Here is a 144,179-nt window from a genome sequence, read left to right on the forward strand (position 1 = left end):
ACGGACTGTAGCATGCCAGGCTTCCCTGTCTTCCACCATTTCCCAGAGTTTACTCAAATTCATGTCCACTGAATCAGTGATGCTCTCTAACCATCTCATCTTCTGCTGCCCTCTTCTCCTTTTGCCTTCAACCTTACCCAAGATCAGTGCCTTTTCCAATGAATCAGCTCTTCACAACAGGTGGCCAAAGTACTGGAGCTTCAGCTTCAGCATCAGTACTTCCAATGAACATTCAGGGTTGACTTTATTCAGGATTGACTGGTGTGATTTCTGGTTTACTTCAGAGGTCCAAGAGACAAATGTTTCTCTCTAGGAAGTCCCAAACCCACAATATCAGCTACTCTTCTTTTCCAGAAGAACCAGAAATATGTAATTACTAATGAGATATTTATTATACTATAGGTTCTTAGAAACATGTTCTATTAGAATGAGCATAGGTTTTAAAGCAAAATGACTAGGTTTGAAAGCCAGCTTTGTCATAATTAGCTGTGTGATCTCAGACAGGTCATGTAATTTGACTGAAATTCAATTTCTTCATGTGTAAACCTGATACACCCCATTGTGTTTCAGGATTATTAAGTGAGAAAGTAGAGGTAAATCACCCAGCTCAATGCCCACATAGAATGGGGACCTAGAGACTTTAGCCATATACTTATTAACATTATTATTAGGAATTATAATGATTTTAAATGATAAAACTATTAATTGGGAAATGAATTTAAAGAAAGTAAAGCCCTAGTATAGAAGAAGTCTGCTGTGTACTTAGTCATTCAGTCATGTCTGATTCTTTGAGACCCCATGGACTATAGCTCTCCAGGCTCCTCTATCCATGGGGATTCTCCAGATAAGAATACTGGAGCAGGTTGCTATATCCTCCTCCAGGGGATCTTCCCAACCCAGGGATTGAACCCAGGTCTCTCACATTGCAGATGGATTCTTTAGCAGCTGAGCCACCAGGGAAGTCCAAGAATACTGAAGTGGGTAGCCTATCCCTTCTCCAGGGTATCTTCCTGACCCAGGAATCTAACCAGGGTCTCCTGAATTGCAGATAGATTCTTTACCAGCTGAACTAACTGGGAAGTCCATTAAAGTACTAAAAGAAGTCTAGTACTTTATAAAAATCCTTTATTTGAATAAGATGCTTTCACAGTTATGGTGAACTTGAGCTGGACCATCTTCTGTTCAGATGCTTCTCTACAACAAATTCTCCTTACCTTCCCCCATTGAAAGTGCTTTAGTCACATTAAGTCATTTAGTAATCAGAATGATTCTGGAAATTGATTGAGCTTCCCTGGTGGCTCAGAAGGTAAAGAATCTGCCTGCAATGCAGGAGACCTGGGTTCGATCCCTGGGTTGGGAAGATCCCCTGGAGGAGGACATGGCAACTCACTCCATTATTCTTGCCTGGAGAATCCCATGGACAGAGAAGCCTGGTGGGCTATAGTCCATGGGGTTGCAAAGAGTCGGACACCACTGAGTGACTAGGCACAGCACACTGTGCCCAGTGTATAGATAAGAATAGATCCTCTAAGGCATACAACTTCTCAGCAGTTTTGAAATTAGGTAGGCTGATTCCAAAACTTATAATCCTAAAAGCTCCTCTAACACTGCTTTGGAAACATCAGACTGCAGTTCATGGTTGTCATTTGTGCAAATGAAAAAAAATAACCCTAACCCTCATTTTTAAATTAAGGAGCTTCTTGTGTGTGTATGTTAGTCGTTCAGTCATGTCCAACCCTTTGCAACCCCATGGACCATAGCTCTCTAGGCTCTTCTGCCCATGGAATTCTCCAGGCAAGAATACTTTAGTGGGTTGCCATTCCCTTCTCCAGGAGATCTTCCCAGCCCAGGGAATGAACCTGTCTCTTGCATTGTAGGCAGATTCTTTAGGAGATTCTTAAAGCCTATCTTTCATCCGACAGAAATGACTACTTACACCAAGAATCAAAAACTGTTGTCAATAGTGATACCTATGTCACCAAACCCTGCCTTGGATTCTTTCTAAGTGTTTTTATTTAAATTCAAAAGGTGCAACCAGCCCATTCCCCTGTCAGAACACATCTCAGTCCTCTAACCAAGAAATGTCAGGAGCTGGGCATATGGCTTCTTCCTGCTGCCACGGTGCTTTTCCCTTGTCTGCCCCTGCCCTTGCCACCCTCTGGAGCCCTCAGCAGGCCCATGAGCCTGTTTCCCCAGTGCTAATGTTGGGGTCCAACTCTGAGGAGAACCCTAATTGTCAAACTGGTTACTCACAACTGTTTTGACTTGTTTTTCTTAAACAACGTAGCTTGATAAAACTCTTCAAATATATAAACAGGGCACACTTGCTAACACAGGAAGAGCTAAGACTGTGTTCACAGGGGAAAGCTGGTTTGACTGTTTTGATTAACTTGACTGCTCAAGTCAGTCAAAAAGTAATCACCAGTTAAGCAAACCATTTTGACAGATTTTTGGCCCACTATGACTGCTTATTTGACTGGCTTGCCTGTCATTTTGAAGTGGTCAGATTGACTGGAGACAGTTTAACTGGAAAATTTAACTTTGGAGTATGTGGGTGTCTGTACACCAGAATCTACTTTAAATAACTTTATTTGAAATCTGTACATATTTTCCTGGGACCAGTGAGAGAAGTTTGAAAGTGACACATTGCTGCATTTGAGTTTCTAGAGTGAGATGTCTTGCCACTTGCACAGCCTGGCAATATATTTATAGGCTACAAAACAATCACATTTCCCCTATGCAATATAGAATTCAATAAGATTGAAACTCTCCCCTAACTTGGCCAAGTCCTAGTAAGGCCTTATATTCTCTTCCTCCTCTGAAGAGTTGGTGATAGATGTATGACAGCAAAAGACTTCTCAGGTATCAAGTTACCAATTCAGTCATTAGGGACTTGTCGTAAGGGAAAGTTGACCTTGCCACTAATAGTAGCCCTTCTAAGAATTTATGAGAGACAGAAAAATACAAAACACCAAACAAATCTTTGAAGAGAGGCAAGATAATCTGGTTAACGTTATTTGAGCTGCTTTTTAAAAGCAAGCCCCCTTTTATCTATCTTATGTTCCTTTAGGAAATTTACTTTGAAATGAGCTCCCAGGTTTGGGCAAGACAAAAACAACACTATATGGAAGGAAATAATGATTTATTTTCACATTATCATGTGGGGTTTTATGGGAGAACGTAATGAGGTTATTGTCTACTGTAAGCAAAATTTTTTGAAGTCTGGTTTATATTGGTTGAACACCTTAATATATATATTTTTTGAGAATTTGAAATGTCCTGTAATTGTTTGAAAGACATTCACGTGCTTCTCTTCAGCACTCCTAAAAGAGATCTGCTTTTTCTCATGGAAATGTTTTGTGAATGTTCTGGATGAAGGTGCTATCTCACATGCCTTTATTAAATTAGATCAGTGGTAAATAGCAATGTCTCCTGCTCTTTCTGTTCAATCATCCCTGTAGCATCTGTTAACCACTTATTTTCCTTGAAATTCTATCCTACTTTGGCTTTGTTATATGATTCTACCCTAATTTTCATTATACTTGAGATTTCTCTACTCTTTCCTGCCCATTACATGTTCCTCAGGGTCCTTTATCTGGCTTCTGTCTTTTTAATTCTAATTCTTTGTTCGGTGTGATTTTAAGTAAAACCCCGATTCAGTGATTTATTCTGAGATGGCCACCGAGTCTGTTTCTGTAAATGAACACATCTAGCTGTTAACTAGGCCTTCCTCTTGGACACTTTACTGTCACTCTGATTTCATTATGTCTAACACTGAAGTTATCATCTTTCCTTCTAATTGTTTGCCTCCATGTTTATTCTTTATTTTGATAAGTGCCATCTTCTCCACAATTTCTCATTTCAAATGGAAGCATTATAGGTGAAGCATCAAGGTGAATCTTCCTTCTCCTTCGCCACATGTATAAATCAATAAGAAATCCTGTACATATTTTTAAAATTTTATCCTCTGTATTATGGATAGTATTTGACCTATCTTTAAAATATCAAATTCTATTGCCATAACTTGGGCCCTCTAGTCTCCTCTCCTGGAATATTACTAAAAACTCCCAATTGTTCTCCTGTGTCTTGGTCTTTCAATAATCCAGTCTCCATATTATTGCCTAAGGGATTTTTATGAAATACTAATTGATCATCTTACTAGCCTGCTAAAAGTCCAGTATGGCACATCAGGGCTGTCAGTACAAAGCTCAGGGTGGTGTTTGTTCCTTTTTATGAGGTGACTTCTGCCTAGTTTTCTATTTTCACCTGTTCTCACGTATATTAAAGCGACTTATCATGCACACATACTATATTCAGATCACACTGAGGAATAAAGAAAGGAGGGGAGGAAGGGGGTAGGAATGCAACATTTTGCTTTTATAACTTCTGCTATTGGAGCATTTTAATGACATTGAGACGTTAATTAAACATATTAGATTTGGGGAGTTCATGATCTGAGCCACAGTCAACTCTTGGTCTTGTTTTTGCTGACTGTATAGAGTTTCTCCATCTTTGGCTACAAAGAATATAATCAATCTGATTTTGGTGTTGACCATCTGGTGATGTTCATGTGTGGAGTCTTCTCGTGTGTTGTTGGAAGAGGATGTTTGCTATGACCAGTGTGTTCTCTTGGCAAACTCTATTAGCTTTTGCTCTGCTTCATTCTGTACTCCAAGGCCAAATTTGCCTATTACTCCAGGTGTTTCTTGACTTCCTACTTTTGCATTCCAGTCCCCTATAATGAAAAGGACATCTTTTTTGGGTGTTAGTCCTAAAAGGTCTTGTAGGTCTTCATAGAATCATTCAACTTCAGCTTTTTCAGCATTACTGGTTGGGACATAGACTTGGATTACCTTGATATTGAATGATTTGCCTTGGAAATGAACAGAGATCATTCTGTCGTTTTTGAGATTGCATCCAAGTACTGCATTTCGGACTCTTTTGTTGACTATAAGGGCTACTCCATTTCTTGTAAGGGATTCTTGCCCACAGTAGTAGATATAATGGTCATCTGAGTTAAATTCACCCATTCCAGTCCATTTTAGTTGGCTGATTCCTAAAATGTCGATGTTCACTCTTGCCATCTCCTATTTGACCACTTCCAATTTGCCTTGATTCATGGACCTAACATGCCAGGTTCCTATGCAATATTGCTCTTTACAGCATTGGACCTTTCTTCTATCACAAGTCACATCCACAACTGGGTGTTGTTTTTGCTTTGGCTCCATTTCTTCATTCTTTCTGGAGTTATTTCTCCACTGATCTCCAGCAGCGTATTGGGCACCTACCGACCTGGGAAGATCATCTTTCAGCGTCCTATTGTTTTGCCTTTTCATACTGTTCATGGGGTTCTCAAAGCAAGAATACTGAAGTGTTTTGCCATTCCTTTCTCCAGTGGGCCATATTTTGTCAGAACTCTCCACCATGACCTGTGCGTCTTGGGTGGCCCTGCACGGCATGGCTCATAGTTTCATTGAGTTAGACAAGGTTGTGGTCCATGTGATTAGATTGGTTAGTTTCCTGTGATTGTGGTTTTCAGTCTGTCTGCCCTCTGATCAGTTCAGTTCAGTTCAGTGGCTCAGTACCGACTCTTTGAGATCCCATGAACAACAGCAGGCCAGGCCTCCCTATTCATCACCAACTCCCAGAGTTCACTCAAACTCATATTCATTGAGTCGGTGATGCCATCTAACCATCTCATCCTCTGTCATCCCCTTCTCCTCCTGCCTTCAATCTTTCCCAACATCAGAGTCTTTTCAAATGAGTCAGCTCTTCGCATTAAGTGGCCAAAATATTGCAGCTTCAGCTTCAGCATCAGTCCTTCCAATGAACAGCCAGGACTGATTTCCTTTAGGATGGATTGGTTGGATCTCTTTGCAGCCCAAGGGACTGAAGAGTCTTCTCCAACACCACAGTTCAAAAGCATCAATTCTTCGGCACTCAGCTTTCTTTATAGTCCAACTCTCACAACCATACATGACTACTGGAAAAACCATAGCCTTGACTAGATGGACACTTGTTGGCAAAGTAATGTCTCTGCTTTTTAATATTCTGTCTAGGTTGGTCATAACTTTCCTTCCAAGGAGTAAGAGTCTTTTAATTTCATGGCTACAATCACCGTATGCAGTGATTTTGGAGCTCAAAAAAATAGTCAGCCACTGTTTCCACTGTTTCCCCATCTATTTGCCATGAAGTGATGGGACCAGATGCCATAATCTTAGTTTTCTGAATGTTGAGCTTTAAGTCAACTTTTTCACTCTCCTATTTCACTTTCATCAAGAGGTTCTTTAGTTCTTCACTTTCTACCATAAGGGTAGATAGATTTAAGGGACTAGATCTGATAGAAAGAGTGCCGGAGGAGCTATGGACGGAGGTTCATGACACTGTACAGGAGACAGGGATCAAGACCATCCGAAAGAAAAAGAAATGCAAAAAGCAAAATGGCTGTCTGAGGAGGCCTTACAAATAGCTGTGAAAAAAAGAGAAGTGAAAAGCAAAGGAGAAAAGGAGAGATATACCCATTTGAATGCAGAGTTCCAAAAAATAGCAAGGAGAGATAAGAAAGCCTTCCTCAGAGATCAATGCAAAGAAATAGAGGAAAACAATAGAATCAGAAAGACTAGAGATGCTCTTCAGGAAAATTAGAGATACCAAGGGAGCATTTCATGCAAAGATGGGCACAATAAAGGAAGAAATGGTATTGACCTAACAGAAGCAGAAGGTATTAAGAAGAGGTGGCAAGAATACACAGAACTATACAGAAGAGATCTTAATGACCTAGATAACCATAATGATCACTCACCTAAAGCCAGACACATCTTACAGTACAGGGTCAAGTGGGCCTTAGGAAGCATCGCTATGAACAAAGCTAGTGGAGGTAATGGAATTTCAGTTGAGCTATTTCAAATCAAGAAAGATGATGCTGTGAAAGCGCTGCACTCAATATGTCAGCAAATTTGGAAAACTCAGCAGTGGCCACAGGACAGGAAAATGTCAGTTTTCATTCCAATCCCAAAGAAAGGCAATGCCAAAAAAATGCTCACTACCGCACAATTGCACTCATCTCACACGCTAGTAAAGTAATGCTCAAAATTCTCCAAGCCAGGCTTCAGCAATACATGAACGATGAACTTCCAGGTGTTCAATCTGGTTTTTAAAAAGGCAGAGGAACCAAAGGTCAAATTGCCAACATTTGCTGGATCATCAAAAAATCAAGAGAGTTCCATAAAACATCTATTTCTGCTTTATTGACTATGCCAAAGCCTTTGACTGTGTGGATCACAATAAACTGTGGAAAATTCTGAAAGAGATGGGAATACCAGACCGTCTGACCTGCCTCTTGAGAAACTTATATGCAGGTCAGGAAGCAACAGTTAAAAGTGGACTTGGAACAACAGACTGGTTCCAAATAGGAAAAGGAGTATGTCAAGGCTGTATATCATCACCCTGCTTATTTAACATATATGCAGAATACATCATGAGAAATGCTGGGCTGGAAGAAGCACAAACTGGAATCAAGATTGCCGGGAGAAATCTCAATAACTTCAGATATGCAGATGACACCACCCTTATGGCAGAAAGTGAAGAAGAACTAAAAAGCCTCTTGATGAAAGTGAAAGAGGAGAGTCAAAAAGTTGGCTTAAAGCTCAACATTCAGAAAACGAAGATCATGGCATCTGGTCCCATCACTTCATGAGAAATAGATGGGGAAACAGTGGAAACAGTGGCTGACTTTATTTTTGGAGGCTCAAAAATTACTGAAGATGGTGATTGCAGCCATGAAATTAAAAGACACTTACTCCTTGGAAGGAAAATTGTGATCAACCTAGATAGCATATTCAAAAGCAGAGACATTACTTTGCCAACAAAGATCCGTCTAGTCAAGGCTATGGTTTTTCCAGTGGTATGTATGGATGTGAGAGTTGGACTATGAAGAAAGCTGAGCACCAAAGAATTGAGGCTTTTGAACTGTGGTTTTGGAGAAGACTCTTGAGAGTCCCTTGGACTGCAAGGAGATCCAGCCAGTCCATTCAAAAGGAGATCAGCCCTGGGTGTTCTTTGGAAAGAATGATGTTAAAGCTGAAACTCCAATACTTTATCCACCTCATGCGAAGAGTTGACTCATTGGAAAAAACTCTGATGCTGGGAGGGATTGTGGGCAGGAGGAGAAGGGGACGACAGAGGATGAGATGGCTGGATGGTATTACCGACTCGATGGACGTGAGTTTGAGTGAACCCTGGGAGTTGGTGATGGACAGGGAGGCCTGGTGTGCTGCAATTCATGGGGTCACAAAGAGTCCGACATTACTGAGCAACTGAACTGAACAGCAAAGTGAATCAAGCCAACTCAACTAATCGTGAGGAAGCAACTCCAGCAGATTTTCCTTTAGAGAGTAGAGTCTACTGATTCATGTACAAATATGGGAAACATTTTTTTCTAATGCTGGGGGTGGAGTTTTACTATCTTTGTATGCTGATAATAAAAAAAAAACCATGTAATTGAAAAAATACCCTCCTTATAATCAAAAGATATGAAGTCAAATTCATTTTTCTGCCTTGTGATTGTGAGCGAGTCTGATAACCTGTTTGAGCTTCAGTTTCTTTATCCATAAAATGAGGATCAGTTCAGTTGCTCAGTTATGTCCGACTTTTTGCAACTCCAAGGACTGCAGCATGCCAGGCTTCCCTGTACATCACCAACTCCCAGAGATTACTCAAACTCTTGTCCATTGAGTCCGTGATGCCATCCAACAATTTCATCCTCTGTTGTCCCCTTCTCCTCCCACCTTCAATCTTTCCCAGCATCAGGGTCTTTTCCAGTGAGTCAGTTCTTTGCATCAAGTGGCCAAAGTATTGGAGTTTCAGCTTCAGCATAGTCCTTCCAATGAACACCCAGGGCTGATCTCCTTTAGGATGGACTGGTTGGATTTTCTTGCAGTCCAAGGGACTCTCAAGAGTCTTCTCCAGCACCACAGTTCAAAAGCATCAATTCTTCTGTGCTTAGCTTTCTTTAAAGTACAACTCTCACATCTGTACATTACTACTGGAAAAACCATAGCTAGAGGGACCTTTGTAGGCACAGTAATGTCTCTGATTTTTAATATGCTGTCTAGGTTGGTCATAGTTTTTCTTTCAAGGAGCAAGCGTCTTTTAATTTGATGGCTACAGTCACCTTCTGCAGTGGTTTTGGAGCCCAGGAAAATAAAGTTTCTCACTGTTTCCATTGTTTCCCCATCTATGTGCCATGAAGTGATGGGACCAGATGCCATGATCTTATTTTTTCTGAATGTTGAGTTTTAAGCTCACTCTCCTCTTTCACTTTCATCAAGATAAAGGTCTTTAACCAAATTATTGATTTGATTCAACTTGTGACTGTGGCTACTATTATTTTGCATTCTGCAGCTTTCAACTAGTCCATGAAGTCCTATGATCAGTCTTCTCAACAAATTAGTATTTCGTGGCTATATACTTACTATAACAAAAAAATTTCAGTTGGAATTATATTTTTTTTGATTCTAAAGGAGAACTGTTCTTCAGTGACAAAGAGAAAATAAAACTACAACTTTGTTTGAAGGTCTTTCATACATGAGAACACATTTACTTGGGGAATTTGTTTTATGTAAATAATGTAATAACAGGTGCCTTTAAACCAGAGAGTCAAAAATAATTCTATGTACTAGTTAGGTAAAACAAATACAAGATAAATTTTACTTTTTTTTCCCCTCCAGAAATACTAGTAGTATCTGCAAAAGTTGAATGATGAAATGTGCTTATGAAACAGAGCCATTTTCTGCCATTTGTCAATCATAATGAATAATTTTAAAGTCTCATTTTCAATTAGATTATTTTAATATTTAACAACCTAAAATGCCCCAATCATATTCTTTAGAAAATGGTTAAGCTGGAATACTGCAGTTCTAATGATGACATTTTATTATGATAAAATGACTTCATTAATTGATGACCATATATCAACTCATAAAGTAGATAAGGGATATAAAAAGTTTTCAAGCCTAAGACAATATAAACCAGTCTGCATTATTTAAGATTTTTTTTTTTAGAAATAAGCATTTATGGTCCTTTTATTCTTACAAAAATACATTTATTTATTGTAAATTAATCTAAAAAACTAAGTGGCTTGTGAATTTCTTTTGTAAGGTCTGCATAAGTTGGCAATATATTGATGTTATCCCAAATTGTACCATTAGCATCTACTAAAAATAAAAAAATATAATGCATTGTAGCAGAATGATACAAGAGATAACAAGTATTATAGGGAAGTTTGGATTTTTGTTCCAGATATTTCTATTTATAACTTTGGATCTTTTTTAGACATGAAAATGTTTTTTAAAAAACGAATTGATGACATTCTAAGATATTTGAAATGCAACCTTTTAAAGAAATCAGTCTTGTTTCTGGTTTATTTTCTGCATCCTTGAAAGAATATTCACAATTTCATAATGAAAATGATATCAAAATATCACTATACAGAGGATGAAAAATAGTACATTTAAGCATTACATGAGAGCTTTAAGTTGAAAGTAACTGTGAAGTATAAAGCTTCATCTAAACACAATGGTTGATTTCTGAAGAAAAATGTCTTTTGTTTTATAATAGCTTTATTAATGTATATCAATGTTTAGGCCTTAATGAGTTTGGATAAATGTGTTTTTTTTTTCAGAATTTAAAACTTATTTTAGTGAATCTAGCTTAAATAATTAATTTGTATATTTTCACATTTACATGAAAAAATTTAATTGCATGAGAAACTTCTAAAAAGAATATAAACTGGAGTATTGACTTACTTAAATATAGCCATAAACACTAAACCTAAATGTCGAATAGTATCAAAATAAAATTTTATAACTGAACAATTCTTTCCTATTAAGGGAAGAATACATCTTTCATTTATTCAGTTGGTTTATTGAATTGGAAAGAATATTTCCTCACCTATTATTTCTCCAAGAGAGAATATGCTTAATTTGAATTTATGATACACTGTAATTTCTGAAAATAAAATAGTTAAATATTGTACTGAAATTTTAGAAAATAATTGCAGAGGCCCAACTGAGTATTTATTTATGATACTATATTTCACCACAGCCTCCAGAATCCAAAACAGCATCCCATAATCAAACACTACTGTACCTTCAGCTGTGCATATGGATATCTACTGTTAGAGGGCTAAAGAAGGGTTATAGCCTTGTTTCATTTCAGGTTTGATTTTGCCACCAAATGAGTTTGTGCCAAACTTAAATTAAAAAAACTCCCACTTTTAACACGTTTTGGATTTCGGAATTGTAGTTAAGAGATGGGAGACTGAGAATGTTAGAGTTGCAGTGCTGTTGGGCTAGGAAAGGAGCTCTGTATCTACATCAAGAGGTGTCGAATGCGTACTTTTGGAAATAGGGCAAACTAACAACTATTTTGTTAGAGGATTTACCTGACAATGTAACACACAAAAACTTCAAGTAAGCATTTTGCAAAATGTGAAGAAGAAATTAATGGAACCCAGGGGAAAAATTAAAGTTTAGAATCAGAATAGATTTCCCTATGTGTAATTAGAACTTGTGAGTTTACCATCTTTGACACTAGGCTGTCTTTTATCTTCTCTTCTGTACATCCTGCAAAGATCATCTTGGTTATCACTTAAGCATAAATGTTTTGTAAACTTTATTCACAACCCATACCTTACCTCTGAATTCCAGACCCATATATGCAGCTGTATACTTCACATACCTTCTCGGGTACCTCCAAAACATCACAAACTCAGTGTGTTCCAAACTAAACTTATGATTCTTTGTTGCCCTCAACATACCCAGTCTTCTCCATGAAGAGCATCACTATCTATTCAGTCACTTAAGTCAGAATCTCAGATGTTATTTCTTAATCCATTTCTAAACATCACTTGACTCCATATATTTGTTTCCATGTGACTGACAACCCTTATCACACGACCCTAATTCAAGCAGCCCTTTTTTCTCTTCTAGATTCTCATATTTTGCCCTCTAAAATTCATCCCACGTAACTGTTACTGCCGTCATTCTTGTGGTAAAGAAAATAAGATATCTCTGTATACTGAAAATGCCACAGGAATTGATGAACTGGCCCTCCTGACCTTCCCAGCATTATAGCACACTCTGGTCGAGTCGTGTTATCTCCTTCCAGTGCATTTTTCTCATCTTATTTCTTCCCACCAGGGTCTCCCCACATGCTTCTTTATCTCCACAGATTTTTTTTTCTCCTATACTCTTCTCTTCTTCCTTCTTACTCATCCTCCAGATCCAACCCTACCATCCCTTCTTTAGGGAAATTGTCCCTAACTTCTGTTTAGATGATCTTTTTCTACAGGATCATAGACATGTGTATCTCTCCTGTCCCTCACTTGTAATACTTGAAAGTACAGAGTAAAATCTGTATCTTCCACCTGTTCATAAACTTCACCGTTGTTCCCACACAACCGGCTCTCTATATAGGCATATACATATTTATTAAGTGAATGAATCAGTGAAATTAATAGCAGGAACTATCATTTGAATGATTTATTCCCATTTTATCTAGGCCTTTCTGCTTGATTTTGTGACACCTTTTACTTTCATAGGGTTTATCACGTTGTGTTATGATTATATTTTAATTATCTATCTCTTCTAGTAGACTGTGAACTCTGAATACTAGGTTGTACCTATTTTGTTCATAATTACATCCCCAGAGCTTATCACAGTAGTGTAAAACCTGATGTGTAGTAGGCACTCAAATATTTGTAGAATTAATGAATGCTAAGCCTGTAAATGCAATGTCATATATATTTTAAAGCATTATCACTTAAGTTATCTGCATTTTTCATATTAACGTGTTTCAGTTAGTGATGATATTGCAAGGTGACTTTAATGTGTGTGTGTGGCTGTTGTGGCATTTTGAAGTCAGTGGGAAGTGGTCAGTATCTGATGTGATTCTTAGTTGATACTTATTGCCCTCAATTTCTAAAAACACATATTCTTAAAAAACAGACAAACCACAGTCCTTTCTGGCATTTGTTCTAATTCTTTTAAAGATGTATGCATGTGTGCCTGCTGAGTTGCTTCAGTCATTTCCAACTCATTGCAACCCTATGGACTTAGCTCGCCAGGCTTCTCTGTCCATTTGTATTCTCCAGGCAGGAACACTGAAGTGGGTTGCCATTCCCTCCTCCAGGGGATCTTCTGTACTCAACAATTGAACCTGAGTCTCTTATGTCTCTTGCATTGGCAGGAGGATTCTTTACCACTAGTGCCTGCTGGGATACAAAATGTAATTGTCCTGAGATGGTAACAAAAAGTAAATCAATGCAAGTATAGGTGGAGCTAGACGGAGTTGTTAGGGAAACTAACACTTTACAGTAAAAATATGAGGGCTTGTGGAGTGCAAGCATTTTTCCTGCTAGAATACTATTGAATTAGGAAAACTCTGCTTAATAATATTCATGCTTCTTTAAAGTCTCTTAAGCGTGGGCCTCTCCTAAAGACACACCATTGGAATTATCCAAATTCAAATGATTGGTAATGAAAGAATATGTTACAATCACATTTTATATTATTATCCATTAAATAGCTTTGGATTATATAATGTTCAACTGAAATATGCTGACAGCTATTTAGAAATCTAAGTAAAACTTTTGATGAACCCGGCCTACTTTGTTCAGTAGTTACATCTCAATCAGACAAGCTCGACTGTATAATTTTAGGTTTAGTCAAGATGAGATTTATGGGTATATCATATCCAAAGACTGCTGTGAAGAAAGTAAGATTTGAAGAAATGAGTTATTAATCTTTGCTACAGAATATTAACAAATGTCATGTGGCTTTTATGAGTAGGTATCTAGGAGGTAGTAGATTCATAATCTCCCCAAAATAGATTTCTTCTTATATACCTTTGCTACTGGGAACATAATTAATAGTTACCTATTACTCATGAAATCCAAGCTTTTACTTCATTTATTAAACTCAACCTTAGTACAAAATTAGCAAAATTAAATAAGGACTGTCATGTTGTAGTGAATGAGATTGTCTGTCTTGCTTTTTTCTGTGTGTATATACATGCTTGCGTGTGTGTGTGGTGGTAGTACAAGTGTTTTTATTTACTATGACCAAATAGTAAATATGTATAAAATAAATATTTTTCTTGCTGAGTATGTTTCTGTTTCTGTTTTTGCAGATAGTCATGCCTGATTGTGTTTTTTTTGGCGAGTCAAATTAATGATGATAAAATGCCTTGTTATTGAGACAATTGCTTGTGCGATGTTTGCCACCACTTTTTAGTTTTGAATTTCAAAAGGCCAGTACCCAGAAGGTGCTTCATCTCCTCCCAGGTTCTGCGCCCTCAGTTAAGATAAGTGGTCTCCAGGTGGATGGTGACACATAGGTCACAGACCTGCTTTCTGGAAAGGAATGATTTTCCCTTGGGACTAGCTTTAACAAAGAGCACACTCTCATTGCTGAGTGAATGTTGAAAGAATTAGCTAATGGCTTTTATAATTCTCTTATGATTTCTCTGTAAAAAGGTAACTTTTTAAAGAGGCTATCTTATATATATTTGCATAAATATGAATTATGTTTAAAAGTTTTTATATGATTTGTACCAATATTTATGAATATATGATAAAAGTAGACAATATCATAGACAGAGAATCACAGTGTTGAAGTCCTTCACAGTTTTTGTTTTTTTGTACAGCCACCCAACCAATTGTTTCTAAAATTTTCTCCCACAAAATACCCTTCCTGTTGCTATCCACTAGATAGGATCTGAAACTCATCTGAGGACTAAATGAAAAGGCTATAGTGTGGCACAATGAAAGGTAAATTGGGATAATTCATGTGGCAACCCACTCCAGTACTCTTGCCTGGAAAATTCCATGGACAGAGGAGCCTGGTAGGCTACAATCCACGGGGTCACAAAGAGTTGGACACGACTGAGCGGTTTCACTTCATTTCACTTCACTTCACATGAGAATAAGAATGCCTCCTCATGGGAACATAGAGAGCCCTTCTAGCCAGAACTGCTTGCCTGGCCTGTATTACTCCACAGCTCTACTACCTACCAGGAGATTTTAACTACAAACACAAATAGGGCTGCATAACACTTTGTTAGTTTTAATTTCTAACTTAATATTTATTGACTTATATAGGTGAAACCATCCAAGACTGATCTAAACCTTGGAATTTAAGATAAACCTCAGGTATCAGATATTCTTAATCATCTTCTGCTGTGTCAGAGAATATCTGACTTTTTGTCTGTAGTATTGGCCGGGCTTGCTCATGGGTTTCCATCATTCTTTCAATAAACAGAATTTTCCTGCACCTATTCTAGTCTAAAAATAGGAATAGAAATTAGAAAAAAAACACATAAACACATATAGTTTGCATTTGTGATTCTCCAGTGATTATATTTTCTACAACCAGAATAATGCTTTTTTTCCCTCATCTTGACAAACTTCTTTAGCCTCTTGTACTTGTAGGAATTTGTGTATTTCTAATTTAAAAAAATTCTTCAATTGACCCATTAAGTACATTTCCTCTGTTATCTTATTAATGAATGTAAGCATTTTTATAGCATATCAACACATGCATTTCTACTTTTTAAAAAGATCCACATCTCTCTATTAGATTATGAGAGCTTAACTACATTTGAAACACATTAAAAAAATAATTGGATGTTTTAAGCTGTTTCATTTTTGTAACTCCAAATAATGGAACTTCTGAAAAAAACATAATTTCTATCAAAGCTTGAGATAACTGATACTGGGTTTAGGATCTAACGAGCTGATCCTCTAGGTTCAGTAATTCAGTTCAGTTCAGTTCAGTCGCTCAGTCGTGTCTGACTCTTTGTGACCCCATGAATCGCAGCATGCCAGGCCTCCCTGTCCATCACCAACTCCCAGGGTCTGCTCAAACTCATGTCCATCGAGTCTGTGATGCCATCCAGCCATCTCATCCTCTGTCATCCCCTTCTCCTCCTGCCCCCAATCCCTCCCAGCATCAGACTCTTTTCCAATGAGTCAACTCTTCGCATGAGGTGGCCAAAATACTGGAGTTTCAGCTTTAGCATCATTCCTTCCAAAGAAATCCCAGGGCTGATCTCCTTTAGAATGGACTGGTTGGATCTCCTTGCAGTCCAAGGGAATCTCAAGTGCATAGAAGTTAAATAAGCAGGGTGACAATATATAGCCTTGATGTACTCCTTTTCCTATTTGGAACCAGTCTGTTCTGCTGTATAAAGTGGTTTGGAAAACATTGTTCCACCTGCTCTAAGTGTGATCTCTGGTATCTAAGGGTCAAGTCAAATTAGTATAAAGTTTTATGTTTGGGCTTTCACTTGAGCTGATTCATATTATGCTTTGGGCTTTTGATCAAGAATAAATGTGGTGGATGTTATGGTGCTTGGCCAACATTATCCCCTTCATGACTGAATTACACTTGCTTCCATCTGATCCTGCTTCCCTCATTCTAGTGTCGAACTGGTTTTGAGAGCAGCCCCCAGTAAACCTCCCATAGTCAAGTTTCAGATTGTTCATGGATGACTCAGTTTAAGATAATAAATGAATATATATATGTATGTGTACATATATATATATTTAAACCTGAGAATGTAAAGGATTTCACTGCACATATTACAAATCTGCTACTAGAATTGTATCAGTTATGTCTTTTATGAAAAAATCTAGTTTATAAATTCTTGGATATTTTTCTGAAAAATATATGTCTTTCCTCAGAGCTGGTATGATTTAATTACTTTTAAGAAATATACATTAGGTTGAATTATAACTGTGGAAATTTCTCTAAGAGATAGAAATACCAGACCACCTTACCTGCCTCCTGAGAAACCTGTATGCAGGTCAAGAAGCCACAGTTAGAACCAGATATGGAACAATAGACTGGTTCAAAATTGGGAAAGGAGTATGTCAAGGCTGTATATTGGCACCCTACTTATTTAACTTATATGAAGAGTCAGTTCGGTTCAGTCACTCAGTCGTGTCCGACTCTTTGCGACCCCATGAATCGCAGCACGCCAGGCCTCCCTGTCCATCACCAACTCCCGGAGTTCACTCAGACTCACGTCCATCGAGTCAGTGATGCCATCCAGCCATCTCATCCTCTGTCGTCCCGTCCCCTTCTCCTCCTGCCCCCAATCCCTCCCAGCATCAAAGCATGTGAAATTCCCAGCTGGATGAAGCACAAGCTGGAATCAAGAATGATGGGAGAAATATCAATAACCTCAGATATGCAGATTACACCACCCTTATGGCAGAAAGCAAGAGGAACTAAGGAGCCTCTTGATGAAAGTGAAAGAGGAGAGTGAAAAGTTGGCTTAAAACTCAAAACTCAGAAAATGGAGACTGTGGCATCTGGTCCCATCACTTCATGGTGAATAGACGGGGAAACGATGGAAACAGTGACAGAATTTATTTTCTTGGGCTCCAAAATCACTGCAGGTGGTGACTGCAGCCATGAAATTAAAAGATGCTTGCTCCTTGGTAGAAAAGCTATGACAAAGCTAGACAACATATTAAACAGCAGAGACATTACTTTGCCTACAAAAATCTGTGTAGTCAAAGCTATGGTTTTTCCAGTAGTCATGTATGGATATGAAAGCTGGACAATAAAAAAGGCTGAGTGCTGAAGAATTGATGCTTTTGAACTGTGGTGTTGGAGAAGATTCTTAAGAGTCCCTTGAACTTCAAGGAGATCAAACCAGTCAATCCTAAAGCAAATCAATCCTGAATATCATTGAAGGGACTAGTGCTAAAACTGAAACTCCAATACTTTGGCCACCTGAGGCGAAGAACTGACTCATTGGAAAAGGCCCTGGTGCCTGAAAGATTGAAGGCAGGAGGAGAAGGGGATGACAGAGGACAAGATGGTTGGGTGGCATCACCAACTCAATGGACATGAGTTTGATCAAGCTCTGGGAGATGGTGAAGGACAGGGAAGCCTGGTGTGCTGCAGTCCATGGGGTTGCAAAGAGCTGGAAACAACTGAGTGACTGAACAACAATATGGAACAGACATTTTGTAGATCAAAATGGTCAAGTATCTGTGATTCCTGAGGTTCCACCTAATATGTTTTAATAATTTTCCTTTTCCCTTTGTTGTCAGGATGCTCATGGGTAAATTTGGCACTCGGTTGCAATATTAATCTTCCGCCTGCATCTAATGGTGTAAATACCTTTCAGCACATTTACATGTGTGTGTGCTCAGTTGCTCAGTCATGTCCAACCTTTTGTGACCCCATGGACTGTAGTCCACCAGGCTCCTCTGGCCATAGAATTTTCCAGACAAGAATACTGGAGTGGGGTGTCTTTCCCTACTCCACACCACATTTACAGCTCTTAGTTATTTATAATGTTTTGGAAAATAGGGAGAATAAAAGTAAATAAATCCTTTTACATGAAATAAAAGTCTTGAATTTAAGCTGATTATTATTTTTAGTTGCAGTAACAGCATTCCAGAGAGATAATGTTGAGACATAATTCAGAGATTATGAAAACAATAATAATAATAATTATTATTTGAGTAATTCAGAGTTCAAGAAATGTGTTTTACTTATTATTTTTAATAGCAAAACTTCCTTACATCTAAGTGGTCTTAATCTCTTTGATAATCTAAAGAACCAATTCGCAGTCTGCAACTGCTCTGGCCTTATAGGTGAAGACTTTGAAACTCTGATTATGGTTTACCTCCCAGGTGGCTCAGTGGTAAAGAATCTGCCTGCCAAGTGGGAGACATGGGTTCAGCCTTGGGCCTGGAAGATCCCCTGAAGAAGAAAATGGCAACCTACTTCAGTATTTTTGCCTGGGAAATCCCATGGACTGAGGAACCTGGAAGGCTACAGTCCATGGGATCGCAAAAGAGTCAGACTTAGCAAGTAAACAACAACGATAATACATTTCTGAGCTTTTTGCTTTGTGTTCCAGTAATTTCAATCAGGAACCAATATCCTGTAGTGCTTAGAAAGCCAGGCCCTGTATTCCCACTCCTTCCCTTGCCAGTGGAATGATGACAGCCATGCCATTTAACCTAAGTTCTAGTGTCTTCAATTGTATAGTGTAATGTAGATATTATTCATATCTATATCCTAAGATTGTAACAAGAAGTAAATGAAATAATATGTGTAAAATGCTTAGCAGAGTGCTTGATACTTGTTGCATATTTCTATATTATTGTCATTTTTGCTGTAGTTGGTATTAATATTGCCCAAGTATATTGTAAATTTCTAGAGCCCTAGGGTCACAACTATGACTTCCCATGGACACTTAATGTAACATGTACTGCAATAAGTACTCTAATGATGTTTTTAGCATCAATGAATGAATAGTGAAAAATAAATTAAAGTTGTATATTCTGATTCAACATACTTTTCTTAGAAAAATATACAGTGTTCTTTAGCATTCATTTACATTGTGTGAAAATCAAGCAGATTTGTGAATCTGAAAATGCTATATATAATGTATGTTTTGTAGATGAATGTGGATTAAGAAAGATTAATTTAAAACTGTAGAATAATCTAAATAGCTACCCTAAAAAATTACCACTGGCATTTTAATGAAATGTTATTTTACAACTTAAAGCTCATAGCAATATAATTAGTAATATGTGTAATCTTTATTACCAATCTTAATCTTTTTTATATGACTGAAAAATTATTTTATGGTAGTACAATTAAAATAATGCTAAAAATGTCAGCATAACAGAATTAAACTGAAGTAACTACTACAATATTGTAACCCAAACCAGCTAATTTAAATGCAAAATCCTTTGTAAAGGCTATTTATCTGAGCTAATGCATGTTAAGGGATTTAAGGAGTAGATTGTGAAACTGAAATAAAAGGAAAAATAAGCACTGTACAGCAATCTTTACTATTGTTTAACATGAGGGAAATATTAAATAGGATTATATATAGGCCACTTGAGGAAAATGTATTAGAAGCCATATTGCAACACAGTAAATATAACGGGGACTGGTGGGCATTCCTATTTTCAGAGGCTTTAAAAGGGAAAGCTTAGAGTACTTAAAGTTGTCCTTATACAAATAATTGTATATCATTAACTATGATAATTAGACTGAAGATGTCCAGAATTTTAAGTCTATGTTTGGAAAGAGGAATTTCAAAATAGTGGATAGTTGCTTAGTTGGCACATGACACTAGTTTTTTCTCTGAATGCTTTTCTTTCTGTCAATTCATAATGACTTTAATAAAGTATTGTTATTATAGAGTGAGAATGCAGAAGCATTTAAAATTAAGATTTTTTAAAGCTGAAAATGAACTTAGTATCAAAACCTTGAAAATATAGAAAATTGAAAAAAAATCACCTAGGTTTTCATCACCCATAAAGTATCAGACAATATTTAGTATATTTATTTCTAGTCTCTGTTCCTCCATGGATAATTTTTTAAACTTTTAATTAAAAATAATTATATTATATTCAATATAATATTTATATGTAATACAAAGGAACCTAGGAGATATATATTATATAAAAATCCCTAATAATAGTGAATTAGCTGTATATTCCTTTTATTATTTTAGTCATTCTTATCAGATCCTCAAAAAGTTTTGCTGCCTATATATTTATTCCATGTTTGGTACCAGTTGCATGTTATTTTAATGGCTATTCTTAAACAGTTGGTTAACATTTAAAATATTTTCAGTTCAGCTCAGTTGCTCAGTCAGGTCCGACTCTTTGCGACCCCATGGACTGAAGCATGCCAGGTCTCCCTGTCTATCAACTCCCAGAGTTTACTCAAACTCATGTCCATCAAGTTGGTGATGCCATCCAACGATCTCATCCTCTGTCATCCCCTTCTCCCGCCTTCAATCTTTCCCAGCTTTAGGGTCTTTTCCAATGAGTCAGTTCTTCACATCGGGTGGCCAAAATATTGGAGTTTCAGTGTCAGCATCAGTCCTTCCTATGAATAGTTAGGACTGATTTATTTTAGGATTGACTGGCTTGATCTTGCAGTCCAAGGGACTCTCAAGAGTCTTCTCCAACACCGCAGTTCAAAGCATCAATTCTTTTGTGTTCAGCTTTCTTTATAGTCCAACTCTCACATCCATACATAACTACTGGAAAAACCAAAGCTTTGACTAGACGAACATTTGTTGGTAAAGTAATGTCTCTGCTTTTTCATATGCTGTCTAGGGTGGTCACAGTTTTTCTTCCAAGGAGCAAGTGTCTTTGAAATTCATGGCTGCAGTCACCGGCTGCAGTCACCATCTGCAGTGATAGTCTCCAAAATAGTCTGTCACTGTTTCCATTGTTTCCCCATCTGTTTGCCATGAAGTGATGGGACCGGATACCATGACCTTTGTTTTTGAATGTTGAATATGAAGCCAACTTTTTCACTCTCCTCTTTCACCTTCATCAAGAGGCTCTTTAGTTCTCCTTTGCTTTCTGCCATAAGATGGTATCATCTGCATATCTGAGGTTGTTGATATTTCTCCTGGCAATCTCAATTCCAGCTTGTGCTTCATCCAGTCCAGCATTTCTCATGATGTATTCTGCATATAAGTTAAATAAGCAGGGTGACAATATACAGCCTTGACATACTCCTTTCCCAATTTGAAACCAGTCTGTTGTTCCATGTCCAGTTCTAACTGTTGCTTCTTGACCTGCATGCCGATTTCTTAGGAGGCGGGTCAGGTCGTCTGGTATTCCCATCTCTTGAAGAATTTCCCACATTTTGTGGTGATCCACACAGTCAGAGGCTTCTGCATAGTCAATGAAGCAGAAGTAGATGTTTTTCTGGAACTCTCTCACTTTTTCGACGATCCAACAGATGTTACCAATTTGATCTCTGGTTCCTCTGGCTTTTCTAAATCCAGCTTGAACATATGGAAGTTCACGGTTCATGTACTGCTGAAGCCTGGCTTGGAGAATTTTGAGCATTACTTTGCTAGTGTGTGAGATGAGTGCAACTGTGTGGTAGTTTGAACATTCTTTGGCATTGCTTTTCTTTGAGATTGGAATGAAAACTGACCTTTTCCAGTCATGTGGCCACTGCTGAGCTTTCCAGATTTGCTGGCATATTGAGTGCAGCACTTTCACAGCATCAGCTTTTAGGATTTGAAATAACTCAACTGGAATTCCATCACCTCCCTAGCTTTATTTGTAGTGATGTTTCCTAAGGCCCACTTGACTTCGCATTCACACCATCATGATTATCTGGGTCGTAGAGATCATATTTGTATTGTTCTTCTGTGTATTGTTGCCACCTCTTCTTAATATCTTCTGTTTCTGTTAGGTCCATACCATTTCTGTCCTTTATTCTGTCCCATCTTTGCATGAAATGTTCCCTTGGTATCTCTAATTTTCTTGAAGAGATCTTTAGACTCTTCCATTCTATTGTTTTCCTCCATTTCTTTGTACTGATCACTGAGAAAGGCTTTCTTACCTCTCCTTGCTATTCTTTGGAACTCTGCATTCAAATGGGTATATCTTTCCTTTTCTCCTTTGCCTGTCACTTCTATTTCTCTTCTCTTCTATCTTTTCACTTCTCTTCACTTCACAGCTATTTGTAAGGCCTCCTCAGACAACCATTTTGCCTTTTTGCATTTCTTTTCCTTGGGGATGGTCTTGATCCCTGCCTCCTGTACAGTGTCACAAACCTCTGTCCATAGTTCATCAGGTACTCTGTCTATCAGATCTAATCCCTTGAATCTAATCTCTGTCTATCAGATCTAATCCCTTGAATATTTACTAAAATATTCTAGTAAAGTTTAAATTATTCCTTAAAACCATAATCCATTAATATCTTACATAAATTATGACAGATGTATAGATCATAAATAAGAAAGAAACTGGACATTATAATGTTTACTGTCATAATTCAGTTGTCAAAAGTGGAACTTCTTTACCAGATGATGCTACACATTGCATATGTTTGGTTTCTATTTGGTAGGTCCCAGCACACTTGGAAAGTCCTGCAAGGACTCAGCTACAGAAGGTTCAGCGACAGCAAGTAAAACCCTTCATGACCCTTGACCACCAGATTCTCAACCAAAGTTTTAAAAGGTCACATCCTCCCACGCCAAGCAGTGAACTTCTGGTGCAGCATGGACACCCGTCTCCCGAGAGTGACACTGGTCTCACTGGAAATCCACTCACCAAGTTGCTAACTCTTGGCAAAGAAGATGACAATACGGAATGGCATGTATGTCTAATGACTGATTTATGAAAATATATAGTTTTTTGGAAAAAAAAAACTTCAAGAAATTGAAGTCAATATTTTTATAGTAAACATTCTATATGCAAATTCATTAAACAAAAAGAATATCTTAACTTATTAATTTTTAATAATTAGTTATTTCCATAAGAATTGTTATGCATGAAATATAACAGTTCGTTTTTAAATTTTTATTTCAGTTTGTATCAATGTGAGTCAAAATAAGTTCTATTAGTAATTTATGTTAAGAAAATTTAGCTTGTATTGTACTGGTTTTCTGATAGCTTTAGTTAAAACATTTATCAACAGTTACATTTTCTGAAGTACCCATTAAGATGAAACAAGTAGAATTTAAATAATAGTAAAAATTTACTCTAGAAATGTTTATCAGAATGAGACTAATAGTCTTCTTGCACTTAATATTTTACCATATTGTATCTGAGTTTTTAATTACTGATTATTCATTCCTTTCTATTTTCAACAAATACTTGCTTTCCATTTACTAAGAGAAAATTTGAGGTGCTGAAGATATAAAATGAATGAGTGTTTAGCTTTGTGGAGTTTGTAATTATTGTGACTTGCTTGTAAATGGACCTTAAAAAAATCCTGAAAAATCAATAGAAGTGGGAAAGAACTTGAACTGGGAAAAAGACTTCCTTTAATATTGCAGTGTAGAAAACCTACATCCATAACTGAGTTTTCTATTCTTTTCTTTTCTCTTTTCCATTTGATTAGTTAGATGAAGCCGTGGTCCTATTTGCTTCTAGATTTAATCTCCCATTCTACATTCCTGGTGATTTTTACTGAATTCAGGTTACTGCTTTTAAGGAAAGTCTATAGTCTCCAGGTGCAAAAGAATAATACTCAATATCTAAGTATTTAAATTCCAAATGATAGAGGAAAATTTTCTTTTGCAAATTTTATGTTGATCTAGAAAAGAGAAAAGAGGAAGGATCTAGTAGATTGTTTAATAAAATATAAAGCAATCACAAAACATGCCTAGTTAAAATCCAAAACTGAATTTAAATCTCTACATGTATATTTACTTAAACTTTTCAGTAACAAATATATAAAGAATTTTCCAAAAAAAAATGTACAACTAGATTCTCTGTCCACTCTATGATGGTCATAAAAATATGTTAGATGAGAATCATCTGTTCATCTGTACAGTAAATATTAGAACTCACCCAATACAATTTGTCTCATAACCACCTTCTTTCAAAGTTTTCCCTTGTGTGGAAGTTTGATTTACAAAGGAAAAAACAAATTCCAAAAGGTATGCATATGCCTGTCAATTCTAGGCAAAACCCAGAAAATGATCAGAGTATGTATCTTATGAAATATGATGCTGTGATCGTAAGTACTCTGTGTTGTGAAATATGTTTTCTAAGAAATGAGAAAGGATGTATGTTAATTTTCTTAGTAAGCAGTTTTATTTCTTAGGAACACAGCTTTCCTTTTATTTTATAATAAGGTTGTACATTATAAGAGAAATTTACCTGATCTTAGAGGTCCTTTAGGTGGTGTCAGTCAAAAGGAGTTGCATGGCCGGGAAGGGTTGAAAGCTTCAATGTGTGCAATGGTCGAGGGACAACATGCACGCTGGCTTCAGATGAATATTTTCTAAATTTTTAACCGTTTTTCTTTAAACTGTGTATTAAAAGCTCTTCTGTCATTAATGTCCAGTTAATCATAGTTTTATTTCATCTGTTATAGTTTTAACATGTGTGGTTTTGAATTTAATTTATCATAGACACATTTTCACATACTGCCATCAATTCCAGTTTTGCTGTCTTTAGTAGCTAAGATACATCTTACTTTTTTGCCATTTCCTGATATTCTTTGATTAGTTCTAGGAGTCCTTGTTACAAAGCAGAAAGTGTGCATTCTTTAGAGTCAGACAGCATGAGGTTAAAACTACCACTTACCAGTTGTGGGGTCTCAATCCTTAACCTCTCTTACTAACATTTCTACAGCTTGAAGAGTTCTTTTGATACTTATTCTGGGTGGGTTGTAGGAAACTTCTGTGATCTTTTACTTTTATGATTACTTTAAATTGTTTTTTACTGAGGAATAATTGACATAATAACTGTATATATTTGAGGCATATAGCATGGTGATTTAATTTGCATATATTATGAAATGATTACCGCAATAAACTCAGTAAACATCCATCTTGTCATGTAGACACAATAAAAGAAAGAGGAGAAAAGAAGAAAAAAAATTTCCTCTTGAAAACTTCCCTGTATATCATATAACATTGTGAAATATAGTTGTTACATTGTAGTACATTATACCCCTAGTAGTTATTTATCCTATAATTTTAGTTTGTATCTTGCGACCACCTTTCTCCAATTCCATACCACATTCCCCCACCCCACTTCTGGTAGCTACAAGTCTGATATCTTTTTCTATGAGTTTTTTTGTTTTTGTTTTATAATCCATATATAAGTGAGATCACACACTATTTGTCTTTCTCTGTCTGACTGATTTCACTTGGCATAATGCCCTCAAGGTCTATTCATGTTGTTGCCAATGATAGGATTTCCTTGTTTTTTTCATGCTTAAATAGCATTCTTATTTATATATTTCACAGTTTCTTTAGCCATCCACTGACGGATGGACACAGGTTGCTTTCCTATCTTGGTTTTATAAATACTGTGAACATGGGGCTGCAGATATCTTTTCAAGGTATTGTTTTTATTAGCTTTGGGTATATTCCCAAGAGTGGAATTTTGGTATCATAAGGTAGTTCTATTTTTAATTTTTTTTGAGGATCCTGAATACTGTTTTCTAGAGTAGCTGTATCAATTTACAATCTCACCAATATCATAAAAGGGTAATCTTTTTTCCACATTCTTGCCAGCATTATTATATTTTTGTGATTGCTATTCTTACAGGTATAAGGTGATATCTCATTGTGGTTTGAATTTGCATTCCCCTAATAACTAATGATGTTAAGGATCTTGTCATGTACCTGTTGCCCTTTTGTTTATTTTCTTTGGAGAAATATGTATTCAGGTCCTTCTCTCATTTTTTCAATTGCATTTTTATTGTTGTTGTAGGATCTTTTCTATAGGTCTTGGTTATTAACTCCTTATCAGATGTATGGTTTGCAAACATTTTTTCCCCCTTGTCATAGATTGATCACTGGTGAATTATGCTTTTCATATGTGCCGAGTTTAATTTGCTAGTATCTTATTGAGATCTTTTGCATCTATATTCATCAGGGATATTGGCCTGTAGCTTTCTTTTTTAGTAACCTCATTTTCTGATTTTAGTATCAAGATAATGCTGGCCTCATAAAATCAGTTAGAGAGTGTTCCCTGCTCTTTGATTTTTTGGGAAGACTTTGAGAAGGATTGGTGTTAATTCTTCTTGAAATGTTTGGTAAAATTCACCAGTGAACCCATCTCACTGGGGGATTTTTTTGTTACTAATTTAATTCAGTCTCCACTAGTAATTGGTATATTCAGATTTTCTACTTCTTCTCGATTCAGTCTTAATAAGTTTTATGCTTCTAAGAATTTTTGCATTTCTTCTAGGTTTCACAGTTTTTTGAAAAACATAGTTGTTCTCTGTTGCCCTTTATGATCCTTTGAATTTGTTCAAATCTACCGTTTCCTTATTGATTCTCTGTGTGGATAATCTATCCATTGTTGAGAGTGGTAAAAAGTCTTCAAATATTATTGTTTATAATTACTATACTGTTTATTTTTCTCATTAGCTCTGTTAGCCATTGCTTTATATATTTATATGCTCTGATGTTGGGCTCATAAATTGTTATATCAGTTTGTTATATTGACCGCTTTACCTTTATATAATGGCTTTCCTTGTTTCTTTCTCTTTTTTTTTTTTTTCCATTTTTAGTTTTGTCTGTTTTGTCTGATGTAATCAATGTAAACTATTCCTACTTTCTTTTAGTTACCATTGTTTGAAATGTCTTTTTCCATCCCTTCACTCTCAATCTCTGTTTGTCCTTACAAAGTGAGTCTCCTAGAGACAGTGGTTGTTGAATCTTTTTTTTTTCATCCACTCATTCACACTATGTCTTTGAATTGGATAATTTAATCTGTTTATATTTAAAACAATTACTGATAGGCAAGGGTTTGTGTGTGCTTGTGCTCAGTCATGTCTGACTCTTTGTAACCTCATGGACTGTAGCCCACCAAGGTTCCTCTGTCCAAGGAATTTTCCAGGCAAGAATACTGGAGTGAATTGACATTTTCTACTCTGAGGGATCTTTCTGACCCAAGGATCAAACCTGTGTCTCTTGCATCTACTGCCTTGGCAGGCAGATGTTTTACCACTGAACCACCTAGGAAGCTGTAAGGGCTTACTACAACAAAATATTATTAGTTGCTTTCTGGCTGTTTGGTAGCTTCAACAATCTCTGTTCCTTATCCTGCTATCTTTTTGTTCTGTTTTGTTTTGTCTTTGGAATCAACATACTTTGACTTCTTTATCAAGTTCTTTTGTGTAATTAGTATAAGATTTTCCCTGTGTTTTCCATGTGCTCAGTTGTTTCAGTCTCTTGCAACAATCAACTGTAGTGCACCAGGTATGGGATTCTTCAGGCAAGATGCTGGAGTGTGTTGCCATGCCCTTCTCCAGGGGATCTTCCCAATTCAGACATTGAACCCCTGTCTCTTATGTCTTCTGCATTGGCAGATGGGTTCTTTACCTCTAGCACCACCTGCAGTGTTTTCCATGAGAATTACATAAAACTTGTTCATTGTCCAGTCTCTCAGGTGTGTCTGACTCTTTGCAACCCCATGGACTGCAGCACATCAGGCTTCCCTGTCCTTTACCATCTCCCATAGCTTGATCAAACTCATTTCCATTGAGTCATCCAACCAACTTGTCCTCTGTCATCCACTTCTCCTCCTGCCTTCAATCTTTCCCAGCATCAGGGTCTTTTCAAATGAGTCAGCTCTTCCCATTAGGTGGCCAAAGTATTGGAGCTTCAGTTTCAGCACCAGTCTTTCCAATGAATATTCAGGACTGATTTCCCATAGGATTGACTGTTTTGATCTCCTTGAAGTCCAAGGGACTCTCAAGAGTCTTCTCCAATACCACAGTTCAAAAACAAGAATCCTTTGGCTCTCAGCCTTCTTGATGGTCCAACCCTCACATCCATACATGACTACTGGAAAAAACATAGCTTTGACTAGATGGACTTCTGTTGGCAAAGTAATGTCTCTGCTTCTTAATATATTATCTAACTTTGTCATAACTTTTATTCCAAGGAGCAAGCACCTTTTAATTTCATGGCTGCAATCACCATCTGCGGTGATTTTGGACCTCAAGAAAATAAAGTCTGTCGCTGTTTCCATTGTTTCCCCATCTATTTGCCATAAAGTGATGGAACTGGATGCCATGATCTTCATTTTCTGAATGTTGAGTTTTAAGCCAACTTTTCCACTCTCCTCTTTCACTTTCATCAAGAGGCTTTTTAGTTCCTCTTCACTTTCTGCCATAACGGTGCTGTCATCTGCATATCTGAAGTTATTGATATTTCTCCCTGGAATCTTGATTCCTGTTTGTGCTTTGTGTGGGCATTTTGTGTGATGTACTCTGCATAGAAGTTAAATAAGCAGGGTGATAATATACAGCCTTGACATATTCCTTTCCCAATTTTGAACCAGTCCATTGTTCCATGTCCAGTTTTAACGGTTGCTTCTTGACAGGTTTCGCAGGAGGCAGGTAAGGTGGTCTGGTATTTCCATCTGTTTAAAAATTTTCCAGTTTGTTTGATCCACACAATCAAAGGCTTTAGCATAGTCAGTGAATCAGAAGTAGATGTTCTTCTGCAATTCTCTTGTTTTTCTATGATCCAAGAGATGTTGGCATTTTGATCGCTGGTCTTTTCTAAATCCAGCTTCTAACACCCTTTATTAAATTAATAGCAAGTAACTTCATAGAATTTGTATTCTTTGTACTTCTCAGTTATTGCTGTTACAATTTATATGTTTTATATCAGATTATTAATAATAGATTATTATATTTCTTAATTTTGTTTCAGTATTGACCATCTGGTGATGTCCATGTGTAGAGTCTTCTCTGGTGTTGTTCGAAGAGGGTGTTTGCTGTGACCAGTGCATTTTCTTGGCAAAACTCTGTTAGCCTTTGACCTGCCTGTTTTTGTACTCCAAGGCCAAAGTTGCCTGTTACTCCAGATATCTCAACTTCCTACTTTTGCATTCCAGTGCTCTATAATAAAAAAAGACATCATTTTTTTTTCCATGTAGGTTACTAAACTTCCTTAAAAGGATTATTCTGAAATCTTTATTGATTTATCAGACAGTTCACAGATCTCCATTTATTTAGACTTACTTATCCGAGTTTTATTAGTTTCCTTTGGTGGTATCATATTTACCTGACTTTTTGTGATCCTTAGTTCCTTGAGTTGATTTCTGTGCATCTGATTAATAGGGCTGCCCTTGCAGACTTTACAGGCTTGCTTTGTCAGTGACAGTTCTTCACCAGGCTGCTCAGTTTTGGTTTCTGGGTGAGTGTGCCACTAAAGTCTTTGTGCAGGTAATTCCTGTTATTATGATCTATTTGTGCCAGGCAACTGAGGACGTGGATTGGGGGTTGTGCCACCAGCTGAGAGCAGCTGGATAGGACTGCTAGTTTTGTTCCTTACACAGTGAGGATGTTGAATGGGCTCCACAGTTGCTTGAATTCTTTGATCAGGCTTACAACAAAGGTCCGTCTAGTCAAGGCTATGGTTTTTCCAGTGGTCATGTATGGATGTGAGAGTTGGACTATAAAGAAAGCTGAGCACCGAAGAATTGATGCTTTTGAATTGTGGCGTTGGAGAAGACTCTTGAGAGTCCCTTGGACTGCAAGGAGATCCAACCGGTCCATCCTAAAGGAGATCAGTCCTGGGTGTTCATTGGAAGGACAGATGTTGAAGCTGAAACTCCAGTACTTTGGTGACCTGATGTGAAGAACTGACTCATTTGAAAAGACCCTGATGCTGGGAAAGATTAAGGGCAGGAGAAGGGGATGACAGAGGATGAGATGGTTGGATGGCATCACCGACTCAATGGACATGGGTTTGGGTGGACTCCAGGAGTTGGTGATGGACAGAGAGGCCTGGCATTCTGCGGTTCATGGGGTCACAGAGTCAGAAATGACTGAGTGACTGAACTAAACTGAACTGAACTAGATAGTTGGGACTTAATGTAGCAGATATAACAGATGTGGCTATGAATTAGCTTCCCTCTCCTGGCAGAGAAACAGGCCAGGGCCCTGGACCTATGCATTTCACTGGGTGCTTGAATAAGGCCTGAGTATGCACTGAATTCCCTGGTTGGGTGAGGCCACTGATTTTGCTCTACAGGGGAAGTCACGGGTTGTGTTCTCTGTTCAAGTGCCACTGTATGTGGGGCTATTGAATGGGCCATGTATCTTCCCCTGTGCTCTTGTTAAGTTCCCTGGAAGGATAGGTTGAAGGCTGTATTCAATGATGAGCAAGACTATTAATTAGATTCCCCACCCAGACAGTAAGAGAGGCTGCTCTAAAACCAGTAAAGCTCTTCGTGATCTTAACTCAATCTGACCCACACCCAAGTTCCTTGGCTAAACAGTGCCACTGGCTTTGCTCTCCAGTTCTGTTTGCTTTTTGATCAGCTTGAGTGCGCCTGTGCTGTACAGCTTTCAGGTAATTTTGCTAGCCCTTCTGATTCAGTTGGAGTCAGAGGACACTATTCACAGTGGGTGAAACTATATTTCAGCCCCTATGCCTGGGAGGGAGGAGGTTGGGCCCCTCCAGGCTATTTTCAATTTTCCAAAGAGGTTGTTAGGTTAGAGAGAGACCAGGAACTACCCTCAGCCTTGGCTATGAATTAATCTTCTTGCCTGTGCCTGCAGGGGAAGATCCCATGACTGGTATTGGCTTTGCTCTTGGGTTGATCTGCTCTGCTTGTCCACCTGCCTCTTGGCTTGAGCACCACTGTACCACACAGCTTCCAGGAGTTGTCCCTAGCTCTTCTGGTCAGATGAGGCTGCCAGGGGCCTCTGACTCATCATCTTGCCTGGGTATGGGCAAATGGGCTCTACAACTGATAAAACTCCTTGAGGGTCTGAATCAGGCAAATCTGCACCCCCTCCAACCAATTATCTGGTCAGAGTGTACCCCTGATTTGGTTCTGCTGACAAGTGAAGCTGCTGGTTGGGATTGCTCCTCAGGCATTAAAGGACTATCTGCCAAGATCTGTGTTTTGGTGTTACAAGCCCTCCCTGCTTCTCTATTATAGTCAGATTCTCAGCGACTGGATCCCATAGATTCCTCTCAATTCCCATGGTAAGAAATCAAAGTAGGGGCTCCTACAAAGCAGCTCCACAATGTTGAAGGTGACTGATTGTCCTCGCTGGGTTCTCTTTTCCCACTGGAGCAACCAGGGGTCAGGGACTTCTGTGTATAATGTTGTACTGTCTTAGTGAAACCAATAGGTGTCATTTCCAGGACTCCAAAGAGTTCTGGCACCACAGTATTTTATGTCTCAATGCAAAGAGTCCAGCAAAAGTGAAGTGGTAGGTGAGAAGAGACTTACTAGAATAGGATGCTTTTGAGACTTACAAGTGGGTGAGTGAGAAATGCTGCACCTTGAGAACCTAGTGGGCTATAGTTTTATAACCAAAGGAAAAGTGGGGCATGGAAGACCTTCTTTGTCTTTCTTGAGTAGACATCTTGTTTCCATCATTAGTTCTTCCCTTACACAGGGCAGTGGACTTTATTTGTCCCTTCCTATATGGTTAGGGTGGGTCTGTCAGAGCACTTTGGAAAAATATTTTCAAGTCTTAGTACAATGAGGGTCTTTCATTTTGAAAAGTCACCTTCCCATAAATGACTGTTGTGTTCACAGAGCCTGTCTGGGGGGTCATTAACTTATTGAGCTTATCGGGAAGAATGTGGGTCTCATGCCACCATTGTTTTATTGTTTGGGGACATGACTCGTGTTTCTGCTGCATGGTTTTGTTGCTAAGCAAGCCTGCTTGGTTTTATGGTTAAGCAAACCTGCTTTCTCTAGTAATGCTTAATTTACAGGAGTTTTCCATCTTTTTCTACCTATATTCCCCTAGTGGGATTAGCTATTTAATCACCTATTTTGTCCCTTCATCCTGTCTCTATCATTAGGGGAGGGTCAATAGATCAACGTGCAGCTGCTTCTCTCACCTTCTAATGCAGGCTGCCTTGATCTCTGAGGTGCAGGGGGTATTTCAGCCTCACCTCCATGCTCTAGGATTCTCTTAGTGGTGTTTTCTTTCTGAATAGACATTAATTATTCTTCTCAGGAGGTGGATTGAATTCAGGAACTATCTGTGTTTCCATCTTAGTGACATCACTTAGTGATGTCACTTACATTTTAAAATTTTCTAACACAAGGGAAGTGTGAATGCTCAGGAGATGGTGGTTGTCAATTTTTGGTATTTCTTTCTTCTATGCTTATCCTCCTGTGACATCAGGGAACACATCATTAATTCAAATAAGACCCCGGAAATCAAAGCTACCACAGAATAAATCTGTGAGAGCATCCATAGATTCAGGATTTAGGAGTTGGAATTAAGAGTAATTTGATGATTAAAGGTAAGACAATCAAATATAAAGTCAAATAAGCATTTTATAGCCTGGGTCTTTACAGGATAAAATTCAAATTCGAACTCATGGGGATACAGGACTCTTTCATATTTAATCCTTGCCACCTGACCCAAACTTATCATTTCACATTTGGATGGAGCTCTGTTATTCAACTATATGGTCCATGTATGACTTTCACAGTGACCAGGTTCTCCCTCCTTACAACCTTTCTTTACCAACTACTCATTCAGTCTCCACTTATAATTCCAACTGACTCTTCAGAATTCATTTCAGGTTTCTTCTTTCCCTGGGGATACTCTATGTGGATTAGGTGCCTAATTCTCTGAGTTTTCATAGTACCAGCTATGTCATATGGATAAAAATTGCTCTTATCATAGCATCTTTATAGTACATGCTGAAAGTGAAAAGTGAAAGTGAAGTCACTCAGTCATGTCTGACTCTTTGTGACCCCATGGACTGTAGCCCTCCAGGCTCCTCCATCGATGGAATTTTCTAGGCAAGAGTACTGGAGTGGGCTGCCATTTATTATTCCTTGTCTTGTTTTTCTTATCCTCTATACTTTCTAAAAGCTCTAAGTTGAAGGGAAGAGAAAAAAAATGAAACAAATATACTATTATGTAGAAAGGACAATGGTATATGTAGGAGTGTAGAAGTACTGTTCTGATTTGGAGGTCTGTCAAATAGACTTAGACGAAAATGACTAGTGGGGCAATTTATCTAAGTAAGATTGTACGAGCAAAGAAACAGCATGAAGTGGGGAGAAGATGAGAGGCAAAATTGACAGAAGGTGACACCAGAGAACTGGGCAATAGACAAATCACAGAAAGGCTGGTACTCCATGTTAAGTAATTCCAAAGACTTGAAACGCTCAAATGTGGGGACTATGGCAACATAATCGGATTTGACTTTAATATCACTCTGTCAGCTAGTAGGAGAATAAGCCTGGGGTGAGAGAGGGACCAGTGAGGAGGTTATTTTCATAGCACAGTGAGAAATGAGGCCTTATATTCAGTTCAGTTCAGTTCAGTTCAGTCACTCAGTCTTGTCTGACTCTGCGACCCCATAGACTTCAGCATACCAAGCTTCCCTGTCCATCACCAACTCCGGGAGTTTACTCAAACTCTTGTCCATCCAATTATCTCATCCTCTGTCGTCCCCTTCTCCTTCTGCCCTCAATCTTTCCCAGCATCAAGGTCTTTTCAAATGAGTCAGTTCTTCACATCAGGTGGCCAAAGTATTGGAGTTTCAGCTTCAGCATCAGTCCTTCCAATGAATAGTCAGAACTGATTTCCTTTAGGATGGACTAGTTGGATTACCTTGCTGTCCAGCGGACTCTCAAGAGTCTTCTACAACAACACAGTTCAAAAGCATAAATTCTTTGGTGCTCAGCTTTCTTTATAGTCCAACTCTCACATCCATACATGATTACTGGAAAAACCATAGCTTTGACTAGATGGACCTTTGTTGGCAAAGTGATGTCTCTGCTTTTTAATATGCTGTCTAGGTTGGTCATAATTTTTCTTCCAAGGAGTAAGCGTCTTTTAATTTGATTGCTGCAGTCACCATCTGCTGTGTCTGCCAATTTGTGTCTGGCAAAGTAAAGTCAGCCACTGTTTCCACTGTTTCCCCATCTATTTGAAATGAAGTGATGGGACCAGACGCCATGATCTTAGTTTTCTGAATGTAGAGTTTTAAGCTAACTTTTTCACTCTCCTCTCTCTTTCATCAAGAGGCTCTTTAGTTCTTCTTTGATTTCTGCCATAAGTGTGGTATATCTCCATATCTGAGGTTATTGATATTTCTCCTGGCAATCTTGATTCCAGCTTGTGCTTCATCCAGTCCAGCATTTCTCATGATGTACTCTGCATATAAGTTAAATAAGCAAGGTAACAATATACAGCCTTGACATACTCTTTTCCTGATTTGGAACCAGTCTGTTGTTCCAAGTACGGTTCTAACTGTTGCTTTTTGACCCGCATACAGATTTCTCAGGAGGTCTTACATTAGAACATTTTAGAACTGTGTATCTGTGAGACCATCAAGCAGAAATGATAGTGAGAGCTAGATATACAAGTTTGCTTTGAGGAGGAATAATCTAGAGGGGGAAAGAGATTTAAGAGTCTTCAGCCTGTAAGTAGTACTTGAAAATTCGAATGAGAAAGAAAGTTCCTGGAGAACAGGAATACAATAAGAGTAGTAAACCAAGGCTGAGAATGAGGGGATCACCAACATTTAAGGAGTGGTGAGAGGAAAAGGGCTGTAAAGATAAACTAAAAGGATAGCTAGTGTGGTGCCACTGAAGGAGTTGATTTAAAGAGGGAAGAAATGACCCCACACTCAAATGTGGTGAAAAAAATAGGACTGATAAATGTCTACGGAATTGATCAGTCAAGTAGTCAAAGAAAATAGCAACAAAAGACATTTCAGTAAGATGGTGGGCAAGAGCCATTCTACTTTGAATTCAGAGTTAACAGAAGTGGAAAGATTGAACTTCTGGGATATTCATGATGATTGGGCAGAAAGATAATAGGGTAAAGGCATAGAGAGTCAAAAAATAAAAATTTTTTAGCTGATCAGTCATAGAGAGTCTGCTGCTGCTGCTGCTAAGTCGCTTCAGTCGTGTCCGACTCTATGCGACCCCAGAGACGGCAGCCCACCAGGTTCCTCCATCCCTGGAATTCTCCAGGCAAGAACACTGGAGTGGGTTGCCATTTCCTTCTCCAATGCATGAAAGTGGAAAGTGAAAGTGAAGTCTCTTAGTCATGTCCGACTCCTAGCGACCCCATGGACTGCAGCCTACCAGTCTCCTCCGTCCATGGGATTTTCCAGGCAAGAGTACTGGAGTGGGTTGCCATTGCCTTCTCCCCGTGGAGAGTCTAGATTGGACTAAATGGAATACTGCATTTGATGAGTAAGATAATGGAATTTAAGATTTGAGAAGTGTTTTTATATAGAGGATGACAGGAACCAGATATGGCCTATAGAATAGGTGAAGAGAAAGTTTAATTCAGGTTTATGATTTGAAGAGGGGGGAACTAAAGTATTCAACTACAATTATTGATTTTTTTTCATAGATTTCTGACAGATGTTGCAATAGATGTTTTTTCTTTTAGATACATATGTATTCATGGTCACTTGGTATTATTTTTCCTTCAATGTTTTATCTTGAGTTTTATATAGTCTAATATTAACATTGCTACTGTTGCTTCCCTTTGGTCATCTTTGTAGTACACCTTTGCACTTGAATTTCAGCTTTCCCTGTTGTTTTATTTTAAATTCGTCCCCAAAACATTAAAATACCTTTGAAAAAATTCAATTTGAATAATAATTTCTCCAGCAGTATGTTAACTTTTTGTTGTTTTAGTTGTTCAGTCCTTAAGTGGTCTCCAACTCTTTTCGACCCCATGAACTGCAGCATGCCAGGCTCCTCTGTCCTCCACTATCTCCCGGAGTTCACTAAAATCCATGTCCATTGATCAGTGATGCTATCTAACTGCCTCATCCTCTGCCGCTCCCTTTTCCTTTTGCCTTCAGTCTTTCTCATCATCAGGGTCTTTTCCAATGACTAGCTCTTTGCATCAGGTGGCCAAAGTATTGGATCTTCAGCTTCAGCATCAGTCCTTTCAATGAATATTCAGGGTTGATTATCTTTAATTTTGACTGGTTTGATCTCTTTGCAGTCCAGGGGACTCTTGAGTCTTTTCCAGCTCTTAAAATTTGAAAGCATCAATTCTTCAGTGTTTCACCTTCTTTATCGTCCAACTCTTGCATTTGTACATGACTACTAGAAAAACCATAGCTTTGACTATCACTTTGTCAGCAATGTGATATCTTTGCTTTTTAATATGCTGTCTAGGTTTGTCATAGCTTTCCTTCCAAGGAACAAGTGTCTTTTAATTTCATAGCTGCAATCACTAACAGTGGTTTTGGAACCCTCCCCAAAATAGAATCTGTCACTGTTTCCACTTTTCCCCCATCAATTTGCCATGAAGTGATGTGTCCTGATGCAATGATCTTAGCTTTGCTGAATGTTGAGTTGTAAGCCAGCTTTTTCACTCTCCTCTTTCACCCTCATCAAGAGACTCTTTAGTTCCTCTTCACTTCTTGCCATTAAGTGGTATCATCTGCATATCTGAGATTGTTGATAATTCTCCCAGCAATCTTGATTCCAGCTTATGATTCATCCAGCCTGGCATTTTGCATATAAGTTAAATAAGCAGGGTGACGATATACAGCCTTGTTGTACTCCTTTTTCAATTTTGAACCCGTCAGTTCTTCCATGTCTGGTTCTAACTGCTGCTTCTTGACCTGTTTATAGATGTCTCACTTTCTCAGGAGACAGGTAAGGTGGTCTGGTACTTCCATCTCTTTAAGAATTTCCCACAATTTGTTATGATCCACACAGTCAAAAGCTTTAGTGTAGTCAATAAAGGAAAAGTAGATGTTTCTCAGAAACTCCCTTGCTTTCTCCATGATCCAATGAATGGTGGCCATTTGATCTCTGGCTCCTCTGCCTCTTCAAAACCCAACTTGTACATCTGGAAGTTCTTGGTTCATGTACTGTTGAAGCCTAACTTAAAGAATTTTGAGCATAACTTTGCTAGCATGTGAAATGAGTGCAATTGTCTGGTAGTTTGAGCATTTTTTTTGACATTGGCCTTCTTTGGAACTGGAATGAAAACTGACATTTTCTAGTCTTATGACCATTGCTGAGTTTTCCAAATTTGCTGACACATTGAGTGTCAGCATCATCTTTTAGCTTTGTTCATAATAATGCTTCCTAAGGCCCACTTTACTTACACTCCAGGATGTCTGGCTTTAGGTGAATGACCACAGCATCATGGTCATCTGGGTAATTAAGGTCTTTCTTTTGTACAGTTCTTCTGTGTATTCTTGCCACCTCTTCTTAATATCTTCAGCTTCTGTTAGATCCTTACCATTTCTGCTCTTTATTGAATGAAATGTTTATCCTTGAAATATCCTTAAATGAAATGTTTCCTTGATATCTCCAAGTTTCTTAAAGAATTTCTAGTCTTTCCCCTTCTATTGTTTTCATCTATTTCTTTGCATTGTTCTTTAAGAAAGCCTTCTTATCTCTCCTTGCTATTTTCTGGAATTAATTCACTTGAGCATATCTTTCCCTTTCTCCCTTGCTTTTTTGCTTCTTTTCTTTCCTCAGTTATTTGTAATCCTCCTAAGACAACCATTTTTCCTTCTTGCATTCTTTTTCTTTTGGTTACTTTTGGTCACTGCTTTTGTACAATGTTACAAACTTCTGTCCATAGTTCTTCAGGCACTCTTTCTACCAGATCAAATCCCTTGAATCTGTCACTTCCATTGTATAATCATAAAGGAAATTATTTAGGTCATACCTGAATGGCCTAGTGGTTTTCCCTACTTTCTTCAATTTAAGCCTGAATTTTGCATTAAAAAGTTCATTATCTGAACCATAGTCAGCTCTATGTTTTGCTTTTGCTGACTTTCTTATAGAGCTTCTGCATGTTTGGCTGCAAATTTCACAAGCAATCTAATTTTGGTATTGACTATCTGTGATGTTGGAAAAGGGTATTTGCTATGACAAGCATGTTCTCTTGACAAAACTCTGTTAGCTTTTGCCCTGCTGCATTTTGTACTCCAAGTCCAAATTTGCCTGTTATTCCTGGTATCTCTCAACTTCCTACTGTTGCATTCCAATCCCCTATGATGAAAATGACATCTTTTTTCGGTCTTAGTTCTAGAAGGTGTTGTAGGGCTTCATAGAACTGGTCAACTTCAGCTTCTTTGGCATCAATGATTGAGGCATAGACTTGGATTACTGTGATACTGAATGGTTTGCCTTGGAAAGAAACCAAGATCACTCTGTTGTTTTTGAGGTTGCCCAAAGTACTACATTTTGGGCTTTTTTGTTGTCTATGAGGACTACTCCATCGCTTCTAAGGGATTCTTGCCCATGATAGTAGATGTAATGATCATCTGAATCAAATTTGCCCATTCCCATTGGCTCAGATGGTAAAGCATCTGTCTACAATGCGGGAGACCCGGGTTCAAGCCCTGGATTGGGAAGATCCCTTGGAGAAGGAAATGGCGATCCACTCCAGTACTATTGCCTGGAAAATCCCATGGACAGAGGAGCCTGGAAGGCTACAGTCTATGGGATCGCAAAGAGTCAGTCATGACTGAGCGACTTCCCTTCATCCACTTTAGTTCACCAGTTCCTGGATGTTGATGTTCACTCTTGCCATCTCCTACTTGACTATATCAAGTTTACTTTGATTCATGGGCCTAGCATGCCAAGTTCTTATGCAATATTGTTCTTTACAGCATCAGACTTCACTTTCATCAACAGACACATCCACAACTGAGCATTGTTACTGCTTAATAGAGGTGTTATTGCCCTCTGCTCTTCCCCAGTACTTTATTGGATGCATTCCTACCTGGGGGGCTCATCTTCTCATATCTTTTCGCCTTTTCATGCTGTCATTTACATTCTTATAGTTATTTTACCATTAGTGTTTAATTGTTATCTTTTTTCACATTTTTATTTACTATGCTTTCTGTTTCCTTATTTGCAATCTTTTTTTCTATCCTCCATTGGCTAAGGTTTTCTTTTTTTGTTACACCTAACTTAAGACACATAGTTATATTTTTTCTTTATCTGTATCACTGTTTAGCAATATCTGTGTTATATCTATAAGTAAACAGCTCCCTGAGTTTTATCTCATCTCCTTCTTCTTCTCACCTATTGTCCTGAATTGATATTTTTAGAATAAATTTATATATTCAAATATTAATATATATACAAATACACACATTTTTCTTATTTAGATCAAAAACATTTTAGTTACTTGGGCTTCCCAGGTGGCTCAGTCATAAAGGATCTGTCTGCCAAAGCGGGAGACACAAGAGATGTGGGTTTGAATCCTGGCTTGGGAAAATCCCTGGAGGAGGAAATGGCCACCCACTCCAGTATTCTTGTCTGGATAATCCCATGGACAGGAGCCAGGTGGACTACAGTCCATGGGGTAACAAAGAGTTGGATACGATGAGCACTCTTTCTTATATTTTGTAGTGATTTCATAGTTTATTATATGACTAGGGTATTTTCTAAAAGAGTGTTTTGCAAAGGTTTTTTTGCTCTAAAAGTTCTAGGTTTTCATGTCTAAGAAAAATTTTATCTTATGCACATATTTAAAGAATATTTTATTGGTTATAAATGTCTAGGTTCAAAAGTCTTTATCTTTAACACTTCAAATGTTATCCTGCTGTCTTCTTGCTCCCAGAATTGTTGAAAAGCTTAATTCTTGGTCTTTTGTAGACCTTTACTTTTAATCTTTCAAATCTTATAAATCTCTTCCTTTGTCCTTGAGTCTCATTTTTCCATGCCTATTATCACCATTTTTAGTTTAGTCAAAATATTTTGTGGTTCCTTTGTATTTTATCATCTTTATTTATTACTTTTATGATGCTTATTTTGCTGACTTCTTATATCTAACCCACTCCAGTGTTCTTACCTGGAGAATCCCAGGGATGGAGGAACCTGGTGGGCTTCCGTCTATGGGGTCACACAGAGTTGGACACGACTGAAGCGACTTAGCAGCAGCAGCAGCAGCAGCAGAAATCTGTTAACTCTGTTTCATCTGATAAAAAAAAAGTTGCCTTTCTTAAAATAACAATTGGATTCCAAGGTGATTAGTTATGAAGATTCCTGGAAGCTGTGAAACAATGCTTTGGATTAGACTTTAAAGTCAGTTTAGGATAATAGAAGAGCCAGCATGTCCAATAAGCCAGCATCATTAGGTGAAATAATAGTCATGTTTGTGGATGACAGAAATGAGGAAAAGAAGTGTTATTAAAGGCAAAAGCAGAGTCTTCAAGAAAGATGAACTTTGACATGTACAAAAGAAGGGTTTCTATCTAGAATAGAATAAATGATCATGTTTATAGGCAAGAGGGAAAAATTATAGACGTAAGCATGCATGTGTACTAGGTCACTTCAGTTGTGTCCAACTCTTTGTGACCCTATGGGCTGTAGCCCACCAGGCTCCTCTGTCCATGGGATTCTCCAGGCAGGAATTGCCATGGAGGCAAGGTTGCCATGCCCTCCTCCAGGGGATCTTCCTGACACAGGGATTGAACCCACATCTCTTATGTCTCCTGCATTGATAGCAGGGTTCTTTTTTTTTAACCACGAGAGCCACCTGGGAAGCCCCACTAATGTAAGAGATGGATCATTTATATTGTAGTCTTCCAGAAAGAAAAGGATAATTTATTTGAGTAATTTTTAGTGAAACTATAAGTACTCCAAAGTTAAACCATATACCATGAATTGTGTTTAGCATCCTTCTTTCCTCAGGTCTTTTCCACATCTATTCAATACAAATTTGTTGTCCATTTAATGGTGGAATATTAATAAGAAAAATATCATAAAACTGAAATTTGAGGTTGGTAACAATCAATAATATACTTGAAAACTTTCAGAGAGCAGACTAACCAAAGGAAACAAAGCATGCGTATTTATTTTCCTAGATACTTTAAAGATCACTCAGTGCACATGGAACACATCTAAAGTTCAAAATAGGGCCGAGAACTGCACTCTGGTATGGTATCAAATGGACACGTGTTTTTGTTTGTTTGTTTGTTTTTAAAGTTAATTCAATTCAATGTAATCTTTAAAAATTGAATAAAATTTAAACTTCAGTTCCTTAGTAACATTGGCCATATTTCGAGTGCTCATAGCCATATGTATTTGCTACTGTGTTGGACAGTGTAGATATAGGACATTTCCACTGTTGCAGAAATTTATGCTGGACTCTGCTGGTCCATAGGATTCTACAATGTAAATTTCTTACCTACGTTTCATCTTTATCTCAACTCTTTCTTCCTCTTGCTCACTCTTTCCTGTTCCCCTTGGCCCCTCACTCTTCCTCAAAGACATGAGCTTGTTTCTACCTTTAGGTCTTCTTTTATGCTTTCTTTCAAAGTACTACCATTTCCTCATGCTATTCTGCCTTTGTTCAAATATCAGTAAATCCTTGCCTCATTCATATAATAACATTCACTATTATCAACTCTATTTCTATCCTGCTTTAATATCTTCATACCACTGTTTGTTATTAAACTGTTTCTTGCCTGTTTCTTCAGTAGTTTGAGTTCTATGAAGGCAGATACTTTGTGCTCTTAGCTTTTATAGCATGTACTAAACCAAGGTCTTGAAGTAAATGTTGTTTAATAAATATTTATTAAATAAATATATAAATAATATTCCAATTTTTTGGCATATCACCTTTGGGAGTATCTTAGTAGATGTTTGTGAACCTTTGATTCTCTAAGGTCCTCAGAAATCTTGCTTAGAGGATAACATTAAAAAAAAATTTTTTTTTATATCTCCCAGAGTTTATTCCGAGTTGTTTCTGCACATGTCATGGGAAATTTATAGTATTACAGTTACATAAACCCACGTTCTTATTATCTCTGCACCTACATTATATTTTAAAATTTCACTAAAGATAATAAATAGAATGGCCAGGAGGAGAGCTAGAGCTGCAGGGGGATAGAGACAGTGAGAGAGAAAGTGATGGTATTTTTAAAAATATGAGCTTTAATATTCCCTCCAGCTGAAGTACAGAAGAAAAGGAAGGTTGTTTTAGACAGGAATTGAGAAAGGAAATGAAAAACTGATTTAAGTTAGGACTGTAGAATTAGATTTCTAGATTTCAATTCTGCCTTTGTCACTCTTCAGCTATATAATCTGAAACAGGTTACTGAATTTCTTTCCTCATGTATACAGTGAAGACAGTGATAGTATATACTTCATATTGTCATTGTGAAGATAAATGAGCTGATGTGTGCAAAGTATTTAGAGCCGCTCCTGCTACATCATATGTGTTAGTTACTATTTATGGTGTCCACAATTATTACTGTTGTTGATAGTATAATAGTTATCATTATTAGTGATCATTAGAGAAAGCTGGATAATACATTTCCATGTAGTTTCTATTCATGTGGACTAATTGGATGAAGTTTGAATATCCACCTATAAGATGCTATCAAAATATTTTAAAATAAAAATAAAATTTGTAGGTGGTCATCTCTCTGCAAATGAAGTATATAAGCTCTGGCTCAAGGATTTCATGATAACTACTCTGTTTATGCAGATACTGGAGTAGCCAAGGCTGATTTGTTTAGTCATCACCAACCAGTAGGCGGAAGTGAATGAAGGAAAAGCAACACAGATCACAGTGTTAGGATTACTTCAAATTCTAAAACATTCTGCATTTTGATACATATATAACCTTAATTTAAATATTCTAAAATTTACTTTTAAAGCTTGGTAAAATCCTTCTATCTGAATTCAGACTGAAGAGCAACTTTTATCATTATGCACAATATTCTAAATGCATTAAATTTTGCTAGATGGAGGACATTATTGAGGATATAATCGGTATGGACCCAAGTTTTAAAGAGGAAGGAACAGATTCTCCTCTGCTAATGCAAAGAACAGTAAGTGTTTCCAGACCTGAGGAGGTCAGTGAGATTAAAATCAATAATAGCACCTGAAGACAAAAAAAGAAATTTCATTTGATTAGCAAATGGTGTTTTCTTCTGCCCTTTTGAAGCTGATACAGAATAGATAAACATTTAAAAAAATATTTATTGGTGCAGGAAAAATGCATAATTTTATAGGGCTTATACTATTCTATCTATCTATCTACCTAATCTCTATCAACATCCATCTAATTACATATCTTATCTGCTATAGCATTTTCTGTGAAATCTTTAGATTTCCCATTTGAAGCACAACATATAATAATACCATCATGAGTTCATGGCTAAGTTTTAACTGTTTTACCATTACTAACAGCTACCAGATTCAGAGGGTCTATACCTTATAGAGAAAGGAAAAAATTATAACACAATATAACTTTACTTTTGAGCCAGAAATCAAAGGTTAAAGATGAAGTGGAGAAAGGTAGAAGAGGCCTCACACTACTTTAAGGCATTTAGACAGACTTCTGTGTTGAAATCACAAATTCCTGGAATAATAAGCAGGGAAGAGATAAGATAATATCTCTTTGATTGCTGTTGCCTTCTCATTGTTCATTTATTAATCTCTAGAATCTGTAAAGGGTGTACAAACTGTTTCTACACATTTTGAAGGGGTTGTTGTTGGTTCATTTATGGTTTTAGAGCTTTTAGAAAATGAGAAAAATTATGAAAGATTTTGATTTGTTACTTTAAACATTTCATTTAAAGAAAGTGAATTCTGACTGTATTGTGTAGTGTAGATACTGTTCATCAGTAAATCAGTGGGCTGAGTAAATGTTAATAATGAACATTTTAAACCTGAAACTTTAAGAAAAGTTTGGAGAAAGCATCCCTCTTCTATTTATTAATTCCCAAATAGACTACAAAAAAAGAGAATTATATCTTTCCTCCTTTTCTCTGGTACAAAAGACTTCCACTTTATAACAAGTCACTAACACCAGTGTTATCAGACAAAGATCAAATGAGGTTAAAAATCTAGCTTTTTAATTGAAAGTTTATTTTTTTGTGAGTTTTTGTTTGTTGTTTGAATGATGTGACAATTCTTTTTACCTCTTCTGTTTTCAGATTTCAAGAAGTATATTGACAACAAATTTGACTAATTCTCTACATAAATATGTTATTTATACTAATTTTCTCCATCTAATCCCACAGCATAAGGTCACTATTTTCTTAATCATTATTCAACTTTTCGGTTTGAGGAAATGATACTAATTTCTTTCAATCTTCTCTTCCTTGTATGTGGTACTTATTTCATTGAAATTGTATGCTGAAACACTCTCCTTATCAAATTATCTTACTTGTTTTGTAGTGGTTGCATAGATTGCTTATTCAGTGCAAACTGGTGATAATGATGATTGGGAATTTGTTTTTTGTAAACAGAATGTGGATTTCCCAGGTGGCACAGTGGTAAAGAATCCACTTACTAATGCAGGAGACACAGATTTGATCCCTGGGTTGGAAAGATCCCCTGGAGGAGGGCACAAAAACCCACTCCAGTACTCTTGCCTGGAGAATTCCATGGGCAGAAGGAGCCTGGTGGGCTACAGTCCATAAGGTCGCAAAGAGTTGGACATGACTGAGTGACTTAGCATAGCACAGTGCAGTGTACAGAATGTACTTCTAAAAAGATAGATACTACTGGCCTATGTGTATTCATATAAAGAAGTATCTGCTGGTGGCCAACCAACAATTTTTGATAAATCAAGAAGCAAGATATAACACCAAGCAGTTCAATTAACCAAAAAATTATTCGATATTTGTTGTATGCAAAGCACCATACATGTGCTATAGGAAACTAAAAGTTGAGTGAGACACTGTTTAAGAGACCACTTGATGGTGAGTCAGTGAGGTGAGGCACACCCGAGAGGCAGTGAGGGAAAGAATATGGATCTCAGTATTAACCCAAGTTGTCATCTAGGTATTGTATAAGTCACTTAACTTTTCTTTACTTTCTTCTGTGTTATGAGAATAATTAAAATCTTAATAGATCACACACACACACACACACACACACACAAATGTGTATATATATATATACACAATATATATATTTAATGCTAGTCAGAGTGTCGCCCTGGAGTTTGAGTAAAGCAGGAACCTTGCTAAATTGAGACATTTCTGAAATACTTTAGGAAAAGATGACATTTGAAATACAGTTATGAAGGAAAGTTAAGATTTTAAGAGGTAGACATGAAGGTAGCAAAGTAGCAAGAAAAGAGGACAGCATAAGAAAAGGCAAGAAGTGAGAAAAAAGAGAATGTGTAAGAATAGCTGGTAGAACAGAGATCGGAAATTCTGAAAGATTTTTATAGTTCATGTGGGTAAAAATAAAGACCTGTTAGATTCAGAGGAATGCTTTGAGTAAGCATTTTAGCCAGTGAACTTTTGGTTTTAGATGATAGAACCTGGCTTATATGGGGTGTAAGTATGAAAGGAATTTGTTGGCTCATCTCATCCATAAATTCCTAAGTAATATTGCATGTGAACATCCCTCCATAAGTTTGCCTTTGTTCTATACTGGCTTTATTCTCAGCTATTGAACAGACAATCTCACAGCTTATTCCTAGCCATGCACACAGTTTGTCCTTGCTAACCCAGCTGTTTTTTTTTAAGACATCCACTCTTTGACAAGGAAGAGGAAGTTTCTGATTAATTTAAGCCAACCCTGGTGGCCCCATTTCCTTAGCCAGAGATTGTTTTAAAAATGAGCTTATGTTGCAGTTCTGGAGCTTTAGCAGGTTACTGGGGTCTTCTAGGAATTTACTTCAGTCTTTAAAGGAGACCCACCAAAGAGAAGGTTTTGTCTCTCTATGATGTTGTAAGACAATGTGACTTATGTGGCCATTTGATTGCCCAGAAGATAAATAAACTGAGGAAAAACAAAAGGTACAGAGAGGAAAATCCAAGAGGAATGCAAATAAATACTGCTTATATGCCCCTGGAGAATTCTTTACCTATGGATTGCACATATCATGTAAGCTTTTTTTCCTTTATTTTGTAAGCTAATTGTGTCAGGATTTTATGATTGTCATAACCAAATGTACACTGATAGATACATTCAGTCAGACTTAAAAACTTAAAAAAGGAGAGCTCCTTTTTTCTTTAGTTCTAGTTAAATCTCTGAGATAATTCTTTTGGGAGCAATTTTTGTCACTTTTCTATCTCTCAGAAAATTTTTCTGGATCTTGGGCCTACGCTAGAGTGACTTAGCAGCAGCAGCAGCCAAAATAAATTATCTAGATTAAAACTGAAACTAGGAGTATAGGAATTATTACCATAATTCAATAAAAATTATTATTAAAAAAATAATTATTAAAAATAATTATTCTTAATGTCTCACCTACTATACCACAGGCACATTGCCAATTATTTTACATATAATCTCTAGTTGTCATACAGACTGCAAAGTCCAAGGGGCAATCAAGGATTCCCTGGTAGCTCAGATGGTAAAGAATCCACTAGCAAGGCAGGAGACTGCGGTTCAGTCAGATCCCCTAGAAAAGGAAATGGCAACTCCCTCCAGTATTCTTGCATGAGAAATTCCAAGGACAGAGGAACCTGGCGGGCTGCAGTCCACGGGGTCTCAAAAGAATCAGACACAACAACTGGGGCACTCTATTGACTGTGCTATTGGTCACTTTGAAGTTCTTTTGCTGTGACTTAAACAGAAAATCTTGAGTGTCACTTAGCCAAGATTTATCCCAGGACCACTGCATAGAGTAAGATTAACTAAAATGAGTTAACATGAGTTAACTCATATTTTAATTTCTGTTGGTGGAAAGCTTGGAAGCTGCTCTGGGGTAGCTTGGACCACTTATGGTGGTCCTTCAGATTTCCCCAGATTGAATGGAACAGTTCAGGGTTTTCACAGTTCAACTTAGTCCAAGTTTTTCTGACACAGAAATGAATATTGTACGATTAGTGACTAGACTCAGAATAGTTAAGGAGAAGTTACCTCTTAATTTTTATTTAAACAAGAGAGCTAGCTACTTGCCAATTAGTTCTTACTGCAACAATTGTGTAAATTGGACTGAAAAGACCCAAAGTGCAAGAAACATTCAGCCAAGTCAGCTGTGCTTTCATCAACACCAAACCTCTCAGTTTCTCAGTCTTCTTGGGGTCAATGGTATTTCTCCCCTCACTATCCAGCCATCCTTCACATGATGATATCCCAGATCTCATTGTGTATTTTTCTATTCTATAGCATTTTTCTTTCATATTTTTTGACCATTAAGTTCCTTTTTTTTTTTTTCAGTGCACCTAGTCTAATTTCTTACTTCAACAATTGCTCAAGCTTGTGGAGACTCCAAGTTAATTGACTCTATCACTCTTTTCAGTAGCTATTATTTCCCAGTCATGACATTTTGAAAATTTCTTCCTTAACCTATTCTTGGTTAAGCACTATAACCATTTCTTTTGCAAACACTCTTAACATATCCCCATTTTTCTTCATTTTCCTTTCCTGACAAAAGCCCAACCCTGACTAAACTTATTTTTCATCTTATTCCACATCTTTACCTGAGCAGCAGAATGAATAAAATTTCACTACATTGCTCATAGTACTCACCTCCAATACATCACCAAAATTTCATAGGGGCTTTCATTACTACCAGACAATATTACAGCTATACCTTGGTTAAAATTCTCATTAATGAGACAACATTAATCTACTTTCTCTTCTCAAATCTCCACCATTCTCCATGTGCTAGCTGATTTCTCTATCACAACATATTTCAGAGAGAAAATATATAAAATCAGATTAGGACTTACTTGTTAACTTTGTATCACAAATTCTACAAAACCACCAGTATCTGTTTTGATTTTCTCTGCCATCCCTTCTATTTGAATCGAATTGGCCCAGCTCATAACCTAAAGCTGGTCCAGTACTTGTGTCCTACATCCCACTAATTCTTACCTTTGCAAATACTTCCCTCTTTAAATACCAGCTCCTCCTATATCATTAGTCTATTATGATGTATTGGATTACAAATATCAGCATTACACTTGCCTTTATTAAGATTCCTCAAAAATAAACCAAAGCAAAGGATTGCCTTTGAATACAGTTCGTCTCTGGCTACCACACTATTTCATGATTCTACTACCTCCCTCCCAAATGTCTCTGCTTCCATTTTCACCCTGATGGCATTTCCTCACCTCCCCTTCTCTACTGTCCAGTACAGCTATGTCCCTGGTAATTCCAAAAGAGCTCTTAAAACCAACCAATACTGAAGCCATACTAAATTCTCCATTCTCACCAAACTTGATTTCTTTGTGGCCTTTGCCATGTTTGACCACTCTCTCCTTCTTGAAGTATTAACTGGGATTCTGTGGCACCGTATTTTTTGCCTTTTCATCCACCTTGCTGGTTCTTTCTCTTCTAATAGACTTTTAGATGCTAAAGTGCTCCTAGGCTCAGAATTTAATCTTCTTTTCTCATGTACCTGTATGTTCCATCGGTAATCTCAACCCTTCTCTGGCCTAGCTCTCTCCCCTAATGCTAGATTCAGATGACTTACTACTACCCTAACATCTTTTGTTCTTCCAACAGAGATCTCAAACTTAATACGACTGAAAAGAAGTTTTTGTTCCCCTCCCTACCTATCTAGAACTACCCTCCCTCAAAAAGAGTCATCCTTCTTCATTCTCTTACTCCCACATCCCCACATTTATCACTATGCTGTTCTAATCAGGATCCAAGATTTCCTGAATCTCACAACTTAGCAGCTGTTCTACTGAAACACTTTTCCAGGCTAACATCGTCTCTTACTTGAATGTCAGAAACTGACTCCAGCCTGATTTCTCTGCTACTTCTGACCCCTGTACAGCTGTGGATCACACAGCAGCCAGAATGATCTTCACACAGCAAAAATCAGATCCTGTTTCTCCTTGCTTCACTTTTTGCTAACTTCCTGAAATCCTCAGAGTATAACCAAGACACTTCATAGTCAGCACTTCCTTTTAACTTTAGGCCCTGGTCTTGATAGCCTTTTTCCTGCTCACTGAATGTGACATGCATGTTATCATTTTAGGACTATTGAACTTCCTTTTTTAGGCTTGGAATGGTTTTGTCCCAGATCTTTGGATGACTGTCTTTTTATGCCTCAGATCTTTAGTCAATATCAACTTGTCAGAGAGGCCTTCCACAATAACCCAAGCAGAAAGACCCCATCCCACACATCCTACATCAGTATCTTATTTAATTCCCTCTGATGGTTAGGATTAGAGTTACAAAAATTATTTGGTTTATTATATTATTTACCCATTTATTGTCTATTCCCACCCCTAGAATGTGAACTCCTTGAAGTTGGTGATTTTGTCTGCCTTATTCATTGCTGTGTCCCTAAAGCTGAGAGAGTAACCTGTTCATTAGTTTATTCTCAGCACCCAATATAATGCCTAGCAAATGATAGGTGCTCAGCAAATACATATGAAATAAAAATTTTAAAATTCACACATAATATTTTTTAAAGTTGTTTCCTTTATGCATTACCATTTAGAAATTTTTTTAATGGGCATAAGCAGCAATAAGGATAACAGTAGTAATGATAGCTACTATGCCTTGGGTACTTGCTGTGGGACAAGAATTGTATAAAATATTTTTCATGAAAATTTAATTACTACAACAAACATGTGAGATAGAAACTATTACCTATTAGCATTTTGCAAATAAGAAAAGAGGCTTAGAGAAGTTCAGTAACTGACTCAAGCTCATACAGTTAGTGAATGCCAGGGTAGGGGTTTGAATCCAATCCTGTTTGATACCAGATGCAATAATCTTACCCACTCTGCTGCACTAGTAGCTTCAGAAGAAGTCATTTCATAGAACTGTAAGAATCTTAGGATCTGAAGGGACCTTAGCCTGATCTGACCCTCTGCCACATTCCAGCCAAGAATTGTTAGCTTCTGAGTTTAAACCTGTCTCTCTAGAACTTCTACCCTTTGGTCTTCATTTCACCTCTTCCTTTCAAAGATGGTTGTGCATAGTAACTTATTTATTTTATCATAGATGGGTATTTTTCAATCATAGCTTTGTAAATGCTGGTGGCACTTGGCAATCTCAGTAAACTATTATAGTTCAAGACTATTTCAGAGACAGAGATTGAGTAAATATTAACAACCCCCTGTGCTTGGTTGGAACTTGAAAGGACTGCGTAACACCAGCAAGCAAGCTTTTGTCAATCACAGTCTAGACCAGATTAGACTTAAAGTCCAAGGAAGAACCAAAGTTCACCTTAGAAGTTTCTGCATAGCTCTCCCAGTTATTGTTTGCAAGTGTAAGGAAAAGAAAATGATGAAGGAGAAAGAGAAAACCATTGCTATTGTGAAGGTTATAGACACTTCAAAGTTAAAACTGGTGAGCAAGTGCATTTTGGAATTCTTTCACTGTTTGGAGAGGAAACCACCTTAAATACTGAATTTAAACTTTATAAACTAGTAGTCAATAAAATAAGGTATGTAGAAGTTGAGCTTTGAAAGTGTAATTTATAATCTGCTGTATTGACAAGCTGGTTTTCTTACAAGATAGTTTTTTAATGCTCTGGCTATAGTAAAAATATTTTGTAGTCTAGTTAAAAATTGTTTAAAATGCTCTTTTATTTGAACTTTTTTCTCAAAAAGTGAGGGCTCCATTAATTATGTGCTGTAGTGTTTACATTAAATTACTATTCTCATTAATTTAGTACTAAGTAGATTATGGATATATATAAAAAATAGATTTCCTATACATAAGAAATATATGATGCAAAAGCAGTTTCTGCGTTACCATTCTCTGTTTTGTATTTTATCTTTTCTATTTGTGTTTTGAGCCAGCTGGTCAAGGACAGGAATCTCCCACTCCCGCCCAACAGATTATTTTTATTCACTTATAATAGAACAAAAAAATAATAACTCAGTGGGACTTCTCTTTTCAATGTTTATCATTCAAACCTCATAGCCCTGCTTCAACAAAGAAAATAAAGTCAGAGAAAGATCAATTGTGAGTGTCCTAAAACTGGAAAAATCTAGTTTACCATGTTTAAATGAATAAACACACAAAAGGAAATAAAATAATCTTTGAAGTGCCAGTTTTTAAGTGTGCTTACATTGTGTGATATATATGGTCCTACAGTGCTCACTCTTTATTCCTGAAGTTTATCTTCTTTCTATGCCTACGGTTATTCTATCTAATAGTCTAATGATCAGTTTTGCCATTTTGCATTCACAATAAATGTCTTCCGAGAAAGGCAAAATAGGGAATACAAACAACTTAAAATTTCCCCTCACTTTCCCATGAAACCCCACTAAATATTTGATATAGATATAGAAATATAGATATCACACATGCACATCTATGTATGGGTTTAGAAGTTTTTTTCTTTTTGTATTTATTCTGAAAAATTATCTGGAAATAAAATAGGTAAGTATAGAGATGATTTTCTTTCATTTTCTGTATTTATAATGAGATTATCTGGGAGACAGATACGTGATACACACAACATGCACACACACATATATAATATATAAAACATATATGCATATTGTATATGTGTGTGTATATATATGTATCTATACACACACAAATGCACATGTATATATCTCCAGAAAATTATCGGTTTTAGATAAATAATCAATTTTCAGAAACATGATGAGTATATACTATGGTACCCTCTCCCTTGCTGAGTGATTATAAATGAAGAGGGGTGAAACAATAAAAACAAATAAAGTTATTAAATTTGTGGTAAAGTTTTCCAGTACTGTAGTGTTTTGGTGAAGAAAAATAATAAACCAGGATGCCATAAGGGAGAATGTTGGAGATGGTTTGAATCTTAAGTTGAGCCTGTAGATTGTATTTTGATATTTAAAGAAGGTATGAGGACATTTGAAGTGCAGAAAATAGCAGTGGCAAAGAATAATACTGAGATAAATATTCTCCAATGGCTTCCAACATTTTGTTTTCAAAATACTTTTTACAATTAAAAATGTTAAGGCAGGGTCCCTTCCACAATTGGATAGGTAGGAAAGAATCTATCCTCTGTGTTAGACCTAAATTTTAACCCTAAGTCTTCTATTTATTACAATGTATGGTCTTGAGATAATTACTTATTATTTCAGACTTTTAATTATTTACATTTAACATGGGAACTATGAGACTTCACTCATAAATTTGTTAAAGATTACTTGAAATTCTGCTATTTGTTATTACTATGAGACATGCTTAGCTGAATATCAGGCATATAATAAAAACTCAACTATCTATGACTTTGCGTATATATGCTATGATAATGCTTGTATTTTATTATCTTTAAAAAATTCTTCATATGTGGATTCATAGGTTCCATTTGACAACATTCTATCCTCTTTCTTCCTCACTCCCACTGGAGTAGAAAATCTATTTTTGGACATAGTCTATATATTTGTATGTGGTGGTAAGAAATCTTTCAGAACTTGTTAGTAGTAGTAAATAATATTGACTAGATAATTTGGGACCATTGAATGAGGTTTTTGAAAACTAGACATGAGTTTGAGCTTAATATATGAGCTGAAGGGGAGAGACTTAGATTTCATGCTTTTTGAGCTAGGAGAGATCAGAAGAAAGTTGTATTTCAAAACATGTTTGTCTGAGAGGAGCATTTGGGAACTAATTGAGAGGAATGCTGGAAGGAAGGACATAATTTAGGCTGAAGGCCTTGAGGATCTTGAGATGTGAGAGTATGGAAGAGAATTTAAACTGACCAATGATTTAATCAGTCAGTACTAAAGAAAATCAACTTTGAAAATTCATTGGAAGGACTGGTGCTGAAGCTCCAATACTTTGACCACCTGATGTGAAGAGCCAACTCATTGGAAAAGACCCTGATGCTGGGAAAGATTGAAAACAAAAGGAGCAAGGGGTGGCAGAGAGTGAGATGATTAGGTAGCATCACCCACTCAATAAACATGAATTTGAGCAAACTCCAGGAGTTAGTGTCTTTCATAGCTCGATTGGTAAAGAATTCGCCTAGAATGCAGGAGACCCCGGTTCAATTCCTGGGTCTGGAAGATCCACTGGAGAAGGGAGCTACCCACTCCCATGTTCTTGGGCTTCCCTTATGGCTCATCTGGTAAATAATCCACCTGCAATGCAGGAGACCTGGGTTTGATCCCTGGGTTGGGAAGATCCCTTGGAGAAGGGAAAGGCTACCCACTCCAGTATTCTGGCCTGGAGAATTCCATGGACTGTAGTCCATGGGGTCACGGATTGGGACACAACTGAGCGACTTTCACTTTTCAGGAGTTAGTGTAGGACAGAGAAGCCTGGTGTGCTGCAGTCCATGGGGTTGCAAAGAGTCAGATACAACTTAGTGACTGAACAACAATGAACAAAATAACTTAAAAGAAAAAAAATATCATAACTAGGTAATCAGTTCAGTTCAGTTCAGTTGCTCAGTCGTGTCTGACTCTTTGCAACCCCGTGAATCGCAGCACCCAGGCCTCCCTGTCCATCACCAGCTTCCGGAGTTCACTCAGACTCATGTCCATTGAGTCAGTGATGCCATCCAGCCATCTCATCCTCTGTCGTCCCCTTCTCCTCCTGCCCCCAGTCCCTCCCAGGAGAGGGAAGAAGCCAAACTGAAAAAAACATATGTGGAATTTAGGTCAGATCATATATGTTTTCCTTTATTGTATTTGGCCTGATGAGTGTAAATGGATATATGAACAATTAATTCTCATAGGGAAGTACTGATTTTAAACAGGCAAAGAAATATTTTTCTATAATTGGAAGTTGTTGCCTTCTCACAAACTAATAATTTTTTAAAAATGGGATTGAATTTTATCAGATAGTTTTTTAAATCTGTTGAGATGATCATATGGTTTCTTTTTCTCTCTTAACATCATAAAATATATTTATGGGAAACCCAATTTGATTATGGCAATTTACCTTGTTTATATTCTCTTGAATTTAAATAAGTAATAATATTTTGCCTAAGATTTATAGTCATGAATAAAATGTTTCTGTAATATTTTTTCTTATAATGTTTTCATATGGTTTCAGTCTCAATGAATTGGAACATATTCTGTCTTGTCTCTATTGTCTGGAAATGTTTGTACAAAATTGAGATGGCATGTTTCCTGAAAATGTGACAGTCTTACCCATAAAACTGTCTAATCCAGATATTTTCTTGCATAATATGTTTAAAGTATTTTTTTATTTCTTCAGTAATCATAAGACTATTCAAGCTTGAGATGCTATTAATTATTATGTAGTCAGTTCTACTAAATAATGTTTTTCTAGAAATTTATGTATTTCACCTAAGCATTCACAGTTATTAGAAAATTATTGTAGGTAATCTCTCTTATCTTTTTTTTATTATGGTAAAATATGTTTAACATAAAATTTGCCATCCTAAACATTTTAAAGTGTACAATTCAGTCGCATAACATAGATTCACAATGTTGTGCAACCATTATCACTATACACTCACAGAGATTTTTCATTCTTCCAAACAGAAAACATTAAAAAAGTCACCAATTAAATAATAACTCCCTATTTTCCTTATGTCCAGACTTTAATAACCTTTATTCTCCTATCTGTATAAATTTGCCTATTCTAGGTATCTCATGTAAGTGGAATCATATATTTGTCCTTTTCTGTCAGCTTATTTCATTTAGCATAATGTTTTCAAGATTCATTAATATCATAACATGTATTAGTACTTCATTTCCTTTTATGGCTAAGTAATATAACATAATATATACAGTATATTTCATTCATCCACTATCCACATTTCATTTATCCGTTATTCATTCATCTATTGTGGGAATTAGGATTGTTACTACCTTTTGGCTGTTTAATGCTTCTACGAACATTTTTGTGCAAGTATCTGTTTGAGACTCTACTTTTGACTGTTACTGGTAATATCTAGAGGTGAGAAATTGATAATAAGCTAATTTATGTTTAAATTTTGAAGAACTGTCATACTATTTTCCACAGTGGCTGCACCATTTCACATTCTCAGCAGCAAGGCACAAGGGTAAAACTTTCTCTGCATCCTCACCAAAACTTGTTTTCCTTTCTTTTCATAACAGTCATGTTAATGAGGATAAAGTGGTAAAACATTGTGGGTTTGATTTATATTTCCCTAATGACTAATGATGTTGAGTATATTTCAGTGTCCTTATTGACCGTTTAGAAGTCTTTTTTGGAGAAATGTCTATTTAAGTGCTTTGCTCATTTTTTTAAATTGGAATGTTTTTGTTGCTGTTTCTGTGAGTCATTGGAGTTTGTGTAGCTAGATATTAATCTCTTAAAAGATAAATGATTTGTAAATAATCTCTCCCATTTTGTGGGTTTTCCCTTCACTCTCTTGATAGTGTCCTTTAATGTACAAAAGTTTTAAATTTTATGAAATCCAGTTTATCTGTTTTTGGTTGTTGCTGTTGCCTGTGATTTTGATATTATACCAAAAAAGTCATCACCAAACCAAATTTTTTATGAAGATTTTTCCTTTATCTTTCCTTCTAAGAAAGTTATAGCCTTAACTCGTATGTTTAAGTTGTTGATCCATTTAGAGTAAATTTTGTTCATGGTCTAAGAGTCCAACTTCCTTCTGCATATGGCTCTCTAGTTTTTTCAAGAATATTTGTTGAAGAATTTGTCCTTTCCCCATTGAATAGCCTTGGTACCCTTATCAAAAATCGTTTGACCATATATTTGAGTAATAATTTATGGACTCTCTATCCCACTCTCTATATGTCTGTCTTTATGTCAGTGCCACCCTGTTTTGATTACAATTGTTTTGTAATAAACATTTTGTTTTGAAATATGGAAATTTAAGCCCTCCAACTTTGTTCTTTTCAAGGTAATTTTTACTATTCAGGGTTCCATGAGACTTCATATGAATTTTAGTGTGGGTTTTTATATTTTTGCAAAAACCACTGTTAGGATTTTAATACGGATTGGAGGCATTTGTTGATTGCTCTGGATAGTACTGCCCTTTTACTGGTACTAAGTCTTCTCATCGAAAAAAATGAGATATCTTTCCATTTCTTTATGTCTTCTTTAATTTCTTTAAGCAATGTATTTTTTAGTTTTTGGTATATAAGTCTTTTCCTCCTTGGTTAAATTTATTCCCAAGCATTTTATTCTTTTTGATGTTATTGTTCATGAAATTGATTTCTTAATATCCTTTCCAGATTGTTCATTGTTAGTGTATAAAGATGCAACATATTTTTGCATGTTGATTTTTTATTCTGCCACTTTGCTGAATTCGTGTATTAGCTTTCATACTGTTGTGTGTGTATGTGTATGTATGAATCTCATGATTTTCTAAATGTAAGATCATGTCATCTGTGAACAAAGACATTTTTACTTATACCTTTTCAGTTTGGATGACTTTCTTTTCCTTGATTAATTGTTGTGGCTAGGACTTCCAATACTATGTTAAAAAGAAATGGTGAAAGCAGGTATCCCAGTCTTGTTTGTTCCTGATCCTTGAGGAAAAAACATAAATCTAAGTTTTACTACGGTTATATCCCTCTTTGATTTAAAATATCATTTGTTTAGTCTTTATTCCTTTAGTTAGTCTTACAAGAGGCCTATCAAGTTTGCTAACTGAAAAAAACAAAACAAAATTTTGTCTTTTGCATTGTTTTGTTTTTCACTGATTTATGATCTTATATTACTATCTGCTTTACTTGCTTTGGGTTTTTTTTTTTTTTTGGCAATTTTTCTGACTTCTTGAAAAATATACTCAGTCTATCAAATTTCAAAATTTTATCTATTTTTTCTCATATTTAAGGGCATAAATTTCCTTCAAAACATTACTTTGCCATATTCCAAAAGTTTCCTTACATGTGTTTTCTGTATCTTTCATTTATTTTTGAATTCCAGTGTGATTTTGTCTTTACTCTTGAATCATTAAAAATTTTCTAAATATTTAGGTAATCAAGGACTCAATGAAATTTTTGAAGTTTTTCATTTTTTTTGTTTTTGTTTTAGGTGATAAGTTTTTGGTGATCAATACTTACATATGTTCTGTATGTACTTGGAAAATATTGTGTTTTCTGTAATTTTTAGATACAGAACTATAAACATGTCTACTAGGACAGGATTTTACTTTTATTATTCAAAACTAGAACATTACTGATTATTTTTGTCTACTTGACCTTTCAAAAATAGGAAGAAATGTCTTAAAATCTTTCATTACTTTGATGGATTTATTCATTTTTCCTTGCAGTTTAAACATTTTGCCTCATATTTGCTTCCCATACTATGTTTCCCTATTGTCTCTACTGTCTGGAAATATTTGTACAAAATTCAGATGGTATGTTTCCTGAAAATGTTACAGTCTTCCCTATTTTATTAGGTACACATCTGCTTATAATTGCTGTGTCTTTCTAGAGAATTGAATTCTTTATTTTTAGATAGTGACTGTCTCTATTCCTAATAATTTTTCTAATTTTAGTCTATTTTCTCTGATATTAATAGAGCTGCATCAGCTTCCTATGGTTATAATTTGCTGGGCATATCTTTTCCCATCTTTTAAATTTCAATCTTGTGTGTTCTTTTGTAATGCAGCTGTGTCTCTTGTAAGCTACATAGATCTAAACACTATCTTTTAACTGAACTGTCAAACTTTTAGCTGAGAAATTTGACCTATTTACATTTATTATCACTACTGATATTTTCCACCTGTTTTTCTCATTTTTTAAAAATTATGTATGTCACATATTTTAATATGTTTTTCTTTAGTACTTTTCCCCTTTTTACCACTTTTACAATCATTCACTTCCTTACCACTCCAACCCTATCATACTGATATTATCTAGATTTAATATGGATTTATATGGTCATATCAGTTCAGTTCAGTCGCTCAGTCATGTCCGACTCTTTGTGACACCATGGACTGCAGCACGCCAGGCCTCACCGTCCATTGCCAGATCCCTGAGTTTAGTCAAACTCATACCCATTGAGTCCATGATGCCATCCAACCATCTCGTTCTCTGTCATCCCCTTCTCCTCCCGCCTTCAATCTTTCCCAGCATCAGGGTCTTTTCCAATGAGTCAGTTCTTCACATCAGGTGGCCAGAGTATTGGAGTTTCAGCTTCAGCGTCAGTCCTTCCAATGAATATTCAGGACTAATTTCCTTTAGGATGGACTGGTTGGATCTCTTTGCAGTCTAAGGGACTCTCAAAAGTTCTACAACATAATTCAAAAGCATCAATTCTTTGGTGCTCAGCTCTCTTTATAGTCCAACTCTCACATCCATACATAACTACTGGAAAAACTATAGCTTTAACTAGACAGACCTTTGTTGGTAATGTCTCTGCTTTTTAATATGCTGTCTAGATTGGTCATAACTTTTCTTCCAAAGAGCAAAGATCTATTAATTTGATGGCTGCAGTCACCATCTGCAGTCATTTTGGAGCCCCCAAAAGTAACATCTGTCATTTTTTCCATTGTTTCCCCATCTATTTGTCATGAAGTGACGGGACCAGATGCCACGATCTTACTTTTCTGAATGTTGAACTTTAAGCCAACTTTTTCACTCTCCTCTTTCACTTTCATCAAGAAGCTCTTTAGTTCTTCTTCTCTTTCTGCTATAAAGTGAAAGTGAAAGTGAAGTCGCTCAGCCATGTCCGACTCTTTGCGACCCCATGGACTGTAGCCTATCAGGCTCCTCCATCCATGGGATTTTCCAGGCAAGAATACTGGAGCGGGCTGCCATTTCCTTCTCTAGGAGATCTTCCCAACCCAGGGATTGAACCCAGGTCTCTCACAGTATAAGCTGCTGCTTTACCATCTGAGCTACCAGAGAAGTCCAGGGTGGTGTCAACTGCATATCTCAGGTTATTGATATGTCTCCCAGCAATCTTGATTCCAGTTTGTGCTTCATCCAGCCCAGCATTTCTCATGATGTACTCTGCATATAAGTTAAATAAGCAGCGTGACAATATACAGCCTTGACGTACTCCTTTCCCTATTTGGAACCAGTCTGTTGTTCTACGTCCAGTTCTAACTATTGCTTCCTGACCTACATATAGATTTCTCAAGAGGCAGTTCAGGTGGTTATATAGTTTATTTTATTTTTTATCTTGATTCTCCTATTCTCTTTTAGACTATAGCCACTTTACCATGATGTTTAATATTCTATTTATAATGTTTTATTTATTTATATCATATTTACTTCATCCCAAACTGTCTTCAGTGTTTGTATTTGTGGGTAAGCATTCTTAAGCATTTTATATTTCTCAGAATATTTTATATCATGACCTCACATGTAGATGATATTGGGCTGGATATAAAACTCTGTGTTTTAAGATCTTTTTATTCACTTTCTTTTTGCATTCGTTTTGCTATTTAAAATGTTTATGTTAATAAAATTCGTATTCCTTTGAACATAATCTCTTCTTACTATCATGCTCCTATGTTTTCTCTTTGTCATTGTACATTCGTAAGTTTAACTGTAATGCATCAGGATGTAGGTTTTCCTTCTTTGATATTCTATAGGCCCTTTGATTTTTAAGTCAGAGTGAAACAACACAATAAGATGAGATTAAAGACAATAGTTTCATCTTTGACTTAGTGTTAACTCTGGAATGCATATCTATTCTTTCTTATTTTCTTCCTTACAATTTTTATTTTTTTTCTCCCTGACTTTCCTAATACCTATTTATATTTTAGTTCTAATAATTCTGTCCTTCATACTAATTAGATTTTATTTTATATGTTTGGTTTCTTGGTCCTTCATCCTTCTGAGAGATTAATTTGGTTTTTATAATTTACTAATTCCTTTATTTCTTTCTCAGTTTATGTATTATGCTATTTTTCCATTTTATGGTTTTCTTCTTTTTTCAGGTATTATATTTTCATGTCTCCTATTTCTTCATGATCATGTTGGCCATTTTTATGTTTACTTGTTCTTATTTTAGATTATTATTGTTGTTGTTTAGTCACTCAGCAGTGTTTGACACTTTTGTGACCCCATGGACTGTGACCCACCAGGTTTCTCTGTTCATGGGATTTCTTAGGCAACAGTACTGGAGTGGGTTGCCATTTCCTTCTCCAGGGAGTCTTCCCAATTTGGGGATCAAACCCACATTTCCTGAACTAGGATGCAGATGCTTTACCACAAAGCCACCATGGGAGCTCCATTTTAGACTATAAATTATTGCAAACATCATCCTTTATTTCTTTAGAGTATGTATTAGATCAATTTTTAAAACTTGGTTTCGTGTAATCTTTTTTTTATTACTAAAACTTTTGCTTTTGATGTTATTTCTAACATTACATGTTGCTTAACTTTTAAAATAATCATTTTTCTTGAATGCTTTGATATTTTGATCTGTAAGCTCATTTTCTTTAGGGAATATTGGCTACTATGAAAGGTAGTGTTTGTATGGGCAGACCAGATCCCAGTCCATTTCAGTCTCTATGACCTTAGTAGGGAGATGTGAAAAATCCAGGGTAGAGAATTTTCGACACCAGGAATCACTTTTCATCACTTCTCACTTCAAAACAGTTTCTTAGATCAAGCACTCACTTTTTTCTACAAGAAAGAATTGTCTAAGAAAAGACAAGATATGTTCTACCTTGATGAAAATATTTTATAATAAATTCTTTACTAGGTGTTTTTAAAATTTGTGAGTTGTTTCTAATAATTATATTTCCCTATTGCTATGTCAATGATTTTGCTTTTCTGAAAAAAGTAATGATTTTTAACCAGAATAATAAATATTTCTTTATAAAATATCTATCCAGTTGCCTACTAGTCTGTAAGATAAAGCCAAGACTTAGACTTTAATACCTAAGTAGGAAGCAACAGTTAAAACTGGACATGGAACAACAGACTGGTTCCAAATAGGAAAAGGAGTATGTCAAGGCTGTATATTGTCACCCTGCTTATTTAACTTATATTCAGAGTACATCATGAGAAACACTGGACTGGAAGAAACACAAGCTGGAATCAAGATTGCCGGGAGAAATATCAATCACCTCAGATATGCAGATGACACCACCCTTATGCCAGAAAGTGAAGAGGAACTAAAAAGCCTCTTGATGAAAGTGAAAGAGGAGAGTGAAAAAGTTGGCTTAAAGCTCAACATTCAGAAAACGAAGATCATGGCATCTGGTCCCATCACTTCATGGGAAATAGATGGGGAAACAGTGGAAACAGTGTCAAACTTTATTTTTTGGGGCTCCAAAATCGCTGCAGATGGTCATTGCAGCCAAGAAATTAAAAGACGCTTACTCCTTGGAAGAAAAGTTATGAGCAACCTAGATAGCATATTCAAAAGCAGAGACATTACTTTGCTGACTAAGGTCCGTCTAGTCAAGGCTATGGTTTTTCCTGTGGTCATGTATGGATGTGAGAGTTGGACTGTGAAGAAGGCTGAGCGCCGAAGAATTGATGCTTTTGAACTGTGGTGTTGGAGAAGACTCTTGAGAGTCCCTTGGACTGCAAGGAGATCCAACCAGTCCATTCTGAAGGTGATCAGCCCTGGGATTTCTTTGGAAGGAATGATGCTAAAGCTGAAACTCCAGTACTTTGGCCACCTCATGCGAAGAGTTGACTCATTGGAAAAGACTCTGATGCTGGGAGGGATTGGGGGCAGAAGAAGGGGACGACCGAGGATGAGATGGCTGGATGGCATCATGGACTCGATGGACATGAGTCTGAGTGAATTCCGGGAGATGGTGATGGACAGGGAGGCCTGGCGTGCTGCAATTCATGGGATTGCAAAGAGTCAGACACGACTGAGTGACTGAACTGAACTGAACTGAACTGAGATTATAACTTTGGTTTGTAGGCCTTTCCTGATATGTATGTAATCTTTAAATTTTCACTAACATTTTACTCATATCTTTGAATGGAGGAAAGGCTGTTTAGATTATGGGAAATATATTACATATTTTGAAATTGAAACCAATTGTCTAATGATATTTAAAAAGTAACCAGCCATTCACATGAAATAGAGTAGTACCTACAACATAAAATTAAATAGGATATTAATTATTATGCTTCAGGGCATAAATTAGACAATAACACCCTCTTTCAACAACATATGAAATGACTCTAACATGGACATCACCAAATGGTCAGTACTGAAATTAGATTGATTACGGTCTTTGCAGTGGAAGATAGAGAAGTTCTATACCATCAGTAAAAACAAACTGGGAGCTGACTGTGGCTCAAATCATGAACTCCTTATTGCAAAATTCAGACTGAAATTTAAGAAAATAGGGAAAACCACTAAGCCATTCAAGTATGACCTAAATCAAATCTGTTACAATTACACAGTGGAAATTACCAATAAATTCAAGGGATTACATCTGATAGAACAGAGTGCCTGAAGGTCTATGGACAGAGGTTTGTAACATTGTATAGGAGACAGTGATCAAAACCATCCCCAGGAAAAAGAAATGCAAAATGGCAAAATGGTTGTCTGATAAGGCTTACAAATAGCTGGGAAAAGAAGACAAGTGAAAGGCAAAGGAGAAAAAGAAAGAGATACACATCTGAATGCACACTTTCAAAGAATAGCAAGGAGAGACAAGAAAGCCTTCCTCAGTGATCAATGAAAGAAATAGAGGAAAGCAATTGAACGGGAAAGACTAGAGATCTCTTCAAGAAAATTAGAGATATCAAGGGAATATTTCATGCCAAGATGGCCACAATAAAGGTATAATAAAGATATGGTAATAAAGAAATAAAGAATAAAGAAATGATATGGACCTAATAGAAGCAGAAGCTATTAAGAAGAGTTAGCAAGAATACACAGAACTATACAAAAGAGATATTAATGATCTAGATAACCACGATGGTGTGGTCACTCACCTAGAGCCAGACATCCTGGAGTGGGAAGTCAAGTGGGCCTTAGGAAGCATCACTATGAACAAAGCTAGTGAGGTGATGGAATTCCAGCTGAGCTATTTCAAATCCTAAAAGATGATGCTTTGAAAGTACTGCACTAAATATGCCAACAAATTGGGAAAACTCAGCAGTGGCCATAGGACTGGAAAAGGTCAGTTTTCATTTCAATCTCAAAGAAGGACAATGTCAAAGAATGTTCAAACTACTGCAGAATTGCACTTATTTCATACACTAGCAAAGTAATGCTCAAAATTCTCCAAGCTAGCCTTTCAAAAGTAAGTGAACTGAGAACTTCCATATGTTCAAGCTGAATTTCGAAAAAGCAGAGGAATGAGAGATCAAATTGCCAACATCCATTGGATCACTGGAGAAAAAGCAAAAGAATTCCAGAAAAACATCTACTTCTGCTTCATTGACTATGCTAAAGCCTTTGACTGTGTGGATCACAACAAATTATGGAAAATTTTTAAGGAGATGGGAATACCAGACCACCTGACCTGCCTCCTGAGAAATCTGTATGCAGGTCAGGAAGCAACAATTAGAACTGGACATGGAACAACAGACTGGTTCCAAATAGGAGAAGGAGTACACCAAGGCTGCATATTGTCACTTGGCTTATTTAACTTATATGCAGAGTACATCATGCAAAATGCCAGGCTGGATGAAACAGAAGCTGGAATCAAGATTGCAGGGAGAAATATCAATAACCTCATATATGCAGAAGACAGTACCTTTATGGCAGGAAGTGAAGAGAAACTAAGTGCCTCTTGATGAAAGTGAAAAAGGAGAGTGAAAAAGTTGGCTTAAAACTCAACATTCAAAAAACTGAAATTATGGCATCCAGTCTCATCTTTTCATGGCAAATGGAGAAACAATGGAAACAGTGAGAGACTTTATTTTCTTGGGCTGTAAAATCACTACAGATGGTGACTGCCGCCATGAAATTAGAATACACTTGCTTCTTGGAAGGAAAGTTATGACCAACCTGGACAGTGTATTAAAAAGCAGAGACATTACTTTGCTGACTAAGGTCCATCTAGTCAAAGCTATGGTTTTTCCAGTAGTCATGTGTTGATGTGAGACTTGGACCATGAAGAAGGCTGAGCACCAAAGAATTATGCTTTTGAACTGTGGTGTTGGAGAAGACTCTTGAGAGTTCCTCGGACTGCAAGAAACCAAACCAATCAATCCTAAAGGAAATCATTCCTGAATGTTTATTGGAAGGACTGATGATGAACCTGAAGCTCCAATGCTTTGGCCACCTGATTCAAAGAAATGACTCACTGGAAAATATCCTGATGCTGGGAAAGATAGAAGGCATGAGAAGAGGGGATGACAGAGGACAAGATGTTTGGATGGCATCACCGACTCAATGGACATGAGTCTGGTCAGCATCAGGACATGGTGAAGGGCAGAAAAGCCTGGCATGCTGCAGTCCACAGGGTTGCCGAGTCAGACACTACTGGAGCAACTGAAGAACAACCGAAGGTCAGGAGAAGATATTAATAGATATGTAATAGACCCACAGTTAAGCAGGATTGAATTCATTATCAGAACTCTAGCCCCATTTCTACAGAAATATGCATTGGGTATGGTCTGACCAAGTAATATTGACCCAGTGTAATGTTTTAGCTAGGAACCTATCACTTTATTGCTGCAGTGCAAATGTAATATGGCTCCTCTTAAACATTTCTACTGTTTGCTACTGCTGCATTGAATCTATCTGATTTCAAGCTGTTTAGGGAAAAATGCCCTTTTCCTAGTTCTTTCCCCCTTCTTTCTCTCTCACTCCCTGTCTTTTTGTTCAGCATGTCATTATATTTCTCAAAGACACAGTGCAAATGTACAATTCAGGTTGGTGATGCCTCCACTTATAACCAACAGGGTTTTCAAAAAAGACCTGGAAGCTTTAAAATTCTACATATATAGCTAAATGACTCACATGTTAGGGAAATGTGTGCTTTTAGAATTTGTTTCTAATTGCATTATTCTGATACTTACACTCATCATTTATCCAATTTGATAGGTTTTCTTGTCCCTATTTTTCAGATAAGGAAATATAGAGGGAATAAATATCTGAGTAGCTCAGTTCTAATATCCAAGATGCAAAAATACGTTTTAAAACGATGTTGTTGTTCAGTCGCTCAGTCATATCCAACTGTTTGCAGCCCTATGGAATGCAGCACGCCAGACTTCCCTGTCCTTCATTGTTATATAATCAATGAATTTATATAAAATAAAGATGAGGAGTCCTGACAGAGTAAATAATGAAAAGAAACAATATATGAAAACATGCATCTTAACACCATATGCAATCTGTAATGTCCTTGTTGATATGCATATACACTTGTGTATTAGCCTGATTTCCACTGTATTTTCCAAGTATTTTTCCCTCAGAAATATACAATATTAATCACATAATTTAGTAGATTATTATTCCAGAAACTAATTTTTGTCTTCATGTGTCCTTTCTTCACGATTATTTTCAGTCTGATTTTATAAGTATTAAAAAAATTTCCTTCTGCTTGGAGTTCTACAAAAAATAGGAATAAAGAGTTAGAGTCTCCATAATAATCTGAATATAGCTTTGTTTGATAATTTCTTAAAGGAAAGAAAACAGGTACTGCTTATTCGGCTCTTGATTGACTTCCCAGAAATGAAATGAAGATAATTAGAATGGAAATATTTTAAATGTTCAAATCTTGCATTTTAAATGTAGGTTGCTCTGGAATAATAAATATTAACTTGAGTTATGAATATTATTTAAATTTAATTTTCTTAGGAGATCAATCAATAAGCACATTTTCAATAACAATTTTGAATTGTGTATAAAGCATCTTAGCTTTCTGAAAAATTGCTCCCAAGGAGCACTTTAAGAATTGCAGTGTTGCTATCATTAGATATACCCTATATCCACTTGAGGCAAAGCAGTTTTAGACTACTTTTGGTTACCAGCTGGATATTTATAATAATCTAGAACATTAAGTGCACAATGTGAAAAAGTATGCCTTCCAGGAAGGAAAGTTTCTCAATTAACAGTATAAAACACTTCTTGACTGTGAATTGCTGGTAGTACTGATAGTATTAATGTTTCCAAAATATTCAACTATTATGCCTAATTCATGATATGTAATGAATTTTCAAGCTTTACTAATATGTATATTGATTTTTGTCTAAAGTGATGTTTTTAATCTTATTCATTTATAACCAGGTAATGTGCTGGATCAAACTCCTATAACTTTGTAAATATTAATAAAAATTTTTCTTCAGGAGTGAACTAATTTCTCCTTTTTCTTAAGCACAAATAGCTTTTTTCACATATCTTATCCACAAGCATTACCCAAAGATTTTACAAAGTTAATGCATATTCATTTTTGTTTAAAATTAAAAATGCTATATATTGCAAGTTTCTATTAATGATTGGTCAATTTAAGATAATACAACTAAATATATCAATATTCACCAAAGATTTGATTGATCTTTTCTACCTTTTTCCTTTAAAGGTATCTGGAAGTATTTTGGATGTGTATAGTGGTGAGCAGGAAATTTCACCAGTTAATATGGGCCTTACAAGTGCTTCTTGTCCAAGTAGTCTACCAATGAAAAGAGAAATTACAGGTAATGTTTCTTTTATAGTTTTCTTAAAAAAAAAAAAAAAAGCTCTGTAAGACATGAGTGACATATAATTCCAATCTAAAGACAACTTTTGAAATATTATCAAAATAGTTATAGTAAGTCTTCTGCATATGAACCTTCAAATTGCAAACTATCAAAGATGTGAACATGCGTTTGCATGTTCAGTCATGTAAGTTAGTTCACTTGTCTGGCATACATTGTCACAAGCATGCATACATTGTCACAAGCATGCTTTTGTGTACTTTACTGTACAGTACTATATAGAGGACAGTAGTACAGTATCTTTATTTCAAGTCCAGGATGTCTGAAAGCAAGTGTAAAAGCAATGTGATTTAGCTGGTACTGCTAAGAATTGCCAGTTATTGTACTGTACTACTGTATTTTCCAAGGTGCTATACTATAAGATTAAAAATGTTTTATTTTTTGTGTGTATTATTTGTGTGAAAAGTATTATTAAACTATTACAGTACAGTACTATATGGCTGATTGTGTTAGTTGGTTACCTAGGCTAAAAAAACAAATTGGACTTTTGAACGCACACTTGGAAAGGAACTCATTCATAGGTAGGAGACTTACTGTAGTTAAAATGGGAAACATTTCAAGAGTAAATCCACCTTTTTTTTCTTGATAACAACCCAGCAACAAGTTAGTATAACTTACAGTTCAACTCAGTGATTTTAGGAATTGGACAAATACAAATAGACACATGTAACCTCTAGTCATATGTATACAACAGTTTGACTAAGTTCCACTTTCACTTTGGGCTTCATGGTGGATCAGATGGTAAAGAGTCTACCTGCAGTGTGGGAGACTCAGGTTCGATCGCTGGGTCAGGAAGATCCCCTGGAGAATGAAATGGCAACCCACTTCAGTGTTCTTGCCTGGAAAATCCCACGGATGGAGAAGCCTGGCAGACTACAGTCCACGGGGTCGCAAAGAGTTGGATATGACTGAACGACTTAACTTAGCTAACTTTCACTTAATATAGATTAATTTTGATATTGCAAATATTTAATTTATTAGCATGTTTGCAAAATAACAGATTAATAGATTAGGAAACAATAGATTTTCCTCTTTTCAACTTGTTTCACAGATTTCAATGATTCACATTTAACTTTCTCAAGTGTGTAAAACTCCCTCTATTTTCAGTAATAAATTTCAAAATTGTTACAACTTAAAGGAATTACAGGGGCGCTTTCAAGTTAATTCAATAGGTAGGTGAGGAAATAGTCAGAGGAGTTATTTCCCAATGGTACACATCTGATTATAAGCAGAAGTCGATCAAAATAAGGATCTCTTGACTTAAAAGTCTAGTGTTAGTTTCTCCATAAAATAAAATAAAATTTAATAGAAATTTCTGTAACATGTTTTTAGTTCAGCATTCAAACATTTATCTTTAAATATTTTTCTTTAGTTAATATCAGCGTTTTTAATAAATACAATATTTCTATTCTTGGAATCTAACAAATGACTCAAAAATATCTATGCATTCAAATTATTTAGAGTAAAATTAATTAATTTAATCTTAAATAATCAAAATTTAATAAATATATTTTTATATTTCTATTTTAAAACTAGAATAATTCAAAGAACATTGTATTAATTATCTATTGCTATATAACAAAGTACTCCAAACTTAACAGGTTGAAATCATAAATGTTAATTATCTCATACAATCCCTATATTTCAGAAATCCAGGGGTGATTTATAAAATTGCTTCTAGCTCAGAGCCTTGCATAAGGTTGCAGTCAAGATATTGGCCAGAGATACAGATATTTGCCACTTGACAGGCTGGAGAATGCACTCCCAAGATGGTTCACTCACACATCTTCCTAGTCAGTGCCGCTTGGTTCTTTACCATGTAGAACTCTCCATGGGGCTGCTCAAGTGTCTTCATGATCTGACAAGTAGTGATTCAAGGAACACCCAAGGGGGAAGCTGAAAATGTCCTTTATGACCTAGTCTTGAAAGCCACACTAATCATTTTCACAATATTGTATCAGTTTCACAGATCAATCTTATTCAGTATGGAAGGGAACCATCAAAAGTATGACTGTCATGAATGAGAATCATGGTGGGCCATTTTGGAGTCTGACTATCACAAGTGCTTACAACCACATAGCACATAAAGTGTCTGTCACTTAAAGTATGGATTTGTTTGATAGGTATTTGAGAAATGTAGTTAGTTCCAATTCTTTGAATTTAGAAATCATAATTATTTATAAAAAATGAAGGTTGTGAAAATTTAGATTGAAATAATTTTGAATAATCTTAAAGTTCTGAGAATAATTATAATAAAAATGATTAAGAAGGTTAATATTTACTGTATGCTCTACTTCTTTTAATCATAACAATGATATTTAGTAAATATCATGCCAACTTCACAGATGAGAACTTAGGTAGAGACCCCAAGGCTACTAAATGGAGGGCCAGAATACAAATTCAGGTTTTACTATTTAAATCCCATAGGTTTTGCCACTGCCTTCTTACTAATATGTTGTTTCAAATTTCTAAATATTTGCAAAAATTTTTGTTATATCGCTTGGAGTAAGTAATATTATATTTTCACTTGTATTTCTGATTTTTTTTTTTTTTTTTTGACTGGAAGGATTGCAAGGTAGAAATAAGTACTCTTTCAATTATTTTCCTTTTGATCAGAAACAGATACTCGAGCTTTGGCCAAGGAGAGACAAAAAAAGGACAACCACAACCTCAGTGAGTATATTTTCTTTTTTCTAAGCAAAATGAATCAATGCAAGGGGATATGCAAGGAGGTTAAAATATGTGGTGTTTTATTGTCATCCATATATATTTTGAAGTCAGATGACCAAAATTAAGTGTACACGCTCATTAGTAGAGCTATTTTGGGGCAATTTAGACGATGCAAACTCTCAGAAAAGTGAGAAATTTTTATGAAGTGACATCTCAAGTTCTCTCCTTGATCATTTTCTCTCTCTGAAGAAGAATACTAATGAGGGAGATGAGTGCACTGAGTTACATTTGAACTCAATTGACTCCAAAGTTTAAAGAGATAAAAGTGACTTTAGAAAACGGACGCCATTCAGCCAAAAGTCACACCAAACCCATAGACACCTCAAAACTCACTACTGGACACTTCATTGCACTCTAGAGAGAAGAGATCCAGCTCCACCCCCCAGAACAGTGACACAAGCTTCTCTAACTGGGAAACCTTGACAAGCCACTAGTCCAACCCCACCCACAGGGAGCAACCTTCACAATAAAGGGAACCACAAACTTCCAGCATAAAGAAAGGCCACCCCAAACACAGCAATCTAAACAAAATGAAAAGGCAGAGAAATATTCAGCAGGTAAAGAAGCATGATAAACGCCCACCAAACCAAACCAAAGAGGAGGAGATAGGGAGTCTACCTGAAAAATAATTGAGAATAGTGATAGTAAAGATGATTCAAAATGTTGAAAACAAAATGGAGTTACAGATAAATAGACTGGAGATAAGGATTGAGAAGATGCAAGAAAGGTTTAATAAGGACCTAGAATAAATAAAGAAGAGTAAGTCAATAATGAATAATGCAATAATTGAGATTAAAAGCACTCTGGAGGGAACCAACAGTAGAATAACTGAGGTAGCTGATAAGTGAGGTGAAAGATAGAATGGTGGAAGTAACTGAAGCAGAGAGGAAAAAAGAAAAAAAGAATTAAAAGAAATGAGGACAACCTCAGAGACCTCTGGGACAATTTTAAATGCCCCAACATTTGAATCATAGGAGTCCCAGAAGAATAAGACAAAAAGAAAGGCCATGAGAAAATACTTGATGAGATAATAGTTGAAAACTTCCCTAAAATGGGGGAGGAAATAGCCACCCAAGTCTAAGAAACCCAGAGTGTCCCAAACAGGATAAATCCAAGGCAAAACACCCCAAGACACATATTAATCAAGTTAACAAAGATCAAACACAAGGAGCAAATATTAAAAACAGCAATGGAAAAGCAACAAATAACACACAAGGGGATTCCCATAAGGATAACAGCTGATCTTTCAATAGAAACACTTCAGGCCAGGAGGGAATGGCAAGACATACTTAAAGTGATGAGAGAAAAACCTACAACCCAGATTACTGTACCCAGCAAGGATCACATTCAAATATGAAGGAGAAATCAAAAGCTTTACAGACAAGCAAAAGCTGAGAGAATGCAGCACCACCAAACCAGCTCTTCAACAAATGCTAAAGGATCTTCTCTAGACAGGAAACACAGAAAAGTTTTATAAACTCGAACCCAAAACAACAAAGTAAATGGCAATGGGATCATACTTATCAATAATTACCTTAAACATAAATGAGTTGAATGCCCCAACCAAGACAAAGACTGGCTAAATAGATACAGAAACAATACCCCTATATATGCTGTCTACAAGAGACCCACCTCAAAACAAGGTACACATACAGACTGAAAATGAAGGGCTGGAAAAAGATATTTCATGTGAATGGAGACCAAAAGAAAGCAGGAGTAGCAATACTCATATCAAATAAAATAGACTTTGAAATAAAGGCCATGAAAAGAGACAAAGAAGGAGACTACCTAATGATCAAAGGATCAATCCAAGAAGAAGATAAAACAATTATAAATATATATGCACCCAACATAGGAGCACCACAATATGTAAGGCAAAAGCTAGTGAGTATTAAAGGGGAAATTAACAGTAACACAATAATAGTGGGAGACTTTAATACTCCACTCACACCTATGGATAGATCAACTAAACAGAAAATTAGCAAGGAAGCACAAGCTCTGAATGATACAATGGACCAGTTAGACCTAATTGATATCTATAGGACATTTCATCCCCAAACAATGAATTTCACCTTTTTCTCGAGTGCACACAGAACTTTCTCCAGGATAGATCACATCCTGGGCCACAAATCTAGGCTTGGTAAATTCAAAAAATTGAAATCATTTCAATGCTGTAAGATTAGATGTCAACTATGGGAAAAAAACTATTAAAAACACAAACATATGGAGGCTAAACAACATGCTTTAAACCAACAAATCACAGAAGAAATAAAAAAAGAAATCAAAATATTCATAGAAATGAAAGAAAAAGAAAACACGACAACCCAAAGCCTAAGAGATTCAGTAAAAGCAGTGCTAAGGGGAAGGTTCATAGCAATATAAGCTTACCTCAAGAAACAAGAGAAAAATGAAATAAATAACCTAACTTTACACCTAAGGCAACTAGAAAAAGAAGAAATGAAAAACCCCAGGGTTAATAGAAGGAAAGAAATCATAAAAATTAGGGCAGAAATAAGTGAAAAAGAAACAAAGGAGACTATAGAAAAAATCAACAAAACTAAAAGCTGGTTCTTTGAGAAGATAAATAAAATAGACAAACCATTAGACAGACTCATCAAGAAAAAAAAAGGAGAAGAATCAAATCAACAAAATTAGAAATGAAAATGGAGAAATCACAACAGATAACAGAAATACAAAGGATCATAAGAGACTACTACCAGTAGCTATATGCCAATAAAATAGACAACCTGGAAGAAATGGACAAATTCTTAGAAAAGAATAACCCTCCAAAACGGCACCAGGAAGAAAGAAAAAATGTTAAAAGACCCATCACAAGCATGGAAATTGAAACTGTAGTGAAAGTTCTTCCAACAAACAGAAGCCCAGGACCAGATGGCTTCACAGGTGAATTATACCAAAAATTTAGAGAAGAGCTAACATCTATCCTACTCAAACTCTTCCAGAAAATTGCAGAGGAAGATAAACTTCTAAACTCATCCTGTGACGCTACCATCACCCTAATATCAAAACCAGACAAAGATGCCACAAAAAAAGAAAACTACAGGCTAATATCACTGATGAACATAGATCCAAAAATCCTTAACAAAATCCTAGCAAACAGAATCCAACAACATATTAAAGAGATCATACATCATGACCAAGTGGGTTTTATCCCAGGGATGCAAGGATTCTTCAATATTCACAACTCAATCAATGTGATACACCACATTGACAAACTGAAAAATAAAAACCATATGATTATCTCAATAGATGCAGAGAAAAGCTTTGACAAAATTCAACATCCATTTATGATTAAAAAAACCCTCCAGAAAGCAGGCATAGAAGGAACATACCTCAACATAATAAAAGCCATATATGATAAACCATGGCAAACGTTATTCTCAATGGTGAAAAATTGAAAGCATTTCCCCTAAGGTCAGGAACAAGACAAGGGTGCCCACTCTCACCACTACTATTCAGCATAGTTTTGGAAGTTTTAGCCACAGCAATCAGAGAAGAAAAAGAAACAAAATGAATCCAGACTGGAAAAAAAGAAGTAAAACTCTCACTGTTTGCAGATGACATGATCCTCTACATAGGAAACCCTAAAGACACCACCAGAAAATTGCTAGAGCTAATCATTGAATATAGTAAAGTCACAGGATATAAAATTAACACACAGAAATCCCTTGCATTCCTGTATACCAACAATCAGAAAACAAAAAAAGAAATTAAGGAAACAATTCCATTCACCATTGCAGTGAAAAGAATAAAATACTTAGGAATAAATCTACCAAAAGAAATGAAAGACCTATGTATAGAAAACTATAAAACACTGATGAAAGAAATCAAAGATGATACAAATAGATGGATAAATATACCATGTTAATATATCAGAAGAATCAGTATAGTGAAAATGAGTATATTACCCAAAGTAATCTATAGATTCAATGCAATCCCTATCAAGCTACCAGGGGTATTTTTCACAGAGCTAGAACAAATAATTTCACAATTTGTGTGGAAGTATAAAAAACCTCATATAGCCAAAGCAATCTTGAGAAAGAAGAATGGAACTGGAGGAATCAATCTTCTTGGCTTCAGACTATATTACAAAGCTACAGTCATCAAGACAGTATGGTACTGGCACAAAGACAGAAATATAGATCAATGGAACAAAATAGAAAGCCCAGAGATAAATCCACACACCTTTGGACACCTTATTTTTGACAAAGTAGTCAAGAATATACAATGGAGAAAAGATAGTCTCTTTAACAAGCAGTGCTGGGAAAACTGGTCAACCGCTTGTAAAAGAATGAAACTAGAACACTTTCTAACACTATACACAAAAATAAACTCAAAATGGATTAAAGATCTAAATGTAAGACCAGAAACTAAAAATCTTAGAGAAAAACAGCTAAAACACTCTCTGACATAAATCACAGCAGGATCCTCTATGACCCACCTCCCAGAGTAATGGAAATAAAAGCAAAAATAAACAAATGGGACCTAATTAAACTTAAAAGCTTTTTCACAAGGTGAAAATACACCTTTCAGAATGGGAGAAAGTAGCAAGCCAAGCAACTGACAAAGAATTAATCTCAAAAATATACAAGCAGCTCATGCAGTTCAATTCCAGAAAAATAAATGACACAATCAAAAAATGGGCCAAAGAACTAAACAGACATTTCTCCAAAGAAGACATACAGATAGCTAACAAACACATGAAAAGATGCTCAACATCACTTATTATCAGAGAAATGCAAATCAAAATCACAGTGAGGTACCATCTCATGCCAGTCAGAATGGCTGCTATCAAAAAATCTACAAACAATAAATGCTGAAGAGGGTGCAGATAAAGGGAACATTTTTACACTGTTGGTGGGAATGCAAACTAGTACAGCCACTATGGAGATCAGTGTGGAGATTCCTTTAAAAACTGGAAATAGAACTGCCATACAACTCAGCAATCCAACTGCAGGACATATACACTGAGGAAACCAGAATTGAAAGAGACACGTGTACCCCAATGTTCATTTACAATAGCTAGGACATGGAAGCAACCTAGATGCCCATTGGCAGACTAATGGATAAGAAAGCAGTGGTACATATACACAATGGAATATTACTCAGCTTTTAAAAAGATTGCATTTGAATCAGTACTAATGAGGTGGATGAAACTGGAGCCTATTATACAGAGTGAAGTAAGTCAGAAAGAAAAACACCAGTACAGTTTATTAATGCATATATATGGAATTTAGAAAGATGGTAACGATGACCCTACATGTGAGACAGCAAAAGAGACACAGATGTAAATAACAGACTTTTGTACTCTGTGAGAGAAGGCAAGGGTGGGATGATTTGAGAGAATAGCATTGAAACATGTATATTACTATACATGAAATAGATTGCCAGTCCAGGTTTTATGCATGAGACAAGGTGCTCAGGGCTGGTGCACTGGGATGACCCTGAGGGATGGGATGGGGAGGGAGGTGGGAGAGGGGTTCAGGATGGGGAACGCATGTACACCCATGGCTGATTCATGTCAATGTATGGCAAAAACCACTACAATATTGTAAAGTAATTAGCCTCCAATTAAAATTAATTAATTAATTTTAAAAAAGAAAATGTACATCATTTAAAGAGCTAGAAATGTAACACCAGGTTCTTATCTTTCTGTGTCAATCTATTCCTCCTTTCCTAATGATAAGTTATTTTAAAATACTGCTTATGTTGTACTGCTGAATTCTACTACTGTCGCAAAAAATGTGGAGGCCAGGGCTCTGATGCCTTCCTGGGGGTCCATTTGCCTTCAGTAATGATCACATGAGATGAGTAAATGCATTCAAGGGAAGTTGTTTAGGGGCAGGGTGAGCTTTAAAGTGCTGTTTCATGTCTCTTAAGATAGTGCTTAACTATCTTAAGTCAGCTTGACTAGTTGAGTGTGAAGCATTTTTGTTCTGAGAACCAAATAAAAAATGAGAAAAGATTGCAATGAAAATAAATAAAATCTTTAAAGCTCTAAAACCAGGAATTTCCTTACATGTCGTTAGCTGAAATTGATGCTACATGTACCAGCAAATTTGGAAACTCACAGCACTGGAAAAGATCAGTTTTCATTCCAATCCCAAAGAAAGGCAATGTCAAAGAATGCTCAAACTATTACACAATAGCACTCATCTCACATGCTAGCAAAGTAAGGCTCAAAATTCTCCAAGCTAGGCTTCAACAATACATGAACCATGAACTTGCAGATGCTCAAGTTGGATTTAGAAAGGATCAAATTGCCAACATTCGTTGGATCATCAAAAAAACAAGAGAGTTTCAGAAAAACATCTACTTCTGCTTTATTGACTATGCCAAAGCCTTTGACTGTGTGGACCACAACAAATTGGAAAATTCTTAAAGAGATGGGAATACCAGACCACCTGACCTGCCTCCTGAGAAATCTGTATGCAGGCCAGGAAGCAACAATTAGAACTGGACATGGAACAACAGCCTGGTTCCAAATAGGAAAAGGAGTACACCAAGGCTGCATATTGTCACCCTGCTTATTTAACTTATATGCAGAGTACATCATGAGAAATGCTGGGCTGGATGAAGCATAAACTTGAATCAAGATTGCCGGGAGAAATATCAATAACCTCAGATATGCAGATGACACCACCCTTATAGCAGAAAGTGAAGAAGTAAAAAACCTCTTGATGAAAGTGAAAGAGGAGAGTGAAAAAGTTGGCTTAAAGCTCAACATTCAGAAAACTAAGATCATGGCATCCTGTCCCATCACTTCATGGCAAATAGATGGGGGAAATGATGGAAATAGTGGCTTTAGCTTGGGGGCCTCCAAAATCACTGCAGATGGTGACTGAAGCCATGACATTAAAAGATGCTTACTTCTTGGAGTAAAATTCTGGATCATGGAAAAAGCAAGAGAGTTCCAGAAAAACATCTATTTCTGCTTTATTGACTATGCCAAAGCCTGTGACTGTGTGGATCACAAGAAACTGTGGAAAATTCTGAAAGAGATGGGAATACCAGACCACCTGACCTGCCTCTTCTGAAATCTGTATGCAGGCCAGGAAGAAACAGTTAGAACTGGACATGGAACAACAGACTGGTTCCAAATAGGAAAAGGAGTACATCAAGGCTGTATATTGTCACCCTGCTTATTTAACTTACATGCAGAGTACATCATAAGAAACGCTGGACTGGAAGAAACACAAGCTGGAATCAAGATTGCCGGGAGAAATATCAATCACCTCAGATATGCAGATGACACCACCCTTATGCCAGAAAGTGAAGAGGAGCTAAAAAGCCTCTTGATGAAAGTGAAAGAGGAGAGTGGAAAAGTTGGCTTAAAGCTCAACATTCAGAAAATGAAGATCATGGCATCCGGTCCCATCACTCCATGGGAAATAGATGGGGAAACAGTGGAAACAGTGTCAGACTTTATTTTTTGGGGCTCCAAAATCACTGCAGATGGTGATTGCAGCCATGAAATTAAAAGACGCTTACTCCTTGGAAGGAAAGTTATGAGCAACCTAGATAGCATATTCAAAAGCAGAGAGATTACTTTGCCGACTAAGGTCTGTCTAGTCAAGGCTATGGTTTTTCCTGTGGTCATGTATGGATGTGAGAGTTGGACTGTGAAGAAGGCTGAGCGCCAAAGAATTGATGCTTTTGAACTGTGGTGTTGGAGAAGACTCTTGAGAGTCCCTTGAACTGCAAGGAGATCCAACCAGTCCATTCTGAAGGAGATCAGCCCTGGGATTCCTTTGGAAGGAATGATGCTAAAGCTGAAACTCCAGTACTTTGGCCACCTCATGCAAAGAGTTGACTCATTGGAAAAGACTCTGATGCTGGGAGGGATTGGGGGCAGGAGGAGAAGGGGATGACAGAGGATGAGATGGCTGGATGACATCACTGACTCGATGGATGCGAGTCTGAGTGAACTCCGGGAGTTGGTGATGGACAGGGAGGCCTGGCGTGCTGCGATTCATGGGGTCACAGAGTCAGACACAACTGAGCGACTGAACTGAACTGAGACAGCATATTAAAAAGCAGAGACATTACTTTACCAACAAAGGTTTGTCTAGTCAAAGCCATGGTTTTTCCAGTAGTCATGTATGGATGTGAGAGTTGGACTATAAAGAAAGCTGAGTGCCAAAGAATTGATGCTTTTGTACTCTTGAGAGTCTTTTGGATTGCAAGGAGATCCAACCAGTCCATCCTAATGGAAATTAATCCTGAATAATCATGGGAAGGACTGATGCTAAGTTGAAACTCCAATACTTTGGCCACCTGATGTGAAGAACTAACTCATTAGAAAAGACCTTGATGCTGGGAAAGATTGAAGGCAGGAGGAGAAGGAGAGGACAGAACGAGATTGTTGGATGGCATCACAAACTCAGTGGACATGAGTCTGAGTAAACTCAGGGATTTGGCAATGGACAGGGAGGCCTGGTGTGCTACAGTCCATGGTGTCGCAAAGAGTTGGACATGGCTGAGCGACTGAACAGAACTGAACTGTACCTGTGAAACCTGCATCTATCTGTTCATAAAGCATCCGTCTTCATGAGAGGGTAGGCTGACTATATGAAGGAGAAGAAGGCTAACCCACGGTTATAACAGTCCTTAGAGTAGTTGTGGAAAGGGAAATGATTTGCTTTTCATCACATAGTGGCAGAGCAGACAAGCATTGGTGAATTTTGTAAGACAAGAACCTGAAAGACAGAACTAGTTGTTTACAGAAAGAAGTAACACATCAAGGAACTAAAGCCTTCTCTCTTAGTTTTAAGGCTGCTATTACCTTCCTTTCTCCTTACTTCTCTCCTCTATGTTTGCACTTTAAATAACAGGCCATTTAATGTTAAGTATGATAGGTGCCTGGTATGATCATTATAGATGTCTCAGTGGTAAAGAATCCACCCTCACTACAGGAGGCACAGAAGACATGGGTTCAATCCCTGGGTTGGGAATTTCCCTGGAGGAGGAGATGGCACCCTACTCCAGTATTCTTGCCTGGAAAATATCATGGGCAGAGAAGCCTGGTAGACTGCAGTCCATAGGGTTGCAAAGAGTCATACACACAGAGTGACTGAGTGCACACATGCACATTATTGAAGTATAGAAGTATTTTCTACTAATAATCTGGATTACTTGGTGATCTTACTTTTTGCAGCTCTCAATGTTACCCAGAATTAATATCACATTTTAAGTATGAATCTAAATATCCCCTAACATTTGAGAGGATCATGGCTAGAGGACAAATAAGATCCCACTTAACAGATGTCTAAATACTTAAAAGCTATAACTCAAGCTAGAAATACTAAATTATGTTCTATCTTTCCTAAAAATAGGAAGGCCAGGTTTGAAATATGAGTTCTCAGATCCTCAGAATTTTGTATAAGTACTGCACCACTAAGAGATTGGGCCACTAATGGAACTCCACTTGATGGAATTTCGAGTGGGAAGTCATGGTGGGGCAATGTCAGCCCTTACTCAGTGGCCCCTTTCACTTCTCTTTCTATGCCCTATTACGTTCTATGGTGCATATGACCTCAAACATGAGTGGGAACCCCTCATCTTGTATATTCAAGTTCCATACCTATCTGAAAAAAATTGACCCTTGTCTGCATCTTGGGCCTGGGGTGAGCACCTTGGTGTCATGATCTTCCTTCAGGAGGATGAACCTCGGACATAGCCGGCACAGGCTCAGGGCATTTGGGAGAATATTCCTGGTGTAAATCACCTGGAGTGTAGTTTAGAAGGGAGATCCCTTTGTCCTGTGGCTGCCTTGCTCAGTAAGGATGGATGTGGTAAGAGAAGGCAAAGGGGGCCCTCAACTATGCAGTCTGGGAAAGAAGCGTCTGTTGCCTGTTTCTAAGGACAGGAATGAATGAATGAATATATCAAAAACTTTGTATAAGAGTGAAATCACATATAACATGAAGTGATTTAGTAATTTCTTAAAGCTTGACTCCTTTACAAACAACTAGTACTGGATATGAAAACAGTGGGAAAACAAACTTCTCATTATAATTAACCATTAAAATTTTATGAGCACAATCTTATAAGGTTAGAGTAGGAATTTCTGATATTTTACATAAGGTACATTTAAATAATAGATTTTGATAAAACATTATAGGACTACACCAGTCTCCTATTTTCAGATAAAAATGTGAACATCCTTCATAGCTGATCTTCATCTTATATTTGAGTCTGTTTTATAATATGAGAGTATATGTGAACATAGAATTATTAATAAATTCTCACTATAAAATATAAATGTATTTCTATCAGCTTTGCCTTTGTTTGTTTTCTTTTCAGTTTTTTATATGGTGTCAGTTTTTTCAATTACTTGCACAGAGAAAACAAAACTGGCAAAGAAGGAAAATAATCTCTCCCAAGAATCAATTATATATCCTAAATTATATCCTAATTTCAGAGGAATCCCAGTGTATTATTCCTGAAGGTCAAGTTCATTCATGATTAATTGCTTCATAGAGTAGATTTACCAAGACGATTGATTTTTTAAGGACTTTCTTTCTTCCCAGCAGCAGTTTGTATTTTTCAAACATGTATTGTTTAATGTTTCGACATAGTTTTTTTTCTTCTTCGTGACTTTTTACTTCTTTCATTTCCCTGAAAAGCTTTAAAAATGTTACCTACTGAAAAAGGATTATATGTAAGTCTTGGTTCCTGATCCTGCAAGTATAGAGTAGATTATACGACTATTCTGTGCTCTATAAGACTGGTTTTAGGTAAGGGTCAATAGAGAAAGCTCTGCTTATTTGTACACTTGACATTTATTGAACATTTATTAGACGCATATCCATTGTCATAGGCAATGGATGCATGGGAAAATAAACAGAGAACTAATAATTTCTGAATTATTTCTGAATAATAATTTCTGAATAAAAACCTATATCAGTCATTCTCAAAGTGTGGGCCCTCAACAAGAAGCATCAGCAACATCTGGGAATTTGTTAGAAATGCAGATTTTTGGGTCCCAACTTAATCCTACTAAAATCAGAATTTTTGGGTGCAGAGTACAAATTTATTTTTATTTATTTGAAAGTCCTTCCAGATGTATCTGATGCATGCCAAAGCTTAAGAATCACTGTTCTGTGTATTATTGAAAGTTGTTAAATTAGAAAGGTATATTTATGGTCTAATCAACATACATTTATTTAACACTTTTTATATGCCAAGCCCTCTGGGTATATAGAATGAAGTAAGAAATGGTCCCTGCCCTCAAAGAGATCAATCTATTTGGGCACACATACCTACCATGAGCCAAGCTTTGTGTTAGCTTTTCAGTGGACTATATGAGAAGAAAAAGTGTATATATACACACACATATGTATATATATACATACACATATATATACCCACCTGATATATATATATATATATCAGTATGAGTAAATATAGCATTTCAAAGAATGATAAAAATGTTATTTTTGAGAGAAAATGTTTCAAAATGATTTAAAATTATTATGAACAATAGAATCACAATTCTAATATTTTTTTTTTACTTTTAGAATAAAATATATTTGAATTTTTATTTTATTGTTGAGAAGTACACTTGTGACTAAATGGAAATTTTTTGCTCATTGTTTTTCAAAGATTATTAAGGAGGTTTACAGTTGACCAAAAGTGAATTGTATTTTAATGAGAATAATCAATAATATTTCTTTTTTTAATAGTTGAAAGAAGAAGAAGATATAATATTAACTACCGAATCAAGGAGCTTGGCACTCTTATTCCAAAGTCTAATGATCCGTGAGTTCAATAATCATTTCTTAATAATGTTATGGTTTCAATACTACACAAAACAGGTGGGAGGGAAGGGGTGGAGGGGTGAACCACTGCTGAGAAAGTAAGCAGCTTATGGTGAAGACAAGGCTGCTACTGGTGTCATTTTAAAATATCTATTCAAGGCTGATAATTACTGAACATCAGACATCAAAATTATTACTAACACTTATCCTATTGAGCTTTAGAAAATAAGTAAATTATTTCTTCTTAGTACATAACAAATCTTTCTGTATGGCACCAATATTTGCAAATTTAGTGATACTTTCATGATATCAACTGGAATCCTCAATTTATAGTTATAGCAATTCTTCCAATTTAAGACTTATATGTACATGAAAATTGGAATGTTGAATTCTCAGAGGTTCCAAAATTCAAGCAAAAAATATACAAGCAGAAAACAAGAATTGTATAAACATGCTTATTGATATTAGTCAATAATTTGTTATTGTAATTAAATTTTCAGCTAGGTTTTGATGCCATATAGTCACAAAGTCAGTTGAACTAGATGTTTGGGGTTGTAAATTTCAAGAAATAGTTGATTAATCAAAATGTCAATTTACCATGTTTCTCTAAAACCATGAAAACATTGTAGCATTAATAAGGACTTGAAAAAAATGTTTTGTTCAGACAGAACTGGACTCTCCAAGCACTGGCATTATCCATTATTCAGAAATGATGAGGTTTGATACAGTGGTTTTTGTGAAAAGTGAAAGTACTCTTTCCCTAAATGAAAGTGTTAATTCACTTGGACGATTCAATCATTTGTAATGGAGGAAATGCCATATATTTATTCTTATGGGCATAATAGATAATGAAGTCTTCTTGAGTAGAATGGCAGATAGAACACTGCATGCGGAGTCTGAAGAGCTTAATCTTGGCTGGGATCCACTACTAACTTTTCAAATCTTTTAAGTCTCTCAGCATGCAACTCTTTCTATTAGCAGAACAGGACACCCATTTTCCAGATAAAACTTGAAACACTTAAAACATAAATGCACATTTATTGGCCAAACATTTGATATAAGGTCAAGACTTTGTTGTTTGAATATGTGTTTCAATTTTCTGTCTTACATAAACTGCACAAATATGTATAGTCTATTTTAATTTCTTATAGATAAAACAAAAACCTAAGTATAGACGGATTTTTTAAATGATTACAACTTAATTTGTAACAGCAAATTACACCTAATTTGTAACAGCATATTTTTAGCAAACTGTCTTACTGACATTTTACTTTGTTTTTTCCTGAGGCTTTTGATATACTTTTCCTAAAAAACAAGAGCTGTTTTTATAAATGCTTTTTTAAATTTTGTACTCATATTTTATTAGTTACCATATATAATTTAATTATACTGTCACAGTAATAAGTACAATGGGCATTCATTTAACAGTCTGTCAGTAAGCACTGTCACCAGAAGGAAAATAGAAGTACCTGGGTGTCTCAGAAGGTAGCCTAGTGGCCTCTATTACCTACTTTGTTCTGACAACAGTCAGTGACTATCACAAAGGGAATGGAGATCATTAATTAATCCTGAAAGTGATCAGATAAAAGTAAGTTAAGAGAGCTTCTCTTGTAACTGATAGAGCTAATCCACAGTGCCAGGGCCAGGTAATATGCAGAAAACAAATAATAAGACTGTCAGATTAAACTATGAAGCCTGACTGAACATCTTTCCATATCACCATGCCTATAAAGCACCAATTATGGATGGAGTTTTATAAAAAAAAATAAAATAATATGGATAACCTCAAAAATGATAAAGCTTATGTGAGGGGTAATTATTACTCTATACTTTTATTGAATAGCTATCACTATAAAATGGCTCCTCTCTGGTTCTAACTCATTGTCAAGAACAAGAATGGCAAAATTTTCATTGTCAAGACCGAAGGATGGCAAACTTTTCCTTTAAAGAGTCAGATAGTAATTATTTCAAGCTTTGTGAGCATAAAATCAGACAATTATTCAACTCTGCATTGTAGCATGAAAGCAGACATAGACAATATGTATATGAAAGAGGATGACTGCACCTGATGAAACTTTATTGACAAAAGCAGGCTGTGGGCTGATAGAATAAGGAAAATCAGTTTATCCATAATCACATCTGACAGGGACCATAGTTGAGGAAGCTTCATTGTAAGCCTTCTTAAGTGGTTTTCTCTTCTTTGTAGATTTCAGAAAGGAGAATTAGTAATTGTTTTAATTCCATTATATCGCATCATATGTAGGCACTGGAAATATAAAAGTATTATATATTATACATATTTTCTAGGCAAGAGTACTGGAGTGGGTTGCCATGTCCTTCTCCAATTATACATATTAGGAGGATAGTAATACTTCATGAAAACTTTGTTGCAGTTTTATGTACAAAGAATGCACTAGGTCACAATAGAAAACACATTTCTTAGGGCAGATGCATTTGAAAGAGTGGGAAAGCCACACATTTGCAAAAACAGTGTTAAATAGAGAGAGGAGACCTAGGGCCCAACTTCTAAACACATATGTTTGGGCACGCAGAAAGAACTCTGAAGCTTTGGTTCTACTGGGTCAGTTCTTCGCTTCTTGTCATCTTGTACACTCTCCAGACGTGAGAGTGGACCAACCCTTGTAGGAGTGGTCTAGACCTGGCTCAGTTTCCCTCTTTATATCTTTTGTTACTTTCTCTTTGGTAGTTCTGGGGGCTTGATTGGTTGTGCCTCATGCCAATGAGGCATGAACCAGATACCAGTCAGGGAAGGGGGTAAGAAGAGGGCATTATACAAATGAAGCATGACCTTGGGGTCGAATCAGGGAAAGGAGTGTCAGTATGTTCTCCCGTAACTGTTTTTGACCACTATTTTGGACTGCCGTTTTGGGCCCCGTTTCCCTCTTCTAACTTGCCAGCAGTTCTAAAAAGGCTCTGAATGCCTTTCCAGCTCATGACTGTGATAAACTTAGGATTTGGTCTAGGAAGGGCTTCCTTTGTGGCTCAGCTGGTAAAGAATCTGCCTGCAAAGGGGGAGACCTCGGTTTGATCCCTGGGTTGGGAAGATCTCCTGGAGAAGGGAAAGGCTACCCACTCCAGTATTCTAGCCTGGAGAATTCCATGGACTCTGTAGTCCATGGAGTTGCAAAGAGTTGGACATGACTGAGTGAGTTTCCGGAGAAGGCAATGGCATCCCACTCCAGTACTCTTGCCTGGAAAATCCCATGGACAGAGGAGCCTAGTTGGCTTCCGTCTATGAGGTCGCACAGAGTCGGACACGACTGAAGCGACTTCCCTTTCACTTTTCACTTTCATGCATTGGAGAAGCAAATGGCAACCCACTCCAGTGTTCTTGCCTGGAGAATCCCAGGGACGGGGGAGCCTGGTGGGCTGCCGTCTATGGGGTCGCACAGAGTTGGACACGACTGAAGCGACTTAGCAGCAGCAGCAGCAGAGTGACTTTCACTTTCACTTTCACTTGGTTTAGGAAATGAAAGCTAATACCTGAAGGAGTTTTGAATTCTATGAAGTTGCCATTTTTGTGTATCAAAAACTTTCAGAAATTTGTACTTCTTTCTTCTTTGCTGGATCTAAATAGTATGGTCAGAGGGAAAACAAATAGTAAACAGTTATAGTTGAGATAAATATGTTGAGAAAATGAAATGAAAAACACACTACCAGAGAATGATAATATCTTAACCATTAGTGAAAAATAAAACCGAACAGAACTAACAAATAAAAAGGTGAAACATTTCTACATATGTGTGGTAGTGATCTACTTCATATGTGCTTTTTATTAATCATATTTACAAAAATCATATTTGTAAATATAAAAATGCTAGCAGAACATGCATTGTGCCATCAAATTATTATTTTTTCTACTTTTTTTTAAACTACGTTTTCTACTTTTTCTACTTTTTAAGATATAAACCTAAGGGTTTTTTTTTTTCTACTAAACTGATTTTTTTAATCTTCTACACTCAAAACTTTCTTATGCTTTTGTGTAAGAATGGTAGTTGAAGTAGTAAATGAGACCTAACAAGACTTTCTAAATCAGAAGTTATAAAATGTTGATCAAAGGAAGAAGAATCAGACCTCTCATGATGTTTGCTTTCTTTTCTTTTTTGTAATACTTTTAAGTGGATGTGTACTCCTAAGGTGACAACAGATCATACATTTCCATAGTTTTGCCTGGCAGCATTCCTATTCTAACTTACATATGTCTAATACCTGCTTTAGCCCTACAGACATTCAAGGTTTTAACTTCCCTAAAGATTTGAGTTCTTCAAACTAAATTATTTTGTAGAAAATGATAAGCCACTATGAACATTCACTCCTTAGGCAAGTCTTTGTATGTGTTAGTGTTTATAGTATACCGTCATATATAATGTTTTTAATGCCTAACTGCTTGAAATTATCTTGGGATATATAATTAATATATCTCCTTAATATATTTGGAAAACAAAATATTTTAGGATGAAATCTCATACATTAAAATGGCTTTAAAATAGAGTGAACTTTTAAAACTTTAGTGAATTAAAACAACAAATAGATATTGTAGGAAAACCCTTTGTGTGTTTTCCTTTTTAAAAAATATTGATTGATTGATTTGGGTTTCCTCAGTGGCCCAGTGGTAAAGAATACACCTGCAAAGAAGGAGACACAAGAAATGTGGGTTTGATATCTGGGTTGGGAAAATCCCCCGGAGGAGTGCGTGGCAACTCACTCCAATATTCTTGCCTGGAGAATCCCATGGACAGAGGAGCCTGGCGGGCCACAGTTCATCAGGTTGCAAAGATTCAAACATGACAGAAGCAACTGATCACACTTATTGATTTGGCTACATCAGGTCTCAGTTGTGGTGTGTGGAACTTAGTTGCCCCACAGAATGTGGGATCTTAGTTTCTTGACCAGAGATTGAACCCATATCGTTGGAAGGTGACTGCTTATCCTCTGGACCACCAAGGAAGTCCCCATTGTGTGTTTTCTACCAAAACTTTGAGTATTTATTTTAGACCTAAATAAACAGTACCTTAAATTTCAAAGCTGACTAGGATATTGTTTTCCTCATATTCCTTCTGTCCTTCTAATTTTTTCTTTCCATGAGAAGAAATGAAACAAAATTATGAGGCATATACCAGTCAGATTTTTCAAACTATATTTTTCTACTTCTGAGTACTTAGTAATATACATATTAAGTTGCATATATTTCAAGTAGATCACATAAACTAAAATCACATGCAGTGTAATGTCTTTTAAAAATTTCCCTACAAGCTTACTTTCTGTTGTATCAAAACAAATCTCATTATTCTAAGTTGAAAATTCACCTAGATTTTTCAACTGTTCTGATTAACTTTTAGCAATTAGCTTGGCCTTATTCTCCATACATATTACCAATTGTCAGGTAGTATTAAATTGATTGATATATGTTTCTAGACATTAAAATAAGTAGCCAGTTCTATAATTCTGGATTTATCATTTTTCTTGTTTAAAAATAAGTTTTAATAAAATATTTTTCTATGCTACAGCCTGAAGATTATCAGCAATATTTAATTGTATTTACTTACCATAAACTTATTTAAAATAGATATATAGCTTTTTATAAAAAAAAATGTGTTGATGCTTTTGTGTGGGAAAATTTGCCTTATGAATCTAGAAAGTTTTGCTCTATTGCATAAAGTTGCCAAAATGATTTGTTTCGCAATTACTCAGGATCACCATTCAGGACAGACATGGGACGTTATTTTTTTCCCTAGAAGCATAAAAGCAACCTTATAGAAAGTAGGTTAAAAGATTGGTACATATGAAATGATCTTAAAAAATTTAGGCTTAAGTCTTCAGTAATGTACATTTCCTAGTTCATTAATGCAGAAATACTGCACATAGATTTTAATCTCAGAGTTAATAATAAAAGCAATTTTCACTAAAAATATAAAAACTGTAATGGTAGAATCATGATATTGCATTTAGCTCTCCCACAAAAAGTCACTTTATTACTTTCTTTTGACACTTATTTTCATTCTGGGATTAATTTTACTATATAAGGGCTTCTTAACTATTCTATTAAAATTTCTATTCAGAAGCAATAATATCTAAGAGTGAATAATAGTCATGTAAATCATTATTTCATATTAATGTAAAAGATTTTGTAAGTTCTTATGAATTCTGCTGACATGCACAATTGTGAAAAGGTTATCTCTCCGTTCTACAGTGATATGCGCTGGAACAAAGGAACCATTCTAAAAGCATCAGTGGAGTACATCAAGTGGCTACAAAAAGAACAACAGAGAGCTCAAGAATTAGAACACAGACAGAAGAAATTAGAGCAGGCTAACAGGCGCCTTCTACTCCGCATTCAGGTTTTCATAAGAACGTAGCCATGAACCATGTACCTTACATATGACTTACCCATCATCAGTTCTATTCACTGGTCTTGTTTTTTTTTTTTTTTCTTTTCTTACTAACAATTGTTTTTTTCCTTCTCAAGGATAATTTTTATTGCCTTTTAGAAGTTCACGAATTAGACTGATTCAATTAGGTTTTGATTAGAAATCTAGGATCAAGCTGGCTTTAAAAATATATAAGAAATGAAAATAACTAATTGCAAAATGCATACAATAGAACCAATTTTATAAATATACAAATATTATCCCAGTCAAAAAATAATAGTAAATAGGATCTTTGTTTCTTTGGATAATACTGGACATTAAATTTTCCTCTCCCTCTTTTATTTGTTTAGTAACACTGCTATGGATTTTGTAGCCTTAAGGCATATTGTGCTAGTTTATATTAAGTCACTCCTCATCTTCTTATGTGACACAAAATCTCAAAATATAGGTTTTCATAACTCTCAAGATTTTTTCTTTCATATGTGAACAAGCTTATTGCCAGGTAAAATACTTGTTTCCATAAAATGGTCTTATATTGAGAAATTAATCAGGAAGAATGACTGAAAGATTTCCACTATCTCCAAATAGTTGTCTTGTAGTCTGAGCCGCTGTGAGACCATTATATGTCATGTATTCTTTTAACGAAAAAATGGGGGAGGAATTTTTAAGAAATCAGAGTGTTTTCCTCAGGATTATTTTTCAGGCATTAGAAACATACAACACTCTGTTATTTGCCAAGAATATTTCTAATTTATGCTACTCTTCATGTTGAGTGCTTGTTAGATCTATTTCTGACTTACTCTCTAGAGTTGAGTTTACTATCAAAGTCATTAACTATTCTTGTTTGATATTGCAGGAACTAGAAATACAGGCTCGTGCTCATGGTCTGCCAACCCTGGCTTCACTTGTCACAGTTGATTTAGGTGCTCACATCACCAAACAACAGACCCATCTAGAGCAGAATTCAGGAGATTATTGCCAACAATTGGTTCTGTCTCAGGGGACAAGCCCTGAACTCTGTGATCAAGCTATGGCCTTCTCCGACCCTTTGTCACACTTCACAGATTTATCATTTAGTGCAGCTTTGAAAGAGGAACAAAGATTGGATAACATGCTGCTGGATGACACAGTATCTCCGTTTGGAACAGATCCTCTGCTATCTGCCACTTCTCCTGCAGTTTCGAAAGAGAGCAGTAGAAGAAGTAGCTTTAGCTCAGAAGATGGTGATGAGTTATAAAAAAATAAACAGGCTCAGTTGATCAACTAGGAAGAAATTGTGTGCTGGTGCTGTGCAATTACATTCTTGTTTCATATATTTCTCTTGCTTAATTTTTCTGAAAGGAATATATTGGTCATGAAACACGGATTGGTTAGAAACAGCAGAATTTACAGGAAGGACAAACATGGTGTAGAAGAATTATTGTCAGAAAAACGTTTTTTTTTTTTTCCCTCTTTGACCACTAAGTCCAAATCTACTTAACTTTTGTTTTTCTGGAAAGAGGCACAACATGAGAAATAGCTCTCTACTGATGTTTTAAAAGTAGTCACTTGATGATGTGCTATTGGAACTAACAGACTGCAAGAATAAACCTTCTGAAACATACAAATGTTTTCTTCCTTTTGAAACATGCAAACGTTTTCTCACTTCCGTCTCTTTCCTATTCAAGCTCTGACTACGTTAGTTTTCAAGAATCAAGATCAACAATCTGGTGGTTCATTGCTTTTCTCCATTGTCTGGTGGATATGTTGTCTAACGTTCAAGCCTTGTAGAGCAACTAAATAAAAGATAGATTATCTACCACTTATAATTGAAGAGTAAATCTATAATAAACTCTAGAATTTTCCACAGTAAAACACAGAAAATTTATAAAAACTTTGGATTCTAAAGACTCAAATTCCCTTTGTCAGTTCAATTACACAAATTCTAAAATCTTCTTTGCACATTTATAGAGAAGACACACACAGTACAGAAAAGGAACACATGGAATCTTTTCCTCAAGAATATTGGCTGGAATTGTACCATATCACTTCACACAAATATACTCCCCCAAACAGGTACAAAATGGAGGAAATATATGTTCTTTATTCCCCTTCATTCTTCTGATTTTCTAATCAGCATCTGAAATTACATACTAAATCATTTTTGCTTCATCAAGAAGAGATATTGGATAATCAGTCTCAGCAAATAAAATATTGAAAGTCTACCTAAAAGGACAGGTTGTTAATTTGTTAAATAACACTTATCACTGTTTCAAAAACTGGATTTAAATTAATTAGTTGATACAGTTTTCCTTTGAATTCATGAAATATTGAAAATCAGATTGCCAACTGACAAAATAATTAATAAAACAGAAAAGCTTTCTTATTACATTCAGCTCTGAGTAGAAGATATAGTGCTATTCCTATAAGTACTTAAAGTACCTTATGATCTTTGTTAGCATTTATTAAGAACATTTATACCTATGGTGATTTACTCAATTTTTTCTCTCTTGAGCTTCTTCAAAGCTTTGGGAATTTACTTACCAGGAATATTGCTCTGTGTTAGACCCGCATGAACAATCATCCGATCAATGAGCATTTAGGGAGAGATATTGAAAACTGCAGTAAGTTTTATGAAAATAGAGAACAGAAGAGCAAGATATGGTCTTACTCCTCAGGGAGTTAACGAGACTGCATAAGAAACCACAACAAAAGATAGAAGACTTTTAAAATTAAAGTCTACACGGTGCGGTATAAACTGCAAAAACTGAAGTTCAGAAAAAATAAAATTGAAGGCTGGAGAATCACAAAAGTGTGTGGGAAGAGCAGAATTTAAAACTTCTTTTAAAAAGCATACGTTTTGTGGAGGGGAGGCTATACAGGAGAATAATATCAACTAAATGATAAAATGAGAATAAATTGGAAAAGTATCTTCATGAGACATCCATTAGAGAGATCTAGAAGACGTCTGTTGGGAATCCTGAAAACTGTTGACAACAACTTATGAAAGTCTCTTTGAAAACCAAGATGAAATAATGTAGTAGAAATATATATATATATTTTAACCAGGAAGAATAAGTCTAAAAATTAAAATTCTGCTGTGTATTACTATGATAGAGATGTAGTTGTTCATGAATATTAACTTTGGGATAAATTTTTGAAAGGGTGCTTCAGGTTTTACTCACATGAAAAATATGTCATCACAGAATTTGAGACTTATTGCTAATTAAAATGGACAAATACTAAATCCTTATGGTGTATTAATTATCTCAGGCTTGGTTTATAGCATCAATTCAGAGTTTGGAGATTTGAAATAATTTTCACTTTTTGACATGAAAAAACTCTAAATTATAGGAATAGTCATCAAAGCCAGGTAGATAAATTCATCTGAAATATGTCACGTGAAAGAAAGAATAAGATACATTTCCTCAAGAATTTGAGAACATTATATTGCTCAATTGCTAAGTCATGTCCGACTCTTTTTTCACCTAATGGACTGCAGCAAGCCAGGCTCCCCTGTCCTTCACTATCTCCCGGAGTTTGCTCAAACTTATGTCCGTTAAATTGGTGATGCCATTATATACTTTATTGCAAAATTCTACTTTATTATCTGAGTTGATAATTTAACATTGCAAATCATAGAGAAGGAATATATCTTAGAGTCAATGAAAAGCACATCATTCTATACAGAGGCTAATTTCTGTATAATTTTATACGTTATTCTAATTTCTTCATATTCTAGAAAAATCACTCTATAGATGTCATTAATTTGTCATCATTTTCCATTTTGCTAAAATACTACTACTCATCCCTGAAAGCCATTTCTCATAATCTCAGCTAGTGAATGGTTTGACACAAGATGGTAGAGGCTGGATGAGAGAGATCTGGTAGAGGAAATATTTGCTGCAAAAGGTAATATTTGCTGCTACTTGCAGATTATAATAGCTACTAGGGGATTGTGAAATAGGCAATGGAATTTTAAAGACAGAGTAAAAGATAGTAGTTTGTAACAGTCAACTGAAGTAGATTAAAAAATTAATTTTAGTTCTTGACTTTTGAAGGCATTGAGAATTTATGGAAAGTTATAGACCTTCTCCCTAGAAAAATGTAGAGTTTAAATATGCAGCCCTGAATTTATATGCACTAAGAGTTTTGTGGGACCTCCTGTATATCTCCTTGGATCCCAGATGAAAATTTCTCACATCAAGAGCAAAGTGTACAGTTAATGTCATATATAATGAGGGAAGACAGAGCCTTAGTTATCTGAATATCATTATCCATGCTCCAGAAATGATAAAGTTGCATTGGTAAGTGAAAGTGTACCAAACACTAGCTGCTTTCACTAAAAAAGTTGTGAATAGACCCTTTCTAACAACCCCTGTTATATATATGCCTCTGTCATATATTTACGCATTTGTGGCTCAGTTTCTCTGTGATAGTTAGATATTGCAAGTATCTGACAATGATATTTTAAAGTTATATATATGTATATATTTATCAAAGTAGAGGTAATATAAATTCACAGGCAAATTATTTGACTATCTAAGAATCAAAAATTATCCTTGGGAAAATTGATGCCTATAATATTTTTGCAGAAATGAGATGTACAATAGTACATCTGATTTAGGAGAAGTGAAGTTGCTTCGTTGTGTGCCACCTCTTTGCAATCCCATGGACTGTAGTCTACCAGGCTTCTCCATCCGTGGAATTTTCTAGGCAAGACTACTGGAGTGGTTTGCCATTTCCTTCTGCAGGGCATCTTCCCTACCAGGTCTCCCGCACTGCAGGCAGACCCTTTACCCTCTGAGCCACCAGGGAAGCCCACGTACAACAGTAAAACAGATATATTGTCTAAAATAATTTTATCACAATAAACATCAGCTATCACTGGACTATTAATACAGAATTTAACCAAGTCTTGTTCATGCAAATAATTATATAATTGCTTTCATAATAAAAAAAACTTGGCTAAAATGAAATAAAACAATTTAAAAATTATTTTTATTTATTTTTCAAGATAAGGTTCCATGAAATCTTTTTTCTCTGAAGTATTGGCTTCCTTTCCCTGGATTCACATTAAACAACCCTTCCAACTCTTAATTATCTTAAAATAATAAGGACTGCTTACAAGTAGATGTAGCTTTTTGTATGTTTTTTTCTTTGTAGTGTTCTTTCTTCTTGAATTTTCCCCATAACTGGAGGATATATATACAGATAATATTTCCTCAGTTGACAGATTTGAAGTCAGTGAATATGGCTTTCTATGTGTGAGTATAAAAGTTCTAAGTAATAATTAGCCAGATGGACTGGGAACATTGAGAAACAGCCTTCCTCTACTTTTTAAACTCATTCTTTGCCACTCGCATCACTGTAAATAAAATATTTAGTAGCTCTTTCTTTAAAAAATAAACACAATGAGTTTTTTGATTTGATATGCTCATTTACCTTCATGTCAAGGGAGAAGTTAGATTACACAAGGTAAAATATAATTTATTTTTTCTTTGTTTTGATAGATTGAGGCATACTGGAATTTTCTTATACTTCAAACTATCATGAAAATATTTTTTACTCTTATGATATTATGAAATTTTGATATTTTATAATGTCTCTAGGCTGATATTTACCTACCTTATAAGGTCTAAGATGCAGATGAAAACTGGAATCAATGAATCATTTTGCTGTGTTATCAACACTAGATCAGCCACCTGGGTCTCTTGAAAATACCTGAAGAACTGAATTTTGCTACAGTATTGATTATGGTACATCCTATATCTGTTACATGGAATTACATCATTTGCCCTTCTGATGCCCTGCTTGTTGATAAGTACAAGAGGTCAATTTGATTTAGTGTAAATTACATATACAGTGATTTCATTACGTTTACTTAATAAATACTTAACACAAAATTTAGAGTGTTGCATATCTAATGCATCTTACAACCTTTCTGTAATCGTTATTGATTGTATACATCAATATTTTATCATTTGTATGATTTCTAATTTGTATATGAAGTATTTAAAATCTGATAAAAATAATTTTCTTAAAATTTCTCTGTGCTACATTTGTTTTCTGTGAGAGTCATATTTTAGTATATAAGAGATTATCCAAAAATAATTATTTTCATTAAAAAACTTCCCACTGGATTCAACCAGTTTAATGATGAAATACTTTATCTGCTGCTTTATACATAAAAGGGAATTTTTTATCTTTTTGTTGTAAAGGGATTTGTGTAGGTATTTATACATATTCAAATTTCTATTGTGTTTTCTACTGATGAAATCTTCAGTTACATGTCTTTTTCCCTACATTTATCTAACTTGCTTCAAGAATAAAGTTAAAGACTTTTGTGTTTCCAATTCTACCTCTCCTATTCCTGCACTACCATTTTATTTAAAAAAATTCTGTATTCTCATGCTGCTTTTTCCACAGAAATAAATTTTATTTGTATGACATTTAAAGCTGGTGATTATATATAACAGATAAAATAGAAAATATGTAAAATGTGCTGAAAGAATTATATGCAACCAGTTATATTATTCTTTATTACATGAATACTGAAGTTTAAAAGCTAACTATAAGAGCATTGAAGTTGCTTATGGCATAAAATGCTAAAATTAATTCAGCTATTTAATCTTAATAATAACAATGTAGTTAAAAATCTTTGACTTTAATAGGATTTTATATATTTGAATAACTGAAATAATATTCCTATAAGTTTGATCTAACTGGTTATATCAAGAAAACATTGTTAGTATAATAAGACTGTAGAATTTATAACTATTGCTATTTTTCATTTTTAATAGCAAAGTAATATGTCTTATTTTCTAAGAAAATAGCACTGATGTTCTCTGATAAGTATATGAATCTTTGTACACATACTGTAAAAAATGAACCAATATTTTCTTTGCATATATAGATATATATAAAATGAAAGCATAGAATTGTTAAATGCTTTAATATACTTTTTGTTCTGACTTTGTACATAAAGTGCACTGGAAAATACAGAATGTGGGCTAATCATCTAAAAGGATACTTAGCAGCCATGAGACTTCACAACTGGCAACTGCTTACTTGATAGTCCATGCTGAAAACAGTAAGCCAACATTTCCTTATTAATGAAACCAGTTGTTAACATTTTTCAATATAGTTTCCTACCATCTGCTTCTTCATGCTGTTATGGTTTTGAGTTACAGAAAATATTTATCAAAATGTTGCAAAATTGCTAGCAGGCATAATTGCAGCAATGAAATTACTAAGAAACTCTGCGAAATCTTTTAATATCCTAGATAGTCCCCAGACAATCTAGGATAAATAGAATATTGTACTCTAATATGTAAAACATTTTAAAACTGCTAATTGGTATTGACTAGACCTATCCCTTGATAATGAAATTAATAAGAATTTCAGTTAAATGTTAAGACTTCTAATATTTAATACATGTTTATGAATTTTTTCTACATATCTGCCTAAAAAAATAATGAAACAGTATGGCTCTGAGTTGAATATAAAAATGCTATTTTATGTTCAAATATAGATTCACTGATTTTTTTTAAATGATAAATTTTTTATAACGCATATTAATGCTAAAAATACTGATCAAAAATATAATAATTTCTGTGTAGAAAGTAATAACCAGTCTAATGAGGTAAAGGTAATTTAGGATGATCTTTTGACACTGTACAGACTGAAAAAAGGATAACTGAATGGGTTCTATACCTGACTGTTTATTGTATGTATATGTACATATGCAGTGTATTTGAGTATAAGTGCATCTCTGCCTATGTAGGGGCTTATAAAAAAGTTTTCTAATCTCTTGATATTAGGAATGACTCCACATATAAGAACATTTTATTCTTCTGCGTGTGTGTGTGTTTGTGTGTGCTCAGTTGTGACTGACTCTCTGTGGCCCTACCAGACTGCTCTGTCCATGGAATTTTCCAGGTAAGAATACTGGAATGGGTTGTCATTATTCCAGGCTGTTGCTGCTGCTAAGTCGCTTCAGTCGTGTCCGACTCTGTGTGACCCCATAGACGGCAGCCCACCAGGCTCTTCTGTCCCTGGGATTCTCCAGGCAAGAACACTGGAGTGGGTTGCCATTTCCTTCTCCAATGCATGCATGCATGCTAAGTCGCTTCAGTCATGTCCAACTCTGTGCAACCCTATGGACAGCAGCCCTCCAGGCTCCTCTGTTCACAGGATTCTCTAGGCAAGAATACTGGAGTGGGTTGCCATTTCCTTCTCCAGGGGATCTTCCCAATCTAGGGATTGAACCTTCTTAAGTCTCCTGCCTTGGCAGATGCGTTCTTTATCACTAGCCCCTTGTTACTTTTTATTGGAGCCTACAGCTAGGCAACAGCTGAGAGAGAGAAGAGAAGTGGTGCAACTCAGTTATGTCCGACTCTTTTGGAACCACATGGACTGCAGCCCACCAGGCTCCTCGGTCCATGGAATTTTCCAGGCAAGAATTCTGGAGTGGGTTGCTATTTCCTCCTCCAGGGGATCATTCTGACCCAGGGAGGAACCCGTGTCTCCTGTATCTCCTGCATTGGTAGGCAAATTCTTTACCACTGCACCATCTGGGAAGCCCCCCAAATTTCTTCTTCTTGAAAGGGATGCATACACACACACACACACACACACACCCACACACACCCCATATTCAGAGTTATATCAAAAAGATGGAAAAGATGAAGGAAAGTTGTAACATGTTTTAACATTTTTGTTAAGTGAGATATGCAGCTGCAAACAACTTAGGTATAATACAAGCATTGATTTTGTTGACCACCAAAAGGAATATTGAAACCCACCTAAAAGGTTATTATTATTATCACCTGTGGAGTTCTAGCTGTGGGGTGGTTAAGTGGTAAAATACAATAAGGTTTATTGGTTAAGCACTGGATACACATCATGTTAAATATATATCAGTTTCATTAATTGGCAAGACCATTAAGACAAGAGTACAACATTTTAGATGGTGATGATTTTGATAGGATCAACCACAATGTGGTTAAGTATATAATTCATGTAATAAGAAAAAGGTGCCTGCAGGCTATTGTTCCTAGCATGGATTAAAATTTACATATTGCTTCTCCTTATGTCAAAACATCTGGTGCCTGCAAATGCTAACATTTCGTTAAAAAGTTTCACAAGCCAAGAAAACTGGATTGGAAACATTGCATGTGAATCATTCAAGCATTATAATAGAATAAGAGCTATATTCAGAAAAAATTAAATTGCTGCAAACAATACCATAGTCAAGATTATAATTTATTTGCTTTCACAAGTGAAAGGTCGTGCTGTGTGTTTCTGAGGAGAAAAATAGTATTTGAGTTATATGATTATTCTTCAAAAATACTTATTTCGTATAATTACATAGAACAAGTAGGTTTCTAAGTCCTTTAAGACTTTATAATCACTCTATGTTAGAAGTAGTATGTAGTTGTATAAAACCCATTTTAATATTCCTAAGGACAGGAAGAGGGGACCCCTGAGACTTTTTTCATTCTGGCATTAAATTTCTACTTAATCATTGGTAGATATAAAAAGCAGATACATATGAATTAACTTTTCTTTAATTTTTTTTTTTTTTGAGTACATGAATTGCCTCTTCTACCTAGGCCCTCAAATCAATAAAGTTAGTTCTTCCAACTTCTATAGCATCACCTTTCTCTTGTGTTAGCAAATAAATTATAATCTTGACTATGGTATTGTTTGCAGCAAGGTTTTCCTACTTCAAGAGTTTTTCTCACCACACCAATCAACCGTTACCATTGTCATTGTCCTTGCTGGCTATAGCAGCTAGCTGCTACTTAAAATCTATCTTTGTATTGCTGCTTTTCTTCGCCATGTGTATATTACTTTCTTCAGTAGATGAATGGGCATTGAAAGCAAAAATTATACCTTAGCTTTCTCTGTATCTCACATTATTTAAAACAGTGTCTTGCTTATCATGCTGTTTTATTAATAAATGATTCAGTGATGGTTAACTGTAGGTAAAGAAAGTGTGCAAGTGTCAAATTTTTCAGATAATGATATGGTGCTCACTGTGATAATTCATTGAAATGCATCTCTTCTGATCTCTTTTTGTCAGTTCTTTCAATTGCAGTGAGGTAAGTATGTGTCTTCTTTCAGTTTATTTAAAAAATGAGTTCCAGAAGTGAAAATAATATCAAAACCTACAACAATGGATATAGAGGAATGTTCTACTCTAGAATCCATCCACTTACTCATTCACTCTTTGTTTAATAAATATCTCCCCAAAGAACAGTGGTTGTTGATAAGGGGACTATAAAAGATGATCTTTCAGTAAAGTGTAGTATGTGCTGTGCTGGCAAGATTAAGTGTGCTATGGAAGTAAAGTTCAGTTCAGTTCAGTCGCTCAGTCGTGTCTGACTATTTGCGACCCCATGCTGTCAGGGTATCCGGACCAGCCTCAGGAAACCTGAGATCTAAAGGCAATATGGGGGCTGGCCTTGTTCAAGAAGGGGAAGTGAGAAAGAGAAGGGGGAGGATTCTTTAAGTAGAGGCAATCAGTCAGACTCCTATGATTCGTTAGAGAACTCATGAATGCTTTCGGTATAACTCTTTGACGTTAGAAAATTTAGATTTATTTGGAGTAATTAGCCTTAAAATCTTACTTCTTTATCAAGCAGGACACAAGTTATTCAGGTACTGGTCAGAGGACTTTTCCTCTGCCCAAAATAAGAAAGTACTTACTGTGTGTCTACGTGAAGAAGAGGTGTAGGAGGAAGAAGTATACTGAGATAGTAAACTGAGGCATACTGCATACTGTTCTCAAATGGCTTCCAGAGGGATCTTTTTCTTATTAGTATTAAACATATAGTAGCCCCTATGTTTACCTTTTTAATACTTTTTCCGTACTGTCTATGAATGCTCAACAATCCACAATAACACCATGCCTCTTTCTATCAATTTGTGTGTGTGTGTGCTCAGTCGCTTCTGTTGTGTCTGATTCTTTGCAACCCCAGGGACTGTAGCCCATATGGGTCCTCTGTCCATGGAATTCTCCAGGCAAGAATACTAGAGTGGATTGCAATTTCCTTCTCCAGGGTATCTTCCCAACCCAGGGATCACACCCATGTCTCCTGCATTTCAGGTGGACTCTTTACCACTGAGCCACTGGGGAAGCCCTTAATACCCTTAATACTGTGTACATTTTATTTAAGAAACCTAGTGCAAAACTATTGACACATAAGTAGAAAGGTATACTATATCCATGAATAGGTAGACTCAATTTAACAACGTTTTCAATTCTCCCCAAACAAATTTATACATTTCATCAAACCAAATAGGTTTTTGTTAACCAAGCAAGTTGATATTAAACTTTATAAGATAAATAAATAAGAAAAAAGGGAAACATCTGAAAAAAAAGAGCAATGAGGAAAGACAATGGCTACCAGATATTAAAACATATCTTTCAGTCTGATTATTTAAAATTCTGTGGTCTGGGACCTGAGTAAACAGACAATCCAAAGCATAGAAATAAGCCTAAGTACATATTGGAATTACATATAAAGGAAACAGTTTTTACTTAGTAATATATATGTTTGTGTGTATTATATACATATTGCATGCATAGAAATGTTCTCCTTTAGGTGATAAAGAGAAAGATAGGAATATGTATTTATATTTGCTGTATATGTGAAAATAAACTGTTAAAGGACATACAAGAACCTAATACCTGTGTTAAAGGTGGAGCAGCTCTGGGGGTACTTTGACTACATATCTTTTTATTATTTTTTCCTAAATTTTGAAGCATATAAATGCATTTAGTCAAAAATTTAAGACCTGTGGTATGTTTATATTAAAAGTTTATTGGCCCAGTTGTCTCTATTTTCATTCTCTTCATTCACCCATAATACTGTTGGCAATCTTGGTTTTTACCGGTGTCCAGCCCCGGTTGGATCCAGGGTATCTGAAGCATGGACGGCGAGGCGAGAGAGGTATATAGATATAGATTTATAGACTTAGAGATATATATAGAGATAAGAAAACTGTTAAGAAAATAGAGGAGAGAAGGCTGATATTTCTTGGTTTACACAAAAACCTAATAAAGTCTTAAGACAAGAGACTTGCACTGTCTACGTAGGCCACAGGCACCCGCTTGAATAGCGGAGGGTGCCCTGCCTTGGGCTCCCTCTCGCGTGGGTCTTAGAAGCCTGGGCAAACAAGCAGACATGGCGAGCCTCTGTGTTCCAAGGGATCAGCCTGAAAAAGAGAGGGAGGGAGTGGGAGAAAGAATTGACACGAGGGAGGCAAACTTGTGCAAAACCCCCATAACTTTATTTTCAAAATGTGCTTATATACCCTAAGTTTTACATAATGGAAGATGCAGAGTCACGCAGGGGCAGCAGTCCTGACCCTTACAATATCAGGCTTTCTTTCTGCATATCTTTCCGTATCCAAAAGGTCTTAGGTGATTTACATTATCTTCTGGCCAGGAGGCCTATTAACATTTTATGGCTCTTTTCCTTGATGAATGTTAATCAACCAAAAAACTCATTTTCCCTTGAAGTGTTTTTATTTAATCTCCACCACCCTCAAAGTACTAAATAAAGCTAAATCCTTATAGAACGGAGGTGCAGTGGGTTACAACAAAGAAAGTACTTAACGCGAAGATCTAATGTTGCTACTTGTTTTTTCTATATATTAACTATATTAATTAATGCACTCCCGGGTACACAACAAATAAAGGATATGAAAACTTGGCAGCAAGTATTGGCTCAGCAATGAAACCCTTAACCAGTTCTATTCTAATAATTTTTAACTCCTCTAAAGGTTCTACATTCCTAGAATTTTTTAAGCTTCCTGTGCCTCTCGTGGTTGGTTGGGAGGCTGTAAATAATCATATGCGTAGTTGTAAAAAGTCCGGATAAACCTGTCAGGCAAGTTACAAAGCTATCAGAGGGGTTTGGACTGAAACACGCTTATTATGCCCAGGAGACTTATTAACCAAAGCTCTAAGTTGATTTTCTTCAGAGCAAGTTGGCTGGGGATAGCCCCCCGTTAATGTCAGAGGTGTTGGTGAGAGACATGAAATAATAAAACAGACAGATTCTGGTTTCGGGGTAGATGCTTGGGCAGAGGACCACTTGAGACCTGACCACCTTGCCCTGTCAGACCTTGTCATGGGTGGGATCTCCTGTGTTGGCTCCTGGCAGGTTTTCAAATCCCTTTGGCCAGTGGCAGTCTTTACTTTAATGTTTGAAGGCAAGAAAGGCCAAATGAAGCAAAACAGAAGTAGATATGTATACTTATTTGGAGGGATATTCTCAGAAGTAATTAGATCTCCACCCTGATATGAACATTAGCTAAGACCCCGGGAGTAGGCAGAATAATGGCTCACTCCTGCACTTTCCAAGTGGATCCAGATTAGTTACCAGTTCAGTTCAGTTCAGTTGCTCAGTCGTGTCCAACTCTTTGCAACCCCATGAATCACAATACGCCAGGCCTCCCTGTCCATCACCAACTCCCAGAGTTCACTTAAACCAGAGAAACTTTCCAAGCCATGGTCAGAAGGAGATGAAAATTCATCATTTTCTTGACAGACAGTGCTTAACTAAGATGGAAGTTGGGTTACCAGTCACCATCACAGAACTAAATGTAGGGTTAGAATCCCAGGTCAGTTGATTTCAGACCAATGTGCTATTACTCATATTGTAGAATCCCAGTCTAGCTACAGGAGAAACTGATAAAATGCTTGCAATACAATTATTTCCTCAATAAAGATTTACTGGATGAATATGACTTGGAATTTGTCGATACATGAAGGCATACACAGTAAAGAATTAGTTCTAGCTTTTACATTTTAAAAATGAGGAAAATAATAATAGCTATGTAAACTGGGATTTTAAAGGTGTCCAATCTAGAGTAGTGTGAGTAGTATGGATAGATCACTAGTGAGTACAGTGGAATAGGTATAGTTTTTGTAGATCACTGAAGAGAGCATCAGGAAGATGAAGACTGCTTGTAGTAGACTTGATATTCAAAGTTATGAGTATGAGTGTGGTCTCAGAAAAAGGAAAAACAGAAAAGAAGGATGGAAGAGCTAAAAGTAAAAGGAAGTAAGAGAGGACAAAGAAAGAAGAGGGAAGGCCAAGGAGAAGGGGAAAGAGGGAGAGGAAGAAAACAAGGATAAAGAAGAGATGAAGATATATAATTTCAATAAAAACAAAGACTATCTATTTTCATTTAAATTACTCAGAAGAGGAAAGAAAGAAGGTTGAGGTTTTTTTATTAATTAATTTTTTTTTTATTGAAGGATAATTGCTTTACAGAATTTTGTTGTTTTCTTTCAAACCTCGGCATGAATCAGCCATAGGTATATATATATCCCCTTCCTTTTCAACCTCCCTCCTAGCTCCCTCTCCATCCCACCCCTCTAGATTGATACAGAGCCCCTGTTTAAGTTTCCTGAGCCTTACAGCAAATTCCAGTTGGCTATCTATTTTACACATGGTAATATGTCTCCATGTTACTCTTTCCATACATCTCCCCCTCCTCTCCCCTCTCCCCATGTCCATAAGTCTATTCTCTACATCTGTTTCTCCATTTCTGCCCTGTAAATAAATTCTTCAGTACCGTTTTTCTAGATTCTGTATATGGGTTAGAATACGATATTTATCTTTCTCTTTCTGAGTCATTTCACTCTGTATAATAGGTTCTAGGTTCATCCACCTCATCAGAATTGACTCAAATGTGTTCCTTTTTATGGCTGAGTAATATTCCATTGTGTATATGTGCCGCAATTTCTTTATCCATTCATCTGTTGATGAACATCTAGGTTGCTTCCATGTTCTAGCTGTTGTAATTAGTGCTGCAGTGAACAATGGGATACATGTGTCTTTTTCAATTTTGGTTTCCTCAGGGAATATGCCTAGGAGTGGGGTTGCTGGGTCATATGGTGGTTTTATTCCTAGCTTTTGAAGGAATCTCCATACCATCTTCCATAGTGGCTGTATCCATCTACATTTCCGCCAACAGTGCAAGAGTGTTCCCTTTTCTTCACACCCTCTTCAGTATTTATTGTTTGTAGACTTTTTGGTGATGGCCATTTTGACAGGTATGAGGTGATATCTCATTACAATTCTGATTTGCATTTCCCTTATAATGTTGGTGATGGACAGAGAGGCCTGGTGTGCTGCGATCCATGGGGTTGCAAATAGTCGGACATGACTGAGCGACTGAAATGAACTGAACTGAATAATGAGCAATGTTGAGCATCTTTTCATGTGTTTGTTAGCCATCTGTATGTCTTCTTTGGAGAAATGTCTGTTTAAGGCTTTTTCCTACTTTTTGATTGGGTTGTTTGTTTCTCTGGAATTGAGTTGTATGAGCTGCTTGTATGTTTTGGAAATTAATCCGTCAGTTGTTTCATTTGCTATTATTATCTCCCATTCTGAGGGTTGTCTTTTCACCTTGCTTATAGTTTCCTTTACTGTGCAAAAACTTTTAAGTTTAATCATGCCTCACTTGTTTACTTTCATTTTTATTTCCATTACTCTAGGACGTAGGTCATAGAGGATCTTGCTTTGATTTATGTCATCAAGTGTTCTGCCTATGTTTTCCTTTAAGTTTCAAGTCTTACATTTAGGTCTTTAATCTATTTTGAGTTTATCTTTGTGTATGGTGTTAGGAAGTGTTCTAGTTTCATTCTTTTATATGTAGCTGTCCAGTTTTCCCAGAATGATTTATTGATTTATTTATCTTTGCTCCATTGTATATTCTTGCCTCCTTTGTCAAAAATAAGGTACCCATAGGTGCATAGATTTATTTCTGGGCTTTCTATCTTGTTCCATTGGTCTATATTTCTGTTTTTGTGCCAGTATCATACTGTCTTGATGACTGTAGCTTTGTAGTATAATCTGAAGTCAGGAAGGTTGATTCCTCCAGCTCCATCCTTCTTTCTCAGAAATGCTTTTGTTATTTGGTGTTTTCGTGTTTCTATATGAATTGTGAAATTTTTGTTCTAGTTCTGTGAAAAATCCCATTGATAATTTGTTAGGGATCATATTGAATCTGTAGACTGCATTTGGTAGATTAGTCATTTTCACAATATTGATTCTTCCTACCCAGGAATATGGAATATCTCTCCATCTGTTTATGTCATCTTTGACTTCTTTCATAATGTCTTGTACTTTTCTGTGTAAAGTTTTTTGTCTCCTTTAGTTCAGTACAGTTCAGTCGATCAGTCATGTCTGACTCTTTGTGACCCCATGAATTGCAGCACACCAGGCCTTCCTGTCCATCACCAACTCCAAGGGTCTGCTCAAACTCATGTCCATAGAGTCGGTGATGCCATCCAGCCATCTCATCCTCTGTCGTCCCCTTCTCCTCCTGCCCCCAATCCCTCCCAGCATCAGGGTCTTTTCCAATGAGTCAACTCTTCCTATGAGGTGGCCAAAGTACTGGAGTTTCAGCTTTAGCATCAGTCCTTCCAATGAACACCCAGGGCTGATCTCCTTTAGAATGGACTGGTTGGATCTCCTTGCAGTCGAAGGGACTCAAGAGTCTTCTCCAACACCACAGTTCAAAAGCATCAATTCTTCAGCAGTCAGCTTTCTTCACAGTCCAACTCTCACATCCATACGTGACCACTGGAAAAACCATAGCCTTGACTAGACAGACCTTTTTTGGCAAAGTAATGTCTCTGCTTTTGAATATGCTATCTAGGTTGGTCATAACTTTTCTTCCAAGGAGTAAACGTGTTTTAATTTCATGGCTGCAATCACCATCTGCAGTGATTTTGGAGCCCCCCAAAATAAAGTCTGACACTGTTTCCACTGTTTACCCATCTATTTGCCATGAAGTGATGGGACCAGATGCCATGATCTTCGTTTTCTGAATGTTGAGCTTTAAGTCAACTTTTTCACTCTCTTTCACTTTCAAGAGGCTCTTTAGTTCCTCTTCACTTTCTGGCATAAGGGTGGTGTCATCTGCGTATCTGAGGTTATTGATATTCCTGCCGCCAATCTTGATTCCAGCTTGTGCTTCTTCCAGTGCGGCGTTTCTCATGATGTACTCTGCATGTAAGTTAAATAAGCAGGGTGACAATATACAGCCTTGACATACTCCTTTTCCTATTTGGATCCAGTCTGTTGTCCCATATCCAATTCTAACTGTTGCTTCCTGATCTGCATATAGGTTTCACTAGAGGCAAGTCAGGTTTGTCTCCTTAGGTAAGTTTATTCCTAGATATTTAATTCTTTTTGTTGCAATGGGGAATGGGATTGATTCCTTAATTTCTCTTTCTGATTTTTCATTGTTAGTATATAGAAGTGCAAGTGATTTTGGTGTATTGATTTTGTATCCTGCAACTTTGCTAAATTCACTGATTAGCTCTAGTAATTTTCTGATACTATCTTTAGGGTTATCTATGTATAGTATCAAGTCATCTGCAAATAGTGAGAGCTTTACTACTTTTCTGATCTGGATTCCTTCTGTTTCTTTTGCTTTTCTGATTGCTGTAGCTAGGACTTCCAGAACTATGTTGACTAACAGTGGTGAAAGTGGACACCCTTGTCTTGTTCCTGATCTTAGGGGAAATGCTTTCAGTTTTTCACCATTGAGAATAATGTTTGCTGTAGGTTTATCATATATTGCCTTTGTTATGTTGAGGTAGCTTCCTTCTATGCCCATTTTTTGAGGAGTTTTAATCATAAATGGGTGCTAAATTTTGTCAAAGACTTTTCCTGCATCTATTGACATGATCATATGGTTTTATCATTTAATTTGTTAATATGATGTATCACATTGATTGATTTGTGCATAATGAAGAAACCTTGCATTCCTGGAATGAACCCAACTTGATCATGGTATATGAGATTTTTGATGTGTTGCTGAATTCTGTTTGCTAAAATTTTGTTGAGGATTTTTGCATCTATGTTCATCAGTGATATTGGCCTGTAGTTTTCTTTTTGTGTGTTGTCTTTGTCTGGTTTTGGTATCAGGGTGACAGTGGCCTTGTTGAATGAGTTGGGAAGTGTTCCTTCCTCTGCAATTTTTTGAAAGAGTTTTAGAAGGATAGCCATTAGCTCTTCTCTAAAAGTTTGATAGAATTCTCCTGTGAAGCCATCTGGTCCTGGGCTTTTGCTTTTGGGGAGATTTCTAATCACAGTTTCTATTTCAGTGCTTGTACTTGGGTTGTTCATAGTTTTTATGTCTTCCTGGTTCAGTCTTGGAAGATTGAACTTTCCTAAGACTCTGTCCATTTCTTCCAGGTTACCCATTTTATTGCCATATAGTTGTTTATAATAGTCTCATAATCCTTTGTATTTCGCATTGTCTGTTGTAACCTCTCCTTTTTCATTTCTAATTTTGTTGATTTGATTCTTCTCTTTTTCTCTTGATGGGTCTGGCTAAAGTCTTGTCAATTTTGTTTACCTTTTCAAAGAACCAGCTTTTAGTTTTATTAATTTTACTATTATTTCTTTCATTTCTTTTTCATTTATTTCTGCTCAGATATTTATGATATCTTTCCTTCTACTAATTTTGGGAGGATTTTTGTTCTTCTTTTTCCAGTTGTTTTAGGTGTAAAGTTAGGTTATCTATTTGATGTTTTTCTTGTCTCTTGAGGTAGGATTGTATTGCTATAAACTTCCCTCTTAGAACTGCTTTTGCTGAATTCCATAGGTTTTGAATTGTGTTTTCATTATCATTTGTTTTTAGAAAGTTTTTGATTTCCCTTTTGATTTCTTCAGTCCATGTGAGTGGGGTGTTAAAGTCTCCAACTATTATTGTTTTACTGTCAATTTCTCCATTTATGTCTGTTAGTGTTTGTTTTATGTATTGAGGTACTCCTATGTTGGGTGCATAGATACTTACAATTATTATGTCTTCCTCTTGGATTGATCCCTTGATGTAGTGTCCTTCCTTATCGCTTGTAATCTTCTTTATTTTAAGGCCTGTTTTGTCTGATATGAGGATTGCTACTCCAGCTTTCTTTTGCTTCCAATTTGCTTGGAGTATATTTTTCCATTCTCTCACTTTCAGTCTATACCTGTCTTGAGGTCTGAAGTGGGTTTCTTGTAGACAGCATATATATGGGTCTTGTTTTTGTATCCATTCAGCCAGTCTGTGTCTTTTGGTTGGAGCATTTAATCCATTTACATTTAAAGTAATTATTGATATATATGTTCATACTACCATTTTCTTAATTGTTTGGGGTTGATTTTGTAGATCTTTTTCTTCTCCTGTATTTCCTGACTATATAAGTCCCTTTAACATTTGTTGTAAAGCTGGTTTGGTGGTACTGAATTCTCTTAACTTTTGCTTGTTTGAAAACCTTTTTATTTCTCCATCAATTTTGAATGAGATCATTGCTGGGTACTATAGTCTGTAAAAGGGTGGATTTTCCCCTTTCAATACTTTAAATATATCCACACTCCCTTCTGGCCTGCAGAGTTTCTGCTGAAAGACCAGCTGTTAAGTGTATGGGGTTGCCCTTGTATATTACTTGTTTCTTCTCCCTTGCTGCTTTTAATATTCATTATTAGTGTTTACTCTTTGTTGGTTTGATTAGTATGTGTCTTGCTGTGTTTCTCCTTGGGTTTATCCTGTATGGAACTCTTTGTGTCTCTTGGACTTGACTGAATTTTTCCTTTTCCATGCTGGGGAAAATTTTAACTATAATCTTTTCAAAAAATTTCTCATCCCTTTCTTTTACTCTTCTTCTTCTTCAGTTCAGTTCAGTTGCTCAGTCGAGTCCGACTCTTTGCGACCCCATGAATCACCAGGCCTCCCTGTCGAACACCACTCCTGGAATTCACTCAGACTCACGTCCATCGAGTCCGTGATGCCATCAAGCCATCTCATCCTCGGTCGTCCCCTTCTCCTCCTGCCCCCAATCCCTCCCAGCATCAGAGTCTTTTCCAATGAGTCAACTCTTCCCATCAGGTGGCCAAAGTACTGGAGTTTCAGCTTTAGCATCATTCCTTCAAGAGAAATCCCAGGGCTGATCTCCACAAAATGGACTGGTTGGATCTCCTTGCAGTCCAAGGGACTCTCAAGAGTCTTCTCCAACACCACAGTTCAAAGCATCAATTCTTCGGCGCTTAGCCTTCTTCACAGTCCAACTCTCACATCCATACATGACCACTGGAGAAACCATACCCTTGACTAGACGGACCTTAGTCGGCAAAGTAATGTCTCTACTTTTGAATATACTATCTATGTTGGTCATAACTTTTCTTCCAAGGAGTAAGCGTCTTTTAATTTCATGGCTGCAGTCACCATCTGCAGTGATTTTGGAGCCCCCAAAATAAAGTCTGACACTGTTTCCACTGTTTCCCCATCTATTTCCCATGAAGTGATGGGACCGGATGCCATGATCTTCGTTTTCTGAATGTTGAGCTTTAGGCCAACTTTTTCACTCTCCTCTTTCACTTTCATCAAGAGGCATTTTAGCTCCTCTTCACTTTCTGGCATAAGGGTGGTGTCATCTGCATATCTGAGGTTATTGATATTCCTGCCAGCAATCTTGATTCCAGCTTGTGTTTCTTCCAGCCCAGCGTTTCTTATGATGTACTCTGCATATAAGTTAAATAAGCAGGGTGACAATATACAGCCTTGACGTAGTCCTTTCCCTATTTAGAACCAGTCTGTTGTTCCATGCTCAGTTCTAACTGTTGTTTCCTGACCTGCATACAGATTTCTCAAGAGGCAGGTCAGGTGGTCTGGTATTCCCATCTCTTTCAGAATTTTCCACAGTTTATTGTAATTCACATAGTCACAGGCTTTGGCATAGTCAATAAAGCAGAAATAGATGTTTCTCTGGAACTCTCTTGCTTTTTCCACAACCAGCGGATGTTTGCAATTTGAACTCTGGTTCCTCTGGCTTTTCTAAAACCAGCTTGAACATCAGGAAGTTCATGGTTCACGTATTGCTGAAGCCTGGCTTGGAAAATTTTGAGCATTACTTTACTAGCTTGTGAGATGAGTGCAATTGTGTGGTAGTTTGAGCATTCTTTGGCATTGCCTTTCTTTGGAATTGGAATGAAAACTGACCTTTTCCAGTCCTGTGGCCACTGCTGAGTTTTCCTAATTTACTGGAATTTTCAGTGCAGTACTTTCACAGGATCATCTTTCAGGACTTGAAAGAACTCAACTGGAATTCCATCACCTCCACTAGCTTTGTTCATAGCAATGCTTTCCAAGGCCCACTTGACTTCACATTCCAGGATGTCTGGCTCTAGATGAGTGATCACACCATCATGATTATCTGGGTTGTGAAGATCTTTTTTGTACAGTTCTTCCGTGTATTCTTGCCACCTCTTCTTAATATCTTCTGCTTCTGTTAGGTTCATACCATTTCTGTCCTTTATCAAGCCCATCTTACATGAAATGTTCCCTTGGTATCTCTAATTTTCTTGAAGAGATCTCTAGTCTTTCCCATTCTGTTGTTTTCCTCTATTTCTTTGCATTGATCGCTGAAGAAGGCTTTCTTATCTCTTCTTGCTATTCTCTGGAACTCTGCATTCAGATGCTTATATCTTTCCTTTTCTCCTTTGCTTTCTGCCTCCCTTCTTTTCACAGCTATTTGTAAGCCCTCGCCAGACAGCCATTTTGCTTTTTTGCATTTCTTTTCCAAGGGGATGGTCTTGATCCCTGTCTCCTGTTCAATGTCACGAACCTCATTCCATAGCTCATCAGGCACTCTATCTATCAGATCTAGGCCCTTAAATCTATTTCTCACTTCCACTGTATAATCATAAGGGATTTGATTTAGGTCATACCTGAACGGTCTAGAGGTTTTCCCTACTTTCTTCCATTTAAGTCTGAATTTGGCAATAACGAGTTCACGATCTGAGCCACAGTCAGCTCCTGGTCTTGTTTTTATTGACTGTATAGAGCTTCTCCATCTTTGGCTGCAAAGAATATAATCAATCTGATTTTGGTGTTGACCATCTGGTGATGTCACTGTGTAGAGTCTTCTCTTGTGTTGTTGGAAGAGGGTGTTTGCTATGACCAGTACGTTCTCTTGGCAAAACTCTATTAGTCTTTGCCCTGCTTCATTCTGCATTCCAAGGCCAAATTTGCCTGTTATTCCAGGTGTTTCTTGACTTCCTACTTTTGCATTCCAGTCCCCTATAATGAAAAGGACATCTTTTTTGGGCATTAGTTCTAAAAGGTCTTGTAGGTCTTCATAAAACCATTCAACGCAGCTTCTTCAGTGTTACTCGTCTGGGCATAGAGGTGGGTTACTGTGATATTGAATGGTTTGCCTTGGAGGCAAAGAGAGATCATTCTGTAGTTTTTGAGATTGCAGCCAAGTATTGCATTTTGGACTCTTTTGTTGACCATTGATGGCTACTCCATTTCTTCTAAGGGATTCCTGCCTGCAGTAGTAGATATAATGGTCATCTGAGTTAAATTCACCCATTCCAGTCCATTTTAGTTCGCTGATTCCTAGAATGTCAACGTTCACTCTTGCCATCTTTTGTTTGACCACTTCCAATTAGCCTTGATTCATGGACCTGACATTCCAGGTTCCTATGCATTATTGCTCTTTACAGCATCAGACCTTGCTTCTATCACCAGTCACATCCACAGCTGAGTATTGTTTTTGCTTTGGCTCCATCCCTTCATTCTTTCTGGAGGTATTTCTCCACTGATCTCCAGTAGCATAATTGGGCACCTACTGACCTGGGGAGTTCCTCTTTCAGTATCTTATCATTTTGCCTTTTCATACTGTTCATTGGGTTCTCAAGGCAAGAATATTGAAGTGGTTTGCCATTCCCTTCTCCAGTGGACCACATTCTGTCAGACCTCTCCACCATTATCTTCCCGTCTTGGGTTGCCCCGTGGGCATGGCTTAGTTTCATTGAGTTAGACAAGGCTGTGGTCCTAGTGTGATTAGATTGACTAGTTTTCTGTGAGTATGGTTTCAGTGTGTCTGCCCTCTGATGGCCTCTTGCAACACCTACCATCTCACTTGGGTTTTTCTTACCTTGGGCGTGGGGTATCTCTTCACGGCTGCTCCAACAAAGCACAGCCGCTGCTCCTTACCTGAATGCTGGTGCGTTTGATATTGTCCCTTAGGTCTGAGACAATCCTCAGTTCTTTTCATTATTTTTACTTTATTCTGCCCTACTAAGTCATTTCCACCATTGTATCTTCCAGTTCACTGACCCATTCTTCTCTTCAGATATTTTGCTATTGATTCCTTCTAGAGTATTTTCAGTTTCAGTAATTGTGTTGTTTGTCTCTGTATGTTTATTCTTCAATTCTTCTAGGTTTTTGTTAATTGATTCTTGCATTTTCTCCATTTTGGTTTCAAGGTTTTTGATCATCTTTACTATCATTATTCTGAATTCTTTTTCAGGTAGCTTGCCTATTTCCTCTTCATTTATTTGGATTTCCATGTTTCTAGTTTGTTTCTTCATTTCTGTAGTATATCTCTATCTTTCCATTTTTTTTTTTAACTTATTGTGTTTGAGGTGTCCTTTTTCCAAGCTTCAAGGTTGAATTATTTCTTTCTTTTGGTTTCTGCCCTCCTAAGGTTGGTCCAGTGGTTTGTGTAAGCTTCATAAAGGGTGAGATTTGTGCTGAGCTTTTGTTTCTTTGTTTGTTTTTTCTTTGATGGGCAAGGCTGAGTGAGGTGGTAACCTGTCTGCTGATGATTGGGCTTGTATTTTTGTTTTGTTTGTTGTTTAGATGAGGAGTCCTGTGCAGGGTGCAACTGGTGGTTGGGTGATGTCAGGTCTTGTATTCAAGTGGTTTCCTTTGTGTGCGTTCTCACTATTTGATACTCCCTAAGGTTAGTTCTCTGGGTCTCAAGTTTAGAGTCTTGGAGTCAGTGCTCCCACTCTAAAGGCTCAGGGTTTGATCTCTGGTCAGCAACAAAGATTCCACTAGTGGTTTGTTATGGCATAAGGGATATTAAAACAAATATCCAAAAACGAGAAACCAAAGATGAACCCCAGACAAATGGCAGTTACAAAATCTGGCAAATAATAATTAAATAATGGAATATACACATATACATATACACCCATGAGCAAAGTGAAAATAGTCCAACAAAAATAAAGTACAGTAGATTGACCTGATGAACAAACTAAATCTAAAATTATATTTATCAGTTTAGAACAAAACTAACTAAAGCACAAACTGCAAAACAAAACTAGAGCAAAGTGCCAATTGGGAAATACAACAATAAAAATAAAAGTAACAAATATGTTGAGAGGAAAGGAAATAAAGAAAAGAATTAAAGAATAGATATGCAAAGTAAAATAGAGGTAGATAAAGTAGATTTATATATATTAAAGATTAACTGCAATGGGAAAAGAACAGTAGCAAAAAAACAAAGGAATAAATGTAGAAAAAATAATAGGTTTAAAAAATTAAAACTAAAAAAAGAGAGAGAGAAAAAAATAAAAGGAAAACTCCACAGAACTGCAAAAGCCCAACATAGAGATAGAGGTTTATAACAGCAATAAAAATGTGACTGAGGAAAAAAAACCTCAAAAGCTTAATAAGATTTCATAGTGTCAATAAAATTGACAGCTACAACAGAGGAAGGAAAAAAGGAAAAAACAAAAGAAAAAAAACCCAAAAGAATCTACAGAACAAGTGAAAACATAAGAATAATTTCTTGAGTCACTGCTGTCAGAGTCCTTTCCCTTGCTGGGAGTCACTGTCCACCTCACTTCCCTAGGATGCCCTCCAACACTGTGCTGATCTCTGGAGCTGCTGTGGGGGCAGCTCAGATTCTAATCTGGTCCTACTCCTCTGTGTTCTTGCCTCCAATGTCCACAGCTATCAGAATTAGTGTTTTGTCTTTTGTGGGAGCTCTCAGTGACCTTTTTATATTCCATAGACACAGAATCTGCCTAGTTGATCGTGTGGATTTAATCTGCAGCTTGTACAGCTGGTGGGAAGTTTTGAGTCTTCTTCCTTAGCCACATTACTCCTGGGTTTCAATTATGGTTTTATTTCCACCTCTGCATGTGGATTGTCCACCGGGGTTTACTCCTGAGGCTGCTCTGGAGGACTTGGTCTGCACCTGTGAGGGCCAGATGTGGAGGTGGTGCAGCTGTTTGGGTCGCAGGGGTTCTGGCAGCACCAGGCAACTCAGGGGAGTTGGTGGCTAGGGCAGCAGGAAATATAGTGCTCTGGAAGGGTATGGCAACAAGTATTGGCCTATACGCTCCAGTATTCTTGCCTGGAGAATCCCCCTCCCTTACAGAGAAGCCTGCCAGGCCACAGTCTACAGGGCTGCAAAGAGTTGGACACTTCTGAAGCCTGTGCTCATAGATGCAAAACTTTTTTTGCCTGTGGCAGCTCTGCCCCAGTGAGAGTTGAGCGTGAAGGTGGCGCAGCTGCTTAGTTTGCAGAGACCCTGCCGGCACCAAGTGTGCAGGAACATGGACTGCCTCCACCACAGGAATTATGGCCCTATCAGAGTCTTTTTCCAAGCCTCTTGTAGCTAGCAATCAGAAGGACTCTTTGGCCAGTCTTTCTCTGCTGCTCTGCCCATTCAGGCACTTAGAGGGCCCCCTTGCCTGGGGTCCTTCTCTGTTGTTTTGCGTGTCAGGCACATAGAGCCACCCCTGCTGGGGTCCTACTCTGTAGATCCTCAAGTCAGGCAGTTTAAAAGGAACACCCTGGGTGGGGTCCTGCTCTGTAGTTCAGTGCCTGGGGTGTTTGATGGGCCAGACTCTCTATGTTCAGCTGCTGGTGCTGGCATGTGGGGCAAGAGAAGCTATGGTGATGGCTTCACCTCTTACGTGTGACTCAGCAGTATCACCTTGCTTCCACGGCTGCCCGGCTTTCTTCTACGGGCATTTCCCATCAGTCTCCTCTCTCACCTCCCCTCAATCTGTCTCTCTGCAGTCAATAGAAACACTCGCCCTGGGATCGTTCCACAATCTCAAAACTCCAGTTCCCAGCTGCTGTGCTTTTCTGGGGACCCTGTCGGGGGTATGTATGGCTGCTGCAGGGACTATTTGATTCTCATTCTATTTAGGCTGTCATAGATCAGCTGTTTCACTCTCAGCCTTAAATGTTTCTCCTCTGACTCAGACAATTGCCCTGATGTGGGGATCCGATCCTGCTTCTGTTCCCCCACCCACAGAGGGCAGGTCCAGTCCTAATAACAGTCCTGTTTTTCCCCCCAGTTCCTTCATCCCACCGAGTTTTTTGTGGTTCTATATATTCTTTTCCTCTGGTCAGGAACTTCTGTGCACTCTCAGCTGGTGTTCTGCAGGGACTTCTGTGTCTGAAGGTGTATTCCTGATGCATCTGTGGAGAGAGATGTACTCCACATCCACCTACTCCTCTGCCATCTTCAGGTTGAGGTTTTGAATGATTTTTTACTTTTCAATTTGTATTCTTCACACTAGATCCTATTGTTTTCAGCAACTCTTTTGAGTAACCCTAGTCACTTTAAGTGAGTGCTTCCCTGTTGGTTCAGTGGTAAAGAATCTGCCTGCTAAGCAGGAGATGTGGGTTTGATCCCTTGGTCAGAAAGGATTCCCTGGAGAAGGAAATGGCAACCCACTCCCGTATTCTTGCCTAGGAAATCCCAGGGATGGAGAACTTGGCATGCTACAGTCCATGGAGTTGCAGAGTCGAACATGACTTGGTGACTGAGCACGTGCTCAGTCACTTTAGGTATTTTTCCAGACAGGTTACATTCATCGAGTAGAGAAGAAAATGAGAAGGGTCTTAGAGAATCTCCTTCTTCTGCCTCTGTAACTCAGCTTGCCCCTTACAAAGTCTAGATCACATAGGTCAGTAGTCTCAGAAAGTGGGGACTTGCAATACTAGGCACTGGAGTTTATCTCACTCACCCTTGTCCTACCCTTTGCAATTGCCCAGCCCCTGCAAACCTGCTTAATCATGCCTGTCCAGACCAGGCATCCCCCTTCCCATCTTCAGTGCTGTTCCTGTGCACGTGAAACCCCTTAGTTTAAAATAGCCTATTAACACGTAGTGTTACCCACCACAGTTTGTTTGTAAAAACTCTGGAATCCCTTTGTTCGAGGTTCAGAGCTTGGAGTGTTAACTCCTCTGGGCCGCTGATGTGATAAATCTGAGTTCTATAACTCTCTGAGTGTGGTGCTTGGTTTCTCCAGTACTGGTTTCTGCAACAGTTCCTGCTCTACAATTTAAGGGTTGTATGAACCTGAGGATTCACTTAATCTCTCTGTGCAATGCATAAATTGGCAACTATTCTAATAACGACCATATTAAGTTGCTGGGTTTTCCTGGTGTCTCAGATGGTAAAGAATTTGCCTACAATGCAGGAGACAAAGGTTCAATCTCTGGGTGGGGAAGTTCCCCTGCAGAAGGAATGGCTATACACTCCAGTATTCTTGCCTGGAGAATTCTGTGGACAGAGGAGCCTGGTGGCATACAATCTGTGGGGTCACACAGTCGAACACAACTGAGTGACTGAATGTAATAGTAAGCTGTTAGTGAGGACTAAAAGAAGAAACTGCAAAGAAATTTAGCATAACCCCATGCATATGTTCAAGGAGTGGTGGCTACGCAGGTGCAGGAGGGCCTAGAGGAGCTACTCCACGTTCAAGGTCAGGAGGGACAGTGGTGAGGAGATACCCCTCGTCCAAGGTAAGGAGCAGTGGCTGTGCTTTGCTGGAGCAGCCGTGAAGAGATACCCCAAGTCCAAGGTAAATGAAACCCAAGAAAGATGGTAGGTGTTGCAAGAGGGCATCAGAGGGCAGACACACTGAAACCATACTCACAAAAAAAATAGTCAATCTAGTCACACTAGGACCACAGCCTTGTCTAACTCAATGAAACTAAGCCATGCCCTGTGGGGCCACCCAAGACGGGAAGATAATGGTGGAGAGGTCTGACAGAATGTGGTCCACTGGAGAAGGGAATGGCAAACCACTTCAATATTCTTGCCTTGAGAACACCATGAACAGTATGAAAAGGCAAAATGATAAGATACTGAAAGAGGAACTCCCCAGGTCAGTAGGTGCCCAATATGCTACTGGAGATCAGTGGAGAAATAACTCCAGAAAGAATGAAGGGATGGAGCCAAAGCAAAAACAATACTCAGCTGTGGATGTGACTGGTGATAGAAGCAAGGTCTGATGCTGTAAAGAGCAATAATGCATAGGAACCTGGAATGTCAGGTCCATGAATCAAGGCTAATTGGAAGTGGTCAAACAAGAGATGACAAGAGTGAACATTGACATTCTAGGAATCAGCGAACTAAAATGGACTGGAATGGGTGAATTTAACTCAGATGACCATTATATCTACTACTGCAGGCAGGAATCCCTTAGAAGAAATGGAGTAGCCATCATGGTCAACAAAAGAGTCTGAAATGCAATACTTGGATGCAATCTCAAAAACGACAGAATGATCTCTGTTTGTCTCCAAGGCAAACCATTCAATATCACAGTAATCCAAGTCTATGACCAGACCAGTAACACTGTAGAAGCTGAAGATGAACGGTTCTGTGAAAACCTAAAAGAGCTTTTAGAACTAACAACCAAAAAAGATGTCCTTTTCATTATAGGGGACTGGAATGCAAAAGTAGGAAGTCAAGAAACACTTGGAGTAACAGGCAAATTTGGCCTTGGAATGCGGAATGAAGCAAGGCAAAGACTAATAGAGTTTTGCCAAGAGAACGCTCTGGTCATAGCAAACACCCTTTTCCAACAACACAAGAGAAGACTCTACACATGGACATCACCAGATGGTCAACACCAAAATCAGATTGATTATATTCTTTGCAGCCAAAGATGGAGAAGCTCTATACAGTCAGCAAAAACAAGACTGGGAACTGACTGTGGCTCAGATCATGAACTCCTAATTGCCAAATTCAGACTTAAATGGAAGAAAGTAGGGAAAACCTCTAGACCATTCAGGTATGACCTAAATCAAATCCCTTATGATTACACAGTGGAAGTGAGAAATAGATTTAAGGGCCTAGATCTGATAGATAGAGTGCCTGATGAACTATGGATGGAGGTTCATGACACTGTACAGGAGACAGGGATCAAGACCATCCCCTTGGAAAAGAAATGCAAAAAAGCAAAATGGCTGTCTGGGGAGGCCTTGTTAATAGCTATGAATAGAAGAGAAGTGAACAGCAAAGGAGAAAAGGAAAGATATAAGCATCTGAATGCAGAGTTCCAGAGAATAGCAAGAAGAGATAAGAAAGCCTCTTCAGCGATCAATGCAAAGAAATAGAGGAAAACAACAGAATGGGAAAGACTAGAGATCTCTTCAAGAAAATTAGAGATACCAAGGGAACATTTCATGCAAGATGGGCTCGATAAAGGACAGAAGTGGTATGGACTTAACAGAAGCAGAAGATATTAAGAAGAGGTGACAAGAATACACAGAAGAACTATACAACAAAGATCTTCACGACCCAGATAATCACAATGGTGTGATCACTCACCTAGAGCCAGACAACCTGGAATGTGAAGTCAAGTGGGCCTTAGAAAGCATCACTACAAACAAAGCTAGTGGAGGTGATGGAATTCCAGTTGTGCTATTTCAGTTCTTGAAAGATGATGCTGTGAAAGTGCTTCACTCAATATGCCAGCAATTTTGGAAAACTCAGCAGTGGCCACAGGACTGGAAAAGGTCACTTCTCATTCCAATCCCAAAGAAAGGCAATGCCAAAGAATGCTCCAACTGCTGCACAATTGCACTCATCTCACATGCTAGTAAAGTAATGCTCAAAATTCTCCAAGCCAAACTTCAGCAATACATGAACCATGAACTTCCTGATGTCCAAGCTCATTTTAGAAAAGGCAGAGGAACCATAGATCAAATCGCCAACATCCACTGGATCATCGAGAAAGCAAGAGAGTTCCAGAAAAACATCTATTTCTGCTTTATTGACTATGCCAAAGCCTTTGCTGTGTGGATCACAATAAACTGTGGAAAATTCTGAAAGAGATGGGAATACCAGACCACCTGACCTGCCTCTTGAGAAACCTATATGCATGTCAGGAAGCAGCAGTTAGAACTGGATATGGAACAACAGACTGGTTCTAAATAGGAAAAGGAGTACGTCAAGGCTGTATATTGTCACCCTGCTTATTTAACTTCTATGCAGAGTACATCATGAGAAACGCTGTGCTGGAAGAAACACAAGCTGGAATCAAGATTGCCAGGAGAAATATCAATCACCTCAGATATGCAGATGACACCACCCTTATGGCAGAAAGTGAAGAGGAACTAAAAAGCCTCTTGATGAAAGCGAAAGAGGAGAGTGAAAAAGTTGGCTTAAAGCTCAACATTCAGAAAACGAAGACCATGGCATCTGGTTCCATCACTTCATGGGAAATAGATGGGGAAACAGTGGAAACAGTGTCAGACTTTATATATTTTGGGGCTTCAAAATCACTGCAGATGGTGATTGCAGCCATGAAATTAAAAGACGCTTACTCCTTGGAAGAAAAGTTATGACCAACCTAGATAGCATATTCAAAAGCAGAGACATTACTTTGCCGACTAAGGTCCGTCTAGTCAAGGCTATGGCTTTTCCAGTAGTCATGTATGGATGTGAGGTTTGGACTGTGAAGAAATCTGAGTGCCAAAGAATTGATGCTTTTGAACTGTGGTGTTGGAGAAGACTCTTGAGAGTCCCTTGGACTGCAAGGAGATCGATCCAGTCCATTCTGAAGGAGATCAGTCCTGGGTGTTCCTTGGAAGGAATGCTGCTAAAGTTGAAACTCCAGTACTTTGGCCACCTGATGGGAAGAGTTGACTCATTGGAAGACTCTGATGCAGAGGGATTGGGGGAAGGAGGAAAGGGGATGACAGAGGATGAGATGGCTGAATGGCATCACGGACTCAATGGACGTGAGTTTGTGTGAACTCATGGATTGGTGATGGACAGGGAGGCCTGGCGTGCTGTGATTCATGGGTTTGCAAAGAGTTGGACATGACTGAGCAACTGAACTGAACTGAACTGAACTGAACTGATGCATTTGTTTAGTTTAGTTCAGTCACTCAGTCCTGTGTGACTCTTTGTGGCCCCAAGGACTGCAGCATGCCTGGCTTCCCTGTCCATCAGCAACTCCTGGAGTTTACTCAGACTCATGTCCATTGAATCAGTGATGCCCATCCAACAGTCTCATCCTCTGTCATCCACTTCTCCTCATGCCTTTAAGCTTTCCCAGCATCATGGTCTTTTCAAATGAGTCAGTTCTTCACATCACAAGGGCAAAGTATTGGATTTTCAGCTTCAGCATCAGTCCTTCCAATGAATATTCAGGACAGATTTCCATTAGGATGGACTGGTTGGTTCTCCTTGCAGTCCAAGGGACTCTCAAGAATCTTCTCCAACACCACAGTTCAAAAGCATCATTTTTTCGGTGTTCAGCTTTCTTGATAGTCCAACTCTCACGTCCATACATGACTACTGGAAAAACCATTGCTTTGACTAGATGGACCTTTGTTGGCAAACTAATGTCTCTGCTTCTTAATATGCTGTCTAGGTTGGTTATAGCTTTGCTTCCAAGGAGTGAGCGTCTTCTAATTTCATGGCTAGTGTCACCATCTGCAATGATTTTGGAGCCCCCAAAAATAAAGTCTCTCACTGTTTTCATCATTTCCGCATCTATTTGCCACGAAGTGAGAATGTTGAGTTTTAAGCCAAATTTTTCACTTTCTCCTTTCACTTTCATCAAGAGGTTCTTTAGTTCTTCACTTTCTGCCATAGGGTGGCATCATTTGTATATCTGAGGTTATTGATATTTCTTCAGGAAATCTTGATTCCAGCTTGTTCTTCACCCAGCCTAGCATTTTGCATGATGTACTCTGCCCATAAGTTAAATAAGCAAGGTGACAATATACAGCCTTGAGGTACTCCTTTCTCAATTTGGAACCAGTGTGTTGTTCCATGTCTGGTTCTAACTGTTACTTCTTGACCTGCATCCAGATTTCTCAGGAGTCAGGTCAGGTGGTCTGGTATTCCTATCTCTTTAAGAATTTTCCATAGTTTTTTGTGATCCACACAGTCAAAGGCTTTGGTATAGTTAATAAAGCAGAAATAGATGTTTTTCTGGAACTTGTGTGCTTTTTCGATGATCCAATGGATGTTGGCAATTTGATCTATGGTTCCTCTGCCTTTTCTAAATCCAGCTTGAACTAATGGAAGTTCACAGTTCATATACTGTTGAAGCCTGGCTTGGAGAATTTTGAGCATTACTTTGCTAGCATGTGAGATAAGTGCAATTGTGTGATAGTTTGAGAATTCTTTGGCATTGCCTTTCTTTGGGGTTAGAATAGAACTGACCTTTTCCAGTCCTGTGGCCACTGCTGAGTTTTCCAAATGTGCTGGGATTTTGAGTGCAGCACTTGCACAGCGTCATCTTTTAGGAGTTGAAATAGCTCAACTGGAATTCCATCGCCTCCTCTAGCTTTGTTGGTACTGATGCTTCCTAAGGCCCACTTGACTTTGCATTCCAGGATGTCTGGCTCTAGGTGAGTGATTACACCATCATGATTATCTGGTTCCTGAAGATCTTTTTTGTATAGTTCGTCTGTGTATTCTTGCCACCTCTTCTAAATAACTTCTGCTTCTGTCAGGTCCATACCATTTCTGTCCTTCATGGAGCCCATCTTTGCATGACATTTTCCCTTGTTATCTCTGATTTTATTGAAGAGATCTCTAGTTTTTCCCATTCTATTGTTTTCCTCTTTTGCATTGATCACTGAGGAAGGCTTTCTTATCTCTCCCTGCTATTCTTTGGAATTCTGCTTTCAAATGGGTATTTCTTTCCTCTTCTACTTTGCCTTAATCTTCTCTTCTCTTAGTTATTCATAAGGCCTCTTCAGACAACCATTTGGCCGTTTTCTATTTCTTCTTCTTGGGGATGGTCTTGATCCCTGTCTCCTGTATAGTTGTCATAAAACTCAGTCCATGGTTCTTCAGGCACTCTATCAGATGTAATCCCTTGAATCTATTTGTCACTTCCACTGTATAATCATAAGGGATTTGATTTAGGTCGTACCTGAATGGTTTCGTGGTTTTCCCTACTTTTTTCAATTTCAGTCTGAATTTTGCAATAAGGAATTCATGATCTGAGCCACAGTCAGCTCCTGGTCTTGTTTTTGCTGACTGTATAGAGCTTCTCCATCTTTGGCTGCAAAGAATATAATCAATCTAATTTTGGCATTGACCATCTGGTGATGTCACTGTGTAGAGTCTTCTCTTGTATTGTTTGAAGAGGGTGTTTACCATGACCAGTGTGTTCTCTTGGCAATACTCTGTTAGCCTTATGATCTGCTTTGTTTTGTACTCCAAGGTCAAATTTGCCTGTTACTCCAGGTATCTTTTGACTTCCTACTTTTGCGTTCCAGTCCCCTATAATGAAAAGGGTATCTTTTTAGAGTGTTAGTTCTAGAAGGTCTTGTAGGTCTTCATAGAATTGGTCAACTTCAGCTTCTTCAGCATTAGTGGTCAGGGCATAGACTTGGATTACTGTGATATTGAATGATTTGCCTTGGGTTGAACAGAGATCATTCTGTCAGTTTTGAGATTGCATCCAAGTACTGCATTTCACACTCTTTTGTTGACTTGATGGCTACTGCATATCTTCTGAGGGATTCTTGCCCACAGTAGTAGATATAATGGTCATCTGAGTTAAATTCACCCATTCCAGTCCATTTTAGTTCATTGATTCCTAAAATATTGATGTTCACTCTTGCCATCTCCTGTTTGACCACTTCTAATTTGCCTTGGTTCATGGACCTAACATTCCAGGTTCCTATGCAATATTGCTCTTTACAGCATTGAATCTTGCTTCTATCACCAGTCCCATCCACAACTGGGTGTTGTTTTTGCTTTGGCTCCATCTCTTCATTCTTTCTGGAGTTATTTCTCCACTGTCCAAAAGCATATTGGGCACGTACTGACCTCTGAAATTCATCTTTCAGTGTCTGATCTTTTGTCTTTTATACTGTTCATGAGGTTCTCAAGGCAAAAATGCTGAACTGGTTTGCTATTTCCTTCTCCAGTGGACCACATTTTGTCAGAACTCTCCACTTTGACCCGTCCTTCTTGGGTGGGCCCACAGGGCATGGCTCATAGCTTCATTGAGTTAGACAAGGCTGTGGTCCATGTGATCAGTTAGATTAGTTTTCTGTGATTGTGGTTTTCATTCTGCTAGCCTTCTGATGGAAAAGGATTAGAAGCTATGGAAGCTTCCTGATGGGAGAGACTGACTGAGTGGGAAACTGGATCTTGTTCTGATGGGTCTGGTCCTGCTCAGGAAATCTTTAATCCAATTCTGTTGGTGGGTGGGGCTGTGTGTTGCCTCCCTGTTGTTTCACCTGAGGCCAAACTATAGTGGAAGTAATGAAGATAATAGCTATGTTTAGTACAGTTCAGTTCAGTTGCTGAGTCCTGTCCGACTCTGCGACCTCATGAATCACAGCACACCAGGCCTGCATGTCCATCACCAACTTCCAGAGTTCACTCAGACTAATGTCCATAGAGTCAGTGAAGCCATCCAGCCACCCCATCCTCTGTCGTCCTTTTCTCCTCCTGCCCCCAATCCCTCCCAGCATCAAAGCATTTTCCAGTGAGTCAACTCTTTGCATGAAGTGGCCAAAGTACGGGAGTTTCAGCTTTAGCATCATTCCTTCCAAAGAACACCCAGGACTGATCTCCTTCAGAATGGACTGGTTGGATCTCCTTGCAGTCGAAGGGACTCTCAAGAGTCTTCTCCAACACCACAGTTCAAAAGCATCAGTTCTTCAGTGCTCAGCTTTCTTTGCAGTCCAACTCTCACATCCATACATGACCACTGGAAAAACCATAGCCTTGACTAGACAGATCTTAGTCGGCAAAGTAATATCTCTGCTTTTGAATATGCTATCTAGGTTGGTCATAACTTTTCTTCCAAGGAGTAAGCGTCTTTTAATTTCATGGCTGCAGTCACCATCTGCAGTGATTTTGGAGCCCCCCAAAAATAAAGTCTGACACAGTTTCCTCTGTTTCCCCATCTATTTCCCATGAAGTGATGGGACCGGATGCCATGATCTTCATTTTCTGAATGTTGAGCTTTAAGCCAACTTTTTCGCTCTCCTCTTTCACTTTCATCAAGAGGCTTTTTAGTTCCTTTTCACTTTCTGCCATAAGGGTGGTGTCATCTGCATATCTGAAGTGATTGAGATTTCTCCCGGCAATCTTGATTCTAGCTTGTGTTTCTTCCAGCCCAGCGTTTCTCATGATGTACTCTGCATAGAAGTTAAATAAGCAGGGTGACAATATACAGCCTTGATGTACCGCTTTTCCTATTTGGAAACAGTCTGTTGTTCCATGTCCAGTTCTAACTGTTGCTTCCTGGCCTGCATACAGATTTCTCAAGAGGCAGGTCAGGTGGTCTGGTATTCCCATCTCTTTCAGAATTTTCCACAGTTTCTTGTGATCCACACAGTCACAGGCTTTGGTATAGTCAATAAAGCAGAAATAGATGTTTTTCTGGAACTTGTGTGCTTTTTCGATGATCCAATGGATGTTGGCAATTTGATCTATGGTTCCTCTGCCTTTTCTAAATCCAGCTTGAACTAATGGAAGTTCACAGTTCATATACTGTTGAAGCCTGGCTTGGAGAATTTTGAGCATTACTTTACTAGCATGTGAGATGAGTGCAATTGTGCAGCAGTTGGAGCATTCTTTGGCATTGCCTTTCTTTGGGATTGGAATGAGAAGTGACCTTTTCCAGTCCTGTGGCCACTGCTGAGTTTTCCAAAATTGCTGGCATATTGAGTGAAGCACTTTCACAGCATCATCTTTCAAGAACTGAAATAGCACAACTGGAATTCCATCACCTCCACTAGCTTTGTTTGTAGTGATGCTTTCTAAGGCCCACTTGACTTCACATTCCAGGTTGTCTGGCTCTAGGTGAGTGATCACACCATTGTGATTATCTGGGTCGTGAAGATCTTTTTTGTACAGTTCTTCTGTGTATTCTTGCCACCTCTTCTTAATATCTTCTGCTTCTGTTAAGTCCATACCACTTCTGTCCTTTATCGAGCCCATCTTTGCATGAAATGTTCCCTTGGTATCTCTAATTTTCTTGAAGAGATCTCTAGTCTTTCCCATTCTGTTGTTTTCCTCTATTTCTTTGCATTGATTGCTGAAGAAGGCTTTCTTATCTCTTCTTGCTATTCTCTGGAACTCTGCATTCAGATGCTTATATCTTTCCTTTTCTCCTTTGCTGTTCACTTCTCTTCTATTCATAGCTATTAATAAGGCCTCCCCAGACAGCCATTTTGCTTTTTTTTTTTTTGTATTTCTTTTCCATGGGGAAAAGTTAGCACCCTGTGAATAACTATGGCAAATATTATCAACTATTTGTTATTTCGTAAAAGTAGTACATCAAGGCTGTATATTGTCACCCTGCTTATTTAACTTATATGCAGAGTACATCATGAGACACGCTGGATTGGGAGAAGCACAAGCTGGAATCAAGATTGCCGGGAGAAATATCAATAACCTCAGATATGCAGATGACACCACCCTTATGCCAGAAAGTGAAGAGGAACTAAAAAGCTTCTTGATGAAAGTGAAAGTGGAGAGTGAAAAAGTTGGCTTAAAGCTCAATATTCAGAAAGCTAAAATCATGGCATCCAGTCCCATCACTTCATGGTAAATAGATTGGTAAACAGTGGAAACAGTGTCAGACTTTATTTTTATAAAATAAAATCACTCCAAAATCACTGCAGATGTTGATTGAAGCCATGAAATTAAAAGACGCTTACTCCTTGGAAGAAAAGTTATAATCAATCTAGATAGCATATTGAAAAGCAGAGACATTACTTTGCCAATAAAAGTCTGTCTAGTGAAGGCTATGGTTTTTCCAGTGGTCATGTATGGATGTGAGAGTTGGACTGTGAAGAAAGCTGAACACTGAAGAACTGATGCTTTTGAACTGTGGTGTTGGAGAAGACTCTTGAGAGTCCCTTGAACTGCAAGGAGATCCAACCAGTCCATTCTGAAGGAGATCAGCCCTGGGTGTTCTTTGGAAGGACTGATGCTAAAGCTTAAACTCCAGTACTTTGGCCACCTCATGCAAAGTGTTGACTCACTGGAAAATGCTTTGATGCTGGGAGGGATTGTGGGCAGGAGGAGAAAGGGATGACAGAGGATGAGATGGCTGGATGGCATCACTGACTGGATGGACGTGAGTTAGGCTAAACTCCGGGAGTTGGTGATGGACATGGAGGCCTGGTGTGGTGTGATTCATGGGGTCGCAAAGCATCAGACACGACTGAGCTACTGAACTGAACTAACAAATTTTTATTTATATAATATTTTTGTAAACTACTTGGCAGCATGCTATTATCATAATTTTCTATTAACATATTCTAGCATTTCTGTCTATCTAGCCATACATTAAGCAAGTTGATTATTACAGAAATAATTTAAAGTGTATAGAATTTTATAATTTTTAAAGTACTTCTCTATACAAGAGTATTGGCTTAGATGGTGAAGAATCTGCATGCAATGCGGGAGAACTGGTTTCAGTGTTTAGCTTGGGAAGATCTCCTGGAAAAAGAAATGGCAACCCACTCTGGTATTCTTGCCTGGACAATTCTATGGATAGAGGAGCCTGGCAGGCTACAGTTCTGGGGTCACAAAGAGTTGGACACGACTGAGCGACTAATATACATATACATGATAGTTCAGTTATATGTGATAAATATTCAAAATCTCAGCATTAAAGTAATGACTGACAGGTCTTAGATTATATAACCCAGATCACGGCTTGTCACGCTAAGCTATTTGCACTTATCACCACAAAAGTAGTATTTGTACTTTGTTGGACATTATTACAGATGCACAGACATTATAGTAAATAAAATCAAGATGCTGCCTTCATTTTACTTAGTTTTAAGTAGGAATTATACGCGATTAACAAATTTAAAAAATAGTAAAATGTAGTAAAAAGTGCATAATACTTTGATGTACTATTAATCCTGTGGTGAAAATAAAGGATGGTAATATTATAGACAGTGATGAAAATCAAGATATATTCTTTGGACAAATGATCAGGGAGAATACTATAGAATAGGTGACATTTGAACAAAGATCACAAAGCTATGAGTGTACAAGTTGCACAAAGGACAAGGCCAGGCAACAGAGAGAGCAAATGTTAAAAAGGCTGACTGTGGAAACAATTTAGCCTGTGTGAGGTATTGAAAGGCCAATGTACTCTATTGTGGAGAAAGTGGAAAAATGTATTAGAGACTTGGGTATAGAGACAAGCATTGCTTCTGGGCTAGAATTATGGCCATGTGTGTCTGATAATATTAAGATATTTGTTCCCAGTTTTACCATGACTAGATTACTTAGGATATAAGCAGGTTATTGCAGCTTCTCCTTCACAATACTAACTGAAGTAGTGTGATTGGTACAATGGTAACTAGGATATTTCTTGAGCCAGTCATTTGTTGTATTGAATGTCTTTTTCCGACAAATACTTTGCACAGAGAGATGACTCATGAGTATGAGAAGGCAAAGCATACTCTAAAACATGTGAATGTTGGCAAAAGCTTTCAGGGCCTTCTTCAACAGTGTGGAAATGACATAGACCATCATTCATTCCAGCCCTTCTCCTTTGGGAAGAAGCTGAGTCATTTTGGTAGAACTGATTCCACCCCCAAGTCTCAAGTGTATATTTTTGCAGTAGGGATTGGTTCAGGTAACTCAGGCTTATAAATGACTCATGGCTTTTCCTTGGCAACATAATTGGTAGTAAAGTGTAGTAAAGCTCAGGAACCTCAATACCTTTGTTTAATGGTGTTGCACAGTGATTTGCTTGCTGTCTCTCCGTGTTTGTGAACAGAGCAGCATGTAGCACTGGTTACTGCTGGAAGCCATATTGCCATCTGGAGGAAAGTCACCCCAAGGACAAAGTTGATGTATGTGGGGAGGAAGAAGCTGTGAGAAATCCAGAGAAACATGGCTGGCACACTAACTGACTTCCACCTAAATCCTACTTTATCACACGTCTTTTTAACTTCTGTTGTTTAAAAGAATTCTCCTTTAATACTTCAACTAGCTTGGATGGGAATTTCTGTTACAAGCAAAACATGCTGATACACCAAACAGACCTGACCATGTGTGTGAGACGTGGTCACCTGCAGAGCAGCAGGCATGACTCCCATATGTGTATGTTTAAGATGGGAGCAGAGGATTGAGAAGTTCTCCATCTGAGCTCTTTACAGGCATCATAAAGTCATTCTCATACCAAAACCCCCATTTCCTTATCTTCAGGACATCCAATGTGATAAGTCCCTGTAAGCCTGAGATATGTGAAAGAGGAAAGTTAGATGTCAGAGAGACAGCTGTTTTTCCTTTTCAAACCCAGGGAAACCTGGTCACAATGCTTTTTTGCATCCCCTTTGCTGTTCCTAGATTATTTCTCTTATTGATGAAAATAATTTACATGATTTAAAAAGCTGTTTTCTTGATATTCATAGAATGCACATAATTCTGAATGCAAAAAGGACAGGATCACTGTGAAATGTAGCTTCACGCATTCCCTCATTTATCCATTTATCAAACATCTTTTGATTCCCTGTCAGATGTCTTACATTCTATCAGTGGTTAACAGATAACTCTTAAGGAACTCACTGGTGGAGGAGAGGAACCAATAGAACCACAGTTAAACACAGGATCTCATAGGAGGACCAACTGATCCAGACTTATGAGAGTCAAGAGAGGATTCCTGAAGGAAATGGCTTCTTTCCTGAGTATATGGTGAATGTCACTAATTGAAATCATGGTAAGCAGATTTCTTAAAAATTTTAGCAAATTATTTATTTTGTTGTTTTTAAAGTAAACTAATATTTATCATTTTCAAAAGAAATAATTAAAAAATAAATAGCCCAAATATATAAAATAATATGAACAATGTGATACATAAAAATATAAATATAAAATTATATATAATAGTACAAATTTCTAAAAAAATGCACCACTATGATTTATTAGTAAAAATAAATACAACAAAATTTAGTTATGAACATACATATTCTTACTATGTAAAGAAAGATTTCTTCTGATCTTTCCCTATTAATATGTATGTATATTTATGCATATGTGTGAATGTGTGAATCTGTATGTAACATGTGTAAGATTTCTTTTTGCAAAAATAACATCACATTGCATTTTAGTTTTTTTGCTTATTGTGTTAGGGATATCGCTCTTGTCTACATTGTTATAATGGCTTCATAAGTATATCTCCTGGTACACATATAGAACTTTTTCTCTAGGACACAAATATGGATAATAGCTATAATATGGGGTAATATTCTTCAAAGTAAGAGTATCATTTTGTATCCCTAGTTCAAGCATTTGATCATTCTCTGTGGTCACAGATGCCAATGCTGTATTTTGTCTTCTGTTTTACCTTTTTCAATTGAATGGGATAAATGTTGCTATTTTGACTTATTTTACATTTCACTGACTACTACTAGGACCAAATTTTTAAAATACCTTTGGCCATTTGAGTTTCTTTAGCAAGTATTCTCTTTCTAGTCTTTGCCTCTTGGATGCTTTATTGTTTGTTGTCATGAAACTATTTTTAATTGATTCTAAGTATTCTAAATATGGGTGGCAATACTTTGTTGGTTGTACCTTTGTAGGTATGTTTTGCTAGTCTGTGGCTTTATTTTTTTTTTCAACTTTGTTGATATATCATCATCCATATTTAAAACACAAATTTAAATTTCTGATATAGTGAAAGTTTTCAATTACTCTTTCTGAGATGTATTTGTTATATCTATCTAGGAAACTTTCTGCTCTTTTGTTTATTAAAGATAGTTCATCTGATACCTTTTGATATTTTAAATATTTTACTTTATACATTTATATCAAAATCTCTGGATCTTATTTTTGTATATATAGTAAGGTAGTAATCAAATTTTCTTTTGTTCCAACTTATTTCTATATCATTTATTAAATAATCTAAAATTATTATATTATACTATGCCATGGTATGTACTTGGACAAATTTCTGTGCTCTTATTATTTTGTTTTTTGTCAGGTATAATTTTGTCAGCCCACACTGCTTTTCTGCAATGGTTTTATATTGTCTTAATATATAGGAGAATAGGTTCCTAGTTTTTTTCCTTCAAAACTGTCCTTTTGTATTCACATGAGTATGAAAAACATTTTCCTAGTTTTGTGAATCATGTACATAATTTTTATTAACTTACATTTAATTTCAAGATTAATTTGGGAAAATTTACATCTTTACTATGTCAAACTTTTTACTTATAGCAAGTGTTATGTAGCTAAGAGTGTTCTGTAATTTTTTTCTAAGATCTTCCACAATTTTATTACATTTATACCTCTATTTTAAAATTTTTTCTTCCATTAAGATGCAAATTTTTTACATTGGAATTTTTCTGTGCTTAAATTTGGGGTAGACTTTTGCATTTCTAGGAACTTGTACATTTCATTTAAGTCTTCTAATTTGTTAGCACATAATTATTCATACTATTTCCTTGTAATCCATTTTACTTTTGTTAGATTGGTGGTGAACTTCTCTTTTATTCCTGATTTTAGTAATTTGAGTCTTTTATTCATATTTCTTTCTTTTTTTTTTTTTCTTGGTCAGTCTGTGCCAGTAATCCCCATCTACTGACATTTAATCCAAAGACTCTTGCTGGATTTTTGTTAGTTACAACAATATATTTATAGATGTTCTTGAATTTTCTATATTGACAGTCTCTGAGAATTTTTTTTCTTCCTTTGTAATGCTTATATCTTTTAGTTCTAAGTTATGTTTACTGACTCCTATCAATAGTTCAGTATTAAATTAGCAATGACATGGGCTTTCTGACTTTATTGATGTCAATAAAAATTTTAAGAAAAAAGTATTCAAAATTGGAAAAAGGTAAAAAAGAATACTGGATGCTTTTCCAGTGCTTGTAACTTTGACTTTTTAATTGATTAAATGATTTTACAACTCTGAAGGGGTAAATGTGAACTGGCAGGAAAATTGATTGTGATGTAAATTATTAAAACTCAACATTCAGAAAACTAAGATTGTGGCATCTGGTCCCATTACTTCATGGCAAATAGATGGGGAAGCAATGCTAACAGTGAGAGACTTTATTTTCTTGGGCTCCAAAATCACTGCAGATAGTGAATGTAGCCATGAAATTAAAAGACATTTGCTCCTTGGAAAAAAAAGCTATGACCAATCTAGACAGCATATTGAAAAGCACAGACATTACCTTGCTGACCAAAGTCCGTCTAGTCAAATCTGTGGTTTTTCCAATGGTCATGTATGGATGTGAGAGTTGGACCGTAAAGAAAGCTGAGCGCTGAAGAATTGATGCTTTTGAACTGCGGTGTTGGAGAAGACTCTTGAGAGTCCCTTGAACTGCAAGGAGATCCAACCAGTCAATCCTAAGGGAAATCAATCCTGAATGTTCATTGGAAGAATTGATGCTGAAGCTCCAATACTTTGGCCACCTGATGTGAAGAACTGACTCATTTGAAAAGACCCTGATGCTGGGGAAGATTGAAGGCAGGAGGAGAAGGGGACAACAGAGGATGAGATGATTGGAGGGCATCACTGACTCAAAGGACATGAATTTAAGTACACTTTGGGAGTTGGTGACAGACAGGGAAGCCTGGCATGCTGCCATCCATGGAGTTACAAAGAGTCAGACACAACTGAGCAACTGAACTGACTGACTTGAGAGAAAAGCAAATGATCCTTGCCTAGAGCAGTGCAAAAGAATCTTGTCTGGTAGTCATGCAATTGATTTTAATACAAGTTTATTTTATGTTCATATGATAAAACTTTTTAAAGCTCTGCTTTGGCAGTGTAAATGTTTATACATTATTTTTTTGGCAATAAATATGAAACTTGCTAAAAGTTTTTAGTAAATTGTTTTTCATTGGTGTAGGGAGGTTCAATCTGTTCATATATGTGGGAGCTGTAGGGAATATTTGTCTCTCTTTTTTTTTTTTTTTACTTTAGTTTTATTTTTTTTCTTTTTTTTGAATTTTATACATATGGATATGCAATTTTTCAAGTACCATTTGTTGAAAAGACTATTCTTCTTCCACTGAATTGTCCTTGTTCCTTTGTTGAAAGTCAATTTTTCATGTATTTGTAGGTATATTTCTGGACTATCTTGTTCTATCGACCTCTTCAACTAATCTATGCCAATATTACACTGTCTGGATTACTGTACCTTTATAACTTGTCTTGAAACCACTTAGTGTAGGTTTAGGAACTTTTTTTCATATCTTTCAAGATCCTTTACTTTTCTATGTGAATTTTAGAATCAGCTTGTCAATTTCGCACATTGCTGAAATTTTGACTGGGTTTGTTGTGACTATAAATCAGTTTTGGAAGAAATAGATTTTTAAGAAAATGGAGTCTTTAGATCAACCACTGAATTTTGTACAGTTCATCAGATTTTCCACATGTTATCTGTTAATAAGTTAACAGATAACATGTTATCTGTTAATAAGTTAACAGATAACATGTTATCTGTTAATAATCTTAATAACTTATGTAATCTTAATAACTGTTAAGACAGTTTTACTTATCTTTTCTCAATTTGAATTCCTTTTATTTCTTCTTCTTGCCTGACTATTTCATTGGCTAAACCCATAGCGGAAGTTGAACAACAGTGGTGAGAACAGAAATCCTTATATGTTTCTGACCTTTTGGGTAGAAAATATACAAAATCTGTGAAGAATTTTTTTCAATCTATTTCTGAAGGCATAGACTGATATAAAAAAATTAAAGTTCAGACTCAGAATCCTCAGTAAATATATCAATCTTTTGTTTGAAAAGATCTATGCCCAGGAGTTGAGATTATACTCTTAAGTATTAGATTTGCCCTTGAAATATATCAAAACTGGAATCATATTCATTTTCAGTCAGTTCAGTCACTAGGTCTTGTCCAACTCTTAGCAACCACGTGGACTGCAACACAACAGGCTTCCCTGTCCATCACCAACTCCCGGAGCTTGCACACACTTGTGTCCATTGAGCTGGTGGCTCCATCCAACCATCTCATCCTCTGTCGTCCCCTCTCCTCCTGCCTTCAATCTTTCCCAGCATCAGGGTGTTTTCTAATGAGTCAGTTCTTTGCATCAGGTGGCCAGAGTATCGGAGTGTCAGCTTCAGCATCAATCCTTCCAATGAATATTCAGGACTGATTTCCTTTGGGGTTGACTGGCTTGATCTTGCAGTCCAAGGGACTCTCAAGAGTCTTCTCCAACACCACAGTTCAAAAGCATCAATTCTTCAGCGCTCAGCTTTCTTTATGGTCCAGCTGTCACATCCATACATGACTAATGGAAAAAGCATAGCTTTGACTAGACAGAACTTTGTTGGCAAAGTGATGTCTCTGCTTTTTAAGATGCTGTCTATGTTTGTCATACTTTCCTTCCAAGGAGCAAGCATCTTTTAATTTCATGGTTGCAATCACCATCTGCAGTGAGTTTGCAGCCTGAGAAAATACAGTCTCTTACTGTTTCCATTGTTTCCCCATCAATTTGCCATGAAGTGATGGGACCAGTTGCCATGATCTTAGTTTTTTGAATGCTAAGTTTTAAGCCAGCTTTTTCACTCTCCTCTTTCACTTTCATCAAGAGGCCTTTAGTTCCTCTTCGCTTTCTGCCATATGGATGGTGTCATCTGCATATCTGAGGTTATTGATATTTCTCCCAGCAATCTTGATTCTGGTTTGTGCTTCATCAAGTCTGGCATTTCACATGATGTACTCTGCATATAAGTTAAATAGGCAGAGTGACAATATATAGCCTTGACGTACTCCTTTCCCAATTTTGAACCAGTCCATTGTTCCATGTTTGGTTCTAACTGTTGCTTCTTGACCTGCATACAGATTTCTCAGGAGGCAGGTAAGGTGGTCTGGTTCATTTTAACAAAGCCTAAAACAAAATTTTGATAGCTGCAGTTTACCTCCAATGATTTAACCTTTTGCTGAAAGAAAATTTTATACTCTGTAGAGGAAAATAACATAATCCAAAGTTTTTCCACTACAACTTTTACAATAGTTGGAATATCATTCGCTATCACTAGACCTGTGAAAAAGTAGAGAAAAATTACTGATAAAAAAGAAATTATTTTAAGTCAAAAGGTGCAAATCCAGGTATAATCCTGACAATTGGATTTAGCAGAAAATGACTTAAAAACAACAAATTTTCAAAATTTTTTATTTCTGAAAAAATCCTATTTTGGATTTAGAAGCTAATTAAAAGCTTTCTTTCTCTTTCTACTTCTGGTGAAACAATTCTGACATTATCATTAGTAAGTGAATGACCTCATAAGAGTAGGAAATAGACCAGTTTCACAAAATTAAAAGAGAAACATGATAAATAAAGTTAAAATGCATTATCCTTGCTGAAATTGCAAATTTAAAGATAAATAATATACAATGTTCTGTCTGGCAAATTCAGAAAGGTGAAAATAAATATTAAGATGGCATTCTGTTACTACTTGGAGGCTTTAAATTATATGTATTCAGCAGCAAGACCCTAAATGCCAGAAACCTTAAGATTGCTAACATTTTGATACAAATTTCACTTCTCAAAATATATAATAAGAAAACAATGTTGAGTGCAAGCAAATATTTATATATGTTTATTTATTCTAACCTTATTGACAATAGCACAATGTGAGGAGCACATACATTTCCTAAAAAGTTGGATGATTAATTGATTGCTCATCTTTTTTAAGAAGTATGCAGTCATTTGAAATATTCACTTATTTCAAATAAACAATATATATGTACATGATTGGTGACTCAGATGGTAAGGAATCTGCCTGCAATGTGGGAGACCTGGGTTCCCTTCTTGGGTTGGGAAGATCCCCGGAGAAGGGATGGCAACCCATTCAAGTATTCTCCCCTGGAGAATCCCCATGGACAGAGGAGCCTGGTGGGCTACAGTACATGGGGTCACAAAGATTCAGACACTACTGAGTGACTCAGCACAGCACATGTACTATATATATATATATATATATATATATATATATATATATATATACACATGTATGCATATAATTATATAATCATAAATCTTACATTCTCAATCATTTAAATAAAATTATATGCATGAAACAACTAGAAAAATGTATGTGTGTGTTTGTGCTCAGTTGTGTCTGACTGTAGCCCACCAGGCTTCTCTGTCCATGGGATTCTGCAGGCAATAATACTGGAAGTGAAGTGAAGTAGATCAGTCATGTCCGATTGTTTGCAACCCGTGGACTGTAGCCCACCAGGCTCTCCCCTCCATGGGATTCTCTAGGTAAGAATACTAGAGTAGGTTGCCATTTCCTTCTCCAGGGGATCTTCCTGACCCAGGGATTGAACCCGGGTCTCCTGAATTGCAGGCAGACATTTAACCTCTGAGCCACCAGGGAAGCCCCTAGTGGACGACTGTAGCCTACCAGGCTCCTCCCTTCAGTGGATTCTCCAGGCAATAATACTGGAGTGGGTTGCTATTTCCTTCTCCAGAGGTTCTTCCCAACCCCGGGACTGAACCAATGTCTCCTGCGTCTCTTGCATTGGCAGGCATATTCTCTACCACTGAGCCATCTGGGAAGCCTTGGAAAAGTGTATAGGAATATTAATATTGATCATTTTTAGCTATAAAACTATAATTCAAAATTTCTTATATACATGTTTCTGTATCTCCAACAATGTTGGGATAGAGTGTCTTATCCTCTTTCACACAGAGAGTCTCTCACTTTCTTGCCCTTGTGCCCTAATATCCTCCAGAATGAGCATCCTTCTTAACTCTGCATGCAAATTAATCCTCATGAATCACTTAAAATTTCTTCTCCTTCAAGATGCTTTCCATAGACCTTCTGGCTGGAAATAATTTTTACCGTGTCTAAACAATCATAGCACATTGTCTCTACCTTCTTATGGCCTTATTACTTGCTATTTTGGACTGTAACTATTTATATCTTATGATTCAAAGAATAGTAGACTTTAAGTTCACCGAGAATAAGGATCTTTTAAAACTTTCTTGTAAATTTTCTAGCATCTATCTTACTCCATAGCATGTGTGTTTAAAAAATTCTGTTGAATTAATAAATTTATGAAAAATAGATAACAATCAAAATCAATAATTCAATAATCCAGAATGTACTTTGTAAAAATATGTAAGTATTTCAGGATATTGTCTAATTAAGCTATGTCTTTCTTAGACAACAATTTACTATCTTAATGACAGATATATGCATGATGATTTTCACTTGTTAGTCATAGTTGTGAGTACTCTATATAAATACTAAATACACTAAGAACTAAATATATTAAATACTAAAAATATTAAATCTTTTATATTACTCTATGGAGAAATTTAGACATGGAGAAATTAAGTAGCTTGGTCAAATTCACAAAACTATCAAGAATTGGAACCTAAGCAGTCTTATTCATGAAATCTTGCTTTTAGATGTATTACAGTGTCATAAGGTTTTCCCGAGTCTTCTAAAATGTTGTATGCCTTTGAAAATTAGTGGTTATGAGAAAATTTTAATGTGAGTATAATTAAGGTTTTGGGATGGATTACATATATAAAAGAGTCGGACACGACTGAGCGACTGAACTGAACATATATAAATATTTGAATTTTAAAAATATTTATATGATATATGTATATATACATGAGGATGTGTGTATAAATATACATACATTTTTTTTCATGATGAATGATGTTCAGTGCCCAAACAATTCAAATTAAGTGCTAGTACTGGTTTCCCACAGTATCAACTGCCCATTCTATTTGCCTTCATGTTTAATCTTTGTATTAATTGACTCTAGAGTTATTCCCAGAAAGTCACTTGAAAATACTCTTGAAAAGTAACTGATGGCTTTGCAAATAAATGCAGATAGTTTATTAGGCAATGCAGATAGTTTATTAGGATAGTATTAATTACCATCCTTCTTATGCAGGAATAAGACTAGAATAAATTTCTTTCTGTGGAAGGGAAATATGGCAGCAACAAGCCTAAAATGATCAGACATGACTCTGACAGGTATAATCCAGGAGAATAATTTGGATGCCCTCTCTGAGTTTTGGGAAATTAGGGGAAGCTTGGGGATGATGATCATTGCTGGTCAATGCCTGGGAGAGAAAACCAGTAGGTGATCAAGTCTTAAACTATATTAGAATATTGCTGGGGAGTGACTTCATTTGGGATAATTAATTAGAAGAGCACTCCTAGAATATTCTGAAATTACTTGTGATATCTCACTATATATTATCTTAGTTTCTTTGGAAAAAATTAAAATAACAAATGCAATAGTTGTTTGACTACAATCCAGGCTATCTGGTTTAGTAACATCCACATCCTCTAAAAAAGTTTACTCAAAACAGAAGAATACAGCTAAATCAGCTAGAAGACTAGATTTACTCTTCATCATCAAAGATATGTCCAGAATAGTTAACAAATTGCCAACGTCATTTTATCTTTCCAGAAAAAAACAAAAACAAAAACTTGGAAGTGCATTACTTTAGCGCTTCAGAATGCCTATATGTCAACAAAAATAAGTCCATTCAGTGGAAAATGCCATCATAGTTATAATTTTCTTATAGAGAACACTAGCAGGTTGGTTGATATTTTACACTCTTCAATTTGTTTTTATAACATCATATTGTCATGGTCATTGTGGTGTTGTATCTTTTTATGCACTACAAACCTTACCAAGTTTGCCAGTAGCACATGTGGTAATAGTCTTTTGTGCTTTTAACAATTGGGTTATGTATAACCTGTCAGAATATATTCTAACTATTATGGTTTACTCCCAGAGCACACACATGCTTTCTTCAGAATGGTGGATATTCTACAAGCCTGAATTTCTTATTTTTATCCAAAAACACATCTTTTCTTTCGAAGCCTGTAAGTACCACGAAAAATGACATTCCCATATACGTGTTTTGTAATTCTTTATCCCCAATTACAAATAATAATACTTGCACATGGTACATAATTCTAATGATATAATCCAGTCTTAGTGTTTTACTGCCATTCATAAACTGCTTCAGCAGAACTCCTTGTGATTTACAGCATCAATAGAACCCTTTAAATTACATCCTATATTATATTGTAGGGCATGTATTGCCCTATAGTCTCACATGCAATGTCAGAGACAGAGAGAACAGGAAATGGAGAATTGTGATTTCACTGTAAATCAAAAGCTAAGTGTTGTTTACGAGCACTGGGGTTTTAGCTCATGAGGTCATTTTACTTTTGTTCCCTTATAGCAGTTAACCTGATGTGGGACAAACTTAATCCAATTAATAATTATTTACCCTTTGATGTTTTTGGTATCAATAAGTAAAGGCAAGTACTAAACATATACTTTATTTCCCTAAAATTAGCCTGTTATTTAAAAAAATTGGCTGGATATTTCCTGTAAGAATGAAAGGGTGGTTTAAACTTGCTCCAATGTCATGTATACCTGGTAGTCACTCCATAAACATTTGTTGACTTTTTCATTAGATTTAAAAATAAAACTTCCAAATTAAACCAATGTATTAACTTGTATTTAACTAAGAATATGAAACAATGAAGGTTGCACTTCAGAAACTATCTATAGTTACTAAAAAACTTTTTAAATTTTTACTTTGGACAAAATGTTTTAATAAGTGAAGTCACAGATATCCAAACACTATAGTTGGATTCAGAGGAGACACAGTTTGTTTCATAGCCAAGTATTTGAAGTGATCACATCATCTTCAGTGATTTAACACTTAAGATGACAACTATGGAGAAGGCAGTGGCACCCCACTCCAGTACTCTTGCCTGGCAAATCCCATGGATGGAGGAGCCTGGTAGGCTGCAGTCCATGCTAAGGGTCAGACACGACTGAGCAACTTCCCTTTCACTTTTCACTTTCATGCATTGGAGAAGGAAATGGCAACCCACTCCAGTGTTCTTGCCTGGAGAATCCCAGGGACGGGGGAGCCTGGTGGGCTGCCGTTTATGGGGTCACACAGAGTCAGACACGACTGAAGTGACTTAACAGTAGCAGCATGACAACTACGATTTTTTCAAAGCATTTTAGGATAGCTTGATCTTTATTTTTCACAGAATAAAGATGGCTTTTGACCTCAGATTTCCCCACAAAACCTGGGCCCAGTAATCAGTAGTTAGGAATGAGGCAGTGATAATTTGTAATTCAAATGCAAGCATTTCATCTGAGCATAACCAGATTTACTTACCTGAGGATAAAGCAGTTCAAAAATGAACCATTTTGGTCTTGTAACCATACTTAGCTCTGCCATGCACATAGGGAAGTATGCCTGCTTCCTAATGAATACTATCTTGTCTCTTTCGTTGTCATTTGATGTCTCCAAATACTGCTCACACCATAAGCAGCAACTCTGAAATTTCCATCAACAAAAAGGTATGTATATAGATGGAAAGAGTCATTTAAAAAATAGATTCTCAAGGCCGTTTGGATTCAGATAGTCTCTAAAGAGGCTGGTTAAGAAATTAAAGAAGTTCATGGGATTCTTTCTATATTCTAGTGTCTAATATTTACCTGCAGGCATATATGAAATAATTCTTGAATAGCTGTGGCTACTTAAAATTTACAGACTTGAACCTGTGCAAAGAGTAGTTGATCTCAAACTGACACAAACCAGATAGTCTCTTAATGTTACTCTAAGGAATTTTAAACTGACTCTGTGAAAGCTGAGGTTATTTGCCTTGAGGATGCCTAATGGAAGAGTTATTATAACACTGTCCACAAATAGGGGCCTTGAGAGAGTCAGGCCATTGCACTCCACTGACAGCTGATACACTGGACCATTGCCATGTCACAGAGATCTCCAAGGTCAAGGGTCATATCTCTCCCTTAATATTTAAATAAAGATACTTGACAAAAGCAAACAACACCTTATTGCCAGTGATGGCTGTTGCTCAATTTATAAGAACCTTTACAAAGTCATGCTAATTCTTGGCCTTCTTAGAATGCATGGTAACATTTCATAAATCCATCTTTTTCAGGTGTCCTTGGAAATGACAGTTATAAAACTACAAATGATTTGTAATGCAAAATGGGACTGACAGACTTAAAGATTAGGGATCTATGTACTAAAATGGCTGTGGTTTTAGCTAACAAAAGGCATAAAGTGCATCGATAAATAGCTGATGAAGTAACTCAAAATTGTTTTAAATACTCTTAGTAAATGCCAGGACAATAACAATAACAAAAAAACTTATGCTTATAATGTTAGCAGTAGCAGTTTACGTCAAGATAATGGAGCAAAGTTCCTCTGTGTGGGTCTGCTGAAAGACAGATAGCAAACCAGTTATGCTTTTTTTTCTCCCCTAGGCAGTAGAGGTTTTTTTTTTTCTCTTATGTCATTTTTTTATATGCCAAACTATGAACTTGATATTTTATATCTTTAAGAAACATTGGACAAGTTGAACTTAATTATATATTTTTTCCTTAACTTTTTAAAAAACAAATCAACAAAATGCAAAATGCCTTATCCTATTAACTTAGCTAAGATGAGTCACACATTAAAACCTAATGAAAATAATCTGCATACTTAATCTTCTCTACCAAGATAATTTACATTAAGAGGATAGGTTGAGGCTATTTACTTAAGCAACACACACCAATGGTATTTTCAACTGCTTGTTTTCAGGGAAACTGAAAGTCAGAAAATAATTTGAGACAAAACTGGGATGCTGTAATCTGAGTTTTTGAATAATACTTGAAGAAATGACTAAATACTACTTTTTTGTATGATTTTGAAAAACCTAAATGATAATCCTCTTACCCTGCTGCACTTTCAAATATCAAGTATTAATAGAAGGCCTGCCTCTGAAAGCATTAAGTGCATTCTAAGAGCTTGGATCCAACATGATCTTCTGCTGGAGAGGAAGCTCAGAGTAAACCTGGTTTCAATGCTTTGTTTCTGTTTGCTTCCTACCCCTTTTTTCTCCATGTGTCCTCTGCTGCTGCTGCTGCTAAGTCGTTTCAGTCGTGTCCGACTCTGTGACCCCAGAAATGGCAGCCCACCAGGCTCCCCTGTCCCTGGGATTCTCCAGGCAAGAACACTGGAGTGGGTTGCCATTTCCATCTCCAATGCATGAGAGTGAAAAGTGAAAGTGAAGTCGCTCAGTCGTGTCCGACTCCTAGCGACCCCATGGACTGCAGCCTACCAGGCTCCTCCGTCCATGGGATTTGCCAGGCAAGAGTACTGGAGTGGGGTGCCATTGGCATGTGTCCTCTACTTGAATTTAATTTCTTCCATTTTATTCTCATTTCTCCTCTGCCTAATGACTGTTCAATAAAAGTGAGATTGAACGCATAGCTGTGATACTGCTAGGTGAGGGGGGAACAAAACAATTTAAAACAAATCAAAACCTTCAGATTTTTGTCCTTTATTTGCATTCTGAGAGCTTAAAAGTGAGCCATAAGCCTTTCAATATTAGTGACCTAGAACTAGAATTATAGTAAAGACTTTTTCTATAGAAGAGCTAAATATATCTTTGGAAATAGGAATTAATACATTTTCAAGGAATCTCTAAGTTTTGCTGTGAATAGTTGCTTTCATTAGATCAACTTTACTCAAAGTAGGAAGTTCATTTCTCAACATTTCTGGAAACCCCATGTGTGCTAAGTTTAGTTAACTATAAAATATATTTGACCAAAGCATGAGGGAAGGATATTTCCTTCCCTTGTTTATTTTTCCAATGCCATAAAATATGCTATCATGTTTACAGTATGTCAGAGTGATGTCATATGCAAACACTAAAACAGATTGTTTCTAGTATGCGAGTAAAAAAATGACTCACTCGGAGCCCTAAAACCAAAATATACTGAGACTGTCTGGAGCATACCAAGTAAGAGAGGCCCCTGTAGAAAACAGGGAGTGACTTACCTGTCACATGGCCAACTTATTCTCATTTCTCACTTAGTCCATCTTATTAAATTATTAGAATGAAACATACTGTACAGCATGGAGTCAAGCTACTCATGCAAGAAAACTGGTCATTTCTAGATATTTTGAGTATTATGTCTGCAGTATATGTTTCAGTATATGTTGCAGTGTATGCCCTTGACATTTATTTATTCACAAGAGCCAAGAAAACTGATGTTTTGGGGGCTCTTTCCATGTAATTTTTATTTACTCACTCATTCATTTATTCACTCAACATTTATTGTTTCCCTTGTATCAGAAAAGTCTCTAGGTACTGTGGGGATGAAGATGAACCATACAGGGCCTCCTTCTTTAAAGCCCTAATAATTACCTTGGCATTATACCGTCATCAAATGACTTGGCCTTCTTCTTATTTTGACTCTCATTCTCTCTATTAACTGATATGCTTTCACTGAAAGAGATAATTGCATTTATCTTACCTCAATAAGCTGGATTTCTGCAGGGAAAGAACTATACTTCATCATTTTTATAACCCCAAGGTAGATGATCAGTAAAAATGTATAGAATGAGTGAATGAATAAACAGGATACATGGCAGCAGAATTATATTTTGTGACCTACAGCTTGCTAGTATTCAATCTGAAATACTCTAATTTCCTGTGACACAGTATTTTCAAAAATCTTAAACTTTCTTTTATTCCAAACCTCGGTTTGGGGAAATGTCAAAGAAAAGCAGAAGAGGAAGTTCATGATTTGTTTATGGATAGAGGTGCCACTGCTTACTGCGTTGCTATACTCGAGAATAAAATAGATCTGAAGTAAGGATGAGATCCACAGAACTTTCTGCATTTATTCCAATCAAGATATATCATATGGTCTGATTGTCTTAAATGATTATTTGTAACATTTCTGCTGTATATATAGGATGTCATCATTGCCCCAGCCCCCTGCCCACCACCCCTCTGGTTGTAACACAGAAGCTTTTTGAGTAACATATTCTCTTTTCTCTTTTTAATAAAAATCCAGCCTGGCAGGCACAGTGCTATGTGTAGACTGGATTGAATCAAAGCAACATTCTCCTACTTTTCCCATGTATAGGAAGTGATACTAACAAGAATCAGATTTTCCTGGACCCGTAACAGAGGAAACAACTTCTGGCACAGTAATTCTTTGAACTGGAACCATGAGGGCAAGTACTAACGTAGCCTTCTATTGCATGCAATGCCTTATGCACCAAAGCAGTTTTTTTGACTGTTGAAATGGACTGAATCAGATTTGTGGTGCTAAGTTTTTTAGGGTATGTGAAAATTTTGATTTATTTTGAAAGATTCTGTGTTCACAATTCATCTGGTCAGATCAGGAGTTTTGATTTTGATTCTATGTAATTTACTTATGGAATGGATTTAAGACAGATGTTTAGGAAGAGGTTTTATAAATATTTGCATTTGATCAGAAGAAGAAGACAACTAATAATCCAAGAATATTAATAATCCAATAATGCAATCTTGTATTGTTGGATTAGTATTTGTTAAGCGCCCACAGGATTTGGAGTAAGAAGCCTAGAGCCCGTGATCTGCCATTGATTAGTTGAGTGACCTGAAGCAGCATAATTAACCTCTGAGAAACTCGCTTTCCTCATCTGTAAAAATGAGGCTAATTATACCAACCTCAAACGGTTGTTAAGGTTCAAAGGATATCATGGAAGTAAATGTGCTTTTCAAACTGTACAGTTGCTAAAATCATGTAATATAATATCATTTTACTTCCATTAGACTGTGAGTTCTTTTCGGGCTAGAATCATGTATTCATCTTTATAAAGATTTCTACACTTTACAATATTTCTGTCATATACCAGGTGCTCAATAAATGTAGACTAGATGCACAAAGAAATAAATTCAGGATATTAGAGCCACAAAATTCCCTCTGATCCTACTCTCAGACAACTCACAGTCTAATAAAGGAGGTGAATATATCCAATATATTATAACATAATTTAAAATTAAACCTGCACAACCTCAGCGATTTTATGTTAATTACTCATCTGGTAATTTCTATACTCTTTGTTTCCTGTGAGCAAACATCTGCAGAACAATATGTGAACCCAAATTCAAGCTCACACTGATATGTGCTACTTACCAACTACTCTAAATTTTACCATATGCGCAAAGAGCAATAAAAGAAAAAATAAAAATAAGATAAAAAATCACTTAGAGTTGGCAAAATATTTTAGATAGCATATCTAGTGAGGAAAGCAAGCCTTTTTTATGTGCATGTTCTTTCAAAGAAGATAGGTGAACACCCCCACTTCTTATTTCCCTATATTTGATGTAAGAACGATGGTCTTCCAGAAAATCTATACTGACTGACCTTTCTGATTTCTCATGATAAAGGGAAAGTAAGTGTAATGTTTAACTCTAGTGAAAAATCTTGAATTGATTAAGATGTCGGTTATAATAACTTACATCTCAAAGATATTTCCTAACAGAAATGTTCTTATTCACAAACCAGAGAAAGCTCTGCTTACTTAGTAGGTACTTAAATAATTCTTGCTGTATGAATGAACCAGATAACCTCTTGGGTCCTTCTTTCCTCTGAAATTCCTTGAGGATGAAAAGCCTAGAACAACCAGGGATTAAATACTCTACCCTTCTTGCATCTGGAACCTGAAATCGCTTCTCGGCTGGAAGACGGTGTTGAACACTAATTGGCCACAGCTGCTTTATTGGCAAAGGGAAGAAAACACACACAGGTCACTTCAAAGTTCGACTTAGCCTCACCCCCAATTCAGTGTCAGTCATTTCTGTGGCTCTTGTAAGGTCCCAAAGCATTGGGCATGGGATTTAAGCTGGAGGATTTCAAGTATAGTCACCAAATCTATTAAGCAGAGGAATTCTCCTAACAGGATCCTACAGCTGCTGTCTTCATTTTCAGATCCATAATGTTACCTTGTATTTGTCTTTCTTCCAAGCACTTTATATCAACACTCTATTAGGGGAAATAGTGATGTTTTTATGTTGAGGATAGAGAAACCAAAGAATAGTTAAATACCTACTACGGTGAACCTGTTTAGTAACAGTGCAGTGACAGTAATCCAATGCTGCATAAACGAGAAATCGGGTCAACTGAGTGCCATTCTAAGGGTGTTTGTTTTTTGCTAGAATGCTTTTCTGAAACAGGACATCTGGTACCTACTTGGTGGTTCCTGTTGTTGGAACAGGAATAAGGGTAAAGATGACATATAAATTCTGGATCATTTTATTGCAGTCTGAGAAATGTATATGAAATCACAGTCTCAAACTAAAAAAGTAAAATGAAAAATAATGCCCGTGTTTAGGGCAGAAGGGACCCTAACTCTCTTCCTTCCTTCTTTTCCTTATTTATTCCCCGACTTGTTTGGTTCCAAAAAAGAAGCAAAAAATGCAATAGCAGGTATGTAAAAATTAATAATTAAGACAAAGTTCTGTTATACACTTAAGAATGAAATTGTATTTGCAGAGTTCTTTCTTGTCAGTGTGTATGTGATGTGTGTGTGTGTGTGAATGTG

At 36.8% G+C, this 144,179-nt stretch overlaps 1 protein-coding gene across 1 annotated transcript; it reads left to right on the plus strand.

Annotated features, from left to right (window-relative positions):
• Positions 1-23,003: 23,003 nt before the first annotated feature.
• Positions 23,004-89,000, plus strand: TFEC (transcription factor EC). The gene is made up of 7 exons (XM_052639096.1): positions 23,004-23,183; positions 43,219-43,305; positions 66,687-66,801; positions 69,478-69,534; positions 81,300-81,375; positions 87,586-87,733; positions 88,620-89,000. The coding sequence occupies exons 1-7, from the start codon at positions 23,004-23,006 to the stop codon at positions 88,998-89,000; spliced, it is 1,044 nt and encodes a 347-aa protein (XP_052495056.1).
• Positions 89,001-144,179: the final 55,179 nt, after the last annotated feature.

Source organism: Budorcas taxicolor, chromosome 4 (assembly GCF_023091745.1).
Source record: "Budorcas taxicolor isolate Tak-1 chromosome 4, Takin1.1, whole genome shotgun sequence".
Lineage (NCBI taxonomy): Eukaryota > Metazoa > Chordata > Mammalia > Artiodactyla > Bovidae > Budorcas > Budorcas taxicolor.

Coding starts and splice junctions, on each gene's coding strand:
- TFEC (XM_052639096.1), top strand. CDS start 23,004: ATGACCCTTGACCACCAGATTCTCAACCAAAGTTTTAAAAGGTCACAT. Junction 23,184..43,218: donor ATGACAATACGGAATGGCAT/GTATGTCTAATG, acceptor AAATTTTGCTAG/ATGGAGGACATTATTGAGGA. Junction 43,306..66,686: donor CTCTGCTAATGCAAAGAACA/GTAAGTGTTTCC, acceptor TTTCCTTTAAAG/GTATCTGGAAGTATTTTGGA.